This window comes from Mercenaria mercenaria, chromosome 9, assembly GCF_021730395.1.
Source record: "Mercenaria mercenaria strain notata chromosome 9, MADL_Memer_1, whole genome shotgun sequence".
NCBI classification, from domain to species: Eukaryota; Metazoa; Mollusca; class Bivalvia; order Venerida; family Veneridae; genus Mercenaria; species Mercenaria mercenaria.
Window position 1 is genome coordinate 65,465,650 of NC_069369.1, and position 121,896 is coordinate 65,587,545.

The 121,896-nt window shown below is 36.0% G+C and overlaps 2 protein-coding genes across 6 annotated transcripts; one reads left to right on the forward strand and one right to left on the reverse strand.

Annotated features, from left to right (window-relative positions):
* Nucleotides 1-48,609: 48,609 nt before the first annotated feature.
* Nucleotides 48,610-75,173, reverse strand: LOC123547327 (drebrin-like protein B). Of its 3 annotated transcripts, XM_045334337.2 has the most exons (13): nt 75,018-75,172; nt 72,788-72,843; nt 72,311-72,423; nt 70,443-70,517; nt 68,863-69,003; nt 67,586-67,663; nt 66,605-66,691; nt 60,927-61,046; nt 60,269-60,465; nt 58,749-59,110; nt 57,353-57,370; nt 53,561-53,698; nt 48,610-53,381 (listed from the first exon to the last, which is right to left on the reverse strand). In XM_045334337.2, the coding sequence occupies exons 1-13, from the start codon at nt 75,098-75,100 to the stop codon at nt 53,239-53,241; spliced, it is 1,611 nt and encodes a 536-aa protein (XP_045190272.2). In that variant the 5' UTR covers nt 75,101-75,172; the 3' UTR covers nt 48,610-53,238. The 3 variants fall into 3 exon arrangements, with proteins under 3 accessions (XP_045190272.2, XP_045190274.2, XP_045190273.2); XM_045334339.2 differs by lacking the exon at nt 66,605-66,691 and having other exon boundaries at nt 75,018-75,173; XM_045334338.2 differs by lacking the exon at nt 57,353-57,370.
* On the forward strand, nt 75,142-117,465 carry LOC123547326 (rho-related BTB domain-containing protein 1-like). Of its 3 annotated transcripts, none has more exons than XM_045334333.2 (9): nt 75,142-75,247; nt 91,025-91,299; nt 92,369-92,472; nt 94,345-94,536; nt 98,400-99,316; nt 101,718-101,836; nt 102,742-102,981; nt 104,877-105,025; nt 106,814-117,465. In XM_045334333.2, the coding sequence occupies exons 2-9, from the start codon at nt 91,060-91,062 to the stop codon at nt 107,019-107,021; spliced, it is 2,169 nt and encodes a 722-aa protein (XP_045190268.2). In that variant the 5' UTR covers nt 75,142-75,247; nt 91,025-91,059; the 3' UTR covers nt 107,022-117,465. The 3 variants fall into 3 exon arrangements, with proteins under 3 accessions (XP_045190268.2, XP_045190269.2, XP_045190267.2); XM_045334334.2 differs by lacking the exon at nt 75,142-75,247 and adding an exon at nt 83,663-83,722; XM_045334332.2 differs by lacking the exon at nt 75,142-75,247 and adding an exon at nt 86,739-87,111.
* Nucleotides 117,466-121,896: the final 4,431 nt, after the last annotated feature.

The following is a 121,896-nucleotide window of genomic DNA, read 5'->3' on the forward strand; positions in this document are numbered from 1 at the left end:
AAATTCAATAGTAATTTAAAGACACTTCTGCGAGAAGGTATTTCTAAACCCGTTTTTTATGGGGATGTGGTTTACAAAACTGGGGACCATACGCCGCTTTTCATGGAATTACACACTAGTGTAGCATTGAAGGTTCCATGTGCACCGCCGTATGAACACATCTGCGGATGTCTTTAAATTGTTTTTTGTACTTTTTAACATGTGTAAATGTTGAGTTCTGCTCAACCCGGGGCTAGAGGGCGTGGACTGTGGCATGCATTTCCACTACCGTCCATGAACAGGCTCAATCAAACCGAGCCTGCAACATTTTCGTTTTTGTTGTGTTGAGCGACCTGTGGAGTTTCCACTTTTTCTATTCGTAAGATCTTGGATCATGGTAATTTTCCAAATGTATTTGGTAAAATTATAAAACGTTTTTTGAAAAGAGGTTACGACCCAACTGTTTTGAGACATACCGCATGTTTAGTGTTCAACCCGTTTACAGTTGGACACTACGCTTTCCTCTTTGTGTCTGACGGAAGAGGGGGAGGACTCTATGATAAGCAGTTTTTAAATCCTACCAGGACTGAACTGTTTTGATATCTGTCTTCTGGCCCGTTTCGTCGGGCCCTTAAGGGTGTTTCTCTTGTTGCTCTATCTTCTGAAAAGTCATTGAGTTCATACGTTTTTGGTTCTTAAGGTTTGCTTTTTATATATTTATACACGAGCATTTTTGTGTTTTACATGTCATGCCTTTTTGTTTCCATTACGTGTGTTAGAGATTCACCTGGAGGGGATTACTTTTATTTACACTGTTCCGTGTCTTTTGAACATGGTGGGGGGTAAGAGTGAGGTTGGGTGCGCACCATAAACCGGTTTAAGCTCCCCAGTGGTGTTTTTGCCCCTGACCGTTCCAAGGCGGTGTGGACTTTGCTACACAACGCAGTACATATTATGGCGTTCGATCTTTGAAAAGGGTTATTTGAAAACGTTTCAGTCGGAAATATTTTATCGTTTTTTAAAGCGGATAGAAATAATTATATAAAAAAATCTAACATTTCATATTTCTATTTACATCTTGCAATATTATTATGTTTGTAGCTGATATTTTAACACACACTCATACATTTTTACACAAGTGATTTTAGATATGCTTTACATTTTTACATGAATGTTTTTAGATACGTTTTACATTATTCATAGTGTTCTTTACATTTTACATGGATGTTTTAAGGTATGCTTTACATTTTTACATCAATGTTTATGCTTTACATTTGGCGTTTGCAATATGACTTCTTCTCGGCGATATATGACCATTTTATGTCGATTCGCCGTAAAACCCAACTCACTCACTCAGTGTATATCAACCCTTATCTAAACTTAAAATCTGTTACAACACTTCAGTAGAAAACAAATGATAATCATAATTATAGCACATTGCTCACTGAAAAACTTTAGAAAAACGGCGTTAATCCCAAAACAAACAGACATTAAATTGATATATAATTAAACCAGTAAATGGCGAAAATGGTATGTTGTTTAAACATACTTTTGAAATGTAGAGATGCAGCTGGCGTCAGCAATAAAAAGTACCTGTTTGCAAGATCCGGCCGTCCTGATCATCCATATAGAGGAAGTGATGAGTTGAGGGTCATTATACTGACACCCGGCTGACCAGTCCTAGCACTATCCTCTTAATGCTGAGCGCCAAGCGAGGAAGCTACTAGTACCAGTTTTTACGTCTTTGGTATGACGCTAAATGCAATTAGAAAAGTCCGAATTGTATAAGGTCAACAAAGCTCAGAAAGCAACTGGCTACAATGGCACAGATTCTTAATCTCAAGGAGAATGATCAGGATATACTAGTAGCCTTCCAGGGAAACGATATCCGGGTGCATAGGGAGTTTTACCGGCTCCCCAAGAGTACATTACAAGTGGCGAGGGTCTCAAAACTACTGCATTGCCTTAACAATGGCACAATTGAAAAATACAGAGGGTTAGATTTTGACAGCATAGCCACAGAACATGAAGGTATCTTTGATACATTTTTTGTTGCGCCACATATTATAAATCATTTTATTTCTTGAGCAATGTATTTATTGGTTTTTGGCCAAGAGCTATTTTGTGAGGATATTTAGAAGTGGGTGGTTTCAACTTCTGAACAGCCCGCCCGCTTAACTCCGTAGGTAGAGCGTTGGTCTACGGATTGCTGGGTTGTGAGTTCGATCCCCGGGCGGGGCGTATGTTCTCTGTGACGATTTGATAAACAAGATTGTGTCTGAAATCATTTGTCCTCCACCTCTGATTCATATGGGGAAGTTTGCAGTTACTTGCGGAGAACTGGTTTTTACTGGTACAGAACCTAGGAACATTGCCCGCCGTTACACGACTGAAATGATTTCAAAGTCGCCATGTGACCTATCATGTGTCGGTGCGACGTTAAATCCAAAAAAAAAAAACGACTGAAATGCAGTTGAAAAACGGCGTTAACCCAACACAAACAAACAAATCAACTTTTGAACATTGAGGTATGACCCAGCCCGCCCGCTTAGCTCAGTGGGGAGAGCGTTGGTCTACGGATCGCGGAGTCGCGAGTTCGATCCCCGGGCGGGTCGTTTTTCTCCGTGACGATTTTATAAAAGACCCTGTCTGAAATCATTCGTCCTCCACCTCTGTATTTCATGTGAGGAAGTTGGCAGTTACTTGCGGAGAACAGGTTTGTACTGGTACAGAATCCAGGAACACTGCTTAGGTTAACTTGCTCGCCGTTACATGGCTGAAATACTGTTGAAAAACGGCGTTAAACCCAAAACAAACAAACAAATAAGGTATGACCCATGTAATAGCGTACCTCCTTTTGAAGAGTATTGAATTCCTACAATAAACATAGTTTGACTTGAATTTTTCAGGGGGCATAGGTTCAAGCCCCACTGGGACCAAATTTATTTCATATTCCTTTTTTTCTATGAAGTTTTTACTTTTTTCAAGACTTACTATTGATTTATTGTACAAAAGTGAAAACTTTTCATTTGATAAGTGATTTCTTGCTGTTCAAAGTGAATTTACCTCTAAAACAGAAGGGGACAGAGTTAGACATCTTCTAAAATATTGAGTTATATGCGGTAAAAGTTCTCTATTTTGTCTTTACTCTTCAGTTTACATATTTTGGAAGAAATGCAGGTGGGTAGGTTTTACTTCTGTTCCAAGGTTATTTTTGAATAAAGTGAGCAAAATTTAAAACATCACAAAGGAATCGACCTTAATTTTTCAAAGCGTCGGTCTACGAATCGCGGGGTCGTGAGTTCGATCCTAGGGCGGGGCATATGTTCTCCGTGAATATTGATAAACGACATTGTGTCTGCAATCATTAGTCCTCCACCTCTGATTCATGAGGGGAAGTTGGCAGTTACTTGCGGAGAACAGGTTTGTACTGGTACAGAATCCAGAAACACTGGTTAGGTTAACTGCCCGCCGTTACATGACTGAAATACTGTTGAAAAACGGCGTTAAACCCAAAACAAACAAAAACCATGCAGTCCGATATTAATAGGCGAATTTGCTTAATAATATACATCTCTGACTGACCAGTGACTCCAATACGTGGACAAGATAAAATTCTTTTTTAAAAAATTAGGCTGCTACGCTTCCTGGTTTCAATATTGCTAGAGTAATACAACCGCGTAGTCCGATATTAATGGGTGAGCTTTCTTGTACATCTCTGACGGACCAGTGACTTCAATACTTGCAAGATAATAAATAGGCTGCCAACTTCACGCTGCTAGGCTGCCAACTTCACGCACATAACGAAAATGTTGCAGGCTCGATTTGATTGAGCCTGTTCATGGACGGCAGTGGAAATGCATGCTAGAGCAAAGAACCCATATTTCGACAGGTTAAGATAAAATCTTGGTAATAACTATTATAAAGTTTATTTGTCCTAATTTCGACATGGCATTAGAGAAAATAAATATTTCCGCGCAATTGATCTAGTGTAGCTGTTATACAAGTTCAATTTCACAATGCAATACGTGGCTGACTAACATCCACGTTGGGTTCACTATTTCGATAGGGGGCCGTTAATTCGACATCCTATGGGAGTTTTAAAAACATATGGAACACAAGGAATTTAAACACTTAACAAATTTTGTTTGTTTAAACATAGAAATGAACAATAAACGCATAAGTGTATGCCGAAAAAGATACATGTTAAATATATTACACAACGCGTTTCGTAGGTATTTAGACAAAGTCAACAGTCCTTGGATTTCTAATTCCGTCTTGCATAACTTACATGAGATCTATGTTGTAATGTGTTTAATTTAAAATACACACATGACTCTTGCATAAACCTTCTCTCCATATGCAAATATAGATGTAATAGTGTAATAGGGTTATTATAAACCCGCCTGCTTAGCTCAGTAGGCAGAGCGTCGGTCTACTGATCGCGGGATCGCGAGTTCGATCCTCGGGCGGGGCGTGTGTTCTCCGTGACTATTTGATAAACGACATTGTGTCTGAACTCATTAGTCCTCCACCTCTGATTCATGTGGGGAAGTTGGCAGTTACTTGCTGAGAACAGGTTTGTACTGGTACAGAATCCAGGAACACTGGTTAGGTTAACTGCCCGCCGTTACATAACTGAATTACTGTTGAAAAACGGCGTTGAACCCAAAACAAACAAAGGGTTATTATAACAGTAGCTCGATCTGGGATGCTGTACTCGGCTCGAGTGGAATTTTGCTAGACTGAATCTCACGAGCGCACAAGCGCCGAGTGTGATCCGACCTTGCAAAATCCATGGCACGAGAGCCGTATACAAAATCCCAAATCAAGCTACTGTTATAATGATACCTTTACCTTTTTGTTTTTGTTCTGTTATTGAACGAAAGTTTCAATGTTTAACGATATTAAAATGGAACTAAACGAAGTTTTTTTATGTGCGCTATTTATAGAGCTGTGCAAACTCATGCATTAATGAAAGTAGTCCGGGTAAATACGAAGTTTAAAGACGTACGAATTTTTTGGGCCTGTTCATATTTAATTGTGAAATACAAGCCGATCTTTTTACAGAATTTATTGGTATATAATAAAATATATGAATATCTGCCATAGTTTGCTCATATAGCTCGTGATTAGTTGCGTCAAGATATTTATTGCAGCATAGTACTAGACACGAAAAATTTACCGCATCAGTTTTATTTCTAATGACGTGCCGAAAGTAGTTCAATATTCAGCAAATAAAAGTCTAGACTCTATATGTAATGATAAAATAAAATTCTCTTGTTTAGTTCCAGAAAAATAAATACCCTTAGGAAAAAGGAAGGCAGTAAAACTGTAGTTTTTCAGCATTATATTTCAGGGTATTCAAAATGCAGTTTTTAGCAGGTATTTGTCTTCAAATGCCTGCATTAACGTATTTAAAAGAAATGCAGTGAAAAAGCAGTGAAAATGTAGTGAAGAAGCAGTTAAATTGGCCGAAATATGTAAATGAGCTAAGAAGTATAATGATGTCACAAAAAAAACTGCAGGAACAGTTTTATGCAGTTAAATGTCATCACAAAATACTGCACAAATACTACAATTCTTGTTTCAACCATTAAAATGACATCACAAAAAAAACTGCAGAAGAACTTGCATGAACTTTTCCAACGGGAGTAATTCATTCTATACTTTCTTTTGAATATTAAACTGTCTGTGATGATTTAACAAGCCATAAAATGTACAATGAGCTGAATTTCTATTTGTGTCGATTCGCCGTAAAACCCAACTCACTCACTCTATTTAAATACAAAACCTCAGATTCATTTATACAAGTTATGAACTGGGTTGTCCTTTATCTTGTAAATCATTTGAATTTCCACATTTTCACCAGTTTCTACCAATGGGACTACATGTAACCCACACATTTTTGGGGTCTATATAAATCGTACCAAAACATGTCGAAGTTACGAGCTTGACGATATTTAGATTTCTAATTTCGACATCCCCGGCATCAAGGTCAAATCGGACTAGAGGCATGCCACGGACTTTCACCACAAACACACATACACAAACAAAGCCAACACACGAGGACAAAACGAACAAACAAACGAACACAGTGGGGCACCGCCTTGGAACGGTCAGTGGCAAAAACACCACTGGGGAGCTTAAACCGGTTTATGGTGCGCACCCAACCTCACTCTTACCCCCACCATGTTCCAAAGATAAGGGACAGTGTAAATAAAAGTAATCCCCTCCAGGTGAATCTCTAACACACGTAATGGAAACAAAAAGGCATGGCATGTAAAACACAAAAATGCTCGTGTATAAATATATAAAAAGCAAACCTTTAGAACCAAAAACGTATGTGCTCAATGCCTTTTCGGAAGACAGAGCAACAAGAGAAACACCCTTAAAGGCCCGACGAAACAGGCCAGAAGACAGATATCAAAACAGTTCAGTCCCGGTAGGATTTAAAAACTGCTCATCATAAAAACGTATGTGCTCAATGCCTTTTCGGAAGACAGAGCAACAAGAGAAACACCCTTAAGGGCCCGACGAAACAGGCCAGAAGACAGATATCAAAACAGTTCAGTCCTGGTAGGATTTAAAAACTGCTCATCATAGAGTCCTCCCCCTCTTCCGTCAGACACAATCAAAGAGGGAAGCGTAGTGTCCAACTGCAAACGGGTTGAACGCTAAACATGCGGTATGTCTCAAAACAGTTGGATCGTAACCTCTTTTTATAAAACGTTTTATAATTTTACCAAATACATTTGGAAAATTATCATGACCCAAGATCTTACGTAATTTGTAAACCACATCCCCATAAAAACGGGTTTAGAAATACCTTCTCGCAGAAGTGTCTTTAAATTACTATTGAATTTTAAAACTGAATCAGAATTACGATAGTAAAATTTAGCAAAATATTTACGCAATTTGTAATAACGGTAGCCTTGCTGAAGAAGTTTACTTGTAAATTATATTGATTACGTTCATTGAATACACGCTCTGGCAAATCGAATTAATTGAGAAATATATACCCCATAAGATGTAGCCTGAGGTATATCCCCATCCAAATGGGGAAATTTTACAATACATTAAATTAAAATCATCCCTCTTGTCATAAATTTTGGTTGGTATGTAAAACGAAAACCGCCCTTTTACCAATTTATAGGTATGCTCCTTATCGGCTTTCGTAAAAATGGATTTTTGCGTTTCTTGGAATTTTCTGTAAATCTTGTAAAATTTCGGCCTGGGTGGATCACCCCTTGGATATGGTGCCTGCTTTTTAAATTTGTCTTTTGACAGTTCCTATGATATGCACGCTCCATAACCTGAGATCCCCTTTCTAAATTCAAGTTTGTTGAGTCCTGCCCATTGTTTTCTGGTTTGGGGCAAACCTATTACTTTATCTGGGGACCAAACGCCGCTTTTCATGGAATTACACGCCACAACCAGAGTATCATTTAAGGTTCCATGTTCACCGCCGTTTAAATACATCTGCGGATGTCTCTAAATTGTTTTTTGTACTTTTAGCATGTGTAAAAGAGATTTACTGGTCAGGAACCCAGGCAATCCTTGAGTGTATCAGTGCTATACACTGGGCACGTTAAAGAACCAGGCTGTCTATTCGCAACGAGCTAGGCTAAGTTAGCCGAACAAGCCTGTATCTGATTTCTGATCTCACTGTCGTGCGGGCTTTGTCTCACTCTGTCCCTCTGGTCAGATCGCTCTGTGTCTGTACTAGTAGAGGATGAATTATGCGCCCTGTGTGGCTGCATTTGAACTATGTAAAGCGCCTTTGAACGTGAAATTGATCATGAAAAGGGCGCTATATAAATCTGGTATAATAATAATAAATGTCGAGTTCTGCTCAACCCGGGGCTAGAGGGCGTGGACGATAGCATGCATTTCCACTACTGTCCATGAACAGGCTTAATCAAACCGAGCCTGCAACATTTTCGTTTTTGTCGTATTGTACGACCTATGAGGTTTCCACTTTTTCTATTTCAACAAGAAATGCGTTTTTTGAACAAAGATTTTTTCATGACGTCAATGCATTATTGACATCATCTGTTTGTCAATCAAAGTGTTAAATGACAATGACACAAAGCAATTAGCTAGATTTGTTAATACTTGTATAAGTATGTCAGAGTTACGGACCTGTCGAAATAAGGTGCCATTGCGCGACTGGCCACGCCCTCTAGCCCTGGGTTGAACAGAACTCGACATTCACACAAGCTACAAACTACAAAAATAAATTTAGACATCCGCAGACGTGTTCATACGGCGGTGCACATGGAACCTTTAATGATACACTTGCACCAATTGCATGAAAAGCAGCGTATGGTCCCCAGTTAAAATAGTGGGTTTGCCCTAAACGAGAAAACAATGAGCAGAACTAAACAAACTGGAATTTAGAAAAGGGATCTGAGTTTATGGAGCCTGCGTATCACAGGAACTGCCAAAAGATAAAATTAAAAAGCAGGCACCATATCAAAGGGGTCATTATACAATACCCAAAGCTAAAAAAGTGGGAGTATTGGAACCACCCAGGCCGAAATGTTCAAGCTGAGAAATTAAACAGTACCAATAACACGACATAAAAGTCGTGCTGAACGATCTGAGTAGATCGAAATATAACAGAATAGAGAAAAGAGGAAAAACTTAACAGGTCGCTCAACACGACAAAAACGAAAATGTTGCAGGCTCGGTTGGATTGTTTGTTTTAGGTTTAACGCCGTTTTTCAACAGTATTTCAGTCAGTTAACCTAACCAGTGTTCTTGGATTCTGTACCAGTACAAACCTGTTCTCCGCAAACTTTCCCACATGATTCAGAGGTGAATGACTAATGATTTCAGACACAAGTCATTTATCAAATAGTCACGGAGAACATACGCCCCGCCCGAGGATCGAACTCACGTCCCCGCGATCAGTAAACCAACGCTCTTACCTACTGAGCTAAGCGGGCGGGCGGTTTGATTGTGTCTGTTCATGGACGGTTGTGGAAATGCATGCTACCGTCCACGCCCTCTAGCCCCGGGTTGAGCAGCCCTGATTGAATGTACGGGGAGACTTTTTACGGCCGCCACACGGCACAAACAACGCTGCTGTGGATATAAAATAGAAAAAGTGGAAACTCCACAGGTCGCTCAACACGACAAATTACGAAAATGTTGCAAGCTCGGTTTGATTGAGCCTGTTCATGGACAGTAGTGGAAATGCATGCTTCTGTCCACGACCTCTAGCCCCGGGTTGAGCAGAACTCGACATTTCCACATGCGACAAGTACATTTAGACATCCAATCCACCTTTTAGAAATTCTTTAATTTTTTCAACCACATCATTAAGTGTCCAGAGTTCCAAATATTTTTCTTTCATCATCGAAATGTACAAATTTTTACTTTCAATGACTCCATAAAGGAGTAGTAATGAGTTTAGAAACTAGTCCTAAATAAAATCTGGAAAGTAGATCCCTCGGAAGCATCGAGAACAAGGCAAACAGTGAAAATTGCAAACTCGGTTTGATTGTGTCTGTTTCAGTCGGAAATATTTTAATCTTTTTGAAAGCAGATAGAGATATATAAAAAAAATCTAACATTTCATATTTTTGTTTACATCTTGCAATATTATTATGTTTGCAGCTGATATTTTAACACACACGTATATACATTTTTATGCCCCCCTTCGAAGAAGGAGGGGTATGTTGTTTTGCAGATGTCGGTCGGTCGGAATGTAGACCAATCCGTTTCCGGATGATAACACAAGAACTCTTGGGCCTAGGATCATGAAAGTTGATAGGGAGGTTGGTTATCACCAGCAGATGACCCCCATTGATTTTGAGGTCTGTATGTCAAAGATCAAGGTCACAGTGACCCTGAATAGTAAAACGGTTTCCGGATGATAACTCAAGAACCCTTGGGCCTAGGATCATGAAAGTTGATAGGGAGGTTAGTCATGACCAGCAGATGACCCCTATTGATTTTGAGGTCAGTATGTTAAAGGTCAAGGTCACAGTGACCCTGAACAGTTAAACGGTTTCCGGATGATAACTCAAGAACGCTTAGGCCTGTGGTCACAAAAGTTGATAGGGAGATTTGTCATGACCAACAGATGACCCCTATTGATTTTGAGGTCAGTATGTCAAAGGTCAAGGTCACAGTGACCAGGAACAGTAAAATGGTTTCTGGGCAAGAACGCTTTGGCCTAGTGTCAGGAAAATTGATACTTAGGTTGGCCTGACCAGCAGATGACCCCTATTTATTTTGAGGTCATTATGTCAAAGGTCAAGGTCACATTGGCCAGGAACAGTTAAACGGTTTCTGATCTTCTTGTCCAAAACCATGGGGCCTAGGGCTTTGATATTTGATATGAAGCACAATCTAGTGGTCTTCTAGCATGACTGTTCAGATTATTTCCCTGGGGTCAAAATGGCCCAACCCCGGGGGTCACATGGTTTATATAGACTTATATAGGAAAAACCTCTTGTCCAAAACCACAGGGCCTAGGGCTTTGATATTTTGTATATGAAATCATCTAGTGGTCCTCTACTAAGATTATTCAAATTATTTCCCTAGGGTCAAATATGACCCTGTTGGTCACATGGTTTACATAGACTTATATAGGGAGAAACTTTGAAAATCTTCTTGTCGAAACCACAAAGACTATGGCTTTGATATTTTGTAATGTAGCATCATGTAGTGGTTCTGTACCAAGTTTGTTCAAATTATCCCTCTAGGGTCAAATATGGCCCCACCCCAGGGGTCACATGGTTCATATAGACTTATATAGGGAAAAACTTAGAATCTTCATGTCCATAACTTAGTCGTTGACTTCAAACCATTTGCCCCTCATCGATGTGGGTTCGAAACCTCATTTAAGGCGTAGAATTCTTCACGTGAGGAGGCCATCCAGCTGGCTTACGGAAGGTCGGTGGTTCTACCCAGGTGCCCGCCCGTGATGAAATTATGTACGGAGGGGCACCTGGGGTCTTCCTCCACCATTAAAGCTGGAAAGTCGCCATATGACCTAAAATTGTGTCGGTGCGACGTTAAACCCAACAAAATAAATAAATAACATCATTCAAATTTGGACCACATGTATAATTTTGAGTGTTAAGATGAACCTTGACATGAGTTGACCTTGATCTTACCTAGTGACCTACTTTCACATTTCTTTAGCTACAGCCTTCAAATTTGGACCACATGCATAGGTTTGTGTACCGAAAAAAAACTTTGACCTTGTTATTGACCTAGTGACCTACTTTCACATTTTTGAAGGTACATGCTTCAAATTTGGACCACATGCATAGTTTTTTGTTCCAAAATAAAATTTGACCTTGATATGTCAGTAGGATGCTACGTTGTCCCTTATAACAAGAAAAAAACATTCAGTGACAGAAGTTTCAGTACGGTTGGACCAAAACTTTGGAACGAACTGCCATTAAATCTCAGACAAAGTGAATCAGTTAAAATCTTCAAAAAGCAGTTGAAAACTCACTTCTTCAAAGACTACTATTCATTGTTCTAAAATTCATACTACAGCAATTACATTGAAGCAAATCAATGACTTTGTGTTAATACTGATGAATTGTTTTTACTGTTTTTAATGCATGAGTGTACAACGCCATTGAAGATGCTTTGTGTGTTGAAATAGGCGTTTAAGAAAATTCTCAAGTTTCAAGTTTGATTTTGACCTAGTGACCTACTTTCACATTTCTTAAGCTACAGTCTTCAAATTTGAACCACGTGCATAGTTTTGTGTACTGAAATGAACCTTGACCTTGATTTTTGACCTAGTGACCTACTTTCATATTTCTCAAGCTACAGCCTTCAAATTTGAACCACATGTATAGTTTTGTGTACCGAAATGAACTTTGATTTTGAGATTGACCTAGTGACCTACTTTCACATTTCTGAAGCTACAGGCTCCAAATTTGGACTGCATGCATATTTATTTTTGTGTTCTAAAATGAAATTTGATATTGATTTTTACCTATTACCTACTTTCACATTTCTCAAGCTACAGCCTCCAAATTTAAAGCACCTGCATAGTTCTGTCTACCGAAATGAACTTTGACCTTGAAATTGATCTAGTGACCTACTTTCACATTTCTCAAGCCACAGCTTTCAAATTTGGACCACATACACTTTGTTTTGTACCGAAATTAAATTTGACCTTGATTTTGACCTTGAGCTAGTCTTGAAATTTGGAACATTCAAAAATGGCTCAGTGGATGGCGCCAAGATCTCTCTGTAATCTCTTGTTAAGTTAATAGGTTAAAGGTCAAGGTCAGATTAAACCAGAATGGTAGAACTTTTGTTTACAGTGAGCATATAATTTCTGTTCCTTGTGCAATTACTGAATGCATCAAGGGGGGCATTTCGCGTTCGACGAGCTCTTGTTACATAACTGTTTTTAGATATGCTTTACATTTTTACATGGATGTTTTTAGATATGTTTTACATTACTCATAGTGTTCTTTACATTTTTACATGGATGTTTTTGGGTCTGCTTTACATTTTTACATCAATGTTTATGCTTTACAGTTGGCGTTTGCAGTATGACTTCTTCTCGGCGATATATATGACCATTTTGTGTCGATTTGCCGTAAAACCCAACTCACTCACTCACTCACTCACTCAAAGGAATAGCTAGTTAACACTTTAGAGGCCACATTTATGATCATATCTTAATGAAACTTGGTCAGAATGTTAATCTTGATGATCTTTAGGTCAATAGGTCAGGTGAGCGATACAGGGCCTTCATTGCCCTCTTGTGTTTTGTAAACATTGATAAATATAGGACGAGACGCGACAGTATTTTTAGACGCTATCATCACGCGGGCAGCAAACCCAAAGTGCGCATGCATTTATAGACTCGTCTACTGATTAGGGGAATCAGCATGGTTTTCATTTGCCTTATTTAGGTAAGAACCACTATCGTACTGAATAATATTAGCTAAACAACGAGTCGTTCCATTATTATAAGTACAAAAACATCGCTACCTCAAAAACTTTATATAGGTAGCGCACAATATTATGGCGTTTAGAAGTGAAAACAAAACAATTACATAAACTTAAGTCATTACACTTAAGTTAACGATTTAGTCAGTGATTCCTCGCTGGCCGAGTGGTTAAGGTATTCGTATTATACCTTTTCCCCATTTTTTTCAGTGTACATATTTTGTGTAAGTTTCTTACTAAGGTTCCTAATTTATTGTTTTGTTTCTGCTAGTATTTTCGTATAAAATTGGTATTATCTTTAAATCAATCGATCCTGAAATTGTGGCCGGGCAATTCTTTTATCAAAGTGAAGTGTAAGATTGTTATAAAACTAACCCGTACAGCTTTAACAATATCGCAGGAAAGCTTAAAAACCATTAGATCATACTAAAGGTGGAGTGTATTTAAACATTATTACGAGTCAATTGTAACATATATAATTTTTGTGAATATGTTAGAACTAAACTTACTAACTCGTTTTGTTTTCATTGAATCGTATTAAAGAAAAAGAAATTAAAAATAGTTTTAAAAACAAAATTTAACGGGTCTGGGAATCGAACTCGCGACGAAAAAGTATAATACGAATACCGTAACCGCTCGGCCAACGAGAAATCACTGACTGCATCGTAAACGTACTAAGTGTATGGACTTCGTGTTATGTTATTGATTTGTTTGTTTATATTTAAAAACGTCATAATATTGTGCGATACCTATACGTGTGCGTATTTTTCTCTCGCAGTCACGTGATGTTTCCAAGGTGCTCGCTGACGGGAATTCCGTTTTTTATAAACCGGGGACCCTTATTAGAAATTGTAGACGAATGTTTTTATCTTAAATTAGGAAAACAACGTCTTTCAACAAAATTTGATGAAAAACACATTGTTAGAACATCGAATGTGCAGCATATAGATGTATATAGCAAACGTTAAATTTTTTAAATCTGACACTACGATGTGTGGGTTAGTCGCTTTAAAGCAAATGACATCTTAGAAGTAAGCAGTTAGTGCTTTGAAATTTGAAGTTTGTACTACACAACTCCTTTAGCAGATTAAGATTAAAATTGACAAGCTTATTCTACTAACACAGTACCAGTGGATACAATTAAAGGGGATATGCTTAGTGTCGTAGATTTGTAAAACCAATGTAAAAAATTAGATGAAATAATGACCATACAATTCAACTAGATCTACTCCAATGTATTGCGGATATTAATCGTGTAAAACACGTTGAAACGCGATTGTTTAGACAGCCAGTACTAGTATTCGTATATAATTGCAGTACCTTGCGCATATCCATTGTACTCATACCAATAAGTCCGTCGGATTAAACCTCTGGTTCACCGCCATACACAAAACAGGAAAGGTTTTAAGCTTATTTTTATTCTACTTTATTCCGGCAGCGTAATAAAAATGTTACGACTATTTAAATCACATTCTATTTGGTTTGATTTCTGAAATGTTACAAAGAGGTGCATTCATTATCACCAGCTAGGTTTTGAATCCACACTTCTCATGGCTTCTCATTCAAAGGAGCAAAATGTGTGAAAATTAATATGTAGCGAAACGATGAAAAGCATATGCAATCGTTGTGTTTGTGTGTGCGTGTGTGTGTGTGTGTGTGTGTGTGTGTGTGTGGATTAACATTGCGCCTCAAATGTCGCACAAAATCTCCACTGCAAAACCCTTAAATATTTCTTGATACAAGTTTGATTATCAAGTAATACACACTTACAGAAAAGTGTCCTACGTCAAGATAAGAGCTAATTCAAACATGTTCGCCGCAAAAAGTGTTTGATGCCGCTGTTTGCCGCAAAGCGACCGGCACAAAAGTATGCAAAGTTTTGGTGTATTAAAAACGATTGTTTGTTTGTTTTGGGTTTAACGCCGTTTTTCAACAGTTTTTCAGTCATGTAACGGCGGGCAGTTAACCTAACCAGTGTTCCTGGATTCTGTACCAGTACAAACCTGTTCTCCGCAAGTAACTGCCAACTTCCCCACATGAATCAGAGGTGGAGGACTAATGATTTCAGACACAATGTCGTTTATCAAATAGTCACGAAAAACATACGCCCCGCCCGAGGATCGAACTCACGACCCCGCGATCCGTAGACCAACGCTCTTACTAAAAACGATTGAGAACTATAAAGAAAATTGATATATATTGAAAATACCTTGAATTAAAGATTTCAATAATTTGAAGAGACCATAATTTGAGAATCAACGCTAGATGTTCGATGCTCTATAAAATATGTCGGGAAAGGTCTTGTCGTACCCTGACTGTTTTTCCCTACCTGCACATATATCACGGTTAGTTGCGACACGCTTTCGACCTGTTGTTCTGTTATGAAAACACATTGTTTATTAACACTTTATGAATAGATATAATACTTGAGAGAAGTCACACCTTTATCATATATGTAGTTTAATACTAGTATAACACACCATACGGACGAATTTACAACTCCAACAGTTGCCGAATTTTTAAATAAACACACATAAAATCGTCACGTTACAAATTGTATTGCTATAATAAAAAAGATTTTGACCACGCCATTTATTGTACAGAATGCATTGAATAAAAATAGATATATGTTTTTAATAACAATTTACCTGAGGAGCCGCCTAGATCCACTCACAAAACAAACATAAAACGTGTTCTTTTCATTTGAAAATGTCATATTTTCTTTCATTTTATCCCTCAAAAGATTTTTTTCTTCAAATAACTAGTATATATTTTTCTCGACTTGAATTATATTTATCATAAATCTTTAAGGGACGGGGCTCTTTGTCACTGATGTTGATGGTTTAGTAATATACGGGAAATGACATGGTAAAAGATAGGTCACCTTTTTGATTTATACCATAGCACTGGATTTGCTTGTGATTTCGAGTATGTCTCCTAATTAGACCGGTTCGTAAAAGTTACTGTAGCATATTAGACGTTTTTGATGTGACTTACTGACTTTTGCCCTTCAGACATCAATGCCATGTGTACGCACTCGGACACATATATCACGTGGCGCGACTGTTTCTTAAATCCAAAATAAACATATCACACGATATCTAAATTCCATATTTGTTTGAAATTTCCTTATAAAATTATGTTAATATTTTAAGATCTGCATCGAGGACTTAAATTACTATTGGTATTTATATTTACTTAAGGGGAGTACCTTACATACTTCCGGCACATATGTATATATTTGATCATTTTTGTATTCTTGATATAACCGAAAATATAATCTGTTCAGAAATCAACACCTTCAATAAATAGAATAATTAAAACAAACTTAAACTCATCAATAAATAGAGATCATGGTCTAACAACAGATAAAAATGAGAGTAGAAACCCCAATCCTAATCCACTCCTCCTCCTCCCCCTCCCCAAAACACACACACACGCACCCACGCATGCGCGCACTCACGCACTCACACACACACACACACACACAAACCCTTTGATATTGTTAAATAAAAATGAAATTTAAAAAATCATCAGGATTAAGAAATATTATTTATAGATGAAATGTCTACTTCAGCCACCCTTGATTAAACTTTTCATTTTTAAGTTTGACTTTTAGGGAAATTATTTTTGTATACATGCTAGTTGCGTCAGATTGTAAGTTCTGTCAGATCATGTTACGAAATGTCCATTAAAAATGGATAATATCAGTTTCATATTGACCAAATTGATTGAAACGTGATATAACTTTAACACAGTCAACATTGTCCTGTCTGAAAATAATCAATACGTTCACTATATAATTATCTAATATATTAACGAATAACGTGTATATTATGACTAGTTCTGAGTAAAACTAGAGCTATCACTAAAGGTGATAATGTACCCCCCCCCCCCCCCCCCCCGCATGCACTGACACAGTACATTGCAATTTGACGCACACAAGATTGCATGATTATGTGGACTGTATATATATAGACTGTATGTATACAGTATAGTAACAAAAAACAAAGTCCCATAACTCTGCAGAATATTTATCTAAAAGAATGTAACATGCACCATGCACAAGTAGGGTTGGTACTGATCACTTATGTGAAGTTTCATTAAATTGTGTGCAAGGGTTTGGTAGATTAGGCACGCATAAGATTGCATATGCAGACTGTATGTACATAGTATGTTAACAAGAAACAAAGTCCCATAACTCTGCAATTTTTGTCGCAGAAAGAACCTAACATGCCCCGTGCACAACTACTGTTGTTACTGATCACGTGTGTGAAGTTTCATTAAATTGTGTCAAGGGAATGAGGAGAGATGGTGCGCACAAGATTGTGTCTATGTATATAGTATAGTAACAAAAAAAAACAAAGTCCCATAACTATGCAAATTTTTTTTCTGAAAGAACGGAACATGCCCCATGCACAACTACTGTTGTTACTGATCACTTGTGTGAAGTTTCATTAAATTGTGTCAAGGAGATGAGGAGAGATGGTGCGCACAAGATTGTGTCTATGTATATAGTATAGTAACAAAAAAACAAAGTCCCATAACTCTGCAAATTTTTTTTCTAAAAGAACCTAACATGCCCCATGCACAACTACTGTTGTTACTGATCACTTGTGTGAAGTTTCATTAAATTGTGTCAAGGGGATGAGGAGAGATGGTGCGCACAAGATTGTGTCTATGTATATAGTATAGTAACAAAAAAACAAAGTCTCATAACTCTGCAAATTTTTTTTCTAAAAGAACCTAACATGCCCCATGCACAACTACTGTTGGTACTGATCACTTGAGTGAAGTTTCAATAAATTGTGTCAAGGGGATGAGGAGAGATGGTGCGCACAAGATTGTGTCTATGTATATAGTATAGTAACAAAAAAAAGTCCCATAACTCTGCAAATTTTTTTTTTCTAAAAGAACCTAACATGCCCCATGCACAACTACTGTTGGTACTGATCACTTGTGTGAAGTTTCATTAAATTATGTCAAGGGGATAAGGAGAGATGGTGCGCACAAGATTGCGTCTACGGACAGACGGACAGACAGACAACCTGAAACCAGTATACCCGCCCCTTACAACTTTGTTGTCGGGGGGTACAATAATAATATATTTGTCACCTGAAGTATTAATTTTACCTGTATATGGTGTTAACGAGTTGTACCTCACGTTGATGCCAGATATAGGTTTTTATACAAATCAGTAGCGAGTGTTGGTAATAGGAAGATGGTAGCACTATGGGAGTGTCCCCGATAATATTGCTATAAATACTGGCCAAACCCTTTCATAATTCTTTCATTGGAGTAGTTACACAATAAAATAGAACAAATTTGGAATTATTTTGAAATTATTAGCACACATTCTGGATAAATAATGACTATTGGAGTGTTGGTTTGTAATTTTTATTCTTTTGATTTATATTTCTCTATCAATGTATTATTTTTTGCATTGTTATGCCTGAATAACGATTTTCACACGTAATAGATTCTAGATAAAAGACACGGTAAACGTAACATTGAAAAGGGGGTTTGAGATGGAGTATCAATGATCATTAAAAAAAAGTAAGAAAAAATGTTCAAGTCAATAAACATATTCTTTATTACAAAGCAGAAGCTCGGCTTTTGACAGCCCATGACTGATAAACCTCGATTTGTATGATACTAACATGCTAGAACCACAGCCAAAACAAGACTTTTATTTGCTGAATAAAAATGAATAGAGTAACTAACTGTGGGTTATATTTTGGGGGTGGATTTAGAATATCCATGTCATTTACATGGTGAACACAATGATTATTATTAATCTCCCGATGCACGAGACGTCACAGACAAAATGCTATGTGGCCACAGCAGTGGACTTAAGAAAAACTAAATATCCAAGGCAAATCATCGAACTTTAGCGCCATCGTTAAGAGAACAAAAGAAATTACGGGAGTCAATATCGCAGTTTAAACTATAATCTGACTAAAGGTCTCATTCTGGTAAATGTGCATAGGTTACTTTATCAAAGCGGCTTAAACCATTTACAGAAAAAAAAAGAGGTAAGCCAACAATTTTAAAAATGATTTCTTCAAACTTGATAACAATCTATAGTTTCTTTGAAAAAAAACGATTTACAACTGTTATGTGGAACTGGTGAACGCCCTAAAACGTCTCCGAATATTTGGTTTTATTTCCGAAATGTTACAAAGAGGTGCATTCAGTATCACTAGCTAGCCGACTTTCAGTCATTTAAACATTGTTAAAATTTTCAAAGACTTGGTTGACGTGAATATGAAGAAAATTAACATTGTTTTAAATCGACCTATTTATGCATAATTTTGCAAAGGTTTTATGTATCAGTTTCACTATGACTTTGTTAAGGCAAAATATCTGCAAAGAGCACAGCTGCTTTTCATCGATACTTACAGTCTCTGTTATGAGACAAGACATGCTTGAAAACCAGGATCAGTTTGACACAAGTAATTTTGCAACGGACCATTGCAAGACGCTTTGAAAATTCAAACGAATTCGGTGGCAAAATAAATGAACAATTGGTTTGCCTTAGGCCTAAACTGTTACAGTTTCAAATACGGCGACTATGAATAATCTCTGAAAGCAAAGCGCATCAAGAAATGTGTCATAGAAAAAAAAAGAGAAATACAGCGCTCCACATCTTAACATAAGGATAAGATATTGAAGTGATGAACCATTTTCAAACAAAAGTACCTTTGATTGATTTTTGCATCACTGTCAAAGAAATGCTGATGCAAAAGGCTATAAATTCATGTTTTTATACTTTATGAATTAAGTGCGCCATCTCCTTCCCTCTTTCCCTCCCTCAGCTGCGTTGGGATGTGGCGGGGAAGCGGGTGTTCTATATTACTTCAACACATTTAAGAAGTTACATGGTTTTGCATATAGTGATATTGTTTAAATACTTTAGCAGATTATGATCTGTACAATTTAAGTCTGGAGCAGGTAATGGATGTTTTCAAAAATCAGTTAATTCACTTGTGTGCAACTCGGATATATTTCCTGATTTGTCTGCAGTGTCGTCCACATACTCTTAAAAGTTAATTCCAGTGTTTCTGTGTGTTTATTTTTTACATGTCTATTCAATTCATGTGCCCAAACATATTTTCTTCCACAAACAGGACATCGAAACGTCATGTTTTACGATGCTGAATGTTTGGTGGCTTACATTGAAATGACCAGAGAGTAGTCTAAACTGTTAATATACTAGTATATCACTTCAATTCTCTAAAGGCGCTGACCCTAGATTTCGGCTAAAAAAATATTTTATTTTTGTTCAAAATTGAAGATTGGTCATATCATGAGCATTAGAATACGAGTTTTTTGTTTCTTAACTATCTTAAAAATGCCAATTCAAGAAGAAAAAAAAGATGTCAAGATGGGAATATATATCAAAAGCAATAAAACCTTTCAGCGGTCTTTACCAATATACCACGGAGGAATTGTTATACCACGGAGGAATTGTTATATATAGATGTTTATAATTAAGGCAGTTTACCTCGGAGTAAAGCTTTACAAGCGCTTTTCAATTTTCATTGTAACAATTAGTAAAAACAACCAATTCTCATGTGTTTCCATCACATATAGTCTGTCAGTAATTAAGTTTCAAAGCTTTCTTAAAGGTCCATTACTAAGGGAAAGTGAGTTGGCAATTTTTAACATAGCCAATGCATAGACTTCTGCAAGACACTAAATAATGAAGATTGGCAGGTCAAAATTTACAGAAGGTCTTTGGAACTCAAAGAAATGTATGTGTATTATGTTGAAATTTCAATGAATCGACAGAATGACCCCCCAGGTCTTTTTAACTTTCTTCATACTTCATAGAAAAATAACTGTACATATACTGCGATTTATTTTGAATTTCTACATACCAACTTTCATTTTCCAATAAAATGAAATAGTTTCTGTGCTTTTTAAAAGAAATTAAAATGTTCACTTTCCTTAGTATTGGACCTTTAAGAAATATAGCATTAATTTCCTGATACCTAAATTTTTTTCTCTTTTTTTTTTGTTCTCGTACGATCTGTAGGCCAGTGCCTTTGATGTCAGTCTCCTAGATCAAACTATGAAATTTGTTTGGATAATCTAGGCAATGTAGAAACACTTCTAATATCCATTTTTGTCGAGCCCGCTTGCGGTGAGCTCGACTTAGTCGTCACTTTTGGCGGCTCGGTGTATGTGCGTCCCTCCGTCCGTGCGTCCGTCCGATTTTGTCCGGACCATAATTTTGGCATGCATGGACCAATCCAATCTTGTTTATATTTGGCATGAATGTTTACCTCAATGAGAAGAAGTGTCATGCGCAAACCCCTATGTTCCTATCTCAAAGGTCAATGTCACAGTTTGAGGTCAAAGGTCAAATTGAAGTTTGTGCAGAGCATTTATTCTTCACGCATGGTGGGATTTTGATGTAACTTGGCATGAGTGTTCACCATTATGAGACGGAGTGTCATGCGCAAGAACCAGGTCTAAGGTCAAGGTTACACTTGACAGCTGGCAAGCTCGACCATACTTGTATTTGTGATGTTTTAACACCTCCACTTTGAATAAATCATCTCTGCGCTTACATACTTTCTTAAATCACTTCCACAAAATGAACCTTTATTTGGGTCCCCATTGTAATCAAAAATCTCCCTATCTGTTGATAACGATTCTTTGTTGCAAAGTTTGCTTGGCCCAGCATAGCTGAAAGGAATAAATTTTATGCAGGTGTTTTACCTGAGGAAAACATTTAAAATCAAACATCTTGATATATAATTATGTTTTCTAAATGTAATTTACCGGTTTTTAGCTCACCTGAGCCAAAAGGCTCAGGGTGAGCTATTGTGATCGCCCACCGTTCGTCCGGCGTCCGTCCATACTTTCCTTTAAACAACATCTCCACCTAAACCACCAGGCCAATTTTGATGAAACTTTACAGGGAAGTTCCTTAGATGGTCTTCTTTAAAAATTGTTAAAAAGAAGTTAATTACATACAGAACTCTGGTTGCAATGGCAACCGAAAGGAAAAACTTTAAAAATCTTCTTGTCCAAACCCACAGGGCCTAGGGCTTTGATATTTGGTATGTAGCACCATATAGTGGTTCCTTTATCAAGATTGTTCAAATTATCCCCCTAGGATTAAACATGGCCCCGCCCCGGGGGTTACATGGTTTACATAGACTTATATAGGAAAAAGCTTTAAAAATCTTCTTGTCTGAAACCACAGAACCTAGGCCTTTGATATTTGGTATGTAGCATTGCCTTACGGTCCTCTACTAAGACTGTTCAAATTTGCCCCAAGGGTGAAATGAGGCCCCGCCCCAGGGGTACCAAGTTTTACATAGACTTGTATAGGAAACACTTTTAAAATCTTTTTGTCTGAAACTGCAAGGCCTAGGCCTTTGATATTTGGTATGTAGCATTGCCTGGTGGTCCTTTACCAAGATTATCCAAATTATGCCCTTTGAGATTAAAAGAGGCCCCAACCAGGGGGTCCCAAATGTTACATAGACTTATATAGGAAAAAAACTTTAAAATTCTTCTTCCCTGAAACTGCAAGGCCTAGGCTTTTGATATTTGGTATGCTGCATTGCCTAGTGGTCCTCTACCATAATTGTTCAAATTACTGTAGGCTTACTTATTTTAGCGGTGTACTAATAACAGCGCTTTTAGCGCTATCGCATTCATGTCCGCGCATTAATTTGTCCAAGCATTTTCATGTACATTTTCATTTGATGATGTTTTCTTCGAACTTTTGCAAATAAATACTCTTTAGATTTGCACTAGTTACACTGCTTGCTAATACTTTAAGGTTCGTATGATATACAAAGGGGATTCAATGATTAAAATGTGTGACAATCTCGTTTTATTTCAGCAATTATAACTAGTATACAGAATATAAAACACGCAGATTATTATAATTAGATACAAGAAGACAATACATACGTTCACTGACCAATTATCGCATTTTCGAGAGATTTACGGTATAACACTTAAGTAAATAATTTCAAATAAATCGTATTAACAAAACGCGATAACTGTGGCCTTTATTTACTAATACCGGATCAACCCATAACAATGAAATAGGGAATCAAGTGTACACATCCTTTGGCAAATATCATAAATTCGCAAAACCGATGTAAGTAGCGGCGTGGTCTAGTGGTTAACAAGTATGATTTGTAAGTTTACGGTGCTGGTTCGAATTCAGGACGAGTTACTTTTTTTTTATTTTTCCAGCATGTTTTACTTGGAGAAGGAATACAAGTAAAACTATTTGTATCATGATTTTCTCGTGCACTTATACTGAGTACTTATTGACATTTTTCACAGGATCTCATATTAAAATATACATTGAATCTATTAACATTATAAAATAAATAAAGAAAGGAAAAAATGAAACCAATGTTGCGATCGTTAAAACATTATGAATAAGTAAAAATAATAAAAAGAAGGGCTCGAACCTATACCAAACACACATAAAAAGAATAGAGGTCCGACACACTATCCACTAGACTACAAATCTGATATGATATAATGCATCGTATTTAGAGTTAAGAATACTACAATATACAAATTAACACCACTAATCGGATAAAACACCTGCTTTACCTGTTTTTGGATTTTACCAAATACCGTTAAAATAAAATTATCGCGATCCATTAATACTTTCTTTAGCCCGCTAACAATGAAAAAAAGTTGATTTCATAATCAGTATGACGTATAATTACAGCAGAAACACATTACATAAAAATTGCCGACGGTTAAGTTTATTTCCGAAAATCTTCGTGAATCTCCGTAAATCCTCATCTCGGACAGCGCTAAAATTAGAAATTAGCGGTTTCGCGAGAGCGCTAATTCACGTCCACGCATTAATTAGATATTTCACCAAAAATTGCGTTTGCGCTAAATTTTTGCCGCGCTAATAAATGTACGCCTACAGTATGCCCCTGGGGTGAAAAAAGGCCCTGGCCCGGGAAAGCCAAATTTTACATAGACTTAGGGGGGAAAAATCTTCTTGTCTGAAAGTTCAAGGCTTAAGATTTTGATATTTGGTATGTAGTATTGCCTAGTGGTTCTCTAACAAGATTGTTCAAATTATGGCCCTGGGGTGAAAAGAGGCCCCGCCCCAGGCGTCACATGTATATGAGTTATATAGGAAAAAATACTTCAAAAATTATCTGATCATATTTCCTAGACTGTTTAATTATAATTACCTAATGACCCCCAAGTAATTAGGGGTCACTTGAATGTGACCTTGACCTACTGACATACTTTCTTGTTTTTTAAGATACAACCTTGAAATTTGGATGACATATACAGTTTTGCACACCGATCTAACAGCATAGAAATTCGGACCACGTCAATAACTTTCGATAAAGATTTCAATACTAATCTTTAATGTTCTTAGCCCTGACCTACTGACCTACTTTCTTGTTATTGAAGCTACAGCAAAAACATTTGGACCACATGTATAATGTTTGATACAGATTTCAATACTCATCTTGAATAGTCTGAATCGTGACCTACTGAACTACTTTTTCGTTTTTGAAGTTACAGTATAGAAATTTGAACCACATGTAGAACTTTTGATACTCATCTTAAATATTATTAACCCTGACCTACTGACCTACTTTCATGTTAACAGATTTCAGTACTTATCTTGAAGAATCTTTACCACGACCTTCTCACTTTTTTTTGTGTTTGAAGCTTTAGCAAAGAAATTAGTTCAAGCAAACAATTAAACTCAGGTGAGCGATATAGGTCCATCATGTTTATTTCTTTGTTCGAAATAGTTAGAACCGGTTGAAACCAGACGTTATCGTATTTAATCTGAAATTTCAAGTGAAAACAAAAATATTCACCACATTCAAATACCAGTTTTAAGGTTTAATCAATGTATATTTACCTAGTTCTTCAAATTAAATAATTAAAATGGCACGCCGTGTTTATAACTTTCAACAACTTTTAATTCTGGAATTTTCATTATCCCTGCCACTTCCCATTCACCAGTTAGATCAAACACTATAGTGCGTTTGCGACCAGCATGGATCCATGCTTTCGCTAACAGTTTCTCTAATTACAATAGGCTTTGAAAGCGAACAGCATGGATCCTGACTAGACTGCGCGGATGCGCAGGCTGGTCTGGATCCATGCTGGTCGCGAACGCACTATGTTGGTTTTCTCATGGCGCGGCTCATATCCCTTACGAGCATCTGATATTACAATTTATCCCATTACTATGCTACATGCAAAATGGTTACTTCAGGTATACACTTGAATAAAGACAATTCAATTTTACATGAAAACAAAATGACATCTTCTTTGTATATGTATAAATAATTCCTTTCAGTCAAAAATGTTTATGTTGGTCGTGTTGTTGGTTGGCTGGTTGCATGCAGCAGTAGACGACACAGACAATAATCTTTCAGTGGAGAAAGTGAATCTGGCAAAACGTCTGCTACCTGAAATGTGTCCAGGAGCCAATGTGTGTCTTGATAATTATACAACAAATGGAACGCATGAAAGCAATTTTAAACCAGGACAAACATCATGCTGTGCAGGTAAGATGAAGATTAAACTACACAAATGCTGTGATACCTTTTTAGATTAGAAAACGCGTGAAGTTGTTTTTTCCATTCGTCTCTTTGTTTTGCAAATGCTCTCCGGCCATGCTCAGTACTGTATACTACGGTGTTTCGTTACGGCCAGCGCCTTCTCCCTGTGAAAGTGAATCGCGACGATACGATGGTAGGATTTTCTTGAAACTTTTGTCAAGAGTTCACCTTATTGAGATGGTTTGCAATAATTATTTAACAGGATACAAGGGCTAAAACGAGTATCGTCATGACTATGTTTACATAATCAGTGTTATATTTTCAGAATGTTCCTGTGACCCTGACTGTGAGAAAACGCGAACCTGCTGTTTCCCTCTTGGCCTTACGTCAACACCGGAAGCTATGCAACCGGAGAGTGTTTGTCTTTACCCGATGATTCCCCAACCACAAGGCGATATGCGAATTTATTACAGTTCTTATAAAATGGTTTCTCACGTTCCAAAGCCAAACGCTAGCAATAATAATTCAGTTCCCAAATGCGGAGATGAAAATGTAGCTCCTTGGGGCTCCTTTCTGCCAGTGTTTTCAAGACAAACTAAAACGATATAAAAACAGCGCATGCGCACAAGCAGCAGGTGTCACAGACGGCAAACTATGGCATGTTCAGCTTTCGTGCAAATATAAAACAGCCGGTAAAGAGACGAACGATGTTTCAAGCTATATTTCTGATTTATACCTAGAGTCGCTGTCGGATAAATGTGAGATACATTTTGATTACCCAGGAGAAATTTCAGATTTAAATTCTGAGATATGTTTTGAAGATTTAATCAGCACATGTCCGCAGTTGAAATTTGATAAACCACAGCAATTTTCACAATTAACTAGAAAAGAAATCAGACAGGCTTGTAAGAGTGGGCTTGTCTCGCCTTATAGGTTGCACAACATGTACGCTAACGTTTTCTGTCATATCTGTAATGGTATGTATTTCCAACACACAGCTACATGCAACAAAATACTTCAGATACGAGGGAAAACTGACGGTAGATTTGTTTGCCTCATTGACGGTGACTTTATGTCACATCGAAAACTAGAAGTGAAAAAGGAGACATATATTCCACAAGCATGTTTCAAAGACGGAGAAAATGTGAGTAGTAAAATAATGTTTATACTTATCAAAAACGGTGTCTATGTATAACAGTCGGGAATCACACTTATGCCCATTTCGACATTAGTTGTGGTAATAAGCACATACCTACAACGTTTCTATTTACACAATATGTTTTAACTCTTACCATGCTGGACACGACTGATTCTGCCTTTGCGACCTGTGCAGATCATGATCAGCCGCCGTGCTGTCTGGTCATGATCTGCACTGTTCGCCTTTTTAGTATGAACCCCTTTTAACAGTTCATGGTACTGGCCAAATTGAAAGGACAAATTCATTATAAAAATTTAGCAGGATAAGGGTTAACTATTCAAATATCTTGCCGGTCGCTCCTAATTTTCAAGTCAGAAAAATGTTTATAATGCAGCATGGCGAATCCCTGACATGTAAAAACTAAAACAAAATGCATTTTCTTCGTCAACCTTACTTTAAGTTATTCTTCCATTAACCTTTTTTTATACGCCCGTTTGAAAAACGGGACGTATTATGGGAACGCCCCTGGCGGGCGGGTGGGCGGGCGGCGTCCACAGACCTTGTCCGGAGCATATCTTCTACATACATGGAGGGATTTTGATGAAACTTGGCACAGTTGTTCACCATCATGAGACGGAGTGTCATGCGCAAGAACCAGGTCTAAGGTCAAGGTCACACTTAGAGGTCAAAGGTCAAATTCAAGAATGACTTTGTCCGGAGCATATCTTCTTCATGCATGGAGTGATTTTGATGAAAGTTGGCACAATTGTTCATCATCATGAGACAGAGTGTCATGCGCAAAAACCAGGTCCCTAGGTCTAAGGTCAAGGTCACACTTAGAGGCCAAAGGATACAAGAATGAAAAATTCAAGAATGACTTTGTCCGGAGCATATCTTCTTCATGCATGGAAGGATTTTGATGTAGCTTGGCACAGTTGTTCACCATAATGAGAGGGAGTGTCATGCGCAAGAACCAGGTCCCTAGGTCTAAGGTCAAGGTCACACTTAGAGGTCAAAGGATACAAGAATGAAAACTTTGTCCGGAGCATATCTTCTTCATGCATGAAAGGACTTTGATGTTGCTTGGCACAATTGTTCACCATCATGAGAAGGAGTGTCTTGCGCAAGAACCAGGTCCCTAGGGGTAAGGTCAAGGTCACACTTAGAGGTCAAGGATACAAGAATGAAAACTTTGTCCGGAGCATTTCTTCTTCATGCATTGAGGGATTTTGATACAACTTGTCACAAATGTTCACAAGCATGAGACAGAGTGTCAAGCGCAAGAACCAGGTCCCTAGGTCTAAGGTCAAGGTCACATTTAGAGGCCAAAGGTCAGATACAAGAATGACTTTGTCCGGAGCATTTCTACTTCATGCATGGAGGGATTTTGATGTAACTTGGCACAGTTGTACACCATCATGAGACGGAGTGTCATGCACTGGTCCCTTCTTTTGAATTACTTCCCTTTGCTGTTACTATAAATAGCTTATATTGTAACTTTTTCATTACAAGTCGTAGGGAAAAATCGAGACCACTTTTCTGTAGTACAACATGTATGGGCGGCGGTGACCGCCAAAATTAGTAAATATACAATCCATTCATAAACAAGTCAGTCAGTGCATAGCATTTCAACGCCGTCTAGTCTAAAACTCCATCCCGTCCAATAAATTTGCATTCCACGCATTGTATTTTGAAACCATTTAATACAAAACTTCATTCCATCTATCTAAACATGGAACGGTGCATTGAAAAACTTGTTGCGATGCACCGTAATATGAAATCATCCAACAAAACATGATACCATGCAGCTCAATGTGAAGCCATTTAACACAACATGAGTACATGCAGTGTAAAATGAAATGATTTATTACAACTTGACGCCGTCTAATGCATATTGAAACCGCTTTGTGTAAATAAGAGCGGTGTATTAAAACTTGATGCCATGCAGTGCAATGTGAAGACGTTTAACGCAACATGAGTTCGTGCAGTGTAAAATGAAACGATTCATTAAAGCTTGGCAGCGTCTAATGCATACTGAAACCGTGGTGTGTGATTTGGAGCGGCGTATCAAAATTTGATGCCATGCAGCCAAATGTGAAGCCGTTTAACGGAAGACGAGTACGTGCATTGTAAAAGGTTAATAAGTTTGACCTGTTATAAATATAGAATCTGGATCAGTTTTACATATGAATATCTTAAAATTTGTCCTAAAACTGACCTTGTAAAATTCTAACATTTAATTTAACACTGTTCCTGCGATTTATCTGAATACTAAACGGGACCTTATTTTCGTGAAACATCTTTCTTCTTAGTCAGAAGTATACTTCGTGAAACAGACTCAGTAAAAGAAATAATAATGACAAAATTAACAAACACTAATAAAAATTTCACGACTTAATTACTAATCATAAAATTATAAAATAAATGTTAACATGTTTATGTTTATCAGTATGTCTAAATTACATGTACTTCACTGTGCAATGTTTTGTCAATTTTTGTTTGTTTATTTGTTGTTGGTTTTTCGAGGATGGGTGGGGCGGAAGATCTTATGCCGTTTCTAAACAGTATTTCATTTAAGTTGGACAGTCAGTTTCCTGGATTTCATACAAGTATTAACTTTATCTCCACAAGTATCTGCTAAATGGGAGGAAATAAAAAAGACAATAAGAGGAAAATAGTGACGAATCTATGAACGATGAGCGAAAATCAGGGAACAACTGTTGTGAGTAGCATTTTGAAAGAGACAAATTCAGTGTTATTTAGAAGAAAGATGTTTCACGAAAATAAGGTCCCTTTTAATAATTAGATAAATCGCAGGTACTGTTTAAAACTAAATGTTAGAATTTTACCACAAGGCCGGTTTTAGGACAAATTTTAAGATATTCTTATGTAAAACTGATCCAGAATCTATATTTATAACAGGTCAAACTTATGAACTGATAGTCTTATTAACCCTTTACAATGCACGTACTAGTCTTTCGTTAAACGGCTTCACATCTGGCTGCATGGCATCAAATTTTGATACTCCGTTCCAAATCACACAACACGGTTTCAGTATGCATTAGATTGTGCCAAGCTTTAATGAATCGTATCATTTTACACTGCACGGACTCATGTTGCGTTAAACGTCTTCACATTGCACTGCATGGCATCAAGTTTTAATACACCGCTCTTAATTACACAAAGCGGTTTCAATATGCATTAGACGGCGTCAAGTTGTAATAAATCATTTCATTTTACACTGCACGTACTCATGTTGTGTTAAATGGCTTCACAATGAGCTGCATGGTATCATGTTTTGTTGGATGATTTCATATTACGGTGCATCGCAACAAGTTTTTCAATGCACCGTTCCATGTTTAGATGGATGGAATGAAGTTTTGTATTAAATGGTTTCAAAATACAATGCGTGGAATGCAAATTTATTGGACGGGATGGAGTTTTAGACTAGACGGCGTTGAAATGCTATGCACTGACTGACTTGTTTATGAATGGATTGTATATTTACTAATTTTGGCGGTCACCGCCGCCCATACAACATGCATGTTACATCCAATTCTGAGGTGTATTTTGAGCTATCTCTACCTGGTAAGGATTTTTGTGCGGACTTGTAATTTTTTTTTTTAGATTTTTTTTTCTCTCTCTTTAAAGATTAACTTCCCTTAGTTGTTACTATAAATAACTTACATTGTAACTTTTTTATAATTGACCGTAGGGAAAAACCAAGACCACTTTTCTGTGGTACAACATTGATGTTACTTTCAAATTTTGGGTGTATTTTAAGGTATCTCTACCTGGTAAGGATTTTTTGTGGACTTAGAAAAATAAAAAAATTACAATAATTTCTAAAAAAAAAAAAAAACATTGTAAACAACCAGAAAATTAAAATTCCATTTGCAAATACAGGTGCTAGTGTAAAGACATTTGCTGTGACGGGCGTATATTGTGACATTCTGGCACTCTTGTCTTTTAGTTTTTTGCTCTTGTCTGTTTGCAATACACATGACAATATGACATTGTAGAAGCCTGGTGTGTTTGTTATACATAATGAATGCATTTCAAGGGCAATAAATATACCAACCAAACATGCATAAATGAAATTATTAGATATTAAATAAACGCGTTTTATTTTTTTCATACAGGTTCAAAATCATTCTTTCTGCTTACACCAGTGCTAGAGGCGTGATGAGTGTTGCCCAGTTTATTACCTCTCATGAACAGACTCAGTGAATGCAAGTCTGTTGATGAACAGACTCGGTGAAAGCAAGTATGTTGATGAACAGACTCGGTGAAGTGAATGCAAGTCTGTTGATGAACAGACTCAGTGAAAGCAAGTCTGTTGATGAACAGACTCGGTGAAAGCAAGTCTGTTGATGAACAGACTTGGTGAAAGCAAGTCTGTTGTGATTTTGCTTGGTTGCGCTCTCTGCTTCCAAAGATTACAGATTGTATTGACTATCACAGCAGTCTTTAATAGCTGAGTGGCGGTCCCGCACTTGGAATCAATGTTGGTGTAATTTCCGGTCCTTTTTCGGTCATGGAGTACATTCAAGTCTACTATAATAGAATTCCGCTTTAGCCGGGGCTTAGGGGTGGGGAGGGGGGGGGGGGGTTGGGGTGCATAAGGGGTTTTGTACATTTCATTACATCTCATGAACAGACTCAGTCAAACCGAGTCTGATGTTATTACGCTTGATTGTGTTCTATGCTTCTAAAGTTTCTTCTTACATATTTTCTTTTACTTTGTAGGAGCCAGGTCTCTGCCGCAAAGTGTATTGTCCATCTGGACAAATTCGTGATACAAGCGGCGAGTGCATCTTTCCTGCAAAGACGTGGTACATTGGTTCATATGCAATATACATAAAACTGACAGCTGACGAAGTTTTCGATATAGCCGAAATACATGGATTCTCCAACTTTGATTTTACTACTATTTTACCACTGGTGCATACATGGCCAAAGAATTGGATCATTTCCACCGTGTCGTACAAGCTGCGGGATGACCACGAAAACAAGTTCAAAACTCTATATGTTAAAATGGTAAATGTCTCACCCATAACTGACCCAACCAAACTCTTGAACAGGATACATATTCTCCTAAAACTACCATGGACATTAACAATGAGCAACGACACTCGCAGATCAATGTCCGCCGAAATGATGCACACCCCCGATACATATCATGTGGATTTGTCAGCTCTTAATGTTGGCTTAGAAGTGAAAGATGCAAATATTACTGCACCAAAGTATGTATATGTGTATGAAAATGTGGAAGTAAATCTGATATCACCTTTCGTGATTACACGCCTGTATTTTTGTGAGCAGATCCTTTTGAACACCTTGGAATTTGAATTACTTGCAGAAAATGCAATTCTGTGGAACAAAATTACAAACCAAACTTTCTTTATTGGTGATTTCTCAACCGTTCAGTCCAGCGACTACAGGATGCTTGCAAGAATATGTTTAAGCGATTCCGGATTCATGAAAAGAGAACTACTTACCAGCGGTGCTGTTTGTGCGATTGTTTGCAGAATTCTGGTTTCGACATGGATAAGTATTTTCATCATCAGATCAGGCCTATTTTGAATGTTTAATGAATGTGCGAATATCAGTAGACTAGGGAAAAAAGTCAAAGTAACGGTGACAGAGAAACGTATTGACTAAGTATTGATCTTGCACTCGCTAATATTCTCGGACAGATTGATTATTTTATGCGAAACTTGTATCCTGACAATGTCTGACTTAAGGTACCCGATCTATAAATAGGTAAAATTCCGATGCGTGGTGACCCCATGTTTTTTTTGTTTTGTTTTTTTTTGTATCATTTGAAAGAGTGGTGTCTGCTGAACAAGAATTAGTAAATAAGATGACCATTAATGATATGCAAGAATCATTAAAATCATGTTTTCTTATTGTGAAATGATAAATTTTACACTGTAATAACAGAATTTCTGTTGAAGTATCATTGAAGACTATAAAGTAAAAAAAAAAAAATCTATAGGATATTTTGTCATGTAATTAATATTTTCTTTTTCAGTAGACAATACACTTTCAAATGATACCAAAACTTTATGATTTTGCCAGGCATCACATCAAAATTTGACATATTTTAATAGCACTGTTATATAAAACTTGCTTATTTGTGGATCTGACTAAAGAAACCTATACAGTTAAACAATGAACTGGCCCCATGTTCACAAAACATTGTTCGGTCTCAGCTGAGTTTGAGATTGAAATTTTGATTTCAGATTTTACTATAACTTCAATATTAAATGCCAGCTGAAAGTTACTATCAAGACTGGATAGTCAATTGAAATTAGTAATTAAAATATTTATAAACATGCAATTTTGATATAAATGACAAATAATGTTTCATTATCAAACTCAGCGGAGACTTAAATTGTTTTATGAACACGGGGCCTGGTAGCGTAGCGGTATCCCCTTTGACATCTATCCAGGTTATTATGGGTTCGAATTCAATTCAGCCCATTTTTTGTTAATTTAGTATATACAGTGCAACCTCTGTAAAGCAACACCCTTTGGGAGATACAGATATTGACTGTTATGTATAGGTTGTTGTTCTGGAGAGGTAAATTTGATAGTATGTTTCAGCTTAGGGAAATTTTGATGATGTTGTTATAGAGAGACTTTTGCTTAAGGGAGGGCCGCTCTGGAGAGGTTGTACTGTATAAATAATTCAAAAGAATTGAAATACAATTTATACTATCTGTAAGGTATCTTTAGTGCTGTCCATACTGACTGTGTCAGAGCATCTGAGACGGTCGTGTCCTCTGCCAGGTTAATGAAATTCTGTCCTGTTGTTCACGTCTGTTGAATGAAAGACGCATGCCCAGTACTATATTTTCTAGAAAATACTTAGAAAAGCTGGTGAGATGTAGTTTGTCTTAAGATCTAAGATGTTTTAACAATTTTTGTAGAAACATTCTACAATTGTTTACTGACATGTATATAGAAGAATGTTAAATACTAGTGTATTTCTTTTAATGAATAAACCACAAAAAATCATAACTTTTGGAAAATTTCCCGCCTGCAAAGTTGGCAGATTTTCTTTTAAAAGTGATTTGGCCAGACAAAGGGCTCGAACCCACAACCTCAGGACTTGCAGCTGGACGTCTTGTCCACACAGCAATCTGCAATGGGTTTGCAAAAGTTAAATTGCTGTTTATGTTAGGACATTCAGAAACGTACCGTATGTGTATATGAGTGCCAGGTCAACAATTACGAGCAGTATAGACCAACAATAGCCTGTTCTGCTGATCGCTACCTACAATTTAATGAAGAAGTGCGCTATAAGCAGTATCTGTTCCTTGTGTGAGTGTATTTTGATTACATTGCACTGCAAGTAAAAGTAATGGTCTGGACGGAATTCGAACCCTTGGTAACGTTTATGGAAGTCAAAAAGCTTACCACTATGTTACCATGTCATCGGTAACCTATCCACATTATTTTAGTTTAAAGACGCACCACAAAATAACTGTATTCTTTTGTATTTCTATGATGTAATTAATTATACATGCTTTGCATGAATAAAATGAGAAATAACAAGTATCTAGTTATAAACTGACAGTGATATATATATAAGGCAAAGAAAACGTGTTTAATGTCTAAATATACGAGGGTTGATCCAAAAGTAATGTCACTGTAGCTGTAAAATCGTGTATAATGAAAGGAAATAAACAAAAATACATACCGAAGTACCTTTATCTATTTGCAATATCTTACTGACTGCTATCAATATTCATTCCTTTTCAAAGTATCGTCCTTGATTTTCTATACAGCGCTCATGTCTGTTCACCCATTTACGGAAAGCAACAACATAACAGTCCTTTGAAAGAGATGAAAATACATTTTTACAAGAATTTTCAAATGATCAAGGTCCTAGAAATGGACCCCTTGGAGTTAATCTTTCAGGTGAGGAAAAAGCACAAAATCACGGCGCCAAAATCAAAAGTCTTCCGGTTCTCTGGCGATCCTCTAGTGACTCATCGCCGTCCCTGAAACGCTCATACCACCTGTATACTAGTCTCCTGTTCACTGTTTTTGGCCCATATGTGTAATTTATCGTCTGCATGGCCTCTAACGGTGATTATCCTAAATTTAAGACAAAAACGCAGAACCACGCGCTGCGGTGTTTTGTCAGAAATCGACATATTTGCTCTCAGCATAAACAAGCGTTAACACTGCATAGATATTTTCAACGAGCGATGACGTCAATACAATTTCAACAGCAAACGGCGGAGATACGTGATGTCAAGTTGTAAAAATTTCATATGATTCAGCGCGTTATATTGATAAAGATCAGTGGCTGCGTTTGACAGTTTTGTTAATGAACCAATAATATTTTAGCGTGCGGCGACATAACGTCAGAGGTATTTTTTGAATTCTTGTGCATTTTAAACGAAAACACGCCGGAAATAAATATTTTGTCATATTATCAGAACTGAATTTTTGTACATTTTGATGTATTTTTATTATTATGCTCAGATGAATACGCGTTCCATGGACGCAGTGACATTACTTTTGGATCAACCCTCGTATTATTATGTAGTAGTATAATGTAGTAGTATGCACAGTACTTGATGTATTAAGGTAGGTTTAGACCACACTTTGTTTCTACAGTGTAAGATAGTTATTATTCTATGTTTGTAAAACTATACTGAAAGGAGAATGACTAAATAAGTTTGCAGATGAAGTTTTGAGAATACATTAAATCAAGGAGGACCTAAATTGTCCACATGTCTTCTTGTAAAATAACTGTATTATACTGATTTGCAGGAAGTTCATGTGGGAGGAAAAAGTAGGTCACTAGGTCTTGGTGGGTCTTTAAAGACGCGCCAGAAAAAAAACTGTATTCTTTTGAATTTCCATGAAAGTAATTATACATAGTTTGCATGAAAAAAGTTGAGAAATAACAAGTATCTAGTAACAAATTGACATTGATATTTATACGGCCAAGACAATGTGTTAAATTTCTTAATATAATATCAAATTAAATGTAATAGTATGCACAGTACTTGATATATTAATGGGAATTTAGACCACACTTTGTTTCTACAGTGTATGATAGATGTTAATCTGTGTTTTTAAAACTATACTAAAAAGAGAATAAATGAAAATGTTTGCAGATGAAATTGTGAATCTTTTTTGTCTATTGACGCCGGTTGCTTGAAGTGTATATTGAATGAACAGTCCTGGACTTTCTTAACTTGGAAACACTCGTGACTAGACCAATAGTGTTTTAAAGATTTTAGTAGACATTTTCTTCAACGGTTTACTGAAATGTACATAGAAGCATGTTGCATTATTAGTGTTTTTGCACGCCGTTTACGTTTACAGGTAGATTTTTAAAAATACAAATGTACGGCATGACGAGACAGGTCTCGAACCCACAACACCGGGAGTAGCAGCTGAATGTTTAGTCCGCACTGCTAGCTTCACATTCGACGTGGTTTGTTTTTCACCAGTTATATCACCAAATATTAAATTTACGTAAACATACAGACGGTATTCTTGAGTGTAGGTCAATACATTTACATTTACAGTTTTGATGGGAGTTTAAGGTTTAGGCAAAGCCTCTTGTGTCCCATGTCTCTTAGTTACATTCCAGTGGTGGTCTAATCTCTTTTTGAATGTTTCAACTGTCTGAGCACTTACAACCCTTTCCGGCAATCCATTCCATGCATTTACTATTCTGATGGAGAAAAAAAATTTCCGAAGAAGGAGTCCTTTCTCAAGAGTTGGTTTATAAAGTTTGAGTGAATGTCCTCTGGTACTTACGGAAAATAAGTGTGCGAGGTTACTGAACAAAATAAACCAAAACATATTTTTTCTTAAATTCGGTTTTTGATTTGCAAATTATAGACTCAATTCCTAAATGTTTGATGTACGCTTGTTGCTATTTCGTCAATATTTTGTAAATTAGACGATAAATCACAAGGTAGACTGGCCCCCTGCGAACTTCGAAATAATTGGAAGCCATTTTGAATGGGAACCATTATAGGACAGGGAACCAGATTAAATCACAAGGAGGCCTTGGTTGTTTTCATTCTGACATGATCATTGTACACGTCCTGTTTTAATAAATGTTATGCTGGACTTCATTTACCCGAGGCGTAATGTATCGGACGTCATGCAACAATTTGACGTCATAATCGACGTCATAGCGAGCGTAGCTCGCGAGCAATTGCGCGAAGCGCAATTGCGAGCGCGTAGCTCGCCTTACGGCAATGTGTAGGCGAATATAACAAAGGCGTGCCGAATGGGGCAAAGTGATGTAGCTGAAAAATTTTCCTCTCGTCTGGGCGCCGCCATTTTGGGTGCCGCCATTTTGTTCTACTTCCGTCAAAGTCGGGAAAATTGTTTTTGTTTTTTTTAATTTTATATTTCAGTTACAATCTCTATGTTCATTAGGTGTCTTTATTTTTAAAAAAGTTATGTTATGGAAATAATTTCAATTTTGCTTTTATTTACAAAGTGCGTGTCCCTAGAGGACAGGTGCTCACAGGAAACGCTTTGTTGGCAGTGAATACAGAACTTCATTTGATTGCTGAATATTATCCATCACTCAAAAATAATGCAAGAAAGATTTCCAGTTGGTAGAAAAAAATATGATTTTCTTTTAAAAGATCAAGCATTGGCCAGAAAATGGGATAAAATGTCATAAATAAGCATAAAGCCATAAGAACGCCACAAACAGGTAATGACGTCACCGTGACACCGGCTTTCCATAAATTTTGCAACGTGTGATATTCGCTGTTACAGGTATAATGACACTAAATTTTTGTTTCTTTTAAAGTGAATAGGTTCTCGGAATTGTTTTAAGCAGTGAATAGTTTCTTTGCCGTTTAAGCTACGCTCGCTCAGAGGCTTTGCCTTTTTCATATTAATGCTCTCTTACCGGTCAGCCGTTGTTTATAGTAGATTCTAACATGACTCGATTTGATTTCCAGTTAAACAAAGAAGGAAATCAAGCTCTGTATATTCTGCGATAAACAACGGTTGACGCGCGGACCGGTAAGAGAGCATTATGACGTCAATTATGACGTCAAATTGCCGCATGACGTCCGATACATTACTCCTCGGGTAAATTAAGTCCAGCATAATATTTATTATAATATGTCAATGAGCATGTCAGAATGAAAACAATCAAGTCCTTCTTGTGATTTATCGTCTAATTTACCACGGTTCATCGTTCAGATGCTTCAGTATTTAACCACTCGGGCTAACGCCCTCGTGGTTCAATTCCTACGTATCTGAACTCTGAACCATGATGAATTAGACGATAAACCACTCGAAGGCCTTGATTATTTGTTAAATATACAGAGCTTGCTTTCCTCCTTTGTTTAACTGGAAATCAAAATGAGCCATGTTAGAATTGAAAGTGTACACACATGTATGCTATTATGTTGAAGGACCTTCAAATAACCTCTCTGTCTATGTGTTTGTATTGGTTTGTTGTTTTTTTAGCTCACCTGAGCCAAAGGCTCAGGATGAGCTATTGTGATCGCTCACCGTCCGGCGTCCGTCCATCCGTCCGCACTTTCTTTGAACAACATCTCCTCTTTAAATTTATTCAAAGAATTGAATTCCATAAAGAACTCTGGTTGCCACGGCAACCGAAATGAAAAACTTGAAAAATCTTCTTGTCCAAAACCACAGGTCATAGGGCTTTAATATTTGACATGTAACATCATCTAGTGGTTCTCTACAAATTATCCTCCTAGGGTCAAATATGGCCCAGCCCTGGGGGTCACATGGTTTACATCGACTTATATAGGGAAAACTTTGAAAATCTTCTTTTCCAAAACCACAAAGCGTAGAGTCTCAATATTTGGTATTTGACATCATCTAATGGTCCTCTATAAAGGTTGTTCAAATTATGCCCCTAGGATGAAAAGAGGCCCTACCCCGGGGGTCCCAAGTTTTACATAGATTTGTATAGGCAAAACTTCAAAAATCTTCTTATCTGAAACCACAAGACCTAGGCCTTTGATGTTTGGCATGTAGCGTTGCCTTGTGGTCCTCTACTAAGATTGTTCAAATTATGCTCCTTGGGTGAAAAGAGGCCCCGCCCCCGGGGGTCCCAAATTTTACATAGACAATTTAAAAACTTTCTTGTCTGAAACTGCAAGGCCTAGGCTTTTGATTTTTGGTATGTTGCAATGCCTAGTGGTCCCTTACCAAGAGTGTTCAAATTATGCCTCTGGGGAAAAAAAGAGGCCCTGCCATGGGGGCCCAAGTTTTACATAGGAAAACACTTTTAAAAATCTTGAATGAAAGTTCAAGGCCTAGGCTTTTGATATTCAGTATGTAGCGTTGCGTAGTGGCTCTCTAACAAGATTGTTTAAATCATGCCCCTGGGGTGAAAAGAGGCCCCGCCCCGAGGGTAACATAGTTTTTATATGAGTAATGTAGAAAAAAAATACTTCAAAAATTATCTGATCATATTTCCTAGACTGTTTAATCATAATTACCTTATGACCCCAAGTAATTAGGGGTCACTTGACCTACTGACCTACTTTCTTGTTTTTTAAGATACAGCCTTGAAATTTGGATGACATGTACAGTTTTACACACCTATCTTAAAACTGACTTTCAGTGACCATGAATATGACCTACTGACCTACTTTCTTGTTTTTTAAGATACAGCTTTGAAATTTGGATGACATGTATAGTTTTGCATGCCGATCTTTAAACAGACTTTCAGTGACCATCAATGTTACCTACTGACCTACTTTCTTGTTTTCTAAGCTACAGCAAAGGGATTTGGACCACCAGTAATTTTTATTTGTTTTATTTGGATTTTACGGCGCACCAACACAGTGTAGGTTATATGGCGCCAAACAGGACTACAAATTTTGGTTTCACATCTCATTTACATCGAAACAAAAGCATGAGGTATGGAATAAAAATTTGCATACCTGCTGGAATCACAGAGTTACAGCAAAACCAAGTGTTAAGACCCTATTAGTCGCCTCTTACGATCATGCAAGGGTAAGGCAGTGGTTCCAATTCTTTTCATACACAGATCACAGATCGTCCCAGAACCACATGGGGCGAACCACCAGTAATATTTTTTTACAGATTTCAAAAGTAATCTTGCATAATCTTTACCTTGGCCCACTCCCCTAATTTTCTTGTTCTTAAAGGTTTAGTAATTTGTTCAAGCAAACAACTCTACTCAGGTGAGCGATATAGGGCCATCATGCCCTCTTGTTTCGTGTTTGATCAAATAAATCATTTTTATTTTTCCATTCCTTTTTGTTTTTGCATTCGGTCCATGAGTGGTAATGAAATTCGCCTCACGCCAATGCCCATTTATCATCAACATAAGCATAATTTTATAAAAACGCTCTTGCCAAAAATGTTTTTTGTTGTTTTCAAGGAGTATTTTTACCGGTAAGTAAAGCATGTATACCAGAGAGGTTCTCGATATCACGACCGTCCACACACCTTTTCATTATATGCGCCTTCTGTGGCAAAGCGTAAACGTTTTACACCCTGATAAAGCATAAATCGAAAGGAAGTGGCGTCAGTCACCAAACAACACTAATATCCCTACAATGCCACGAACATTTAACATCGTGAATGAACAATGTATATACACCTTTGTAGCTTTTACACGTTCTATGCTAGAATAGCGTTAACGCATGTTTCGTGTTATTAGAATCCCTCACGATATGTTGTTACTCCCAACCAACCAGGCTCGGACACAAACCAGTCCTCCCGGGACTCAGCAGATACATGCTATAACACTAAAACACGCGTTATCACTACAATGGTATTGAATGTAGGCTACTTTATAATCCCAAGGGACTGAAATTGATAGCCACCCTTAAAGTACGGGGAAAGTTTTACAGCTTCAGCATATAGCTGTTGCGAAAGATCATCAAGAAGGATTTCAATTAAAGGCATATGTGAAAATAACATAATTGGTTTGAAAAAATGCCTATCCGGTAAAATTAATTTAATATTTCAATAGTAATGCAAGGTTTGGTCATTACATCCATGATTATTTTTGGTACATCCAGGTATGAAACCAACTACAACCAGAAACAATATTTTATGTATTTGCCCACACGTTTACCGCCTTTTTTCTTTCTGAAAGAAGCACTCGTTTTTTGCTAACTGTTTCACCTATGTTTGTAACACCTTCTTTGAGCATTGTCACGTAATTATGTGATTTGATATAGTATGTGTGAAGAAAAGGGCGTTCTTATCGCATGACACGTACGCGTAGCATCGGTGTTACAATTAATTAACCATTTGTGCGAATGGGTGTGGCATTTTATGATACGTGTTAAAGCCGAAACAGATATTACAGCGTATTCTAGACACGAAAGGTGGCGAGTATTGCTACCACAAGCCTAAGTTCAGTAAGATCAAATTGCTCCCGAGACTGAAAACAAAATCTAAAGCACGCGTAATTTAAATAGATCCGTTTTGCCATACTTGAACTTGTATGTTGAACTTTCCTGGTTCAATAAATATTTTCAACCATATCATAACCATGTCTCCTTTAAAAAAACGTGCAAATGCTTTTTAACGGCGTTGATATTTATGTCATCAAAATCAATACGCCTTTAAGGCGTTGCAGGACCACATTCGTATCAGATCGCATTTGTAACGGGTGTTACAAATGCGATCGCATATGTAACAGGTGTTACAAATGAGATCATATATGTAACAGAAATCAAGCACATACGTTACAATTTTTGAGACGAATGTGATCGACGCCGATTTTTGATGTGACATCTGATTACATTTGTCACATGTCATTTTCGATCGGAAAAATGAACAAAAAAAGTGCATTTTTACATCTGAAACACATTTGTAACATGTTGTAAGAAGTGACAAAGTAAGCTATTGTGATCACCCTTTGTACGTCGTCCGACTGTCCGTCCGTTCACATTTTTCTTGTGAATACGATAGAGACAAAATTTATTATTTGATTTTGACAAAACTTGCACAGAACTTATATATATCTACGATATCTCGGTTCCTTTCGAAAACCAGCCATATCACCTTATTCGTCTTGGAGTTATGGCCCCTGAGATGGCAATAATTACTGATTTTAACCTTGTGAACGCGATAGAGACCACATTTTTTGTTTATTTTGACTAAACTTGCACACAACTTAAATATCTATAACGACCGTATTGCACCATTTGACTTGAAGTTTCGGCCCCTGAATTGGCAAAAAAAATGCTGGTTTTATCCTTGTCAACACAATGGAGACTACATTTATTATTCTTATATAGGATCTCACTTCCTTTTAAAACAGCCATATCGCGCCATTTGTCTCGAAGTTATTGCTGAAATGGCACAATTTGCTTTTTTAGTCTTGTGAACACAATAGAGACCATATTTATCATTTCATTTTGACCAAACTTGTATAGAAGTTATATATCTATAACATCTCGGTTTCTTGCGAAAACCAGCTACATAGCACTATTTGTCCTGGAGTTATGGCCCCTAAAATGACAAAATTTGCTGATTTTAGCATTGTGAACATGACAGAGATCACATTTATTATTTGATTTTGACCAAACTTGCATTGAAGTTATATATCATTAAGATCTTGTTTTTTTCCCTCGAAAAGTAGCCATATCATGCTATTTGACTTAGAGTTATGGCCCTTAAAATGGCAAAACTCACAGATTTAATAACCTGTATAGTGTAATATTACTCATGTGAGCGATAGTGGGCCATGACTTGTTAATTAGAGGGATATTTCCGGTAAGGTTAATATCTTGGTACTGGTTTGTTATCTGGCAATTAAACTTGGCTAACGACTCCGTCCATGAAAAGTTGTATACAATATGTCCCAGGACATGGCAACTTCCTGTTTGTCACCCAACTTGAAACAGCTCTGGATGACGAAAGATAGCTACAGATATATGTCGCCACCGGGTTCGAACGAGTGACCTGAGCATGTGGGTCTACATTTCAGCTAGTCGAGGTAACAGTAGAAGTAGCTGAAGTTGTAATCATATTATAGTGGTAGTGGCAGTGGATGCAGAAATGATAATAAAAATTGAGCCACATCACGGGAAAATTGGCATTCGGACATTTTCGTGAATTTCCGGAAAGTGTATATTTAGGCTGACCTGTGCATTTATGCATCTGAATTAGGGTCAGAAAATTTCATATCCAGGTAGAATAAACCTTCTTGAAATAACAGCGAACGGTGTGGGCCCTGATCAGACTGCGCATATGCGCAGGCTGATCTCGGCCCACACTGGTCGCAAAGCCTCGAAGATTCCCGAAGGCCCATTTTATCATGATACGGCTCAAATAATTTTATGACGTCATTGACGTCGACGACGACGATGCTAACTTATGATGGTGTTTATGGCAGTCATTTAATGATGTTGCGATGACAACCAACTGATTGAACATTTGCAGTATAAAACACAACATGATACATATGTGCTTCTCATGTCAACCCCCATGTTGGACAAACACATTCGTAACACATTTTACCTGTTACGAATGCGATCGCATACGTACGAAATCTGTTACAAATGCGATCTGTTATGAATGTGGTCCTACAAGGCGTCAGTCAGTACAAGTAGTACTGAATTTCTTTTACATAACAAGATGCGCAACGCACTTAAAATGTTGCAAGTACAGTTTCGGCAACAACTTTATATCTTTTTAAGAATTAAAATATATGTAACATTTCACATGATGCTAGAAATATCAAATACAATGTAAATGAAGTTCATATATTGAAACGGTAAGAGGTGAAAACGATTTCACTTTTGTACCCTGTATTGGCGGCCAAGCAGACTTTTTTAAGCGGACAGAAAATTTTGAAACAATGTAAATATAAAAAAAGACTATGAAAAATATTCAGAAATGAAAGAAAATGTATAGGCCTTTTTCCCTAAATGTGTCTCGTTACATTTCACTGATTGTGTATTCATAAATATTGACTTTTATATAAAGCGCGTCATTGAACCTTTTTTGTCTAGACGTCGTTTTTTTTTTCTCGAGACTGACTTATTTACCTGTTTACCAGTATTTACAGATAGTCGCCAATTTCAGTTTGCCATGAACAATATTTGACAAAAAACGCATACTACTTCTATAAAGAGTTCAAACTTAAATAAGATTTCAAATGAAAGATCATTGCTACCTTATATCAACCAAGTATTTTCAATGTCCAAATATTCGCTTTCCCTTGGTAAATGTTCGATTTTCCATAGGAAACGGCCATTTTCCATGGGAAAAACAAATCCTATGGAAAAACATTTGGTCCAGTTTTCCCTGGGAATTTCCCATGGGAGAAAATTATCATTAGAAATAAATAAATCATCGTAATTTGCACTTATCAAGAGCTTTTCATTGTAACGAATTGAATAAATAGCAAAATTTAACTTTCCCACATGAAACCATTCCCACGGGAATTCTATGGTAATCCCAAATGATTTCTTCGATCCCAGTATTGAAATTCAGAAGTGCAATTGTGTTGCCTAGACTATACACTCAAGAGTTATAAAAACTCCTCAGCTAAATATTTTGAAAAACTTGTCCCATACGATTCTTTGGACTTACATGATAAGGAATAGTCAGTTTTTTCTTTACTTGGCACTGTTGTAAATTAGCAATAAAATAAAAAAATAAAAATATGAAATAAACAAGGTATTCAAACCATTAGACGCAAAAAAAAAATTGTTTTCATGTACAGAAGTACCTGCTGTTTTGCAACTTACTGTGTGTAGTGCAGTTGCTCGTGAATCTCTCAATTGTATTAAGAGATAACTGCTCTCAATGGTACCTTATTTTCGCCTTACTTTGACATGGAAAACCAAAAATGTTCTTATCTTCGTCTCGCCAGCCTTTCTGTACTTACAGTACTTTGATTAATCTTTTTTATTATATACTTTACCACAGGGGAAATGGCCCTGTATTTTCAGACGTTTTAAAAATTGTTGACAAGCTGTAACAATTATTACATAGATGTCTTATCTAAAGATTAAGTGTCTTATAAAGCATGGAAAACCTGACAGATTATACACAACTCGTTTTAACATCTTCCATGTTTTGCATGAACAAGATGGTCATGGTAAAGATTATTCAAGATAACTAGTGAAATCTTCGATCCAGGCCTAGAGATCATCAAGATAATCATTCTATGCAAGTCTGTATCAAATCAAAGCATAAATGAACCTCTATATGGCTGAAAGGGCCAAAATAGAAAATTTGCCCCTTTCAGGGTCAGCAACTCTAGAACCCGTGATGGAATCTAGCCGGTTTTCGAAAGGAACCATGATCTTATTGTGACTTAAGTTGTGTGTAAGTGTGGTTAAAATCAAATATAAAATGTCACTTCTATTGTGTTCACAAGGTAAAAATGAACAATTCTGGCTCTTCCGGGGGTAAATCAGGGGCCGTAACTCCGGAACTTATGACTGGATCTGACTGTATCATCATGGAATCCAAGATTTATTGTTGTTAAAGGTATTTTGCAGTTCGTATCAAATCAAACCGTAAATGAAGTCTCTGCATGGCTGCAAAAGCCAAAATAGCAAATTTTGGCCCTTTAAGGGGCCATAACTCTGCAACCCATGACAGGATCTGGCCAGTTTTCGAAAGGAACCAAGATATAATGCCAATACAAGTTGTGTGCAAGTTTGATTAAAGTTGATTGCAAAATGTGGTCACTATCCTGTTCACAAGCCAAAAATAGCAAATTTTGGCCCTTTAAGGGGCCATAACTCTGCAACCCATGACAGGATCTGGCCAGTTTTCGAAAGGAAACAAGATATAATGCCAATACAAGTTGTGTGCAAGTTTGATTAAAGTTGATTGCAAAATGTGGTCACTATCCTGTTCACAAGCCAAAAATAGCAAATTTTGGCCCTTTAAGGGGCCATAACTCTACAACCCAAGATGGGATCTGGCCAGTTTTTGAAAGGACCCGAGATATTATGCCAATACAAGTTGTGTGCAAGTTTTTTTAAAGCTGATCATAAAATGTGGTCTCTATCATGTTCACAGGCCAAAAATAGTATATATTGGCCTTATAAGGGGCCATAACTCTGCAACCCATGATGGGATCTGGCCAGTTTTCGCAAGGAACCGAGATATCATGCCCATACAAGCTGTGTGCAAGTTTAACTAGAACTGTCACAGGAGTGACTCATACCCCCACCATACGGTCTTGTCACAGAAGAATGGCAACCATAAGAAATCTTAAAAATACTTTGGAGTACTTCATCCTGGGCTTCCACATATAAGTAATACTAGTATAATACTAGTATAGTAATACTAGTAAATATATTAAATCTCTAATATTAGAGATACACTAAAAGTGAATACAAAAAAAATGTCTTACCGACCCATGTTACCACAGAAAAATGTTTTTACTTTTTACATAGGACTTATTATAAAAAAGTTAGAAAAATACCTAAAATATTGAAAATCTAAAAATAGGATTTCTAAAAATAGACTAATTCATGGAATTTAAGGGGAAGAAACTCAGTACAAAAGTTAAAAAAAGGTTACTTCCCTTTGGCTCTAAGCCAATCAGAATGAGATATAGTGAAAATACATCAAAATTAACCTTAAATTCTAGGTAAAAGGGGACACAATTCAAGACAAATTAGTGTCAGAGTTATGCACCTTGTGTGCACATGATGTGGGTGATGAGGTGGAACATCTATTTTAAGTCTGAATCAAATCCATTCAGTAGTAACTGAGATATAGTGAAAATACATCAAAATTAACCTTAAATTCTAAGTAAAAAGGGGCATAATTCATGAAAAATTGGTGTCAGAGTTATGCACCTTGTGTCACATGATGTGGGTGATGAGGTGGAACATCTATTTTAAGTTTGAATCAAATCCATTTTGTAATAATTGAGATATAGTGAAAATACATCAAAATAAACCTTAAATTTATAGTAAAAGGGGACATAATTCATAAAAAATTTATGTCAGAGTTAAGCACCTTATGTCACATCATCTGGGTGATGAGGTGGAACAACTATTTAAAGTTTTAATCAAATCCATTTAGTAATAACTGAGATATAGCGAAAATACAACAAAATTAACCTTAAATTCTAAGTAAAAGGGGACATAATTCATGAAAACTTGGTGTCAGAGTTATGCACCTTGTGTCACATGATGTGGGCACATGATGTGGGTGATGAGATGGAACATCTATTTTAAGTTTGAATCAAATCTATTCAGTAGTAACTGAGATATAGTGAAAATACATCAAAATCAACCTTAAATTCTAAGTAAAAAGGGGCATAATTCATAAAAAAGTGGTGTCAGAGTTATGCACCTTGTGTCACATGATGTGGGTGATGAGGTGGAACATCTATTTTAAGTTTGAATCAAATCCATTTGGTAATAACTGAGATAATAGATTTCGGGACGCGACAGGATGGGACGGGACGCGACGGGACGCGACGGGACGCGACAAAACTGACTCCTATATACCCCCCTCAAACATGTTTGGTGGGGGTATAATTAAAATCAAATATAAAATGTGGTCTCTATTGTGTTTACAAGGAAATTGTGAACAGACGGATGGACAGACGACGGATGAAGGGCGATCACAAAAGCTCACCCTGTCACTACATGACAGGTGAGCTAACAAGAAAGTAGGTCAGTAGGTCATGATTAAGACTATTCAAGATGAGTATTGAAATCTGTATAAAAAATTATACAGGTGGTCCAAATTTCTATCCTGTAACTTCAACAAGAATTTTTTAAAAGGTTTTTCCCTATACAAGTCTATTTAAACCATATCCTCCCCACCCCCGCCCCGGTGGGGTCACCTTTAACCCCAGGGGATAATTTGAGCAATCTTCGTAAAAGACTTCTACACAATGCTACATATCAAATATCAAAGCTCCAGACTATGTGGTTTTGGACAAGATTTTCAAAGTTTTTCCCTATATAAGTCTATATAAACAATGTGACCCCCGGGGCGGGGCCATATTTGACCCTAGGGGAATAATTTAAATAAACTTGGTAGAGGACCACTAGATGATGTTTACAAAATATCAAAGCCCTAGGCTCTGTGATTTTGGACAAGAAGATTTCCAAAGTTTTTCCCTGTACAGACTATATAAACCATGTGACCCCGGGGCGGGGACATATTTGATCCTAGGAGGATAATTTGAACAATCTTGGTAGAGCACCACTAGATGATGCTACATACCAAATATAAAAGCCCTATGACCTGTGGTTTTGGACAAGAAGATTTTTAAAGTTTTTCCTTTTTGTTGCCATGGCAACCATAGTATGGAATTCAATTCTTTTCATAATTTTTAAAGAAGACCATCCAAGGAACATCCCTGTGAAGTTTCATCAAAATTGGCCTGGTGGTTTACGAGGAGATGTTGTTTAAAGGAAAGTGTGGAGGGCTGGACGCTGGACGGTGAGCGATCACAATAGCTCACCCTGAGCACAAAGTGCTCAGGTGAGCTAAAAACATAAAAATTTGTTAAGACAGAATTCTATCACCAATTCCAGTAACCAGAAGCATGCACAATAACTACCGGCAAGCCATCAGTATGTGACATCATTTCTAGGTCATTTTTTACTTTGTTAAAAACTAGGTATTCAAAGGGAACACTTTTGCCAACACTAAAGATTACACCTCTAGTTAAAAACATTACAATATGAAACCATATAGGTAACTGGGTGTCCTAAGGGTAACACTTATGCCAAACTTTGGTCATAAACATAACAATATGTAGCCATATATGGGCAACTGGGTGTCCTGATACCTTAAGTAAATTTCTCGCCAATACTAAAAGTAACCCTTTTCAGCCATAAAGAGAACACAAGTAGGGTGTCACCTCAAGTGTTGAAGAAACCAGTGCTATGTTAATGACTTAAGTGTTGCTTTACCAACCATAAAACCATTACCTTTATAACTCAGTGTCACAACATTTGTTTAATAAAGTATCTTTTGTCCATGGATCACACCTACCAAGGAAAGTCAATACACATTTTTCATGGTTTATTAGTTAATATTTATGACAATTTGTTCCATCACAATTTTATATACATAATCTAGCATTCTTTTACATATGGTGTATAAAAATAACAAAATTTTAATCAATTTAATACAATGACGTATCTAGACATACATGTACACAAGCAACATATCTGTGTTATGACTGACATTTTGTTTTTCATTTAATTTATTTGGAACACAATTTATCATCAGAATAGCAAGTCATGTCAATCTTAACCCTTATCATGTTGGACATGATTGATTCTGCCTTTGCAACTAGTGTAGATCTTGATCAGCCTGCACATCTGTGTAGTCTGATCAAGATCTGCACTGTTCGCCATTCAATCAGTATCTTTTTGGTAAACACCCCTTTTAAAAGTGAATGGTACTGTCCAAACTGAAAGATGGACAAGTTCATTATAGAAATGTACAGGTAAGGGTTAGGAACACACTTTATCATCGGAATTGCAATTCATGTTAATCTTAAACACATATAATTATATGCTACACGTTACAGAAAAATTAAATTCAAGGGCAAGTAACTCTGTACAGTCTGTCTCCCTGCCTTGGGACCAAAACACAAGATCTATTAACTGGAAGTGTGAACCATTCCCTATGAAACTAATCCAAGTAGGTCTATTAGATTTCTCCTAATTAGAAAACTGTATTCTTATTTCAAACTTCCAGGTTTAACTCTTAGCAGGCTGGCGGCAAGTGATTTTGCCTTTCCGACCAGTGCAGACCAAGGTCAGCCTGCACATCTGTGCAGTCTGATCATGGTCTGCACTGTTCACTATTCAGTCTGTAAATTTTCAGTGAACACCCCTTTAAATAATAAGTGATCCTGTCCAAATTGAATGATGGACCAGTCCATTCTAGAAATATATAGCAGGGTAAGGGTTAACAGTTTCTTTAAGAAGTATTTCTTTCTTTTACAGAAAAATGTAGATCTTAATCTTTGCATGAATTGTCTTTAAAAGTGAAATGACACAAGTACAGCTCTGCTGGGAAGTAAAGAACATAAAAAAAAATTGAAATTACCAGTGAAGCAGGATTTCTAAGACAGAATACTGACGATGAAAAAGTAAGATTCTACTAAAGACATAAAATGGTTATAGAAAAATGTCAAACCATAAGAAAAATAAATTCACCTAAACCCTTGTTACTGATATTTTACCCCCAATAAATTACATCTAAAACAAGAGCTATCATTATAAAATATCTGACACAACAATTTACTGGAAGCTTCACCCTATCACAGGAACCCTAACTGTACATAACACAAATATTTTACTTAAAATGAATAAGTTTCAAATCTATCCCATCTGCCGAGCTGACAGGGTACAAAAGTAAATTCACTGGTGAAATCCTCAAAATTTAAACATATTACACATTGCCATATTTCACCTCTGAATGCCCAAAGTTTCAGATCATCAATTCATTGCACTGTAAATTGAATAATTTTCTCCCAAGTTGTATTTAGTATAATATTTGCAATCAATTCAACTTGAAAGTTCAAAATTGATGTGAATATTAATACAGTGAGAGGCTCCAATTTATTGGATATGCTCAATGCATCCTGGGATTCCACTTCTACTATATATCCTGACTCAATTTCATGTTTAAAACAGATAGGAATGTCTATATATTATTTTCAACAAATATGAAATATGGATGTATTTAGTGCCAGCTGTCAATTTATTTATTTATTTATTTGGGTTTTATGGCGCACCAACACAGTATAGGTTATATAGCACCAAACAAGGACTACAAGTTTTGGTTCTACATCTCATTTACAATCGAAATAAAAACATGAGGTATGGAAGCCAGCTGTCAAATACGGCTAAAAATTTACTATTTTACATACTGAATAGAGGTAAGGAAGGAAAGTATACAGCTTTAAGGAACTGAAATAGAAGACGCATAGCGACTAATTGCGGTTTCTTAACACTGAAGATTTCCGTATACAACATCTGTTGGACTAAATATTTGTCCTACTTTTTCTACGCAGCTCTAAATAGGTTAGCATTTAATTAACAGCTCTTCATGGTACAGAGGCAGATATGTACATGTAAACTCTTGTACATGTTGTAATCTCTTTTATTATATACCTATATAAATTCTGTAAAAAAATCTGCCTGTATTTCACAATTAAATATGAACAGACAGACAAAAATTCCGTATTGTACATTTTAAATTCCGTATTGTACCTTCCGTATTGTATGCTGCCAGACTATTTTCATTAATATGCATGACCCGACACATTTCTATAAAAAGCACACATAAAAACTTCACTATGTTCAATTTAATATCGATAAACATTGAAGATTTCGTTCAAGAACAAAACAAGAATCAAAATGGTAAAAGTATATAATAAAAGGGTCATTATAACAGTAGCTAGATCTGGGACTTTGTATTCGGCTCTCGTGGATTTTGCAAGGTCGGATCACACTCGGCGCTTGCGCGCCTCGTGAGATCCGATCTGGCAAAATCCACTCGAGCCGAATACTGCATCCCAGATCAAGCTACTCTTATAATAACCCTATTGTATATGTTACATTCTACAGGAATATATATTCCAAGGTTTTGAAAATGTCCAGTATGAGAAATGTTGAAAATGTAGGATAAAGGCTAAATAAAAATTGTACACTGTCAGTATAACACAACTGATGGGTGGGGTAAAGAGTTTCCACACAATTATTACCAGTAAACCAATCAGTATGTGAATGCTGCCTAAAACTCCATGAATCACATTGTTATACAACTACTAACATGATGAGAGTATTTTACAGAGTGCAGACCAGTCTAAAATTGCTGCCCTGTCATTGGTCAATATCAACCATGAGCTCAGAATCAACCAATTAGATAACTGAATCTTAAGACTGGTTCCAAACACAGGTTAATAACCCTTGGACATGGTCTGATTGTTCGAACAAAAAAAATGGCATGTATACCCTAGACTTAAATCAGAACATTTTCTGAAGATGCAAATTTACATGAGAAACATAGGCATTCGGCACATTTGTTTGGTCAATAATGATGCTATAGAATAGACAGTCCAGGACCCAAAAAAAAATCCAGCACCCATTTGCTATATGAGCCGCGTCATGAGAAAACCAACATAGTGGGTTTGCGACCAGCATGGATCCAGACCAGCCTGCGCATCCGCGCAGTCTGGTCAGGATCCATGCTGTTCGCTTTTAAAGCCTATTGGAATTGGAGAGACTGTTAGCGAACAGCATGGATCCTGACCAGACTGCGCGGATGCGCAGGCTGGTCTGGATCCATGCTGGTGGCAAAGCCATTATGTTGGTTTTCTCATGGCGCGGCTCATATATACAAAAGGGCCAAATGCCTATGGTTTATACGGCTAAAATTGATCCCATGGAATACATCAACAAAAATAAGGACACATTCTTCAAAGTAATTATAAATAACAGTTTAGAAGGGTTAACAGAAAATGTGAACACATTATAAGCACTAATGCAACTACTGCAATTCATATACAGTTGTACATGTAACAATTATTGATACATCAAACACATCACTTTATTAAATTATATAATTAATAAACTAAATTCAATATTGGCAAGCACTTGTATGAATTTATACGTAAAGTTTACCAAATGTTACAGCACTTTAATACCAAGGGAAATAACAATTGTTTGAAAAATAAAATAACGCCTGCTTTTACCAACATTTAGGTCTCAATGTTATAAAACTGAATTGTGTGACCAGTCTCAGAAATGCAGCTCTCTCATTGGTCAATTTCAAATTTGAACTCTGGAAGAACCAATCAGATGCAGTAATTTTGAGACTGGTTTTACAAACCTTGGACCTTGGTCTTTGAATTGATGAGGCCCACTCACACTGCCATTCATTAACCTGCCAGTTTATTAGCAAGTTTACTATAAAGGATAAACTCAATTAAAGTATATAGAATTTCAAAAGGGTTATACACCACTTTAAAAACATCCTAATTTTATATAATTGTTTCATCTGATAATTAATGCCATTGCTGCATTTAAATGATAAGGTCAAATCAATGGGCCATTTGTTGACATAAGAATGCTATATTCCATATAAACAAGAACAACATTATTTGTCATGTAACAAGTTTTACCAATACTTATGACATGAAGAAATTAATCTGTCATTTAGAGACATGCATTTATATAATAACTTTACTGTAAAATCATATATTTTTGCTAGGCAAAAATGTTACAATCTTCAAAATTATAATTTGTTTTGAGACATAGTATTCAACTTGTGAAATATATGTGACTACTTATACCACTAGCACTTTTAGGGGAGTACTGCGAAATCGTTAGAGTTTTTCATAGATTACGTTGTGTCGACACAACCCATGGAATTTAATCCCAGCAAACAAGTAAAACTGCCATTCATTTTATGTTCAAAAGAGCTGAAATCCATGAATTCACATCTCCACATAATTGCTGTTCCAACTAAAACCAAGAAATTTTGTGCTTACGAAACTTAATTATTTCATAGTATTTACTTTTAGCAAATGTAGCCAAAATAAATCCCTCTCAAAAATGTCTGAATTTATAACAGTTAACATTTTAATCATCACAATATCTCGTTGTTTGGCACTACTCAGCTCTCAATCACTTCCACAAAATTTGCTGGGAACATTCCTCGACGGCCATCCGGTGCGTTACCAATCCACCAACCTTCATCAATTTGTTCAATCTGGGTAATTATGTCATCAGGATCAAATGTAATTTCTGTATCATCAGCTGGAAAAGTTAGAAATTTGTTGATTGACTTTTGTTGGATTCTAGGTCATTGACCCATAATTACAGTTGGCAATTTCCAATTTATCACTTAATCTCCATTATGCGAAGTTGGCATTTTTTTTTAATAAAATGACAAAAATTCAGAAATTCATTTTGTTTATAAATCAACAACAGCTTACAAGCTTGATAATCATAGAGGGCTGTTGCACAAATGCCCTGGTCTGAACCTGGGTGTGTGGGTTGCTGTGGTGATTCAGGCTCTTCCACTGGTTGGTCAGGAATGTGTGGTGCATGGACAGCAGGGATGTTAGCATTTTCTGAAACAATGAAGCACATGTTATTATGTGACACAATGTGAGAGAATGTATGTTTATATACCATCAAAGAATGGTCCATACTGTGACAAATACAATGAAATGTCTAGACACAATTGTCTGTTCAAGTTTTAAAACATCTATCTTCTGTTTTAAAATTTCATTTTAATGATCAACAAACACCCAACTCTAACAAATAGTTTAACAAAGATACCTCTCAGGGGAAGTTACATGGTATCTTTAAAGATATATATATCATGCCTAAATTTCATATTTGGAAATATAAGTAATTACTACAAAGTATCTATGTAAACAAAGAAAGCTCACCTGTTATCATTGCACTTGAGGACAAGAAGGTCCTCAAAAAAATTATCTAAGTCCAAAGGACAGTAACAACAAAGGGAAGAAATTTAACCAAAAAGAAAAAAAACAATTCTTTCAAGGTACAGATATGTCAAAATACACCTAAAAATTGGAGGTACCATCCATGTTATACCACAGAAAAGTGGTCTCAGTTTTTCCCTACGGCCAATAATAAAAAAGTTACTAAAAATAAGCTATTTATAGTAACGTAAAAGGGAAGTAATTTAAAAAAAAATTATTGTAAGTGAACAAAAGAAGGATCTGCAAAATAAATCTGTTGACATAATGAAATTTCAGATCAGTATCTTCATTAGTTACGGAGATATACCCATTTTAATTTGAAATAAAGGGAGGTAATTTGACATAAAATCAGTCCACAGTTATCTACCCTGATTGGCTCAGTCCAACTAATGACAATAATGAAATTTCAAATAAGTCCTATACGTACTTACTGATATAAATCCATTTTGATTACAATCAGGGGAGGTAATCAGATATAAAATAACTCTGAACTTACACTTGGATCTGATTTGTCATAGAATCCAAGAATTATTGTTGTTGAAGTTATTTTGGAAGTTTGTATCAAATAAAACCATAAATGAAGTCTCTATATGGCTGCAAAAGCCAAAATAGCCAATTTTGGACCTTTAAGGGGCCATAACTCTGGAACCCATGAGGAAATCTGGCCAGTTCAAGAAAGGAATCAAGATCGTGGTGATACAAGTTGTGTGCAAGTTTGGTTAAAATCATAAATGAAGCTGCTATTGTGCAGACAAGGTCAAAATAGCTAATTTTGGCCCTTTCAGGGGCCATAACTCTGGAACCCATTATGGGATCTGGCTGGTTCAACTAAGGAATCAAGATCTTATGGTGACACAAGTTTTGTGCAAGTTTGATTAAATTCAAATCATAAATGAAGCTGCTATTGTGCAGACAAGGTCAAAATAGCTAATTCTGGCCCTTTCAGGGGCCATAACTCTGGAACCCATTATGGAATCTGGCCAGTTCAAGAAAGGAACCAAGATCTCATGGTGATACAAGTTGTGTGCAAGTTTGGTTAAAATCAAATCATAAATGAAGCTGCTATTGTGCAGACAAGGCCAAAATAGCTAATTTTGGCCCTTTCAGGGGCCATAACTCTGGAACCCATAAGGGAATCTGGCCAGTTCAAGAAAGGAACCAAGACCTTATAGTGATACAAGTTGTGTGCCAGTTTGGTAAAAATCAAATCCTAAATAAAGCTGCTATTGTGCAGACAAGGCCAAAATAGCTAATTTTGGCCCTTTCAGGGGCTATAACTCTGGAACCCATAATGGGATCTGGCCAGTTCAAGAAAGGAACCGAGATCTTATGGTGATACAAGTTTTGTGCAAGTTTGGTTAAAATAAAATCATAAATGAAACCACCATCGTGCAGACAAGAAATTGTTGACGGACGGACGCACGGACTGACGACGGACGAAGGGTGATCACAAAAGCTCAGCTTGTCACTATGTGACAGGTGAGCTAATAAAAATGTTTGTGGGTATAAACATTATTATTTTCTGTTACATACTACGCACTTATGAATATGTCAGTAAATACAGCATGAATATGTAATGCCACTAAAAAGACTGGACGTTTTTCTTAACAAATGGCTCACTCACAGTGTTACTAAATATAACATTTATAATGATTACAGCTCTACATACACAGTTTACATATTAAGCCAAGTTAAATATATTTGTTGAGGATTTTCTAGATGTGAGTCAAAACCTAATTGTTAACTAATTTAGTGAAAAATGATCTTAGTACATTTTTATTGTTGTTCTTTTTAACTGCATAATTAAATAAATGATGTAAAGTTTGCATTCCGATAGGTCTACAGAATAAGTACATACTGCATACCTCACATGCACCGTGCAAACATACTTTAAGTAACTGATCATATTTTTTTAATAAAATCATTTCTTGGATGAAATTCTAAGATGTTCTAGCATTCATACAGTGTTTTAATAGCCTTTCAGGCAGGAAAATGAGAATATCATGGTAAAAATAAGGACTGGTATAAATAGAATTCTATAGTCTGATTCAAAACAATGACACATCACCTTCAATAATCCCTATCAATGTCAGACATAGTCTATACAGTCAAACTTCGTAATCCCAAGCTCGACAGGACTGGCAAAACTTGTTAGATTTATCGACAGTTAGGGTCAACGTACAATTTACACTGTACAGGGATTTTGCTGAGACCTAACTATAAGTTTGAGCAAAGATGGATGTTTGGATTATCCGAGTTTGACAGACAATGTTCTACCGCAAACTTAAGCTGACAGTAGCAGATCTCAGTGGTATGCAACTTCTGGCGAGCAGCACAATGATGGTATGTTGAGCTAAAAGCTTGAACTAATAGATGGTACCAGTGTTCAGTTGTCTGCGAGCTTTGTTTCCAAAATATTTATAGTCAAATTTCAACACTTGAATACAATTTTCCCAGATTTTGAAATTTCGTAAAGAAAAAGTGTCTTGTGTTCCTTTCACAACATCAGAAAATATTTTTACTTCATCTGAACATATTAGTACTTTTATGCAAATAAATTTATGTATACTATTTCAAAAACTTACCAAAGCACCCAAAACAAAATCCATTGGAATTGCATTATATTTTAATTTTGTATTAATTTACAGAACAACTATAAATGAAAATTAGTAGGTTTGCTACAATGACATGATACTATGTCGTATAAACTAATGCAGTACATTTTTCGGCAAAATACTTGTAGTAACATCTGTGACACTTTAGAATGTAGGGAAACATTATTTCATGTAAACATGGCAAACAGGAAACTACCTGATATTCTATCAGCATCTTTGAAACATTTTAGAGAAATATTTTAGATTTATGGTTATCCAATGTTTTTATTAACAGGAATGATCTAATTTTATCATTGATAATGTATTGTAAGGTATTTTACATGTTTTCCCTAAAAGTCAGGGAGACTGATGTACATGAATAGTTTGTAACAATGTACAACATCCTTACCAACTCATGACATACCATAATAAAGTTTGTGTTTAAAACTTTCATTTAGTTACCCATATTTAATTTAGGCTTCACAAAAGAAATCATTTAGGAGTGACATCTCACCAGTCCAGCCTTTTAAGTTATAATCATTGTCAAAATTTCATCTTGAATCAGACTACATGTATATAGAAAGGTCAGTTTGAAAAGTTTAATACTGAGATAAGTTATATTTGACAGAACAGAATTTTTTTACTATGGTTGTATAATATAATCTATAATAAATATTACCATTCCCCTTCCTCTTTCCTAATTCAGAAAATAACAACAAACTATTGATTTTCCTGCATTTAAAACATTTTATTGATTTAACCTTTAGCTTGCTGGCGGCAAGTGATTCTGCCTTTGCGACTAGTGCAGACCAAGATCAGCCTGCACATCCGTGCAGGCTGATCATGGTCTGCACTGTTTGCTATTCAGTCAGTAAATTTTCATTGAACACCCCTTCAGATAATAAATGGTACTGCCCAATTTCAATGATGGACTAGTTCATTTTAGAAATTTAGCATGCTAAAGGTTAATCAAAATTACTCTTCAGTTCATTCTTACTACAAATGTAATACTGCAGCATGTAAGTAGTTTTATATCTCTAAAATTATAGACTGATATTCTAACAGGGAAATTCTTGCACCACTTTTTTTTCAACAGTATTTCGGTTATGTAACAGACAGCAGTTAACTTAACAGTGCTAGCCTGTTCTTCACAAGTAACTATCAACCCACAGTTTCAGGACTAATGATTTCAGGCAAAATGTCTTCTATCAAATTGCCATGGCCAACATATGCCTAACCCAAGAATCTAAGTCAAATCTGGTGAACAGTGGATAAGAACTGATCAATATTGGCCATTCTGAGTAATTCAAGGGCTATAACTCCAGGGAGACTTGAATGGTACAGCTAGTTACTGAACTTGGACATGATATTATGCCTCTAGACATTGTGACCGCCTTTGGCCAACATCAGATAACAGCTGCTCAAGTTATAGAGCAGACACTGTCATTTTTTGCAATTTTGTGTAATTAAAGGGTCATAACTGCAGACAGACTTACGGGATAGAGTTGGTTATTGAACTTGGATGAGATAATTATGCCCATAAAATTGCGACCAAGTTAAGTGAACACTAAATAAGAACTGCTCAAGTTAGAGAGCAGACATGGTCAGTGTAATTGAAGGGCCATAACTGCAGAGACATAGAGGATTCAGCTTGTTATATAACTTGGTCAGGACTGTGATTAGTCAGTAACAGTTACTTTATAGGTTTGAGTAATCATATTAGGATGACAGTCTATCCAACCCTAGTTGATTTTTTTTCAGCACTGGACAAGAACTGCTGAAGTTAGAGAGCAGATTTTTGTAGATGACATGGCATATAAGAAATTATAATTATTGAAATAATCAGATGAAAAGTACAGTTCCAAAAGATACTGTTAGTTCCCTTTTATCCAGCTAAACTGTATTGAAAATAACAAGGTCTTTTGTTACCTCCATTTTATCCATTTAAACTGTTGAGCTGAAAAGTAATGTGCTTGTAAGAATTTACCTATTCAGTCAAAAAAGACATCAAAAATGACGTCTGAAAATGAAGTCCATACAGAGCTATCAAACAGGAATTGTAACTAAATACTAACCATCTTCTCCCCAGTCTTCGTCTTCATTTTCCTCTTCATCCGAGTCAGCTTGTCTTGCGGGCAGCCCCTCAGCCAGCAAGTTCCGGGTGTGTGGTTGCTGAGTGGGTACTGCTGACACTGGCGGGGGTGAGGGTTGTCTCTGAGGGGGTGGGGATGGTTGTCTCTGTGGGGGTGGACTGGGCTGTCGGGGTGGTGGTGATGGTTCCCTGGGTGGTGGTGATGGTTGTCTTTGTGGTGGTGGTGATGGCTGTCTGGCTGGCTCTGTGGGAGGGGGCGACGGTTGTTCCCGTGGTAACTGAATTGGTGCTTTTCTTGCTGGAGGTTCATACTGATCAACTGATCCGAAGTTGTGCTTCAATTTCCTGTAACAACATCAAACAGTTAACAGTTTTCTTCATTTTAATAAAAATGTATAGTCAACTAACATTTCTGTCAAAAAAAAAGACTACAAAAATACCATTTAATACTTAACAAATAATCAAGAGCTTCAAGTGGTTTATCGTCTGATTTACCACGGTTCAGAGTTCAGATGCGTAGGAACTGAACCACGGGTTAAATACTGAAGCATCTGAACGATGAACCGTGGTAAATTAGATGATAAATCACAAGAAGGCCTTGATTGTTTTCATTCTGACATGCTCATTGACATATTTTAATAAATATTATGCTGGACTTCATTTTCCAGAGGAGTAATGTATCGAACGTCATGTGGCAATTTGACGTCATAATGCTCTCTTACTGGTCTGCGCGTCAACCGTTGTTTATCGCAGAATATAGAGCTCGATTTCTTTCTTTGTTTAACTGGAAATCAAACCGAGTCATGTTAGAATGTTATATTACAATTGAAATGTAGCCAAAAAGCTGCAATGTACCTGTTCAGTGAATACGGTATATCATTCAGTTACAGACTAGCTCTATTGAAAAAGACAATAACAGGAATGACAGTAAATCCTAATATTTCACTTTTGCATCATAACACACCAAACACAAGTTTTACCCTGGTCTTAATACCAGTAACAAGATTTATCCTAGTATCTATACCAGTGATAAGATTTACACTGGCTTCTACATCATTTACTAGATTTACCTACCCTCGTCATCAATACCAAGATTATCTTAATACCAAATTTACATTGTGCCCTTCACCCTGGTCTCTAAGTCCCAACGACTGTAACAAGATTTACTCTGTGATATATACCAATAAAAAAATTTACTCTGGTCCATATACCTGTAACAAGATTTACCCTGGTCTCCATACCTGCAACAAGATTTTTCCTTGTCCCTATACCTGAGTAACAAGATTTACCCAGGCCCCTATACCAGTAACAAGATTTACCCAGGCCCCTATACCAGTAACAAGATTTACCTAGGCCCCTATACCTGTAACAAGATTTTTGATTCCTTTTCCCTTTACCAGTAACAAGATTTACCCTGGCCTTTATACCTGTAACAAGAGTTTCCCTCATCCCTTTACCAGTAAGAAGATTCACCCTGGTCCCTATACTAGTAACAAGATTTACCCTGGTCCTGTTGGAGGAGGTCTGTGTATAGGTTCCTGGTCGTCAGTCATTGATTCTTTACGCTTGAAGAAGTTTCGAGCACTTGATGTTTGACTTGATGCCAATCTCTCTGCCTCAGCTGCACGTTCTCGACGTGCATGCTCAGACTCTTTCCTTCTCTCCTCCTCCTCTCTGATAGCCTGGTCTTGTTCTCTCTCCTATCAAATACATTAATGGTTAATCATCAAAAATTTTTATTGTATGTCATCAAGCTTTAACAATCTAAACAACTAGTGAAATCCCTGCAGAGAACAGAACAGAACAAATATCGACAAATGGCTCATCATAGTAAGTGATCCCAAAGCAATTATGTTTTTTTTTCACTGCGTGAGTTCTTTATGTAAAATCTTTTACTGAAGTGATGTAACACTACAAGGTCAAACACCGTCCAGTTATAAAGAGAGTCACCAAAATTATAATGGATATGTTGCAATCTGTTCTTCAACTGTGATTGTTTCTATACAAAACAGTGCTTCTTACCAAATGTCTTGGTATGTAACAAAATTACTCATCCATTGTCACAGTATGTAACACTGTATGTGACAATGTTACTCACCAACTGTCTCAGTGTGTTACAATATAACTTATCATTGTCTTAGTATGTAACAACATTACTGACCCATTGTTTTTTTGCTGCATCTTCATCTGTCTGACTAGCTCTTCTCTCAGCAGCTTTCTGCTGACTGACAGCTTTCATTCTCTCCTGTACCTGCCTGTCCCGTTCTGCCTGTTCTTTAGCCTTAAAGTTAATTATACACAATAAAAATGAGAAATTAGGTAAATGAGCCGCACCATGAGAAAACCAACAGAGTGGGTTTGCGACCAGCATGAATCCAGACCAGCCTGCGCATCCGCACAGTCTGGTCAGGATCCATGCTGTTCGCTGTCAAAGCCTAATGCAATTGAGAAACTGTTAGCGAACAGCATGGATCCTGACCAGACTGGGCGGATGCGCAGGCTGGTCTGGATCCATGCTGGTCGCAAACCCACTATGTTGGTTTTCTCATGGCGTGGCTCAAATGTAAATTTAGAGTATCATCAGCAATATACCCAAACAGCATTCTGTTTACTGAAGGTATTAGATCCATAATAGTGTACCTCCTTTTGAAGAGTATGCAAACCTACTTTGACTTAAATTTTTCAGGTGGGGATAGGTTCAAGCCTCACTGGGACCAAATTTTTTCCCTTATATTCCTTTTTTTCTAATAAGTTTTTACATTTTTTCAAGACTTATTATTGATTTATTGTATAACAGTGGACATTTTTCATTTGATAAGCAGTTTCATGCTGTTCAAAGTAAATATACCTCTGAAACAGAAGGGACTAGAGTTAGACATCTTTAAAAATACTCAGTTACATGCGGTAAAAGTTCTCTATTTCACCTTTACTCTTTAGATTACATACTGTGGAAAAAATGTTGGTAGGGTTTACTTCTGCTCCTAAGGTTATTTTTGAATGAAGAGAGCAAAATCTAAAACAGTCCCACAGGACTCAACCTAAATTTTTCAATGTTGGAGTAAGAATTCTGTCTCATTAAATCCTTTTACTTGAGGCACGCTAGAAAAAAATGATGCTGACAGTTTTATTTTGTGTTTTTTAATTGCTTACCAATAGTTTGACATTTCTTTTATCAATATTAATGGTATAATGAATTATCTACAAATGTTTTGGACAGTGGTCATCACTTTGAAATTTGTTTCTACTTGAGCTTGAGGAAATATCATAAATTATACAAAATTTATAAATAACGGCATGGTAAAAGTTGTTTAAAAATTGAAACACAGTGCGAAACAATGTCAACTTTAAGAATATACCAAGTAAATCATTTTTTTAACATTACTATTAGGGGTCTAATACCTTAAGCAGGACAGATAACGATCACAATACTACTCAATGCAATTATCATGAAAATATAAATTTGTTTCCAACTGAAATAATATTGGTTTTTAAATGTTTAAAGGTCGGCAACTATACAATTTGTATATATTAAGTCTCTCAGATTCTGCAACAAAATTTGAAAACTGAATACCTGTGTTCTCTCATGCCGATTAAAAAAAAGCTATCTCTTACTGCCATCATTTTGGGGGGCCTGGTCTGTGGAGGAGTGATTAAGGTGAGGACTTATAATCACTTGCCCCTCACCAATGTGGGTTCGAGCCTCTTTTGAGGCGTTGAATTTTTCAGGTGAGGAAACCATCCAGCTGGCTTACGAAAGGATGGTGGTTCTACCCAGACCCCCATCCGTGATGAAATAATGCACAGAGAGGCACCTGGGGTCTTCCACCACCATCAAAAGCTGGAATGTTCCCATACGACCTATTATTGTGTCGATGTAACATTAAAAACCAACAAAACAAAAATCCCACCATTCATTTTTTTCTCTGAATATTGGATTAAAAAAATGTAACAAAGATCATTTTTGTAAGATCTGTTCTAAAATCTCACTTAAGAAGTACTCAATCTTACTATCAGGCGTGCATAACATATCACATGAATATTTCAATCCGATCACTCTGTTCCTCATTTGAGCCGTGCCATGGGAAAACCAACATAGTGGGTATGCGACCAGCATGGATCCAGACCAGCCTGCGCATCCGCGCAGTCTGGTCAGGATCCATGCTGTTCGCTAATAGTTTCTCCAATTCCAATAGGCTTTAAAAGCGAACAGCATGGAGCCTGACCAGACTGCGCGGATGCGCAGGCTGGTCTGGATCCATGCTGGTCGCATACCCACTATGTTGGTTTTCTCATGGCATGGCTCATTTATAGACTCAATACATACAAATTATACACTTGTTATCTATTTATACATACAGGCATATACTAGCAACTTTCAGTTTATATATAATGCAGTACCTTACAAACTGATGCAGTTGTTTTTAGTTTAAGGCAAATGTATTATGCAAAACAAGAAATTAAGCAAATGAAAGACAATGCCACAGTGATGTTTATGGACATACCTATATGCTTTAGCATACTAATATTGAGCAGTTAGTCACACATTGGCAAGCACTTCATGTAACATTTTGCAGTTATTTAGGTCAATCAGGTGACTATTTGCTCTAATGAATATAATTATGCTGCCTAATGGATCTAATTGACCAGTCTGGTCCACTACAAATTTGCAGATACCAAACTTTTTCTTCAGTCTTAATGAAAATTGATTAAAAGCAAGGCTACAGTTTTTCTGTAACTTTTCATTATATAAGGCAGACAGTGAACAAGTATTAACTGTATGTCCATAAACTATTACAGTGAAATACCGCTCACTCGAGTATCAATCAATGGAGCATCTGGATTAACTAGAGTATCTTATGTGGTCCCCAGTAACTTTCCTTAACCATTAGCCTGCCAAATTTCTAAAATGAACTGGTTCATTATTCAATTTGGGCTGTACCATTATCATTTGAAGGGGTGTTCAATGAAAATTAACTGACTGAATAGCGAACAGTGCAGACCAAGATACTGGTTGCAAAGGCAGAATCACTTGCCCCCAGCAGGCTAAAGGTTAACCCTTTGCCTGCAAGCGGCAAATGATTTTGCCTTTGTGACCAGTGCAGACCAAGATCAGCCTACACATACGTGCAGTCTGATCTTGGTCTGCACTGCTAGCTATTCAGTCAGTATCTTTTTGGTATGTATCCCTTTTAACAGTAAATGGTACTGTCCAAATTGAAAGATGGACTAGTTCATTTTAGAAATTACGCAGGCTAAAGGTTAAAAACCATGTCTGGATCACTCGGAACCCTAGATAACTTGAGCATTTTGTTCTTCCCCTTGCAACTTTGAGCAATCACTATTTTACTGTAAAAACAATGTTACTGTGACCATAATATGTCTAATATCTCATAAATAATATACAATAAATAAACTCTACAAAGCTAAATGCAAGTTTTTCAGCCACTTGAGTACTAACATACTACTATATAACAAGCATACATTTTACAGAAACTTTGAAAAAAAACACCACATCCTAGTTTATCAGTAATTAGGAGTCATCATGTAAATTGTAAATTAAGAGGACAGTCTACTTAGAATTCATTAATTTAAAATCTAGATTTCTGGAAATTCTTCAAAATATCTTTTCTGCCACAGAAAATTGTTAATGAGTAATGAGTGCTCTCATCTTTCCATGAAAACTGGAAAAATTAAATAACGTTTGTCAAAACTATTACAATTATGTTCTTTTTTTTTTGACAAAAATATGTTCTCAAAGACTTGCAATGATCTTTTAATTAATAAACAGGACACCTACAAAGAATGTCCATTAACAAAGAAGAGACCTATAAAGAAGTCCATTAGGAGAAGAATTCTATAAGACATTGTCTTTCATTCTAATCCTATCCATACAAATGTAATACATGTTTATATAACTATATGTACATTTTCAAAGAATCCATTTACAAAAGAGGACATCAAAAAGAGAAGGTGTCTACAAAGAACTAGTGTTGCACGTCATCACAAAAGGTGCCACACCGAATTTTCAGATTCAATGAGGCATTAATTCTGCAATTCAATCAATATGATTCTACTGCAAATAACAGATTGAGGATTTCTTGACCTCTGACTCCAGTTTCTTTGCTTTGATGGGGGGGGGGCTTATAGCCACTCCAAAGACACATGTTCATCCATCAACAACGTTTTAGGTCTGTTATAAGCCCTCCATCTAGCCTGTCTTGAACAGTTATAATTATATCTCTAATTTACTGTGTTGATGTCCAAGAATCAGTACTGTGGAATCATTTGATTTTGTGGGCAATAAACTTTGTGGATCTGGTCAAAACAATTATTTTGTCAGGCTGTGATTTTGTGTTTTTCAACTTTTAGACATATTAAACTTAACTGGAAATTTACTTGTTTGTTGTAACTAAATTTTATAGACTGACTCAGCCACAAAATCGATAAAAATGATAGTTTCTCATGAATATCAATAAGATTACAGTATTCAAAAGCTATAATACTAAGTTTTCATCTTTTTGAAAGTTGAAGAGTTTTTTGTCATTTCCAAAATCACACTTGTATTTTTTGCTCTTTTGCACCTTTTGCTATGTTGCATTTTTATTAAAATCTGGCAAGAGCAAGATAAAAACCACACTACAATGTCAAGAGAATACAGAAAGATGTGTTAAAACATAATCATACAATAAAAGTACCGGTACAGAAATGTGCACACATCACCCATGTCCACTGATCATGCATGAATTTATTAACATTGTGGTTCAAGATCTTTTGCTCATATCTGAGACCGTGTCTAATTTTTTGGGTTAATATGACGGTCACCTTGAATTGTTGAAATTACAGATATTTTCCAACTTTTGACTGATATTCTATATAAAGTATAAAATCTGAAAGTGACAAAATCTAAAACCACAATAACAATTAACATCTTCAGTGACAAACACATTTTGTGTAATTTTTTCAGTTCAGACCTACATTTTATGGTTGCACTTTACATTATGAACAAAAATATTTTCTATAATAAAGAAAAGAATTCAACTGGTCTTTTTTTGTAACTTTACAAATGCATAAAAATTTAGCCAATACAAAATGGAAAAAATGTTAATACATCATGCTTGATTCCTTTGATTAATATGAACCTAAAACCCAGCCTGATTTTATTATGGCTGCCTTTTTTGAAATCCTTACAAAAAGAAAGGGACTCCTACAATGTAGGTTTTACTTTAGCTTCACACTCTTGTGGAACTCTTATGAAATTTAACGTGAATATAGATCAAATCGGTTAAAGTGTGTGAATAAAAATAAATAACCAATGGAAAACTGACATTCTGTAATGGCTGCAGCCAAAACAAACAACACTGGTATGGTGAAAGGCACATTACTGTCATGGAATATCAGCACTAGGTTTCACCAGCACAAATGCACTAAAATAATGACCAGAAAAAGTTACAAAAAATTATTCTTTGGTTCTTATAATTATTTGATATTTTGACTGATATGACAACATTCCATACAATGTATAATAACTGTATTTGATCTACATGTATATCTTGAACGGTACATGCCCATAGTCCCAACACTTCGGGATGAAAAATGTGCTGAGAAAATACATGTCCAAAAAATTAGGGACATGAAAAATAATTACTTTTACAGATTTTAGGGGTGTCCCAAGGTTAAGGGTGTCCCAAAACTTAGGGAAAATACAGTGCCTTGTATCTGGGGGTATAAAAATGATAGTTTGTCACTGATGATAGAAAAGAAAGTTATCACAGCATTCCATATTAGATAAACTACTAAGCCCCAAGTTACACTAAGTTAATCATACACACTCAACTATACCTCTCTCGCTTTACGTTCTGATTCAAACGACTGCTGACGTTCTACAAATTTACGTTTATCCTCTGCTATTCTCCGTTGTTCCTCTGTCTAATAGTTATCAACAAATACATTATAAATAAACTCATACCAACAGTATCAAACTGGCAACTGTCACTGTAAATCTTTGGACACACTTTGACGTTTGAAAGGAAAATTGTAGTAACTTGTATTAAATACAGAAGGAGTTACAACAGTTTTCTGGTCAGCCCTCAAATATTACTGAAGCAAAATGTAAAGAATAATGTAACTATTTTACTTTCTCTGGTGAGTTGTTATACCGTTGAGTTTGATTTGTCTTTGCAACAGGAGTCAGAATATATGTTAACCCTTACCATGCTGGGCACGATTGATTCTCCCTTTGCAACCAGTGTAGATCATGATCAGCCTACACATCCGTGCAGTCTGATCATGATCTGCACTGTTTGCTGTTCAGCCAGTATCATTTTGGTAAGCACCCACTTTCAACAGTTAATGGTACTGTCCAAATTGGAACATGGACAAGTTCATTATAGATATTCAGCAAGGTAAGGGTTAAAGTATTAGAATTTCAATGACAATCAGCAATTTTAGTGCAATTACATCTTTCATTTGCTATCCAGGTAGATGTTTAAAGTTACAAGCACATGATCTTTCATACCAGCTTGACGAATACCAAAACCACATCTAATAGATAATGTAGTCATTCCAAATAAACTACCTCAATGTAATGTTCCAATATACTTGTGATTAAACATATGAAATTAAAGTCACAACAAGTTTTATTTCCTAAGAGTTGTGTCCCTTGAAGTAATTATATGTACCTCCGATTCTTTGCACCATAAAGTGGAATACTACAGCTCTGTTAAATTTACCTATTCACTTGACTCATGAAGGTTTTGTTTCAATACGTAAGTAAATTACTTGAATCTTTCAGGGAAATAGAAGTCTAGAAATATTACTTACTTCTGTCTGTGCCCAGAACTGATCTCTCTGTTTCATATTTATAGCTTTAGCTGCCTGTGTCTTCTGGTACACTGAACCCTGAAACAAAGGTCATATGTATATCAATGTTGACTCAGGACAACAGACCATCCACCTATACTAATAACTCACCCTGAACAAAAAAGGGCATAAGAGTTTTACCACGGGCATGAAATTTCTAAGAAAAATGTTTACCACAGGGGTATGAAAATGAGAGAAAAGATTCTTTAATACTACAAGGGCATGAGAATCTTAAAGATTTTTACCACATGGGCATGAGAATTGTTTAGATATTTTTAACATAGGGTCATGAAATATTTAGGACACATGTTTACACAGGCATGAAAGGACAAAGTTCACTGAAGCCTTATATGGCCTATGCAATTTTGAAAATTTTCAAATTGGCTAAAATTTGAAAAGCTATATATTGTTTGCTTCCAGAATGTATATTTACTGTAAGGAATTAAGTCTTTTATAAACAGATTAACTATTGTGTTCAACACATATCACTGAATATTGCTGAAAACGTTGATTTTTGAGAAAATTGGCATTTTTTGCCATATTTAGGTCACATGGGAATATTTTTAGCAGTGAGCACACTCAAGGACCACAAAAATATTTTTGACAATAGGTCCAGCTTCTTTCACAGAATTTATGGTCATTTTTTGATTGTGGTCGACAGCTGTGCTCATAGTGAAAATTTCAGATTTGATTAAAAATTCTGTTAAAAACTGCAGGTTCCCCATTCCCATAATGGTAAACGTATTTTCAGTTATGTCAAATATTTTCTTCTATAATGAATATATTGTAAATTATTTCATGCAGTTTGATAAAAGAATACTTCTTAATGAAAGAAAATGTGTTCTTCACTCCATTTTGAAACTTTCAGATTTTAGGCCATTTTGAGGCAAAAGTGAACCTGCTCCTTTCAAGGAAACATGTTAGTCATAGGGAAATGGAAATGTTAAAAGATATTCTTTCAGAGGCATAGGAATGTTGACTTTTTACAACTGGGACTTAAAACATACTGGTAAATGAAAAAGAAATTTTGACTATCAGGACATTAAAATGTCAAAATATATTTTTACCAAAATATATGAAAATGTTATGAAAAATTGCCCCACAGGTGCATGAAATGTTAAAGATTTTTCCCACAGAGGCATAAAAATGGTATGAAAGATTTTTACCACTGGGGCAAGGAAATATTAAATTAGATTTTTAACACAGAGAGCCAAAAAATGAAAAGAAAGATTTGTTACCACAGGTGCAATAGGTTCTGCGGGTTTAGCCTTCTCATGATGGATACTGTACTGTGAACCAGAGGATTTAGAAACTTTCTTTAAAATGTCATCTTCATCTAAATCATCCTCTGTCCTTGCATTTATTGTAACATGAACACCCTGAATAACAGAATAAAACCAAATTACTGTAATATGAACACCCTGAATAACAGAATAAAACTAATGTAACATGAACACCCTGAATAACAGAATAAAACCAGCTTTCTATTAACTCTTACCCTGCTAAATTTCTATAATGAACTTTCCCATTTTTAAATTCAGATAGTACCAATAACTGTTTAAAGGGGTGCTTCCCAAAAAGATACCGATTGAATGGCAAACAGTGTAGATCATGATCAGACTGCACGGATGTGCAGGCTGATCATGATCTACATTGGTCGCAAACGCAGAATCAGTCGTGTTCAGCATGTTAAGGGTTAGATATAAATGTTCATCATTCTATCCGGAATTATAAACGTTCTTCAATCCACAGAGTGGTGAATACAGCATTCATCACAACTGATGGACCCCTTACTGTTTACTACAATATCAAAATTTGGTATTAATCATAAATTATCAGCTGTATAACTATACTACTTGTTACCTAGTCCAACTAATGTTGTTATCACTTTCATTTCATTTAAAAGTTATTGAAAACTGATATTTTGTCCAACACAGCCAAAACACCCAAAAATGAGTGGAATCATTTGTGTTTCACATCCGCATATAAACTGTAAGCTCCAGAATATAAGGAGTAAAAAAGTTCTGCATAAAATCTGTAGAAGAAGAGCTATTGATGATATGCATGAATATACAACATTCAGCGCAGAGTAAAGTCATACTTGATTTGTCCTGCACATTTATAAAAGAATACGTACATGCTGTGACATCACCAATGGTGAAAAGTCAAAAATAAAGGCCAGTGGGTGACTTTCTTCAGGTAATGCCAAATATTCATGGCATGACATAATTTATCAAGTAATACACCAAACCAAGCACAAGAAAAAAAATATTTCAGGAATATTTTCCCTTTTGCCATTAAATCATCACTGTATTAACAGCCATGACTGGAAGACTGAAGTACCTCTATTACGCCTTAAAAGCTGTTGTTTGCAACTCTGGACTGACCATCAGGAAGTATCTGGATTCAACGATCTGAACAATTTGTTACCCACTCATTAGGCTATCTAACCAAGATTGTCACAAAGTTACTTACTCCGACTGTCACAAATTTACTTACTCCAACTGTCACAAAGTTACTTACTCCGATTGTCACAGAGTTACGTACTCCGACTGTCACAAAGTTAATTACTCCAACTGTCACAAAGTTACTTACTCCGACTGTCACAAAGTTACTTACTCCGATTGTCACAGAGTTACTTACTCCGACTGACACAAAGTTACTTACTCCGACTGTCCTCCGACTGTCACAAAGTAACTTACTCTGATTGTCACAGAGTTACTTACTCTGACTGTCACAGAGTTACTTACCCTTATTGTCATAGTTACTTACTCTGACTGTCACAGACTTAATTACTCTGACTGTCATAGTTACTTACCCTGAAAAAATGTGTTACATCCCGAAGATGATTTGCACATTTGAACTTCATGGATTCAGGGGCTGCCTCACCTTGCTGAAAATTAAAAAAAAATAAAATAAAAAACATCGAAAATATCCAGTGAACAGCATATGTCAATACAGAATGCAGAACTAAAACACATAACATGTAAGGAACGATTATAGTCCTTTATATGAAAAACCACAATGCATGTATACAGGAGTTGTATACATCAACTGGTTGCTGGCATGTACTAATAGTATGCCCCACTGGGTGGCAGTTAAAAGGCAGGTAATTCTGACAAAAACATGTTATTATTAGCAATAAATACAGTAAAACACCACTTGCTCAACCGTTGATGGCTTGAGCATATGGGCTCAAGCAAGTGTGTTGTCGCCCGCCAATTTCCTCATATTCTCTGCATATGAGTTGCTCACAACCCTGTGTAAGTTGAGCATTTTGCTCACCAATTTGTGAACCTGAGCAATCTGTTTTTACTTGTCTTAACTGTACAAAGTTCAAATCAGAGTTATGGGGATTGTTTCTCCTGGTGTAGACTTTGATAGTAAATAACTATTTTTAGGTTTCAACTTTCAAGTCAATAGCTTTGATAGTAACAGAGATATTTGACTTTATCAAGAACTTAAACCAAAAAATTCTAAGTTAAAAAGGGGCATAACTCTGTCAAAATTCAAATCAGACTTATGAGGATTGTTTCTCCTGGTGTAGACCTTTATATAAAAATAAATAACTATTTTAAGTTTCAAGTCAAAAGCTTTGAGAGTAACAGAGATATTTGACTTTATCAAAAACTTTAAAACCAAGTGGAATTATGCACATTTTTCAAGTAAAAATCCAGCTGAAATAGATGTGTGTGTAAAAAGAGCGGAGGAAATTATAGCTTTTAACCCAATATACCGAACTCTTCCTATTACCAGTACAAAATATTAAGTTTCCAAATATGACTTTTTCTTATTTTGACTGGGGCAGTCTTTTTAAGAACAATCCAACTGCATGCAGGAGTTGCTTCCCTTCAACTTCAGAAATGTCTACCTATAGGTAAGGGAGGTCACTGCGTAGAAGACTGAAGAAAAGAACTGTTATTTTGTTAGTCTGATTTCTTTATTTCTTTTAACACATGTAAATGCACAGCAATCATAAATTGCTTTCATAAAACATTCACCAAAAACACTCTATGTGCAGTAAGATGCACATAATGCCACTTTAAGGTAGTTCTGCACGTTTGATAAGCCGGAAGTGATGGCGTAACGTCACTTGTCCGGAAAACGTAGAATAAAGCCTGGATTCGGCGTACGGAAATGAAAATCATTTTATGAATTAATGGCAACCTGTGGGTTAATTTATTAAAATGGGACAGTTACTATATTTCTAAAGTTAAAATATCTTATTAAAACATGTGACACGTTAAATAATTCAAAATAATGTCTTAAAATTCGCTTGAAATAGGCGGTTCACTTTAATCATGGCCAAATATCACAAAAATAAGCACACGGACCTATACATTTTATTTCACCATATTATAGGCCATATGTTTATTTACGACTGTGAGAAGTTTCATTAAAATCTACATTTTACAAAAAAAAATTATTCGCGAAAATGTTATGAAAGTTGCGATTTTCCCATAGGCTCCCATTATGAAACATTGCGTGCGGTCCAAACTTTTCAAATCAGTCTAGCAAAAAATCAAGCATACGACCCTATCTTTTTTATTTGCTGATTTTTCTAAGTATATTCCGAAGTTTTGAAAATTCAGAGTTTAATCAAATTCTACATTGTAGAAAAAATTTCGATCCAAAAGTGCAGAACTACCTTAAGATACTGAAAACTTGCCATGGAGCAACACCTACCCAATTAATAAGCACATATTTTGGAAGACTTGTATTGGGATCTATCACTTTACAGTACGCATACATGATCTTAGAGCTGTTCAGGTCATCTACCAAATCACTGATACTACCCTCTGAAAAAATAAAGAAACAAGAACGATACTGTGTAATACATTCCATACAGCTTTATTACAGTCATGTATTTTTTTTTTATTTCATTGCATTAGAATGACTTTAAATAATAAAATATGGCGGCAAAAATTATAAAATTTAAATCAATCAATCCATTAATTTAAAAGTAGAAAGAAATGAGCAGGAAATTTGGCTGATATGATCATCAGAAAAAACATTTTCATGTTCAACTGCAGTTTCATGTAGTACTGTACAGGCTTTTGGATCAACACTGTAGAACAGTAAAACTGAATAATTAAAATGGCAATGAATGTGAAAGATTGACAGAGAATGTGAAAATAATGGTAATTAAGGAAATACATTTACCCCCTGTTTCTGCCAATTTAAGAACTGTTGTCTGCCCTTCATAGGTGAAAACAGCCCTGAAAATAGAAATTCTAATGTTAGACAGATAAAATACAGGCAAAGTAAATTTGATCACTGTAACTAAAACAGTACCAGACATTCGATAAAAGTTACAGAGCTCTGGACTTTGAAGTCTAGTGCTAAATCAGATCCCTAAACACACATTGCTAAATAATTACCATTTGCCAAGCGTACCACTGAAGAACAGGCAAGGCATCATGGTACCAGATGTCTAGAAATGCCTAGTGTGAAAGCTAAGTAGCTAGAGTAAAAGATTAGTTTTATTTTAAGTTGGCAAGCCATGTAACATAAGTACTTGGTATAATACAACCGGGTACTAATTCAATTAGGGTATGCCTCTGGCTTTTAAAGCATGACTCATGGTCAAATACTACTAAAACCATTTTCACTTGACACACAATATTTAAATATGTCAAGTTATGAGAATATCATCTGCAGTTTCTTATTTTTTTTAATAGGGGCTGCTACACCTACAACCTCACGTCCGAACATAAGCATTAGGCACAAACAACTGTACCAGTGAACCAGAGACCATTAGTTCTGTTTACTACTGTAGAGCACATTCTGACTGTTCTTACAGATGTAATAGGTATGCATCATCTATAAATTCTGTTGCAGTCAAAATTTGTACTAAAGTATCTGTCTTTGGACATGAGAAGCTTTTATAATATTGGGATTGCTTATTTCATAACCTGATTTCTACAGTCATCTCATTTCCAATGAAGGACGTCAGAAACCAGAAAGAAATTTAAGTCATCACTACTGCCCACTTTTAAGTGTTATGTGCAGGTGCAAGTTTAATGTGCCATATAAAGCAAGAGCTGTCAGCAGAAATGCAAGCTTTCCCCTGCTGAAATGGATTGCAGAAAGTTCATTTGCAGTTTTGTAGATAAGAGACTGTCAGAAGTCTATGTAATGGAGATCTAGACAGCACCATTCTAGACTATATAGCATCTGTGACATAAGATGTGCATGTGGAACAAGACATAGACAACTATTTCGCTTTTGACCAGCACCTCTATTTTGGTTTATTCTGGGTACCAGTATATCTAATTTCACAGATCTCGAGTTCTGTATTCCATGCAGCTGAGATCTAACTTTAAAAATTTAAATTGGGTCTGGTAATAGTGTGGATCTCGAGTTGACCTTTGTGTTCCTGGAAGGAATCAAAGACTTAACTATTTGATTAACCTTATTCACTCAGTTATCTATATGTGTGTCCTGCAAAAGATAGTGTGAAAGATCAGAGCATTTAGATATTTTGCTTTAAAGCAGGCAAAAATATTTTACGAGGCAAGGACGTTAATTCCTTCTTGTGACAGTCACACGGGTAACGTTTCTGACTGTTTGCCATGCTACTGCAATCATCTGCAACATGTTTCACTTTTAAGTTGAATATTTTGTTGGAAGTCATACTATATGCAAGAATAATCCGTATGGAATAAGCAGAGCCCTCAGTGGAACTCAAAAAATGACAGTTCTAAAGATATGGGATATATTTTTTTTTTTTATCTATCCATAAATACTGCATGACACCCTTGCGAGTATTTTATGCAGGTGCGCATCAGTGCATAAGAGTTTAAAAGCAGGAATGTACAGGAGAAATAAAGTAATACATAAAGTATTTGTGAGAATTTGAGACAAAGCTGATAGTGCTAATAAAAAGGCGAAATGTACAGTAAAAGGATTAAAAACAGCCTGGTCACTCAGAAGTCCTGGCCCAGTTTGGTTACCCCTTGCCTAAACTGGTCCAGGGTAGGTGCCTGAGCAATGTCAGCCAGCAAAGAATTCCAGAGAATGATGGTAGCCGGGTAGAAAGCGAACTTGTAATAATTACAGGGTTTTTGAATTTGCCGGAAAAATCGGGAATGCATGTGTCTAGTGAGCTGGGTAGGAGGTAAAATATAAGATGGCATTGGCACTGCAGCCAGTACTTTGCCACATTTACATCAAAGCCGTCTATTGAAATTTGCAAATCACATCACAAATATGATCCTCAAAATTCAATATTAAGACCAAGACATGACTCATTTCGACTGACACACACCTTCCTATGGAAGGCGGAAGTGAAAGTTCAAGATTTTTGTTGTACAAATGCGAACTTCTTCAGAAATCAACGACAACCTGAGGTAAAAAAATATTCTTAATTCATAAAAATATTGTTTCCTACCAATCTATGTCATTGTTATCTGCAACAACCTCGTTATACGCTTTTAAAAGCGAATCTTTATTCTTCCGCAAGTCGATCGCCATGGCCTTGAGTGATGCCGCTTGTGTTCTACGTCATCAAAATCTGTGTACACAAAACTGCAGTACACAAAGTGCGCAAAAATATGTCAGGTTACATTCTTTTGTGATTTTATAAATACAGAATGATGACAGGTGAAATGAGTATCGCATGTACGTAATAGAATATTTATGCTATGTTTTCATTATACTTGAACTATTCATTCTTCGACAGAACATTATTTCCTAAGCTGTATAGAATTTGTTGACATTTTCAATGACACAATTTCCTTGATATGTTGACTGTTTACATACTGTGTACAGTACAGTGCTTTAGGATATAGCGGATTTTAGGGTATAGAGGATAGACTGAAAAATTTTATATTTAGACTTGAATTATTGTATAAATTTTCATATCATTCTTTTACTGGCATGCAAACAGACATTCTGACATATATTTTAAATATTTGCTTGTTGTGTTATTTTTCATATGTCTTCAAATGTAAAATAAAGCTATCCCCTATAGACTAAATCAGTGTATATGTACATGTAAAAAACGTCAGTGAATGAGAAGTATTTGATAGAAATTTAAAAAGCTGAATGTTTTTGAAAAGAGAATACATTATTATTCTGATTTATAGTAAAGAAATCTTGGAAAGTTTGTTAAGATGTGAATTTTAATCTAATAATGGAAAAAATGACCAAAGCTATCCTGTACACCCTAAATCAGCGCATATGTAAACAATGGCTTGGAGAGAAAAAACACATGAACTTCTGTTAAAAGCTGAATGTTTCAAGAAGAATAGATGTTTTCTGTCTGATATACTGAAAAAAAAAACAAATATTTTCATTTCATTGAACTGGAATGTAGGAAAAATTAGTTAGCTATCCGCTATACCCTAAAGCACTGTATACTGTGTATAGCTGCTGTATGATTATGTAGGTAGATACCCAGAGGGAAAGTTTGACCACATTTTTCACCAAGTGTTTCAAAGTGAATGTTCATCTGTTGAGCAATTTTGCCAGTTCTTGATCTTTATTCCTTTCCTACTCGATTTAAATTTAGATTTAAAATAATTGGCCTCAGAGATGTGTATATGCAGCTGTTACGGGTCTTTGAGCTGAAACAAATCCCGAATTGAAACCGAACCAGAATTTGTGCCAGAAATCTGTAGCGCTATAATTTCATCAAATGAAATGCCTTGAACTCGCCTTTTACTTTAAAATATTTTTTATCTATTTTTCTTTTGATCTGACTTAAAATAAATCATGTGTCACAGTATGGACTTGGTCTCATTAGGGGAGAGGATGTGTCAGGCAGCCGGTTAGCTCAGTAGAGCACTCGCCCTGTAAGCCAGGGGTTCCGGGTACAATCCCCGGACTGACTGCATATTTTTCTCACCCTGTGACATTTGGTGCCCAATGTGGTACCATTACATGCTTGCTTGGTCAGTTTTGCGATACTTGCAATATTATGTACCTCCAGAATTTGAGGACCAATTTCCAGTTTGCATGGGTGTATGTCATGGTACGGATTGGTCACATAAGGGGAGAGGATGTGTCAAACAGTCGGTTAGCTCAGTCGGTAGAGCACTGGCCCTGTAAGTGTGGGATCTCAGGTTCGAGCCCCAGACTGACTGCACATATTTATCACCTTGTGACACATGTAACACAATCTGAAAACTAGTTATACACACAAGTTTCAAATGGGTACTACTGTCAGCAATATTTTGCCCACCATTGCAGTTGTGATGTGATCGAGGTTCTCCTCATTTTGAAAACAAGTAGGCGGTTTAGAATAATTATTTATTGACCTTTTTGTGAACTTAAACCTTCTAAGGTATGTTTTTCATGAACTTTGTTGAAAATGGTTATATTTATTATTCAGTTAAATTCATAAATATACAGAAAGTTGATCTTGATATTCAGAAATAACCATGTATTACGAGCTTCGCTTGAGGTCATCAGTTTCTCACGAGAGTCAGTGCACAGATGTTGCAGTTTGACACTGGTTAGGTAACAAAATGGGGTTAAGCCATAACTTAATGGATGCAACCATCACAAAATAAAAATAGCATCAGTTAAGTTAAGGTGGAGAGAACTGACATAGATTATGACATCAGAAAAATTTTGATAGGGATGTCTTATTTCCATGTCAATGAGTAGCATGTTTATGTACAGACCTGCCCAATTGCATTACAGTCAGAAATTTAAAAGCAGTTATTGAGTAAAGAGACTTGTTCTTGATGTAACATAAAATTATTAACCATCCTAAAAATAGTTTTAACTAAGAATGAATGAAGTAGAGGTACAACACGCCTGAACACCAGATAAATTATAACTGTATTTATTTATAGATAATAATTTTATAATAAATGATATTTAGAATGGCCACAGTCCTTCATTACCCACTTAATAGTTTTTCCATACCTTCATAGTTATAACATGGTTAACTTGCCCCTCATTGATGTGGGTTCAAGCCTCACTCGGGGCATTAAATTCTTCATGTGAGGAAGCCATTCAGCTGGCTTACAGAAGGTTGATGGTTTTACCCAGGTGCCCACTCCTGATGAAATAATGCGCGGAGGGGTACCTGGGGTCTTCAGGTTGCTTCAACTGACTGTTGAATGAATGCACACTTGTCCAGACTCCTGAAGATATTAGTCAACATTTTGAAGAATGGTTTACTGACATGTACGTAGCAGAATGTTGAATACTTACAAGTGTATTTCTTTCATTAAATGGACAAAAAATCATGATAAGTGAGATAATTTCCCAGCCTTTAAGTTCATAGATGAAATGAAAAAAATGATATGGCCAGACTGTGTGAGAGGTCTCAAACTCAAAATCCTGAGATTGGTAGTTGATCATCATATCTGCACAGCTATATCTGCACACAGGACTTGGTTATAAAGAAATGTATATCTTGTATTGGGTTTTCAGTATTTATATCGCTATTTAGGTTCAGGCAGCTAAAATTGATTTACAGAAACATACAGAATATACATGAGTGCCAGCTTTAAAATAGTAGTAGTCACAATTCAGTGCTCCAGCTAGCTATTTACAGCAAAGCATCTATAAATATGTACTACCACTAAAAACTTCCAGTTTTTTTTTTGTAAACAAATAAACATGACATTTAATTATAAATGCAGTTGTACAAAAGTGGTGATTTTATATATTCATTAAGTCAAGTTAAATTCATTTGATGAGGATTTTATTTATTTAAAGTTAATATAAAAAAGAAATATTAAAGTGAAAGATGTGCGTTGTATATCTTTAAGGCAAGTCTCTTTCGTTGTTTTTAAGGGAAATTTTTTTGTCTCAAAAATTGATAAAATGAGGGTTCTGTGAAAGTGACAAGTGGCTCGGACTTACTGACATATCATTTTTACAAAATATTTGATAAATTACCATAAATATTTTGTGGAAGGGAGGTAACTATTAATTTTGTAGCGCTTTTGAACTAAGGTGGAAAATCAATGTGGAATTGTTTCTTTTTACCAAAAATCTAACAGTTGTTTTCACTACCTTTATCATATATACACTGGTACATTCTGTGCCAAACTTAGTGGAAATGAGCAATTGAAAAATTTTACCCTATCTGAAATAACCCTTTAATTGGTATTACGTTATTTATGCATTTAAAGTTGAATTAGAACTTTTATAGTGCAATCCTGTTCTATCTTGCATGTTGTCTCAATACCAAATCTGGTTATAGTCTAGTCCGATTTTGCAGATATATGCTTATTTAAGAAGTTACGAGCATTTTGTTAGTATTTGGTCCAACATACTTTTTTAACATATTTTGGGTATGCTGAATCCAAAAATATATGTTGGCCATCTGGCAAATGCCTCTGAAAGGGTTAAAAATAGAAGCAAAAATGACCACTGTTTTTACAATTTTTATATCCATTGATATTATTTTATGATACAAATGTTTATCTTTAGATATGTTTGAAAATATTGTTTCATATTTAAGTATAATTGAGTTAATATTTATCAGTAAACTATTTTACAAGTTAAAAATTTGTACTTCAGGGGCTCAAAAAGGGGAATTTGAAGACATTTTAATTTTTTAGAAATATTCAACGTCATTCATAGAATAGAAAAAAAATGAGAATAAGTATAAGATTAAAAGATTAAAAGCTTCTGCTGGAATTTTGTCAAAAAGAAAATAATACTTTTGATGAAATGCATTTTTTAGAAAAATCATTTAAGACAAAAATAATGGAGAAATTAAAACTTTTAAAAATTAACATAACATTGTCTTTAATAGAGAAAAGAATAACATGTATAACATTATGTAATCCTTGTAAGATTTTATTGAACAATAAACTTTTTAATACCTAAGCATCATAATAATTGGTGAAAATTAAGTGTGACAGGGATTAAGATTATGGCTAATGTGAACTTAATTAATATAAACAATCCAGGTCTCTGTTACAATAATAATCTGAGTCTGATCATGTTATTGTAAAGTCCTTATCTAAACACTCTGGAATGCTTTACCTGTTAATTAATCTACATTAATTCTGACAAGGACACACTCTTTTGTGGTCATTACGGTTTAAGAGGTGTCAAGAATACCCCATGGAATCACTGCGTTTTGCAGGATATTTTGCAGGTAGGAAAAATTTATACGTATTTTTTCTATAAAATTTTAGAAATGCTTTGTTTCATATACATCGTTAAATTTTAATATTTGGTGAAATTGCATTTATTTTAACTTTTAATATTGTGATACGTTTATTAAAAAGTATCTGTTAAAGCTAGCTTTATATACAAGCAAGAGCCCTTGATATGGCATTCCATCTATTTCGGAATAATGCAGATACTCGTCCAACCTGGTCATCTTTCAACCAGTCTATCTGTAGAACTGACTCAAATATGACAAAAGTTGGATACATGCCGATTATTCAAGCACCAGCTAATGATATCGACACTTTAAACACTGTTGTTCAGAAGTGTATGCATATATCAGAAAGACTGGGGCAGTCACATACAGTTATAACTGTAGACCAGGCTCTTTAAGCTTATGGATTTGAAATGGGCAGTGCCTGCATACAGGGACAAGCTTATACCTAGAATGGGTGGTTTGCATATATCAATGAACTATCTGAAAGTAATAGGTGACCATATGAAAGGGTCAGGTTTACATGAAATATGGATTGAATCCAATATTCTGGGTCCTATAGCCGCATATCAGGTCTTGGCAGAAAAAGCACTACAACAGAGGAATGAGGGCTCACAAGATAACAACACAGGCTCTCTGGACATTGTTTCTTCCACAATTACTGACTTACATTGAAGAAAGAGACATTAACTTGCATGGGAAATTAATGGAAGTGAAGTATTCTGGGAGCGTAGAAAATCTTGTAGCTGAATTGCAAAATGACAACTTCAGAAGCCACCTTGACGATTTTGTTAAGAATGATCAAAATCCTATCTACCAGTTTTGGTGGGCATACCTGGAAATGGTTTCAGTGCTTCTGATGTTCACGTGAGCTGTAAGGGATGGTCTTTGGGATCTATACCTATATGCGTTTCGGTGCATGTTCCCTTTATTTCATAGGTATGATCATACGAATTATGCACGTTGGGGAACTGTCTATCTGGCAGATGCACATCAGCTTCCTCAAGAAGTGTTGCAAGAGTTCAGAAATGGCAACTTTGTTGTTAAGAGGTCAAACTCAAAATTCAATCAGGTGGATCCTGATCAAAGTCAAGAATGGCTGAATTCAACTGGGAAGAAAGGTGGAGGAATAATTGGTATATCAAGAACCCCTACAGCTTTGACTAGATGGTCTTTATCGTACAACCTGAGGTCTCATATAAGCCTTCTTACCAAGTGTATGTAAAAAGTCAATGACGAAGACATACTTGTGCATAAGGAAAAATCAAAGAGCAGGCAAGCTGTGGACCAGCAAGCTGAAAAAGCAGTTCAAAATGTATTACAAAGATATAATGTGGCTGATCCACATCTGCAAGGTGAAAGTTTGCTGAATGTAGCAACTAAAGACATAGTAACTGATACCATAGAAAAGTCTCTACTGTCTGCCCTGCAATTTGGCCAGGAAAAACTTGATTGTTTTGTAAGAGAGAGACTACAGTTTGAAAACAGTGATAATGTATCAAAAGTTCAGCTACGTGATACAATCAAAAAGAATAATCCATCTACATTTGCTTCTTTGTACATCAGTGATAAAGCATCGAAGTCAACAGTTGAAAAGGGCAAAATATTAAGAGCAGATCGAAATACACTACATCGTTTAGTGACAGCATATAAGGCAGGCAAAGATGTTAATATGGAGGAAATACTAAAACATGAACTGTTGCCAGTTCCAGTTTCCATTTCCGAAACCAATGGAACTCTCAAAATGGGCAAACAATCCATATTGCTGGATGAGCTTGTCAAGGATATTGAGTTGAGTGACCGAATAAACATACAAGGAAAGTCTGCATATATTGTCGATGGCCAAGCTTTAGTACAAAGTCTGAAAATAGAAGGAGAAACAACATTTGGTCAGTATGCTGATTTATTTGTTGCTGCAGTTTTAAACAAAGGAAAAAAGTATGAAAGAATAGATGTAGTGTTTGACCGATATAGGCATCACAATAAAATCAAACACCAGGAAACAACGCACAAGGACATATCAACCAGTGAGGAGAGTAATTGAAAGTAGGGATGTACCGTTACCAAAAGTCTGGAGTAACTTTTTAGCACTTCCTGCAAATAAAATTGACCTGGCTAGATTTTTATCAGAGGAGCTAATCATGCAAGTCCCTACTGAAAAGACATTGGTTGTTGGTGGTGGCTTTCAGGAAGAAGACATTGTTGAAAGCAATGTCAGTGACCTAAATTTGGATGAATTAAAAGCTTAACATGAGGAAGCTGACACAAGAATTATTCTTCATGCTGTCCACTGCAGTAAACGATCAAGTTTCAACACTGTTGTTGTTTCTGCCAGAGACACTGATGTATTTTTGCTCTTACTGTGCCATCTGCAGGAAATAAATACAACAGTATGGATGATGGATGGAACAGCAAAAAAACGAAAATACATTCAAGTCAACACAGTGTTAGATAAATTATCAATAACTGAAGAGTTACGTAGAAATTTACTTGCCTTCCATGCACTCACTGGCTGTGACACAACATCGTATTTCTGTGGAATCTCTAAAAGATCTGCATTTAAGGTCATTATAGGCAATGCAAAACTGATAGAAGGTCTCGGATATGGACAACTGTCTGATGAAGTAATGAAAAACTGTGAATACTTTATTTGCAAGATGTATGGCCAAGATACTGTTAGTACTGACAGTGCTCGAAATGTTATGTTTGGCAGGTCTACAAGTCCTGAACACATGCCCCCAACCAGTGATGCTTGCTCATTTCATATTAAAAGAGCTCATTATCAAGCTCTGGTATGGAACCAAGCAACTGTTCCTAATCCAGATCTGCCTGCACCTACTGACACGGGATGGTAGGTGGCAGTTGACACACTTAAGCCAGTTCTTCTTACCTTTGATCCGATTCCTCAAGCTTGTATGGAGTTCATTGCTTGCAAGTGTACATCTGGATGAAGGACTCTCAGATGTAGATGTAAAAGTCTGGGCTTTTATGCACAGATATATGTTAATGCGATAAAAGCATTACCAGCTGTATGAACTCAAGGCAGTAAATTAACATATGAAATGGGACTGTGAACGCATACCTTAAGGTTCAAATATTTCAATCTATGATTTTGAAATAATTATATGATAAACAGTTAAACTGTAAACTGATTCAAAACATAAAAAAATTAGTGTACTGTATCAAAAATAGCTTTGCAAATATAACCAATTTGAGTTGAATAATATAAAAATAATCAAGTTAAAAGTTTTTTTAAGCTTTTTTTTCTCTGAACAGAGCACACATTTGGATTAAAAAGTATTTATTTTTGAACAAGAGTGTTGTTTCTTTCATTTGTTACTATGTTAGACATCGCTTTGATAAAGAAACCCACATATTTCTGGATAATTGTAATAATATTACCCATTTCTATTAGAAATATCATAATTTGGCGGCCATTTTGTTTTCCGCCATTTTAACCTATAACAAATCACTTGTCAGCTAGCCAATATAAATTTTTGAATTCAGCATACCCAAATTATACTAAAAAAGTATATGGGACCAAATACTAACAAAGAAACCCACATATTTCTGGATAATTGTAATAATATTACCCATTTTTATTAGAAATATCATAATTTGGCGGCCATTTTGTTTTCCGCCATTTTGACCTATAAAAAATCATTTGTCAGATGGCCAACATATATTTTTGAATTCAGCATACCCAAATTATACTAAAAAAGTATATGGGACCAAATACTAACAAAATGCCTGTACCTCTCACATTTATTGAAATTTGGACTAGACTATTATGTGTATAGAACAAGAACAAACAGAAAGTTTATACAGAGATAAAGATTTAATACTTCCCATATACTGTTGTGTATTAACAATAGATGTTATTAGGCAGGGTGATTAAATCTTTTCATTTTGTTGCACTGTCTTACTCTTGCAAATATACTGCATATCTATTTAGGTTTAAGCCTGTGATTTTGTAGCGTTGAATTTGATTATAAAATGGATATTTCTTGACTGTGAGTTTGTACATTTATAAAATTAGAAAAAGAACTTTAAAAATATGTTACGTTTAAAAACAAATGATTTTATAAGCAGTAATAATATTGGTAATAGTAAAATTAATTAATGGTGGATGAATGCATGCACTCAGCTTCCGTTTTTAAAATTGGTAATAGGAAGGTTTAGGTTAAGGGGATCATTGGTAAAAGGGAAGGTAAGGTTTAGAGGACTATTGGTAATAGGGAAGGTTAGATTTAGAGACTGTTGATAGCAAGGAAGTATAGTTTTTGGAGACTGTTGGTAATTATATATAAGGGAAGGTAAGTTTTAGAGGCTATTGATAGCAAGGGAGTATAGGTTTAGGAGACTGTTGGTAAAAGGGAAGGTTAGATTAATGGGGCTATTAGTGATAGGGAAGGTTAGGTTTAGGGGACTCTTTGTGGTAGAGAAGGTTAGGTTTAGGGACTATTGGTAATAGGGGAGGTAAGGTTTAGGGGAATGTTAATAATAGGGAAGATTTAGGGACTATTGGTAGCAGGGGAGGTATGGTTTAGGGGACTGTTTGTAATAGAGAAGAATAAGTTTAGGGACCATTGGTAAAATGGAAGGTAAGGTTTAGGGACTATTGGAAATAGGGAAGGTTAGGTTTAGGAGACTGTTGGTACTAGAAAAAATTAAGGTTTATGGGGGCTATTCGTAATAGGGAAGGTAAGGTTTAGAGAACTCAGGGCTTTTTCTGGCCATTTTGGGAAAAAGGCCCCTGTGCTTTTTGGGAATTTTCGACTCGCGAATACTGCCATATTGGGAAATATATGTATCGGTTAAACATCCAAATTAGGAAAGTATTTCCATGAAAATCAGTCTTTTTTTTTTTTCTTATGTATATTCCTGTGATTTCTACTGCTAATATTCATAAAAGGAAACTGCTTTATATTTCAAATTCAATAAAATCTACAATACTATGGTTGCACCACTATAATTTGCAACAAAATACATGTACCTAGGTCTAAAAAAAAAAAAAAAAAAAAAAAAATTTTTTTTTTTTTTTTTTTTTTTGCTTTGATTGGGAATTTTTGAACAGCTATTGGGAAAAAATATGCATATTTGCCATTGGGAATGGGGCCGAATTTCGGCCCCGTGGGACACGCTGAAAAAGCCCTGGAACTGTTGGTGATGAGGAAGGTTAGGTTTAGGGGGCTTTTGGTAGAGGGAAAGGTGAGGTTTAGGGGACTGTTGGTAATAGGGAAGGTTATATCTAGAAGACTATTGGTAATGGGGAAAGTTAGTTTTAGGAAACTATTAGTAACAGGGAAAGTTAGGTTTAGGGGGCTATTAGTAATAGGAAAGGTTAGGGTTAGAGGACTATAATTTGGTAATCAGGAAGGCTATGTTTAGGGGGCTATTATTAATGGGGAAGGTTAGGTTTAGGGGTATATTAGACTAGTAATGAGTAGGGTTAGGTTTAGGGGGCTATTAGTAATAGGGAAGGTTAGGTTTAGAGGACTATTAGTAATGGGGAAGGTTAGGTTTAGGCGGCTATTAGTAATAGGGAAGTTTATGTTTAGAGGACTGTTGGTAATGGGGAAGGTTAGGTTTAGGGGGCTATTAGTAGTAGGGAAGGTTGTTTAGAGGACTATTAGTAATGGGGAAGGTTAGGTTTAGGGGGCTATTAGTAATAGGGAAGTTTATGTTTAGAGGACTGTTGGTAATGGGGAAGGTTAGGTTTAGGGGGCTATTTGTAATGGGGAAGGTTAGGTTTAGGGGGCTATTGGTAATGAGGAAGGTAAGGTTTAAGGGGCTATTGGTAATGAGGAAGGTTAGGTTTAAGGGGCTATTGGTAATGGGGAAGGTTAAGTTTAGGGGGCTATTGGTAATGGGGAAGGTTAGGTTTAGGGGACTATTGACGATGGAGAAAATAATGTATAGGGGACTGTTGGTAACAAGGAGGGTAAGGTTTAGGGGGCTATTTGTAATAGGGAGAGTTGGGCTTAGTGGTGCTATATATTGGTGATATGTAATAGGGATGTTTAGGTGGCTACTGGTAATAGGGAATATTAGGTTTATGGGGCTGTTAGTAATAGGAAGGATAAAGTTTAGCTCTTGCTAATAGGGAATATGTGGGGTGATCAACATGGTATTCTTGTCTCGCAAATAGACAAGAATCTCCAAAACCTTGTTTTAACATTATCCATAAAAGGCAAACTGTGTTTATTCATTATGTTTTATATATACTTGCTTTGTCTTACAAAAGTGATAAATGTGTTAATTTGCTTATTTACAAAATTCAGAGAAATTCGGTCACACTATATAATGATGTAATAAAATGTAAATTAAGTGTTAAATTGTACAGGGTTTTAAGGGTTTATAAATATGTAATTTTGACAATTTAAAGATTGTCCGTCACATTTAAGAATTTACAGTTTATGATACTTTTCACTTTATATATTAATTCATAAAGTCGGTCCTACAGTAAAACACCAGTTGCTAAAGGTTAGAAGGGAACACATTATCCGTGATTTCGTGCAGTCATTCGGCGATATATGGCCTTTCGTCGCCTCAACGCGAAACTAGTCTATGTGTATATAGAAATAGAAGCAGATAGACTAGTTTCGCGTTGAGGCCACGCTTTTTGTGTCGGTTCGCCGTAAAATCTAACTCACTCACTTCGTGCAGTTGAAACAAACAAATAATATTGTAAGGAAAACAGTGATGGAGAACTTGATGTAGTGCTTGAGGGAGTCTGTGTGTTCAAGCGTGCGTTCTTTCAATATAGTATAGTATCTAGGATTTCTGGTCCGGTTTGATAAACAACTGTTACATAACTTTAAAAATTCTGCTAAAATCATCTTGAAACCTGTGTTATATCAAGTAAAAAAAAAAAAAACTGAACATGTTAGTGAAACTCAAACACCTGTGGTTCTATAAACATATTGTACAAATTTGTTTACAATTTTGCTATAAATATGTTAAAATCTGCATTTAGCATTCCAGCATGTCAAAAGGCAGATGATTAATTGCTAATGGTACTATATGAAGATATAATATTTCAGTTACCTTTTAAAGTTCTATATTTAGTCAAACATATTACACTTCAGAGTAAGAGGAAAATTAATAAGATGATTGAATAAAATGTTGATATTTAATACATGCATGTAACATAAGGTTTGGTATCAAACGGATCATCAACAAAGAAACGGAAGCTGTTAATGGAGATGATTCTGATTTCTTTTCAATTTTCTAGACGTGTTGTGTGAAATAGTATATCAGCCTGTGAAAATAAATACAGAATTAGGTAGATCTACATTGTATCATTCAAATGAAGGTAGAGATGAGAAATTAAGGAAATTGACTTATGAAATGAAGGCATTTTATATATGTTACATAGATTCAGGCAAATACAGTTACGGTAAGTACCTTTTATTCAGTGAATTTAAAGTGGAATTATGTGCATTTTTCAATAATAAATACAGCCAAAATAGATTTTTTTGTGTAAAGCGTGGAGAAAATTATAGCTTTTAACCCAATATACCAATCTCTTCCTGTTACCACTGTACAGTACGAAATAATAACTTTCAAAATATGACTTTTCTTATTTTGACTGGGGCAGTCTTTTTAAGAAAAGTCACACTGCACGCAGGAACTGCTTCCCTTCAGCTTCAAAATTCTCTACCTATAGGTAAGGGAGATCATATATCAGGTCAGTAGGTCAAAGGTCAAGGTCACAAATGGAGCTCGGAGGTCAGATTTGACCCTTGTATTTCGTGTCTGAGCATAACTAAATAACCATTCAGGTGCATGAACTTGGTCTGTAGGTCAAGGTAACAAATTAAGTTTTAATCTGTCCTTTGTATTTTGTGTCCAGAGCTTGGAAAATAGATGGGTGGTGTTGAGGTGATTATAGGAGTGCAACAATGCACATTACTGTCAAAACCTCCCCCTCAAAAAAATCACATACATTTTTGTGTGTCAGTATTCAAGCACATGAACCAGGTCGGTTGGTCAAGGTTACATCAAAGTCAAACCTGTCTGTCATATTTTGTGTCCAGAATATAACTTGATAACCTTTTCAAGGTATTGACTTCAAACTTTGCCATGATTCCCACAATTCCCCCATGCATAGCCACATTACATCCCACCATTTCATCCCATACACACACCCCCAAAAAATTTTTAATTCTACCTTCTCCTCCTCTGATCTAGAACTATAGGCGTCTATTGCCCCACTTTGCGGAGCTCAATACAATGTTCCGTAAATTGTATCTGCATTTATTATATCAGAAGTAACAGTTGATGCATTCATTAGATTTAACTGTGATACCATTTTTATACAAACAAAGAGAATGGCAATCAATTATGCTGAATTGCTGCATAATTCTTTATAATGTCACAGCCTGTTTTTTGTTGTTTGTGTTATTTACATGTAATATGCATGATTTTAGTTCAATAATCTATATTTAGTGTATTACATATCAGTTTCATGCCATTCTGAAATTATTCTGTTTACTAAGACTTTAAAACCTCTTAGTCATGTTTAAATTAATTAAACCATGCTTCTGTACTGCTAAACATTATGTCTTAGGAATCAATGTGGATTATCATCCTGAAAATTTCTCTGTTTAAAATGTTGCGATCATCAGATATAATTTCACTGCATAGTATTAAATGAAAATGAAATTAAACTTTCTGCTACTGTCAATGTCATGTACTTTTATACATGTACAATGTATTCTGTCCCTAAATAAAGAATGCTGAAGGGTCTAAAATTACTGACAGGTAAAATTTTTATCTAGATCACCTTAATAAACATGTTAAAAGTATTTACAAAATGAAAGATCAAACTTATCTCTCCTGGTAAAGATATTGTGAAGTAACTCTTCAACCAAAACTAAAATTTCTTTTACATTGTCACTAAACACTAAAGCCAAAGCAAACAAGCAACTAAGTGAGGGGAGTGGGTTAAGGTGGGAAGTGGGCAATTACACCTTCTAATGGTATTCTCTTTCTGTTCCTTCTGCTATAGTTCTTTTGATTCTAAATATTTTTATTTTGCATTTAATCTCCGAAAACCATACTAAATTATGTCTGAGATAGGTTGATTTTATGTTGTCCCTGCCCTGCCTTGCCCTGTCCTGCCCCCTGTCTCAGAAACTACACCAAACTTTGTAGGAAGGTGTAGTGCTAAGGCTAGTTTTACAAATATGTCAGCATTTTTATGTTGAATGAGTTATTGACATTAAATATCACTTAAAGAGGATATAGATTTAGGGTCAAAGGTCAAGGTCATAATAAGCTTAGGACAAAAAATTGTTTTTGCTCTATAACCAAATAACCATTTGGTCTACAGCTGTCAAAATTTTTAGGATGTTTGCATAGGTCAGAATTTGACCCCTTTTGTAATAGATTAAAAGTCAAGAATGAAAGGTGTTTGAGATCAGTTATTAAAGAACACCTACTTCTATCATTAAAAAGACATTTGTTTGCGGTAACACGACCTACCCGTGAAAATCGCTGCGACCCAACTTTTTTTCTGGCTGATCAAATGAAATTTTTTTTCCTTATATGATTATATTAAAAAAAATCCCTACCTACCTACCAACACAAAAACTTTGGGTCACATTGCCGCAAACAATTTTTTAGTTACGGCCTAACTCATAGAATAGTTAAGATGACTAATATTGTTGCGGGGGTTAAAGGTCAAGGCCACAGTGATCTAAAGACAAAGATTGTTTTTGCTCAATAATTACAGTAAATTATTGCACCTTTAGCTGTCAGATTTTATAGAATGATTGCTTGGGTCAGTATTAAGCCACAGTTGATTCATGTCAAAGGTAATGGCCACAGTAAGTTTTTAAGTGAAATGTTTTCAGATCAATAAATAAAGAACATACCGGTACAGGCATAATTTCTTCAAACTAAATTTTTTTGACGATTTAGTAGGGATCAGTATTTCAAATATTAAGGTGACACAGGTGCCTTATTTCTGATCAGTATCATGAGCATTATTTGGCCTCACTCAGCAGCCTTCAGACTTAATAAAGACAGTTGCATGCCTATATAGTTATCTGATGATTTCTTTCGTTAAAGAGGCTAATACATTAAAGTTATGTCGAAGTGACATTGAGACTGTAAATTGTTTATGGTGAATTACATGTTGATAGCATAATTGCCTGTATCAGTAGATATCTCCTTGAATTTTTGTGGTGATTAGCTCAAGGTGAAGATGACATTCATATTGACCTTGAGGCTGAAAGTTGTTTCTCATCACTAACTGGAATACTTTAAGGCTTAAAGCCCTTAAATTTGCAGTGATCGCCTGTGTCAACAGAAAATCTTAATAGTTTTTGTGATCAAGGTGACAGCATAGTTAATTACATAATACTGAAAATTACATTTTAGTTTCCGCCTGACAGACAGTCATATGGAACATCATGTGGTACATAATTATGTGTTTTAGAACAGCTTTTGTTCAATTTTTGTTGACTAGATAAAGTTGTATCAATTTCTTATGTAATTGTGATCACCTTTTTAGTTAAAAAAAACAACTTTGTGACAAACATGTTATGGTAAATTTTTCTTTTGGTTTTGCACGTCATGTGATATAGCTGGTATTTTATATAGGGATGGCAACGAGTACTGATTTTGGTACTCGAGTGCTTGCCGATTTTTTCGATCGAGTACTCTGTTACTCGTTAAAAGTGGTTTCTGTAACCAGAATAGGCGAGAATCAGCCGTATTTAGCATTTGTTCACTATTAAAGGGAGATAATTCAAAATCATTAGTTGTTTCACCATGGCTCCCGTAAGCAATGATATAATTAGACTGGTTTACTTTTTAATTATATAGGATATGTTCTTTATGATGTACGCTAATTTTAACATTTGCATACAGGTGTGGTGTGATTTTCTAAATGTTTATGATATACGCGGTACTGCAATAAGCGGCATAAAAACAATTTACAGTGATCATGAAACACGTGTTACCTGTCAGGGGTCATTATTGACAATTGTGCATCAATTCACACCTTCGTGTTTGTATAATCTGGGTAATTTATCGAATAGATGACACTTTGGTGTCATTTAAATGGCCGCGTTAAAAACGTGTTACTAGTCTTTTTTCATTTTTTTTTTTCTTCTTTTCGATTACTCGATTACTAAATTTCGTAATCGATACTAGGAACATCGAGCGGGTACTCGGTTAACGGGGTAACCGTTGCCATTCCTAATTGCATATCAGATCAAATGAAGTGGTATAGGGAGACATGTGCTGTACTAAAACCAGTCTGTAATTACATATATAATACTGCTGTTATATATTTTCAGCTTTTCGTGACACTGGAAGATAAAGAACATTTACAATGTTTGATGTGGAAGAATCGCCGATCCCAGACAGAAAACGCGAACAAGTACCATGTATGCTTTATCCACCAACGGTGCTCAACGAGTTCATAAAATGTGTCGCCATTGGCGACAGCGGTGTCGGGAAGACTTGTCTGATCACGGCATGGGCGTGTAATACACATTATAACCTGGAACAGCTGGTGAAGACACATGTCTCCACAGTATGGGCTCATGACCACTACAGAAAAGACCCCGAGGTAAAAGATCAAAAGTCATTGACACATAATAATACTCGAGGGTTTAACGGAAAACTGTTGTATCTTATTCTTTAAATTTAGTGAGTTGAAACAGTTTTCCTTTTAGTCCTCATATTTTGTTTTATTGTATTTTTGTTTGTAATATTCTTTGAGGGTAGTGTAAATTCAAAGTTTACAGTTGGAAATTTTGCCACTAAAGTTATAGATATACATTGTGCATAGTGCCAATTGTTCATATAGATAAATTATAAGATCCTGGAGAAAGATCTCTGGAGTCTTACAGGAATTTGGGGAAACTGGCACATGACCGAATTACGAGAAATGTTAACATTTTTTGAAGTAAATTTCTAAACATCCGAGTAGAGGACTAAATCTTTAATAATTGCAGGCATTTAACATCATGTTTATTCACTGTTAGCAAATACTTTACTTATATGTTCTAGACTTTGAAGTTTCAAATTTGCCTTGTCGAATAATGGTTAACATGGATTGGCTGTTAGGTTTGACTTAGTCCTGTCTTATATGTTTGTTGTGATCAGTAACGTACTTGTTACACTGGGAAAGGGCCTTCACCTTTATATTGTATCACATAGCACGTCTAGGTTTGTCTGAACCCAGCAGAAACAACAAACACTGTCACTGAAGCACTGCACAGATATGTGTTGGGCAACTGAAACCAGTTAAATTAAGAAAAAGTTTGTTATACAACATGCCAATGTTGAGAAGAGCTAACTTATCCCTATATTTTACATATCTAGCAGATACTGGAGCAGTCTGTTGCTAACTTATCCCTATATTTTACATATCTAACATACTGGAGCAGTCTGTAGCTAACTTATCCCTGTATTTTACATATCTAACATACTGGAGCAGTCTGTAGCTAACTTATCCCTATATTTTACATATCTAGCAGATACTGGAGCAGTCTGTAGCTAACTTATCCCTATATTTTACATATCTAGCAGATACTGGAGCAGTCTGTAGCTAACTTATCCCTATATTTTACATATCTAGCAGATACTGGAGCAGTCTGTAGCTAACTTATCCCTATATTTTACATATCTAACAGATACTGGAGCAGTCTGTGGTTTCGGTAGATGGAGGATATGTAGCTCTTAGATTATGGGATACATTTGGTTACCATGACAAAGACAGAGGATTTGCTTACAAAGGGTATTTATGATATGTTTCAATTATTTTCTTATTCGATAAGTTGTTGTTTGCTTTAATTCTTGAGTAATTGTGATGTTCAGTAATAAAATGTTTCTATTCTTTTGTCTGGGAATTGTATGATGGAGAAAATGTTCTCATGTGCACCATAAATAACAGTATTTCTGTATTTCATAAAGTCAAGTCATGCATGTGTCACATTTAAGTTTTTCAGAGTAATTTTGAAAGGAAAACTGTACAATGTGAACTTTTTTTTCTCTTTATGTTTCGTTCATAAAAGAATGTTTGGTTTCCTCCTTGCAAGTGAATTTTCGTTTTGATGTTTTATACTTGATAGACCATTGTGAGTCATAATTCCATATGCTTACTTGTTAAAAAGTAAGAAAATCTGCTGGGGTATGGGGGCATCTGTGGTAGATACATGTTCTGTATAGTAGAAAACATCAAATTACTTTTTCAAAAAATTATTTCCTTTTATAATCAGAAGCAGTTATTTGCAATACCGGGGGTAATGTTGATATTTTTGAAATAGTATCATTATGTCTCCCCCAGGAGACATATTGTTTTTGCCCTGTCCGTCTGTCTGTCCGTCCGTACGTCACACTTCATTTCCGAGCAATAACTAGAGAACCATTTGACCTAGAACCTTCAAACTTCATAGGGTTGTAGGGCTGCTGGAGTAGACGACCCCTATTGTTTTTGGGGTCATTCCGTCAAAGGTCAAAGTCACAGGGGATTGAAAATTGAAAACCATTTCCGATCAATAACTACAGAACCACTTGACCCAGAACGTTGAAACTTCATAGGATGATTGGTCATGAAGAGTAGATGACCCCTATTGATTTTGGGGTCACTCCATCAAAGGTCAAGGTCACAGGGGCCTGAACATTGAAAACCATTTCCGATCAATAACTAGAGAACCACTTAAACCAGAATGTTGAAACTTGATAGGATGATTGGTCATAAAGAGTAGATGACTCTTATTGATTATGGGATTACTCCGTCAAAGGTCAAGGTCACAGGGGCCCGAACATTGAAAACTATTTCAAGTCAGTAACTTGAGAACCACTTAACCCAGAATGATGAAACTTGATAGGATGATTGGTCATGCACAGTAGATGACCCCTAATGATTTTAGGGTCACTCTGTTAAAGGTCAAGGCCACAGGGGCCTGAACATGGAAAACCATTTCCAATCAATAACTTGAGAACCTCTCGACCCAGAATGTTGAAACTTCATAGGATGATTGTTCATGCAGAGTAAATGACCCCTATTGTTTTTGGGGTCACTCCATTAAAGGTCAAGGTCATAGGGGCCTGAACATTGATAACCAGTTCCGATCAATAACTTGAGAACCACTTGACCCAGAATGTTGAAGTTTCATAGGATGATTGAACATGCAGAGTAGATGACCCCTATTGATTTTGGGGTCAGTCTATTAAAGGTCAAGGTCACAGTGGCCTGTTCATGTAAAATCATTTTTTGGAAATAACTTGAGAACCACTTGACCTACAATGTTGAAACTTAATAGGATGATTGGACATGCAGAGTAGATGACCCCTATTTATTTTGAGGTCACTTGATGAAAGGTCAAGGTCACAGGAGCCTGAACAGTGACTTTAGAACCACTAGGCCAAGAGTGTTGAAATTTAGCGTGATGACTGGACATGCCAAGTAGATGATCCCTATTGCAGCCAACCATCAGTGTCTCTTCGACTTTCGCTCCTGACCCCTATTGACTTCTTGCCTATAGGACTTTGCATTAGGGGAGACATGCGCTTTTTTACAAAAGCATTTTCTAGTTTAATCTTATTTCTTTTATTTTGTAAGGCAAGATCTAAGTCTCATTTTTCTCTATTTCTGTCTCTATTAAAGGGCTGATGTCATCTTGTTATGCTACAGTGTGGCTATGCCAAGGTCACTTAACAATATACGCAAAATTTGGATACCAGAGATCCGAAGACGTGCACCTACCACACCTGTTGTTTTAGTTGGGTGCCAGACTGACCTACGGTACCTATACAGGGATGAACATTATCAGAAGATACATAAAGGATTAATGTACAAGTAAGTATGGTCAAAGAGTCTTCTATAGCTCTGTGGTTAGTGCACTGGCTTCTCAGATGGAAGGTCATTGGTTCCTAACAACACCAGACGCTGGATTTTCCATGATTTTTGTGTTCACCTGAACTTTTTTAAAGGTGAGCAATAAATATAGGTTGATTATCTGGCATCATACAATGACATTTTAACTTAGATATCTTCTCTGAAAATACTGATATACATATGGTTCCACTTGACCCCTTTTAGGGGCCTCCAGGGCAAAAAATAGAAAAACATTGGAAGAACTTCTTCTTACAAACCTTCATGAAACTTGGTCTGTGGCATCATTGTATCATCCTCACTCGGGGGGTTTAGGGCCACTGAGCTAAAAGTAGAAAAATCTTTAGGGCAACATCTTCCTATGAACCACTTGACGGAACTTCACTAACCTTGGTCTGAAACATTCTTGCATGGATCTCTTTCAGCTTAGTTCAGTAGTTCTGTTTTGCCCCATTTAGGGATCACCAGAGCTAAAAATAGAAAAAAATCTTTAAATTACTTCTTGTTACGAACCACATGTTCGAGCTTCACCAGACTTGGTCTTAACATCCTTGTATGGTCTTCTCTGAAATTTATTCAAATGGTTTCACATGGCCTGTTTAAGTTGTCAGAGCTTAAAATGGAAAACTCTTTAAACAGCCTCTTGATAAATCTTAACCAAACTTGTATATCCTTGTGATGGACCTCTCTCAAGTGTACCGAAATGGTTCTACTTTCCCTTCCACGGGCTGCCAGATATAAAAATAGAAGCTAAAATAGCAAATTTGGTAAACAGTTTCTCATTAACTGCTTGAAAGATCTTTGCTAAATTTAGTTTTCAGTATCCTTGGAATTACTTTTCTCAATTTTATTTAAATGTTTCTGCTTGACGGCAAGTAGGGGCTGTGTCAGAATAATTTGTATACCGGTATGTAATATATTGATAACCTAACACATAAGCACAGATAGTGCTTGACTCCCTTTTCATGTTGTCATAGCCAGGGCTTGAGCGAGGGATCGACTTGAGCGAAAAAGTCGCTTTGTAGCTCCCCACTTCGCTCTAATCTAACATCAAAGCGAAATTCAAGTCGCCCGATTTTTTTATCCAAACTCCTCCCGTTACAGTATCCGCTGTCAGGCCTGTTGACACTTGACTCGAATACACGATGGCACAATTTAATCTCCGCCTACTTCAGATTACGGAGAAGTGCGAATGTGACACTTGTTTTGTAAACTGACTGTTGATAAACAAAGCAGTACAGTAGGGATTTATATTACATAAGTTTTGACCTTTAGAAAGTATCTTACCGTGACTAGCTCCAGTAATTTCCTTAAATCCACTTAATTTTTACTCGTATTTTTCAAAACCCCAATTTTAGAAACATAATATTATCACTGACACTTTCTGTGACTAAAATAACGTAACTGAAATTTACACAAATTTTTGACATCTGCCATCAGAAACTGGGTTAAACCTGTTTGACAACTGTTTCTTTTAATGTGTGCCGACACCAGCATATCAAAGAGTCACCAGCATATCAAAGAATGTATTCGTGTGATGTCATAATGATGTCACTGCTTCCTATTGACATGTATTTAATTCACACACTAGTTATTTAAAGTGACTGACTTCGAGTGCAAAGCACTGGGAGCTTGATTTATTTTTTGCTGATATGGAATTAACTTTTTTTAATTGTATTTATATTTAAAGGGTTTTCTTGGTTTGGGCAATCATTGCAAGAGTGAAAAAAAACTTAAATTTGCAGTTCTTAAAATCACATTAGATTCACAAGGTTTAAAATGATAAGAAAACAGAATCACTGACATTTTCAGTGAATTTGTTATTTACTTTAAATTAATAGACTTTTTAAACAAAGACAGGAAATAATAAAAATAGTTACGTTATATTAAGCATACATTGTATTTAGTTCCTTTTTCAACTTGCATGTCATGGTGCTAAAATCTTTCCACGTTTTCCCTAAAATCTCGCCACTTCTCCCTAAAATCTCTCCACTTCTCCCTAATCTTAGCTGAGGGAGAAGTGACTTCTCCCTAAAATCTTAGCCTAGCTTAAGCCCTGATAGCTATAATTTTTGTTGAATTGCTGTAATTAATAGAATTTGGGTCATTTGTGGCTGATTTGGGTTCGTTATGTGGATGGCTGGGTCCCAGCTTCGCACATTATGTCATATACAGAAGTTAAAGGGAACCAGATATTTGATAGAGCAAGTACTCGTTGTAAAACGTTATGTTTAAATTTGGACCAATCAGAAACAAGTTCTAAAAATAGCACGTCTGCTAGGGTATAAATAGGTAGATGGATGACAGAGAGCTCATTCGGTATCCAGCAGTTGTAGAAGACACATCGAGGATTCAGCTAATAATTTATCCCAGTACCTTGAGAAGGAGACTATTGCAGTTACCCTGTCAGGGCGGATAAATTATTAAAAAGAAGACTTTGGAAGTTCTTAGACTAAAGAAGAGTAGCAGAATTTCGGTAAGGTTTCGAGCTATAGGGCCAGCGCATAGGAGTTTTACCTTAAAGGTAATTGAATGCTATAGACGATAGCATATATAGGCTGAGCATCGGGAAGCTGAGACAGAGACCCAGTGTTTGGTAATCTACTGAGATAGTAGGAGAGTTCCAGCTTATAGACGGTTCAGCATTATTGGCGAAGTACAGCCAAGGCATCGGGGATAATACCTATATGGTAGTTGAATGCTACATATGATAGCATATAGGCGCTGAGCATCCAGGAGTCAGGGCAACCTTATAGAGTTTGAGAGGACAGAGGCCGAGCATCTATGCGATAGGACTTGTATGTTGTTGATTCAAAGACATTGTCTGACGGGAACTTCAACAAAAAGACCAGTCAAGTATAGAGAGTCTCCAGCCTATAGGAGTTTGAGCTAATCATTTTTAATTGAAGATTGATAGTTTGAAACATTTAGTGATTTGCCTGATCCCTGAAATTGTCTAGCTCATAATAGAAATCATTTACAAATCATTGGTACACGAATCATTTAGGCAAGGTAGCTAGAGGAAAATTCTATATATGAGATATTTGGTCTCACCAGCTCTACGTTTTAACAAAGGACATTCTACATTCGTTTGTCAGCTAGTCTAAGACATAGTCACCTTACCATTGTTCAAGATACTAAAGGCGTAGGCACTTCCCTGGGTCATATAACCAGTATCCTGACAGGCTGCCAGAGCTGAAATAGAAAAGTCTTGTTAACAACTTCTTTTCACAAGCTTGATGGACCAGACTTGATATGTAACACATTTGGTAAATTTTCCATGAGTACTGATTACGCATTTTGGCACTCATCACCGCAAAAAATAGAAAAATCTTTAAAACATTTTTAATGAACTGCATTATGGATGTTCACTAAACTTGGTCAGGTGCAAGGTCAAAAGGTCAAAGTCCTCCAGGTGAGTGACTTATGCATAGTTGGGCCTCTTGTATAAAAAAAGTATGTAATGTCTTTCAGAGAGACCTGTATTTTGGTCTAGTGAAGATGCTTAAAACATAGAGATAGAGGAGATTATATGTGGTAGGCTCTATGTAACTATATGGTTAGGTTGCCAAAAAATATGACAAATCATGCTAACAAGAATTTGACTATCAAACTCTATTTTTCTTACCTTTTCAGGTTAGCAAAAGCATATGTAACTATACATCTATTTTAACTGCACATGTCAGTTAGATGTAAGCAATGTCGTTAAATAGATTTTAACTTTTCATTCACGGTTTTACCTGTGTATCCCTTTAAGAGAGCCAGTAGTAAAATACTGCAAACTTAAATGTCAGTTTGGTAAAAACTGGTTTAAAATTACATTTCAGAGTTGTTCAGGAAAAAGACATTATTACACCAGAACAGGGAAGGTCTGTTGCAAAAGAAATAGGAGCGCCCTATTATGAATGTAGTGTATATACTAAGTATGGTATAGAAGATGTCTTCCTAAATGTGATTCGTGCTGCCATGGTCGAAAAACGAAAGATACGTTTCTGGAGTGCCTTTTTGAGACGTATTCAGTACCCACAGATTCAAGCACCAATGAAATTACCACCGCTGTTGTTGCCAAAAATTGAAATTCCTGAAGAGACTTTACATGATGATTTATGTGACCTACTTCATAACCAGTCTGAGGGAGATGTCGTATTTCTGGTACGTGGACAGTGCTTCAGAGCACATAAAATATGCCTAGCTGTTAGTGACATCATATTTGAAAAGCTATTTTTAGGCAGTGATGCATTAGTAACAGAAAACGCGAATAAAGTGTTAAAACGTTCTTTATCCTCCCATGGGAATTCAAACATTAATACACAGTCTGGTAGTGAAACGAAGTTTCGTAGAAGCTCTGATACAGTCGGCCCTGATATCCTAAACATTAGGCCAGACTATTCAATTTTAGTGCATTCCGCATTTTTAACTGTTGAGGAAAGAAAAGCTTGTGACAATCCATACAAACCAGGGGAGGTCACTTACCAAACAGTCGTAACTGTTAGAAATGAGATTACACCGCGGGCATTTCAATTTATTTTGGAGTACCTATATACAGGGTCAGTACGAGAAGATTATGATGCATTTGAAGAGGTGTTGGTTGCATGTGGAATATTGCACTTGACTGACCTGGCATTGATGATTTCGAACTTGCGAGGAGGTGAAGAGTATTTAAATATGGAGTTAGAAAAGCAGTTTAAAGAATACAGGAAAAGCAAGTTACGTGAAATCGCATTGAAAAAAGAGAGACTGACAGGTATGTATATAGCTCTATCTAGAGTACATTGAAGTGGATTTGTATCTAGACGTTAAGCTATTGGACATGGGTTTTATACCATTTTCAACAATATTTTATTATCCCCCGACGAAAGTCGGAGGGATATAGTTTTGGCGTTGTCCGTCCGTCCGTCCTTCCCTCCGTCCTTCCGTCTTTCCGTCCATCCGTCCGGAGCCATATCTAGGAAATGGTTGGGAATATTTATTTAAAACTTCATATACATGTTCACCACAATGAGTTCTTGCGGCCCGTCAAGTTTCAGTCAGATTGCCCAAGTAACACCAGAGTTATGGCCCTTAGAAGTTTCTAGTGTTAACTATATAGGGTACTATAAATATGGCAATTTCTGCATCATAACTTTTGATATATTTGACCTAGAACTATGAAACTTAAACAGAATTTAGATCACCATAATGTGGTTGTGTACACACAATTTCATTTGGATTTATTTGTAAATTAAGAGTTATTGCCCTTTAATTGTATAAAAATCCACATATTTGTACATAACAAACTTACCATTTTGTAGAATTTCATTAAATTTCTTTCATTCTTTTCCATGAACATTTCTTGTAAACATGTGAAGTTGTGTACCCACACCTGGTCGCCCCCTTACCTTGATCACACACCTCCCCCCCTATCCCCCCCCCCCCCAAAAAAAAAAAAAATTCATTCCTTATTTTAGATTTTTTTAAAACAAACTTCATATACATGTTCACCACTATGAGGTTAAGGGGCCCATCAAGTTTCAGACAGATTGCCCAAGTAACACCAGGGTTATAGCCCTTAGAAGTTTCTAGTGTTAACTATATAGGGTACTATAGATCTATAGATATGCCAATTTCTGCATCATAACTTTTGATATATTTGACCTAGAACTATGAAACTTTAACAGAATTTAGAGCACTATAATGTGGTCGTGCACAGACAATTTTGTACGGATTTCTTTTTGTAACTTCAGAGTTATTGCCCATAATTGTCTAAAAATCCACATATTTGTACATAACAAACTTACCATTTGGCAGAATTTCATTAAATTTCTTTCATTCTTTTCTGTGAACATTTATTATAAACATGTGAAGTTGCGCACCCACACCTGGTCACCCACTTGCCTTGGTCACACCCCCTCCCCCTTCCAACCCCCCCCCTCCCAATTTTTTTTTTTTTTTCATTTATTTTAGATTTTTTTCAAACCTTCCAAGTTGTACTATTCCCCCACCTCACTTCTCCACTCAGTCATGCCCAGCACTGATCATACATCCTCTGCCCCCCCCCCACCCCCAACTTCCCCCTTTTACCTTTTTTTTTTTTTTTTTTTTCATTTTTAATTTTCAATCAATATTTATAATCAGCATGTGAAATTTTGTTTCCTCTCCCGTTCCCCTGCACCCCCACCCCCTAAAAAAATAAATATATACATATATCTATATATAGATATATATATTTCCATCCTTTTTTTTTTTTTTTTTTAAATGTTCAAACCTTCAACATGTTAAGTTGTGACTGCACAAACCTTGCCCTCAGCCATGTTCAAGATATCTTATCTGTGTTCTCTTAAGGACATCTGATCTTTTAAGTTCAAATGTACATGTAAAACAGCAACACCTGGTGCCAAACCACTCGAAGACAATATTTCATTCCAGTTAAACTTCAAGCTCACATTTCAATTAACTGCATTTAATTTTAAAAGCTAAGCTTATTACAGTAAGCATATCCCATTCAAAATAAATTCTTTAGTCCGGATCAGAGTATCATACATTTATTGTGTACTCTTTAATTAAGCATTTGTTTTCTGTTAAATTGATTTTGACTAATGAAATTATTTGCTTCTTATTAACATCCTTAACTTTTTGCCGGATATATCTTTTTGCCATTCCTCTCCACAAACCCTTTCGGCGGGGGATACCAGTTCATCGAATTTGCTTGTTTTTATAGTATTCAGGGCCGGCAAATTCAATTGTCTGTATTGCCCAGGTTGTCCCAAAGCTTGTACAGACAAGTGAAATTTGACCAAAGTTTACTATATAACTATCATACGGACAAGTAAAAAATAGCAAATAACAAAAACGAACAAGCAAGTCAAAATCAGATTTCGCCACCCCTGCAGTATGTAGAAGTGCTTAAAAAACCTTACCAGTTCCTTGACATATTTTTACACAAAGTATCTGCCAGTGTTTCCACATGAATCAAAGGTGGTGCACTAGTGTTTTCTGTTAAATGATCTCAGAGAAAAGTCATTCCTGGACCAGACTATTTTTTTGCAGTACTTTTTTAGCTAACAGGGTGGGTTAAGTATCATTTATTGGCCATTTTAAATGAAATTAAAAATTTTGTAAGAGAGCATCAGGTGTTTGTATGCTAAACCATGTACAATATAATTTAGATGTTCGTTTCCTTGTGGACGATGGTGCTATTCGAGCACACAAGCCGTTATTGATGGGCAGGTGTGAGATGATGTATGCAATGTTCAACGACAATTTTAAGGAGTCTTCAGCTGATTCTGTGAGTAGATCTGTTTCTTTTTCTTTGAATGTCACTAGTCTTGTTACTGTGTTAGCAGCTAAACTTGTCAGACGCCATAGTTAGGTCTAACCTAACTCCAGGTACAAAACCATTAAAAGGATTGAACGTAAAAAAGATGTATGAAGGACATTTTTGCTGGTAAAAAATTAATGACAGTGCAGACAGGATAAAAAGTTGAACAAATATGGGAAGATAATGATTATAGGGATAAGAATAGAAAAATAATCTATATATTTCATTTTTTCAACAGCTCCATTGCTCTTGAATAGAGGGACTATAGAAAACACATAGGCAGTTTTTCACGTTGACGTAATTTCCTTTTGAATTTAAATGTTTTGGGGCTGTAATGCATTTATGTTTTGCCACGGAATATGCATATATTAAATGGTGTTTTAACAGCATTTGAGCACGAAAATCTCTCTGTTAACACATGATTTGTCTCCTGTTAAAACACCTCCGTAAAGTGATAGGAACAGCAGTTTTATGCTAGAATGCTAGGGAGTATCTGTGTCCTGTGGACACATTTCTAATCATTTTTTCTGGGGTCTAGAAAAATAGACACAAGACAGTTGCTTCAGTATGAATCAGCATAGCCACATCACTGCCCCTACTACATGCAGATATATAAAGTATTTAGAGCATGTAATTGTTCTGATATACAGTCAAACCTGTGTTAAAGACCACCTCTGAATAGAGACTACCTGGCTCTAAAGAGTTAGACCACATGTTTTGTTTCCCATTTGAACATTTACAGTGTATTTTACCCTGTGAATAAAGACCACCTCCCAATAAAGACTGCATTTTGGCTTTCCCAAGGGTGGTCTTTATGGACAGGTTTGACAGTATGTGAGAATATTGAATTATTACACATGCTTGCATTGTAGATTGTGTTGCCTGGCATTTCCCGCGATGTGTTCCTTGCTATACGAGAATTTCTCTATACCGGTGAGTGTACCAGTGGAGCGACACTGAACTGCCTCGGCATTATTGAAGCTGCCAACCGATTCTGTCTACCGAGACTGGTGCGCTTGGTAGAGGCAAGGGTGTGCCAGGATCTCACAGACGCAGACAAGGAGGGAGAAGATATCATTGAGGATGTTCTTAAATTGTTGGAACCCGCGCAGGTTTGTCTCAATTTTCTTACATTTCTGTACTGTAATGGTTAAAATGGGTGACTTTGGATTAGTGACTCCTCATGTTCGAGTGCTGTGCAGGTTGTCATGTGAGGAAACCAAAGAGTTTGCTTACAGGAATATAAGTAGTTTTACCAAAGTGTCCATCTGTGCCTGAAATAGCGGTAATATGAGGAGGCACCTATGATTCTTACTCTTTCAACTGAAGAAAGGAAAGTTTGCAATTTCTTAACTAAATCCATTGCCTCCCATGCACCTACCCCTTTCCTAAAAAAAAAATGAAGATAACTCTTTCAATCATATTTGACGTGTTTTTAGCTCACCTGTCATAAAGTGACAAGGTGAGCTTTTGTGATCGCGCGGTGTCCGTCGTCCGTGCGTCCGTAAACTTTTGCTTGTGACCACTCTAGAGGTCACATTTTTCATGGGATCTTTATGAAAGTTGGTCAGAATGTTCATCTTGATGATATCTAGGTCAAGTTCGAAACTGGGTCACGTGCCATCAAAAACTAGGTCAGTAGGTCTAAAAATAGAAAATCCTTGTGACCTCTTTAGAGGCCATATAACTCACAAGATCTTCATGAAAATTGGTCAGAATGTTCACCTCGATGATATCTAGGTCAAGTTCGAAACTGGGTCACGTGCTGTCAAAAACTAGGTCAGTAGGTCTAAAAATAGAAAAACCTTGTGACCTCTCTAGAGGCCATATATTTCTCAAGATCTTCATGAAAATTGGTCAGAACGTTCTCCTTGATGATATCTAGGCCAAGCTCGAAACTGGGTCACATGCCGTCAAAAACTAGGTCAGTTGGTCAAATAATAGAAAAACCTTGTGACCTCTCTAAAGGCCATATTTTTCATGGGATCTGTATGAAAGTTGATCTGAATGTTCATCTTGATGATATCTAGGTCAAGTTCGAAACTTGGTCACATGGGGTCAAAAACTAGGTCAGTAGGTCTAAAAATAGAAAAACCTTGTGACCTCTCTAGAGGCCATATATTTCATGAGATCTTCATGAAAATTGGTCAGAATGTTCACCTTGATGATATCTAGGTCAAGCTCGAAAGTGGGTCACGTGCCTTCAAAAACTAGGTCAGTAGGTCAAATAATAGAAAAACCTTGTGACCTCTCTAAAGGCCATATTTTTCATGGGATCTGTATGAAAGTTGGTCTGAATGTTCATCTTGATGATATCTAGGTAAAGTTCGAAACTGGGTCACGTGCCATCAAAAACTACGTCAGTAGGTCAAATAATAGAAAAACCTTGTGACCTCTCTAAAGGCCATATTTTTCATTGGATCAGTATGAAAATTGGTCTGAATGTTCATCGTGATGATATAAAGGTCAAGTTTGAAACAGGGTCATGTGTGGTCAAAAACTAGGTCAGTAGGTCTAAAAATAGAAAAACCTTGTGACCTCTCTAGAGGCCATACTTGTGAATGGAATCTCCATAAAAATTTGTCAGAATGTTCACCTTGATGATATCTAGGTCAAGTTTGAAACTGGGTCACGTGCCATAAAAAACTAGGTCAGTAGGTCAGATAATAAAAAGACCTTGTGACCTCTCTAGAGGTCATATTTTTCATGAGATCTTCATGAAAATTAGTGAGAAAAATTGGTCAGAATATTTATCTTGATAATATCTAGGTCAAGTTCAAAACTGGGTCACATGAGCTCAAAAACTAGGTCACTATGTCAAATAATAGAAAAAACGACGTCATACCCAAAACTGGGTCATGTGGGAAGAGGTGAGCGATTCAGGACCATCATGGTCCTCTTGTATTATGAATTTACCAAGCAATTGTTAATAACATGTTTAACTTTCTGTGTGATGCTAATTTTGTTTCCACCATTGATGAAAGGTCATGAATATTTATGTTTACAGTTACACAATGCAGAGCTGCTGAGTGACTGGTGTGTGAAGTATCTAAGCAACCATTTCCTGGTGATCAGACAGAAGTATCTGAAGCTGTTCCATAAACTCTGTGCTGACAACATCAAGTTCATTGAAAGGAACAAATGGCCACCAGAATGGTAAGTTACGTGTAATTAAGGAGGTTATGTGTCATTTTACAGTTTTTAACCCTTATCCTGCTAAATTTCTAAAATGGACTGGTCCATCTTTCAATTTGGACAGTACCATTAACTGTTAAAAGGGGTGCTTACCAAAAAGAAACTGACTGAATGGCTAACAGTGCAGACCATGAACAGACTGCACAGATGTACAGGCTGATCATGATCTGCACTGGCCGCAAATGCAGAATCAATCGTGTCATGATAAGGGTCTATACTGATTGGCTACACAATGTTAGATACACATAGATATTTTTTTTCCTAGGCTAAAGTGTCTTTGTACTTGCATTACTTTTTGATTAAATACAAAAAGTTTTCAAGGAAGATAATGAAAATACAAATACTGGTTGATGATTTTACACTACATGTATTTCAGTACAATATCTGTTTTAATTATTTTAATTATCAGCTATTTGAATAAGACAAAAATTGAGAAATAGGGAGTTAGGTTCAGCTGCTTCCACTTGTGCTTTCAATAGTAGAGTTTTCATTATATGTTCTGTTTCAAAGATAAAGATTCAGAAAAATATATTAGCCACTGTTTTTCCTCTTCAAAATAAATGTCAGTCATATTTGTCCAGATACTGGTTTACCCAGCAGAAGAATTTACCACTTAAAGTGACCCCATTGGAGCCCCTGTTAATAGGCAAATTTTACATCACTAGGTCAGAATGGTGATATTTTTGTATCAGAAGCTCAAGAGAGTTTGTGGTTCTACCCAGGTGCCAACGGGAGTCTGAAGCCTGGGGTCTTACTCCACTGTCAAAACCTAGAAAGTCATAATAAGACCTATAAATGTGTAGATGTGACTTTAAACCCCTTTCCTCACTCTCTGCCTCCCCCCCCCCCCCCCCCCCCCCCCCAACAAAAAAAAAAACACTGTAAAGCACATATTTTCGCTGGGTCAAAATTTTGAGTATGTTCGCGAGTTTTTATTTTTTCGCGAAATTGTAAAAGTGGTATCCTAGTATTCCTACTTAGATGTGAATTATACAAAATTTAGTGGTGAATAGTTACGCGAGGATTAATTTTGGTGAGATATAGGGCCTCACAAATATAGCAAAAATTAAACCATCGCAAAATTCCTGCTTTTACAGTATACTTCAAACTGATATTTATTATCATGATGTTTTAAGCCCCAAAATGTTTTTCTCTATAACATTTTGCCTACAATTTAACAGAATTCTCTTATCCTGTGTACTGTCATATGATCTGAAATGTTAAAGTAACATCTGTTCAGTAATACATGCAGTGTATTATTTCTGATGCGTAAATCTCTGTCTGATAACTGTATGCTCGGCATGCCATCTGTGCACTGTGACACCTGTAGTACTGTGACAGTACAAATGAACTTTTAGGAATTATTGTAGAAATGGATTGTAACATCTGTTGTATCATTAGGCCTACCAGGGCAGCCATCATGGTTCATCGAACCAGTTACATTGGCAGACTTGCCATCAGCAGAACTGGTTAAACTGGCCACCAGATCAAATGATTATTAAATTTTGTCATTATTCTTCTGTAAAAATATTAATAGAAAGTTCTCATTGGGCACCTCAACTAACCTAACCTATACTATAGGCTATAGAAATCAATGAAGGGTTGTACAAAAGTGTCTTTTGGAGATAAATTCCCATGTTTACATGCCAGTGTTAAATGGTACTGGACAGAACTTTTGGACTGGGGCCATTTTAAATTTAAGGACAAAGAACAAGTGTACAGTTGGTTTTCTAACATATATAATTGCAGGTACATGAAGGAGCTAGCCTACTTCGACCATGTTCAGGCCCAGTCACTGAAGTCTAAGAAATCAAAGAGAAACTTCCAGCAGAAGCAACAGTTCTCAAGAGTGGACCAGTGTACAAATGCTGCAAGCTGCCTGTGTTTCTGTCGCCGCAGCAAGATTGTTGTCGAGGAGAGAGATTCTGAGTCACCGTTCGACTCTGTTGAACCATAGAACTGTGTCTCCTGTGTGATAGGACAGTCGTCTTTGTGTGATTATGTCTCCCCCATAGGTGGGAAGACATATTGCTTTTGCCTTCGCCATCTGTTTGTCTGTCATTCTGTCTGTCTGTCATAAGCTTGTCCAGCTTTCACAGGTCAAACTGCTGGCCGGATTTCGACGAAACTTCACAGGAGTGATCAGTACCAAGCCTAGTTATGCATGTCACCGACACATTCCGCTTCGCTGCATAAAACTGCAGCAAGAGCTAAAAATAGAAAAATCTTGTCCAGCTTTCACAGTTCAAACTGCTGGCCGGATTTCGAAGAAACTTTACAGGAATGATCAGTATCAAGCCTAGTTGTGCATATTGCCAACACATTCTGCTTCGCTGCACAAAATGGCCACCAGAGCTAAAAATAAAAAAATCTTGTCCAGCTTTCACAGCTGGATTTCGACAAAACTTCACAGGAGTGATCAGTACCAAACCTAGTTGTGCATATCGCCGACACGTTCTGCTTCGCTGCACAAAATGGCCACCAGAGCTAAAGTTATGCATAGGGGGGAGACATATGTTTTTGTGACAAAAACACCTTCTAGGTTTATTTACATCTTTAATTCTGTAGTAAAACACAATCACTTGATTTAGTTTAGACTGTTACCACATCTTTTCTGATCAGTCTCATTTTTACGTAAAATACTTATCAGGGAAACGTTGTTATATCTCAAAATATTATGCCAAAATTAAATCATTCAAATTTCTAGGCTGCTGAAAGTATTTTAACATGCTATTCCAGCAATGTAACTTAAAGCCATATATTTAGAAAAATGTAATGGAGCAGTCCATTTTGTATATGTCTTTTAATTTTGTGGTAGGTCTCACTTCACTAAATATTTTTATCATTATTTTGCCTGAAAGGAAATTTTGAGTCTTTCTTTCACTTGACCTTTAATTAAGGGAATCTATGGTCTATCTGGTAAGGTGTCCACTGCTTAACCCAAGGGTCATGGGTTCAAGCCCCTCTGGGGTCAGTACCTGTCTTCTCGTGTGACGCCAGTACTGGTTTTCTAGAAAGTGGACAGGAAAGTAGTTCCAAGTTAGAAGCTTTCAGCATAATCAAGGTATAATAAGTTAGTATAAACTAACAACGGAAGACCATACTTCTTGCCCATATTTGGTTGCCATGGTAGCTGAAAGCTATACATAAAATGTTACAAGTTTTGAGAATGTATAGTTCTAAAGCTTAAAGCTATGTAGAAACTAGAGATGTGTTGTAATAGGGTGTGCACAGTTCTTTACTGGCTGAAATGTTAGCCTGTATAAGCTTGAAAAGCAAGCTACTTCTGTATAAGCTTGAAAAGCAAACTACTCAAGGATCCTCCTCTCCTTCCTTTTATTTCGAGAATGAGAATTAAAATTGTCATATCAGGGTCAAAGATAGGTTACAAAGCTGAGCTTGGAGACCAGTCTACAAATTGGAGCCATCTTATTGGTTGATTTTGAGTATAAGATTGTAATTGACCAATTACAAGATAGCATTATTAGACTGGTTTCCAAACTCTTATTTTTTTACCTATTAAAGAGCTATGGGTTTGTAACATATGATATTTGTTATATGATGTTTTTACCACAAACAGATATTGAAAATAGAAAGGCATGACAGTTTTGTATGTAATAAAAGCATGCATGTAATTTGCAGATTGATTATTTCATCATAAAGGTTTATTAAAAGGGGTAAATGACAGGGGTCCTTTGAAGTCTGAACCTTAAAAAAAACTTTTGGGTATCTGTGTTTTCTGATATGTTTGTCTGGGTCCATAATTTGCTTACTTTAAATATAGGGTAAATTTGTGCATGTATTTTTGCTTAGTCATATGTATTTTGGAAATAATGTTAGTCATAAAGCATTCATACAATAGATATTGAAATGAACTTTGGCTTAAATGACTTATCTATGGATAACTAAAATTTGAGAATTGTAAAAGGGTGCTTAAACCTGGGCTAGGTTTCATTTATTTAATTACCAAGGAAAACTTCATTTATTGACATTACCATACCGGTTTTAATATTTTTCCAAAAAATGACGAGCTGGTTTTTCCATAAAATGACAAAAGATGGTTAAAAACAGTTTGAATTAGATACATATTTATATAGAGTACATGTATACATGTTTTATGTGTATTCACAGTGGTAGGGATTTGTTATACATTTGTGACATTTACAAGTAGTTTAGTAAATTATATTTTAAGGTTATTAGCAGGATAGATGGAACTGCTTGATTTGATTTAATGCAGTGTATGAAGACCTAACAAAAATTACAATGCATTGTCCTGTCTCAGAGCAATGTTGCTATGTACTGCAATAGATTTAGTTTTTTCTGTAGAACAGATATGGTATTTAACCTTTACCCTGCTAAATTTCTATAATGAGCTTGTCCATTTTCCAATCTGTTAAAAGGGGTGCTTACCAAAAAGATACTGGCTGAGTAGTGACCAGTGCAGATCTTTATCAGACTGCATGGATGTGCAGGCTGATCGTGATCAACACTGGTCACAAAGGCAGAATCAGTGTTGTCCCTCATGATGACGGTTTTAAAATTCATTTGAAAATGTTCATTATGTTCTTCCTACAACTTACTTTTTCATTAAGCTATACATTTTATACTAATTAAGTTTACAGCTTTAATCAAGTGCTTAATAGTAGATTAATCGGACAGTCACTTACATCAATTTCTTTTCTCTAGAAAATTATTAGCTCATCAGTCCTGTGCACAAGTTGATCAAGTGAGCAGTGGATCACCCTGTCTTGTTATCTGTCATCAAGCTTTGATAGCAATTTCATTTGTCACAATTTTGTCCCAGTTCTCATGAAACTTTTAAGGAAATCTAGGTCATATTGAATACTAGGTCATCTGGGGTAAGAACTAGATTAGGTGAGTAATACAAAGCTTTTATGGTTCTCTTGTTTTTACTTACATTATGAAAATTGTTAACATTGTTTTTGAAGTTATTTCATGATCACACAAAATTTGATTTTACTGATAAGGCATGGCAGAAAATAGATTGTATTGATCTTTTAATCAATGAGTATAAAAGCAGAAGGGAATGACAGATATTTGTAGTATCGATATTTTAACTTCTACAAAGTACCGTAAAATGTGCTTAGAATGTGCTCTAGACTAACAGGGTACAAAGATTTTATTTATTTATTTGAAATATCTCCAAGTAAACATTTGTTTAGGTTTAATGGTGATTTTGATTGTACAGTCTTCCCTCTGCTAATCATGCAGTCTGAGAGCAGATATCTCCATACAGATTCATATGAGCCATGCCATGAGAAAACCAACATAGTGGGTATGCGACCAGCATGGATCCAGACCAGCCTGCGCATCCGCGCAGTCTGGTCAGGCTCCATGCTGTTCGCTTTTAAAGCCTATTGGAATTGGAGAAACTGTTAGCGAACAGCATGGATCCTGACCAGACTGCGCGGATGCGCAGGCTGGTCTGGATCCATGCTGGTCGCAATGCCACTATGTTGGTTTTTCCATGGCACGGCTCATATGTTTCTTCCCCAGTTTCCTTAGCAACCACTTCAGCACAACAAATAAATTCCTCAGTCCAGTAGTGTAGCACTTAGATAATTTCCCCGAATAAGTCTTCTGTTCAAAAATTCTGATCTTAATTGTTTGAAGGGGAAAATTTACAACTTGCACAAAGATAAGATTTTTGTTCCTGCACTTTGTGAAATTCTTTTCTCACGAAAATATTTGATATTACACTTAAGTCAGTTCATTTAGTATGATTGTTAAAATTATAAATATTGTGTGAGGAATATATTCCAAAATGGAAATTTACAATGTAAATTATTGTAAAAGCAGAAATTTTCATGAAGGTTTTAATTTTCACTATATTCCCGAGGCCCTACATCTCGCGAAAATTAATCCTCGCGTAAATATTCACATTAGTATAATTGTAAGTCATGAAGGATACCATATTTACAATTTCTTGAATATTAAACCTCACGAACATACTCAAAATTTCAAATTTTCAAAATTTTGGCCTAGCGAAAATATGTGCTTTTACAGGGGAAAAAAATATATGGTGTAATTGTTAAGAGCTTTATATTATTGTTTCTGCTTGTGTTTTGTTAGAAGCCTTGCTGTTAGATAGAAAACAAACTATTTATTTAGCTCTAGCTATGGTTAATTGGTTTAATATACCTTTGTAAACCCATTCACCTAACTGTATATACTTCTTAGGTGTAGATAAGTTTTTAAAATATGCAGCATAAAATTTGTTACAGATATGATATACATAGAGTCATCATTCACAAACAGTTACCATCCATGTTCTAATTAGTGCTCATTCCCAACTCTTCCTTGGATGGATAATTATATTCATTCCCCACCGAAGGTGGAAGGATATAGTTTTGGCATCGTCCCTCTATCTATATTTCCATCCATTTGTCCTGTCCGTCCGTTCAAAACCATATATTTGACATAATGTGGAGTATTTAAATAAAATATGGTAGAAATGTTAAATACTGTAGGGAAATGCCACCCTGCAATTTTCAATCAGATTGCAGGAGTAAGACAGTTAAGATTTATGGCCCTTTGTTCATGTATATAAATTGCATACATAGTGTTTTATTCCATTTTACATCCGTCCAGAGTCGTATCTCAGATGTGGTTGGAAGGATTTCAAAAACACATGGTTGAAATGATAACTGCTATAGGGCAATATGGCCATGCAAGTTTCATTCAGATTGGTTGAGGATGACAAGATTATACCTTTGATAAATTGTAATCTTTTTGTTTAAGTTAATCTCTTTTTAATTTTAGATTCATTCAGTAAAATAAAATCAGTCGTTACATTTTATGCACCTTGTTCAAATTTGGCAGGGGGCCATTTGTCGTACTTTAAATCATCCTTTCTGTAACTTGACCTGGCTCTGATTCTTATAACACTACTGGTCCAGTGCCTAAATCCAGACGCTTTTGGTGGTTTTTTGACGATAACTTTGCATTCTGAAACCACACGTGCATAGCATTTCAAATGTTTAATTTTAGGTACCTTATAAATCTATATGCAAAACAACAAAATCGTATATTGCTGATTTTATCATAAAAAAGGCATCTGAAGTGGGCCAGTAAAAGCTGTCAAAATCGACCTTCAGAGTGCTTAAATATTCGGACTCTATTTGGGTATGAAATGCAATGAATCAGTTCACCCAAAAATAACTATGAACTAAGCAAGGCAGTCCTGTAAATATATACACACATCTCTGTTCGATTGAAGTTTTATTACCTATTAATCACGTGATCATGTGGACTAGTTTCTAATTTAATATATAACTGCCAAATATAAGTTTAATATAATACGCAATAAAATCTATCTGAGCGAAAATTTATATGTTTACAACTATTCTTACCTACATGAAGATTCTGTAGCTGTCGTTATACTTTTTGACACAACTACAGGGATCACTATAATGATGTCGCGGCGATTTTACCTAATGAATTGCTTCCCTTGTCTGCAAAATGCTGGCATTTTTTTCTCTCTATTGAATGAATTATTGTATAACAGAAATTGGTTAAATTTCTTGAATAAATATTGAGGGTAGTACAGAATTCTAAAATGTGTTTTTACATCAGTTTTGATCAACTAAGAAAAAAAGCCGTCTGCAATAGGCAGAATATTTTTCTTATTAAATCAGTACCTCATCGCACCTAAAATAACTGGCACGCATTGAATGATGTCATTCCCCACGACACACTGTTTACTTTTAGCGGTGCGGATGTTTGAAGGTAATTTTCTCTGAAAATACTTACATTCATACACCATTGTTGACAACTGGTCATCAAGGCGTTCCTTTGCATCGCTCCTGTTCATTCCAGTAAAAAATCACGATCATAAAGCATTTTTAACGGTGTCCGAATTATTAAGCAACGTCCGGATTTAGGTACTGGACCAGTAGTGTGATAATTAGAACATTTGTGGTAATTGTGTCACCTTAGATAGATCTCTCTGTGATAAAACGTAGAATATATTGATATTCATAAGTAAACTTTTTATCTGCTGTATACTACATTACTGAAGGCACCAGTATATAACATGTCTGTAAATAGTTGTATAAACATAAATATAAAAAAAAAACAGATAAAAAGAAGGAAAATGGAATAAAAGGTGAAAAAAAACAATGTAAAAGAAAAAAAAAAAAAAAAACACCCAAAAAAAGAATCACAATGTCTACTGGACTAGTATTGTATCAGCATATAAAGTGATGCCAGTGTAATGTACAAAAAAAAAAAAAAATTAGAAATAGAAAAAAAAGAGAAAAAAAACAGTGGTCCAGTGCATTTTACGCAATGTGTATTTATAAAAGCACTGTGTACTAGTGTATAAAATGTACCAAAGCTGCTTTCTATGTTAGTCATGCAATAGAAAGTTGCTATGTTTTAAAAATAGCGTAAGTTTGACCAAAGAAGTATAAAAAACACAGAATGGCAACAGGAGATAATCTCGCGTAAGCTCGTGTCACCGCTTTATCTTATTGAAGCATTTGCTGAATTGATCACTCATGATCAAATCAACAGATGCTAATATTAAAGTATTACACTGGCGATACCGCCGACATAATAAACCAAATCGGGTCCAATTTTCAAATGGCAACTGTTGATTTCTGAGACTTCCAAACATAAATTCATTCCTTCCCTGTGTAGAAAATACTAATAATATTTTTTAAAAAACACAATTATCATTATAAACAAACGATCTGATAGAAAGTTTTTCACGACACAAATTTTATCTTTCCGCAGTCTGTTTCATACACTGGTAACAAGATCTCATTCAGTTCCCACGTGATGTTGGTGAGATTTGCTCTATATGCCTTTCAAGTTGCAGATCTATTTATTTTTATAGCTCTTTGGTTTGACTGTACTTAACAGAATACTTAGAACTATATAATAGCTGTATGATAATTGATTAATAATTTTTGATATCGCAAACATGTGCTGGGAAATCATGTTATTTCGCTGGCATCATATTTCTTGGTTTCAGATAAAGTGGCTGTTTTGTGAGAACAAATTTGTAGATTTCAAATTTTGAAGACAAACTGAATGCAAGTGTTATTCTTTGTTTTCTGGGATTTAATTTTGTTGATTGATGCAACTAAAACATGCATAGAAATGAGTGACCAGTGTGTTACAGTGATTTCACAGATGTTTCGATATGTTTCAGAGTTTCTTTAGTGTGACATACATCTGTATATAGTGCTGAAGCATTGCAAGAATTTGTCGGATTTAATTGCGCCAGTGTGCCCTTCATTAAGACAGCTTATTATATGATGCTGTATGAATGAATATCCAGAAATGCATCAAAGTTCATATCAAGGTTTTAAAACTTGAGTTTGAAGACCAGTCTCAAAATGCAGCTCTGCCATTGGTCAATTTCAAAACCAATCTTGGAATAGACCAGTCAGATCCTTAAGCTTGAAGACTGGTCTTCAAACTCAGCTTTATAACCTTGGAGTTGTATGATATATCTACACAAGTGTGCCCTATAGTGACACTGCTTATTGTGGGTGATGCACGTTTCAACCATGTTATAAAAGAGAATAACAATACTTTTTGCAGGAGTTTAGATTTATATAAATGAGCCTCGCCATGAGAAAACCAACATAGTGGCTTTGCGACCAGCATGGATCCAGACCAGCCTGGGCATCCGCGCAGTCTGGTCATGATCCATGCTGTTCGCTTACAGTTTCTCTAATCCCAGTAGGCTTTGAAAGCGAACAGCATGGATGTGATGGCTGGTCTGGATCCATGCTGGTCGCAAAGCCCCTATGTTGGTTTTCTCATGGCACAGCTCAAATACAAAATCCTCATTACAGTTGCTTTTCAGGGATGACAACTTGACTTTCTTCTTATGTGCTAGAAAATGCACAAAAAAATAAGTAAGAAGTATCTCCATCATTGTTCTTTTTCAAAAGACACATTTAAATGCTATTTTCATAACATCATTTTGTTGTTGTTTTTACCTCTCAGTCTTGTTCAACTATTACTCAAAATGGTATTAAGTTATCTGAAAGATCAATTAATAAGTATTACAATAAGAAACTGTCTGTGAGAAAAAAGTATTTATGACATTTTTTTTCTTTGAATCTTTGAATCTGTAGACTTAGTAACCTATTCTATAATTTTTATATAAGCATTTAATTGATATTTTTTTGTATTATGTAAACTCACTCAATTATGAGGATATCATCCTGAGACCAAAAACCTCTGTACATCAAACACAAATATTGCCCCCTTGGTGTTCACTCTGGAGAGGTTTCACTGTAATGGTTTTCAACTGCATAACTACACTGATGCAAAACTCACAATATTTCATTGTAGTGTTTATAGGTGTGACTGTTTCCATTTTTACCTGTCTCATTGTATCTCTGAAATGGTGTCAGAAATTATTATTACAATTGCTGATAGATTTTGTATTGTATTTTCTTTTATTTAGCATAGCATATAATGTGGATTTTTTTTTATTCTGGTCAGTTTTTTATTTCCCCCTTCTAGCTAAATGGCTTTTTATAATCATTTTCAGTATTATCTGTTCATTATTGTTTCTTTATTAGCAGGTAAACATTTGAGTGTCAAGGTTTTGTTTTGCTTGTAGGATATAGTTGTAGAAATTTAGTTGTAGAAATTTATTAATAGCTGATTGTTTAGTATTCTGTGATAATATGAAATTCATGTGCAATGTTTGTTTAAGGCAAAGTGTAAGTACCAAAATATTTTCGGAAACTTTTGGGATCTCTGATTCCTGAAAGAAATGTGCTCATAGATTTATGTTGCTTTAAATGTGACATGTTAAGTGCTTTTAACTTTTAAACTAAAATTAATGTGTAACTATTGTTTAATTAGTATTTTTTCACTAAGCATTATCGTTAACAAATTAGAATATATTTCAGGCATAAATTCAAGAACATTTTACCACTTCATATTCAAGAAGAGATTTCATTTAGCTTAAAGCAGTCTTTAAAGTTAATTGATTTTTTGTATAAGAATATCTTTGTTATTATTTATGGGTATAAACATTTTTTTTAAAAAGAGCAAATAAAAAACACTGTTGAACTTCACTTTTTCTTCCACGAGAGGAGTTACATGGATGTTGTTCAAATGCATGTACTTTTTTCGATCAGTAGTCCAACTCTCGTATTATCTTCACCTGTTATATAATGTTTCAACAATCTGTACCTAAAGATAAGTAATGATACCTTAAAAGACCGATGTATGATTGAATTTATCTGAAACGTTAATACGCTTTATGTAAGATATTATTGTAGCTGAAGATACTAGTATATCTTTACTTATGTTTTCAATGTTGTTTTAGTTCTTCTAGTATGTATATACTGTGGAATCATAAATTTTTGCAGGGGACTAATTTTCGTGGATTTTATGACTGGGTAAATCAGCAAAATTTGAGTGGCACCATGAGAAACCAACATAGTGCATTTGCGACCAGCATGGATCCAGACAAGCCTGCGCATATGCGCAGTCTGGTCAGTACCCATGCTGTTTGCTAACAGTTTCTCTAATTGCAATAGGCTTTGAAAGCGAACAGCATGGATCCTGACCAGACTGCGCGGATGCGCAGGCTGGTCTGGATCCATGCTGGTCACAAATGCACTATGTTTGTTTTCTCATAGTGCGACTCATTTAATCCCAGTGAAGCAGTAAAATTCCTATTCATTGTATGTTCAAAGGTCAAAATCCACAATTTTATCCACATGATAATACAAATTGTGGCCCAAACCTTTGAAATTTTGTGCCCACAAAATAAAATGATTTTACAGTAGTACATTTATACCACTGAAAGTGCTGTAAGAACTAACACACTTAAGTGTGTTCAGTTGATTTTACACTGTTTACTTTTTGTTGATATTATTCCTTGTTTTTAACCTTGAGAAATTGATATTCACTTTTGCCTTTCAATTTAACTTCCAGTATCTTGTACTATTTAAGCAAAACTGGGTCAGATGGCTAAGAAACATGTAATATTTTGGCAACTTTGCTTTGGTCGTATAACTTCTTTGGGTTATTTAACCTTTAACCTGGTGGAGGCAAGTGATTCTGCCTTTGCAACCAGTGCAGACCAAATGTGCAGGCTGATCTTGGTCCGTACTGTTCGCTATTCAGTCAGTAAATTTTCAGTGAACATCCGTTCGAATAATAAATGGTACTGCCCAAACTGAATGATAGACCAGTCCATTTCTGAAATTTAGGGTAAAGGTTAAATGATAACAGATAAAGCTGAATGCAAGAAATTCTGTTGTTTTTTTTTCGTGTGAACAGCTTGGTTTAAGTTTGTATTCTTGTTTTTCGTATTTCATAGAATGTGTTCAGAAATGTTTTATGTTTATATACACAATGCTGAATAAAAATATGTTCCTAAGTAAAAATAATTTGTAGTTAGTTTCACCATAAATCAGAACATACATAAACTAGAAAATGCTTTTATAAAAAAGCGCATGTCTCCCCAAATGCAAAGTCCTATAGGCAAGAAGTCAATAGGTGTCAGGAGCGAAAGTCAAAGAGACACTGATGGTTGGCTGCAATAGGGATCATCTACTTGGCATGTCCAGTCATCCCGCTAAATTTCAACACTGTTGGCCTAGTGGTTCTCAAGTCACTGTTCAGGCTCCTGTGACCTTGACCTTTGATCAAGTGACCTCAAAATAAATAGGGGTCATCTACTCCGCATGTCCAATCATCCTATTAAGTTTCAACATTGTAGGTCAAGTGGTTCTCAAGTTATTTCCAAAAAATGATTTTACATGAACAGACCACTGTGACCTTGACCTTTAATTGACTGAATCCAAAATCAATAGGGGTCATCTACTCTGCATGTTCAATCATCCTATGAAGTTTCAAAATTCTGGGTCAAGTGGTTCTCAAGTTATCGATCGGAACTGGTTATCAATGTTCAGGCCCCTGTGACCTTGACCTTTAATGGAGTGACCCCAAAAACAATAGGGGTCATTTACTCTGTATGAACAATCATCCTATGAAGTTTCAACATTCTGGGTCGAGAGGTTCTCAAGTTATTGATTGGAAATGGTTTTCCATGTTCAGGCCCCTGTGGCCTTGACCTTTAACAGAGTGACCCCAAAATCGTTAGGGGTCATCTACTCTGCATGACCAATCATCCTATGAAGTTTCATCATTCTGGGTCAAGTGGTTCTTAAGTTACTGACCGGAAATGGTTTTCAATGTTCAGGCCCCTGTGGCCTTGACCTTTCACAGAATGACCCCAAAATCGTTAGGGGTCATCTACTCTGCATGACCAATCATCCTATTAAGTTTCAACATTCTGGGTCAAGTGGTTCTCAAGTTACTGACCTGCAATGGTTTTCAATGTTCAGGCCCCTGTGACCTTGACCTTTAATGGAATGACCCCAAAATCGATAGGGGTCATCTACTTTGCATGTACAATCATCCTATGAAGTTTCAACATTCTGGGTGAAGTGGTTCTCCAGTTATTGATCGGAAATTGTTTTCCATTTTCAGGCCCCTGTGACCTTGACCTTTGATGGAGTGACCCCAAAATCAATAGGGGTCATCTACTCTTCATGATCAATCATCCTATGAAGTTTCAACATTCTGGGTCAAGTGGTTCTCCAGTTATTAATCGGAAATGGTTTTCAATGTTCAGGCCCCTGTGACCTTGACCTTTGATGGAGTGACTCCAAAATCAATAGGGGTCATCTACTCTTCATGACCAATCATCCTATGAAGTTTCAACATTCTGGGTCAAGTGGTTCTCTAGTTATTGATCGGAAATGGTTTTCAATGTTCAGGCCCCTGTGTCCTTGACCTTTGACAGAGTGACCCCAAAAACAATAGGGGTCGTCTACTCCAGCAGCCCTACAACCCTATAAAGTTTTGAAGGTTCTAGGTCAAATGGTTCTCCAGTTATTGCTCGGAAATGAAGTGTGACGTACGGACGGACAGACGGACGGACGGACAGGGCAAAAACAATATGTCTCCTGGGGGAGACATAATTAGAATGTATGCAGTACCAAGGTCATGTAAAGTCCGAAGAGAATTTTATATGCCATTCAACTAACAAAATAGTAAAGGCCTTTTATGAAAATAGGGGAAAAAACTCGCAAAGAATTGATTTTTGGTGTAAGCATTCTAAAAGACGTATGTAACAACATACTAAAAGTATAGAAAAGTATCATGGTGCAAAATGCATTTTTTTGGGGTAAAACGTTAAAAAATATAATTGAAACTATGAATTTCTGGAATCGACCCATAATAATTTCATTGTTTTTATTAAGGAAGCGAAATTTTGCATGTTAGTAGAGAATTATAACACAAAAAAAATTAAGCTCAAGATTATTTTAAAAAAATCAAAATGGCCGCCAAAATCCAAGATGGCCGCCATTAAATTTTCATTATACAGGAAAACCGTTTTAAGTATTTCAAAAACTTCAAATAGTGTGAAAAATGACTAGCATCATAGAACATACATACATTTTATTTCAAAACGCACAAACTTCAGTCTTAAACAAATTCAAGATGGCTTCCCGATTCCAAAATGGCCTCCAGAGATCATTTAGGAATACATACATTGAATAGGAAAATGGCTCTAAAATGGTTTGACTGAAAATATTTTTCTTGCATCAAACATGATCCCCGCTTTTCTTCCGATTTTTATTCAGGACTGAGGATATTCTTCAAGAAAATGTAAGTTACAGACACTTAAAGTAGGTCCAGATGTGTTCTGCAGCCATTGGAAATATGACAATTTTATCTAGAATAAAGAAGAACAGCAGCTATTAAGTGTGCTGTAACATACAAGGGCACATTGGTAAAAAATGAAATCTGGCCACATGGGAAAGGTTTTCTTTGACTAGAATTGATAGAAAATGACAGAATTATTGCAATTTTGCTTAAATATTGATACAACTCAAAAAATATCACATTTTTAATGTTTTGATTGTACAGTATTGTTTCTCAAAAACTGCACATTGGTATCCTAAATATTACTGATTTCTAGTAGTCAGAGGTAAAACCAACATATTTAACAGTTACTGCTTAAATGTGTAATTTGTATACAGATCCGAGTAGAAAATTACAAAACAGGGCAAAAGTAGGCTACAGTTATGATAACTGATTGAAAATTATGTTGTGACAGCTATTTTTGCCAAAATTTGACGAGTTGTCATACGTTACTGAAATTACCATAAAACCTTAGACCCTGTTGGTATCAGACTATAACCTTGTGTTTTTACATGCATCTGGGTTGTTTGTACATTTCAAATGAAACTTGCACAATGTTAGAGAAACAAGTTTATCTTATAGGCATAAAGACACTAAATAGGCAAATGGCGCGAAAAATGGTAGTCGCATAATGGCGGATTCATATAGTCCTCGATTTTATTTTTTGCTCTGTAGAACTGTTTTCCTTATTTTCTTTTCAATTCTTGCTGAAATCACATGACAAATCTATACCTGACATGTTTGTAGCATTTTCATAATGAAATGATAACTCTACAGTACTTGTCATGTATACTTAGACCATACACCACCCTCTACAATTTAAGGGTCTCATTCTTTAACTGATTTAAAAAATATGTGTTTGACTGAAAATATTTTTTCAGCATCAAACATGACTCATGCTTTTTTCTTTTTCTTTATATTTAGTATTTGACAATATTCTGCAAAACAATGTGAGTTGTAAAAATTTAAAATAGGTCCTGATGTGTGCTACAGTCATTGGAAATATATAATTTTGTAAAGAATAAAGAAGATCGGCTATGATGTGTGTTATAACCTTTACCAAGAACATAAATTGATAACATTTTACAAAAATATGCTTTGCAAAAGCAGAAGAACCTATATCATAACAACACTTCCACCTAGCATATATATATCAATATTATGTATGTCAAATGTGAGTTATATGACCCAGGAGAGTGCCTATGCCTTTAGTATCTGAAACATTGTAACAGACTAACTGAAAAACTATGTAGGATGGCCTTTGTTAAAACACGTAGAGCTAGTGAAACCATATACCTCATATATATTTTTTTTCTCTAACTATTTCGCCTAAATGATTTGTGTTCCAGTATTTCATAAATAATTGCAGTTATCAGGGATACAAACTAGCTATTTTTATTTAGGGACACAGACTGTAAAAAATAAATATTTAACGTTAGGTATATAGGCATTTTCTCAAACAATTTAGGGGCCCAGCCCAATATCTATATAGCCATGGGCTACTGGGCCCCTGCTAATTTGTATCCCTGGTTATGAGCTAGATAATTTCAGGGATCAGGCAAAAATCACTCAATGTTTCAAACTAACAACCTTCAACTAATGATAGTCAGCTCAAACTTCTAAAGGCTGGGGATGCTATATTTGACAGGTCTTTTTGTTGAAGTTCCCGTCAGACAATGTCTTTGAATGGACAACATACAAAAATAGAAAAAAATGGAAACTCCACAGGTTGCTCAACACAACAAACACGAAAATGTTGCAGGCTCAGTTTGATTGAGCCTGTTCATGGACGGTAGTGAAAATACATGCTACCGTCCACGCCCTCTAGCCCCGGGTTGAGCAGAACGCAACATCTGCACATGCTAAAAGTACAAAAAAATAATTCAGAGACATCCACAGATGTGTTTTCACATAGATGTTCAGCCGATGTTCTCTTACTTGAAGTTGCAACTCAGTATGATTGCCCTGACTCTTGGATGCTCAGTGTTTATATGCTATAACATATAGCATTAAACCACCATATTGGTATGAATGTTGAACCCCGTCTGTGAGCTGGAACTCTCTTACTGACTCAGAAGATTACCAAACCAAACGTCTCTGTCTCA

Bases quoted from the DNA above. Each gene is read 5' to 3' on its own strand.
- LOC123547327 (XM_045334337.2), bottom strand. From the start codon at position 75,100: ATGGCGATCGACTTGCGGAAGAATAAAGATTCGCTTTTAAAAGCGTAT. The intron at 72,424-72,787 runs GTAAATGTATTT...TTATTTTTTCAG, and splicing joins TAAATTGGCAGAAACAGGGG to AGGGTAGTATCAGTGATTTG. The intron at 60,466-60,926 runs GTCAGTAATGTT...TGTATTTGATAG, and splicing joins ATGCAGCAAAAAAACAATGG to GAGAGAGAACAAGACCAGGC.
- LOC123547326 (XM_045334333.2), top strand. From the start codon at position 91,060: ATGTTTGATGTGGAAGAATCGCCGATCCCAGACAGAAAACGCGAACAA. The intron at 91,300-92,368 runs GTAAAAGATCAA...CATATCTAACAG, and splicing joins ACTACAGAAAAGACCCCGAG to ATACTGGAGCAGTCTGTGGT. The intron at 99,317-101,717 runs GTATGTATATAG...AATATAATTTAG, and splicing joins GAAAAAAGAGAGACTGACAG to ATGTTCGTTTCCTTGTGGAC.